The 144,179-nt window shown below is 48.9% G+C and overlaps 3 long non-coding RNA genes and 1 pseudogene across 3 annotated transcripts; 1 reads left to right on the top strand and 3 right to left on the bottom strand.

Annotated features, from left to right (window-relative positions):
• Nucleotides 1-66,307: 66,307 nt before the first annotated feature.
• LOC121832686 (uncharacterized) lies at nucleotides 66,308-71,855 on the top strand. Its single transcript, XR_006076336.2, has 3 exons — nucleotides 66,308-66,408; nucleotides 69,615-70,117; nucleotides 70,440-71,855. It is a non-coding gene; the product is annotated as an uncharacterized LOC121832686 (long non-coding RNA).
• Nucleotides 71,856-91,722: 19,867 nt separating this feature from the next.
• LOC121832554 (uncharacterized) lies at nucleotides 91,723-95,838 on the bottom strand. Its single transcript, XR_006076172.2, has 4 exons — nucleotides 95,492-95,838; nucleotides 94,657-94,840; nucleotides 92,381-92,460; nucleotides 91,723-91,916 (listed from the first exon to the last, which is right to left on the bottom strand). It is a non-coding gene; the product is annotated as an uncharacterized LOC121832554 (long non-coding RNA).
• A 923-nt stretch (nucleotides 95,839-96,761) lies between these two features.
• Nucleotides 96,762-97,492, bottom strand: LOC102906069 (coiled-coil domain-containing protein 25 pseudogene; annotated as a pseudogene).
• Nucleotides 97,493-107,352: 9,860 nt separating this feature from the next.
• LOC143267573 (uncharacterized) lies at nucleotides 107,353-112,283 on the bottom strand. Its single transcript, XR_013042829.1, has 2 exons — nucleotides 112,175-112,283; nucleotides 107,353-108,038 (listed from the first exon to the last, which is right to left on the bottom strand). It is a non-coding gene; the product is annotated as an uncharacterized LOC143267573 (long non-coding RNA).
• Between the last annotated feature and the right edge of the window lie 31,896 nt (nucleotides 112,284-144,179).

Below are 144,179 nucleotides of genomic sequence, written 5' to 3'. Positions count from 1 at the left end.
CCCCAATTGCCCAGGGCTGGCCTTTTCTCCTCCCCCAGGCCCATCCCAATCCTTTAAAACTATGTTTTACTTTATTTTTACCAAATCCAGGCATGCTGCTCCTATGCCTGAAAGTCTCCCATGGTCCCACCCACTGTTCAAAGGCAAAGCCCAGCTTATAGAAATGTCTTCCAAGGCCATTTGTGATCAGATTCGAGTCCTGTCTGTGTCCTGGAAGGCTGGATTGAACTAAGTCTGACTTCAGCAGTAACAGATCAAAGGTATGCATTCCCATGAGTTATCAGGCCCCCTAGTCACCTAGTCCTCTTCTGGAAACAAGTGGACTTTCTTGACACAGCAGTACTAAGAGAGTTGGAGAACCATGCTCCCCGCCCCCCACCCCTGTCAAAGCTTGTAGCTTATGTTTAGCCCCCTGGCCACTTCAAGCAATAGACCCTCTGAGGGGGTGGTTGGTGGGCACCAGGCTTCTCATGACAGATTATGGAAGACTGAGAGCTGGATTTGATGGCTTCTCCAGGCATTCTGGAAGCGTAGTCACACCTCCTGCAAGTGTGGGCACCACGAGTGAGACCCCACACTGCAGCCCTAGACCGCCATCTACTTCCCTTGCTCACCTTATTTCAACTTCCGCCTCTGACCACACAGGCTCTCTCCTGGCTGTAGGGAAGCCAGTCTCTGCCTTCAGTAGATAAATCTGCCGGGGGCTGTGGTGGCTGTTCTCAGTTGTCAACTTGACTACATCTGGAGTGAACTAAGACCCCAACGGCTGGGCACACCTGGGAGGAATTTTTGTTCTTAATTAAATCATTTGAAGTGGGATGACCCACTTTTAATCCAGATCTTTTGTTGTCGTTGTTGGGTTTTTTTTTTTTTTTGTTTTGTTTTCTTTTTTTCAAGACAAAGTTTCTCTGTAGCCCAGGCTGGCGCTGAACTCAAGGGAGATCCGCCTGCCTCTGCCTCCCGAGTACTGGGATTAAAGGCGTGCACCAGGACTGCCGGGTTCAATCCAGATCTTTTGAGGAGGGAGGATCTGGTGGCAGCCTACACGAGGACATGGAAGAGGAAAGCTTTCGCTCTTGTTCTTGTGGGCAAGTCCATTCCTTCACTGGCATTGGTGCCTACTTCTTCAGGGTCTCAGCGTGTATCGAAGACCAGCAAGGACAGCCAACCTGGTGGACTGAACAACTACTGGATTCTTGGGCCTTCCATTGGTAGACAGCCATTGTTGGACAAGCTGGACCACAGCCTGTGAGCCATTCTAATAAATGAATATATACAAATATATTATAATATAGAATAAATAAATGAATATATATATATATATATTCATTCTGTAAGTACTATTCCCCTAGAGATCACTAATTCAGGGACAAGGCTGCAAATCAGCAACAGAGTGTATGTGTAATGTGCAAAAGGCCCTGGGTTCAATCCCCAGTTTCAGAAGAAATAAAAACTAAGAAAAACCAGGGTTGATTAAAGTGTTTCTTCGTTGTGTGGCCCGTCCCAGACCTGCACTTCAGACCTTGAAGGGAGATTCCCCTAATCTTTGGCCATGGGCTTTCTTCATAGAGGTATTGCACGTCCTTGCTTAGGTTTGTGCCAAGGTGTCTGTTGTTTTGCTTGCTGACTTGTTTTTAGCGGCGATTGTGAATGGGACGGTTGTCCTGATTTCATTCTCAGCATGCTTATCGTTGGTGTATTGGAGAACTACTGGTTTCCATATGCTAATGATGTGTGTATCCTGCTACTTTGCAGACAGTGTTTCCCAGACCTAGTAATTTTCTGGTGGAGATTTTAGGGGCTCTTACTTATAGGATTGTATCATCGGCAAATAAGGATATTCTGGCTTTTTCCCTTCATATTTTACCCCTTTTATTTGCTTTTCTTTCTTTTTTTTTATAATTTATTTAACTTTATATTATGTGCATTGGTATGAAGGTGTCAGATCTCCTGAAACAGGAGTTACAGACAGGTGTGAGCTGCCATGTGGGTGCTGGGAATTGAACCTGGGTCCTCTGGAAGAGCAGTCAGTGCTGCTAACCCCTGAGCCATCTCTCCAGCCCCTTATTTGCTTTTACTTGCCTTGCTGGTCTAGGGGAGACTTCCAGCACCGTGCTGAAGAGAGTGGAGAGTGTGCTCATCCTGGTCTCCTTCCTTGTTTTAGTGGGAATGCTTCTTGCGGTTCTAAAAGCTGGCAAGTGCAGAAACAAGGAACCAGCAGGTTCTGGATTAGTGTGTCTTGGTGTGGACAGAGATGAGGCTTTGTCTGTGGCCTCTTGCAATAGGAGTGTTGATCCAATTCGTGAGGGTCCCAACCTACCGCCTAATGCCCCCCAAGGCCCTATCTCCTGGGCTGGGATCCCAGTAAGTGAGTGAGGAGGGTACACAGGCATTCAGACCGCAGCATAAAGCTTCTTCCTTCACAGGCTGTAACTTCAGGGTTGCACTGATAAACCAGCTGTGACCAGGAGAACATCTGAAACAATAATCCTGGACACAAAGGTGGACACTCTTCTCAGGAAAAGCACATCTGCACAGTGGGCAAGGTGACTCCCAGTAGCAACTAGTCAAAAAGAACAACACTGGTGTACTTAAGAAACAGTTCTGGAAATACCTTGCAGACTCCTGCCTCTGTTTAAGTTGTTCAAAGTGTAACCTGGGGCCTGGGCCTGAAGGATTATATGGATGACAGTGTATTTGGAACGCATAAACCTGAGGCCTATGCGAGCCGGTCAATTTTCCTGTTTGAGGCTGGTTTCCTTTTGTGAGTTAGCCAGGACCCGTCACACGCTAGTACTAAAGAGCTGTTCTCTTTATCAGTGTCTAAGTGTGTGACGTGATCTCTCCTTGGAAGGGTAACTGATCCCACAGCATCACGACACCTCCGCTGCTCTGTGTGGTACCGCCTGCTGTTGACCCCTGGCACTTGACTACAGAGAGTGCCTGTCGCTGTAAGCCGCCTCAGCTGGCTTCCTCCACATCTCCCCACTGTTGGCTGAAAGTCGGCTTCCTCCCTGTCCGTCTGTAGCAGGCCTGGCAGAAATGAAGACATTCTAAAGAGACTCTGTGTCTCTCAGTCCATCAAACTGTTGAAACATGGACTCCATAGAAGTGGGAATTTCTTCAGGACTCACATGCTGGGAGAAGGAAAGGGTGCCAGGCAGAGAGGGAACGTGTCACCCAGGAAGAAGTTTCAAACGGTTCTAAACAACTTGTCAAACCACCTTGCAGGGTGGGACCAAAACCCAAATAATGATGGTTACCGGTGGGCACAGACACACCTTGACCGTGACTGCTTGGATAGCCTTGGCCCTCTGCTTAAATTCTGATCTCCCTTCAGGCCACTGAAGACAGACTCTGGACTCTGTCTCTCTTCCTAATGTGGCCACATTAAATGGATTTTTCTTTCTATACTTTCCAGTGTTCATTTGGTTCTTTCAATTGCTTTATTGAGGAACAGTGGCCAGACCTAACTTGAGACAGTTTGTGACCACCCCAGTTTGATACATTGTTTTGCAACTGTTGATCAAGCTACACCCAGCTATGTCCTGAGTTTAAGGGGGAATGTTGCCTGACTCCTCAAACAAAACAAAATAACCCACAACACAGCAGCCCAAAGCCACCCTCCACGTGGACCTTCCCAAGCTAACCTTGAGTTTCTGTCCCAGCATCAAGCCAGCCCAGAAGACCTGGGCAATGGAGACACTGTTCACTATTTGACAACTTGTACTTACTTTGTTTTCCTTTCTCAGACTGGCCAGGTCCTGTCAGAGAGAGATGTCTGCCTGGAGAGACGCAGAGGTTCAGGGACACGGTTTCATACTCGGCAAGTGCACAGGTCTAGATTCAGATAAAGAGTTGTCTAGGCCTGGGAAGGGAAATGTTTTGATTAACACTGGCATTTGGCAGGGACCTCACTCGGTGTCCTGGTTCAGGCAGCTACTGTTTATTTATTCAATACAATGAGACAAAGTCATTGAAGTCCCCATTGCTGGTAATTGTCTCAGAAATTGCATTCCCTGGCCTCACAATTAGTTTGATACAAAGCAGGGAGACACTTGGGTTAATAACCTTGAGTTTTTATGACTCAATCAATATTTTGGTTGCTGCAGGCTGCTTTGCTATTGTAAATTTTGAGTACAGTGCTTGTGGAGTGTGTAAATATTTAGCCAGCCATTGAAGCATCAATTAATGAAATCATTCCTTTAATTTAGAAGACACCATTGGCAGCGTGTTGCTATGAGGTATTTATGCTAGTTACTCTCAGAGCTGGGAAACTGGAATGCTGTTGTGCTCTGTGGCCTATTACTTTGCCGCTTTCACAGGCCCTTACTGCAAATATTTCTTGTGGATTCGCTGCCTTCAGACAGGGCTGCCTAGCCGAGGGAGGCTCTTGCCGCAGATGGCTTTGACCTGATTCTAACTTTATAACCATGCTTCTCTGTCTGCTTCAGATTTGCAGTGTTTTGTGCCAGTGCTTGCTAATCTCACAGATGTGCTGGGAGTCACAACGGAGAGGGATTGCTCCATCCTTCTTTTTAGAGAACCCTGCATAGTCAGACCCCCACTAGGGCTCTCAAATACCAAAGCACTGAGTTCACTGGGTTCTTCTTCTTCTTCTTCTTCTTCTTCTTCTTCTTCTTCTTCTTCTTCTTCTTCTTCTTCTTCTTCTTCAAAATTTGGTTTTAGAGTCAGGCATGGTGGCACATGCCTTATCCAATCCCAGAACCCAGGAGGCAGATGCGGGCAGATCGCTCTGAGTTTGAGGACAGTCTTGTCTACACAGTGAGTTCCAGGTTAGCCAGGGCTACAGAGTGAGCCCCTGCGTGCCCCCCCCCCAAAAAAAAACCACCATGGTTTTGGGGCCTAGGGAGATGACTAGTGGTAAAAGCTCTTGCTGTGCAAGTGTGAGAACCAGAGCTTGGGTACCGAGAACACATGTAAATGCCAGTTGGCTGTGGATGTCCACCAGTGATTGACGGCTTAGAGTCCCCAGAGTAGGCTGGCTAGCAAGAGTAACCGTATTGGTAAGCTCTGGGTTTGATTGAGAAACTCTGCTACAATGAATAAGGTATAAGAGCACTCAAGGAATATTCCCTGCACAACTCTGGGACACCAAATACACACTCATATGAAGGTACCTATACACAAGCAAAATGTACATGCGCACGCTTACTACACACGTTTCAAAATGGAAAAGGAACTGGGTTTGTGTTTTTGAGACCTGGTCTAAGGTGTATCAGGCTGGCCTTGAGATCCTGAATCTTCTGCTTCCCCCTTCTGAGGGCTGGGATCAGAGGTGTACAGCAATACACCTGGCATTCAACTGGTTGTTCTTCTAAATCCAAGTTTCCCAAACTATACTCCTGGGAATATGTTTCCCTGGCTTGCTAAAAGGATTCTACTTTGCTTCTGTTTGGAAAGTCAAATTTAAAAAAAAAAATTTAAAAATGGGGAGAAGAAAGAGAAGGAGGAGGCTGCATCATCTAGTTATTAGCTTCTTCGAGCCAAAAGACATCTTGAGGATGAAGAAGTGTGCATACTGTGACCTATAGTTTTCAACTTGAACTATGAGGGGGACTTTCACTCCTTCATCCTGGAAGGGAGTTATCTTAATGCAGTTGTGCTAATGCACAATTTCTTGTGTTGTCGCGATCACAGACACGGAATACAGACTGGGTGCTAAAGGACACGGAAGTGTGGAGTCCCACGCCTGCTCATCCAGCTACACCGGAAGCTTAGGCTGGAGGACTGATTGTTTTGATTTTTATCCAGACAGGGTTTCTCTGTGTAGCCCTGGCTGTCTTAGAACTTATTTTGTAGACCAGGGCGGCCTCAAACTCACAGAGATCTGCCTTCCTCTGCCTCCCAAGTGCTAGGACTAAAGGCATGTACCATCACCATCCCACTAATGCCCAACTTTTAAATTCAGATCCTTGTCCTTGCAATGCTGGTACCTCACTGACTGAGCTCTCTCCTGGAATCCCCTCACCCTGAGATACAATATTGCTATGTGGCCCAGGCTAGCCCCAAAATTCAATCCTCCAGCCTAAGCTAGGCATGGTGTCACACACTTGTAACCCCAGTGCCAGGAAGGTAGACACTGTCTAAAGAAACAAACAAACAAACAACAAAATCAGGTTGATGGAGCCTGAGGAACAAGACACAAGGTTGTCATCTTGTACACACCCAAGCACACAAGTACATGAACAGTGGCACACACACGTTCACCTACACACATGAACATGCACACACATGCAGCAAATAGAGAAAATAAATTCTTTCCTCTTTCAGTCATGCATGCCAAAGTACACACAGACAAAACCACATATTGCCTAGAATTTTTTTTTAAAACATCTTAACAACTCTGATCAGTCCATGGTCAGAGGACAGGCACTCTGTATTTTCCAATTCAGAATATACTCTCAGTCTATTGTCCTTGTTGGGACTAAGTTATCCTCCAGCCTGAGTCTCCCAAGTAACGGGGACTGTGGACACACAGTCTACCCCTGGGCTAGAACTCTGTCTTTTTCATCTGCATTAGTCTATTGCTCCAACATAGGCCTTCAACCCCAAAGGATGAAAAGTTCCTGTTCCTTGAAGTCACTGAAAGACTCAAACAACTGTATTCACACACCATTGCTCCACCACATCTAGCTGCAGGAGAGGCTAGGCAATATAGTTTCTACTCCAAATCTCCTCCTAGTTGAAGCTTAGTTGAATCTGTGACTTATTTTAGGATTTCTATTGCTGTGAAGAGACACCATGACCACAGCAACTCTTTAAAAAAAAAAAAAAAAGATTTATTTATTTACTTTATATACAGCATGTATGACCAGGAGAGGGCACCAGATCTCATTACAGATGGTTGTGAGCCACCATGTGGTTGATGGGAATTGAACTCAGGACCTCTGGAAGAGCAGTCAGTGCTCTTAACCTCTGAGCCATCTCTCCAGCCCAACACAGCAACTCTTATAAAGGAAAACATTTAATTGGGGCTGGCTTAAAGTTTAGAGGTTTAGTCCATTATCATCATGGAGGGAAATATAGCAGACAGGGTGCTGGAGAAGGAGCTGAGAGTTCTACATCTTGATCTGTAGGCAGTAGAAAAAGACTGTGTCACACTAGGCCTAGCTTGAGCATATGAGACCTCAAAGGCCACCTCTACAGCGACACATTTCCTCCAACAAGGCCATATCTACTCCAACAAGGACACACCTCCTAATAGTGCCACTCCCTATGGGCTAAGCATTCAAATACTTGAGTCTATGGTGGCCATTCCTATTCAAACCACCACAATCTGTATATATATATATCATCTACCTACCTACTGATCACCTTGAGAAAAAGTCAAGAGGTCAAGGCTGGTCCTGCAGAGACCGTTGCCCACTCTTCAATGGAAAGCTCGTTATCTTCAATGTAATAATGTAGGATAATAAACCCGTTTCCTGCTGTTTCAAGTGTCACTGGGGTTTCTTTACATTGGGGAACATCTATTGTATTGGCACTCACTGATAAACTATTTAGAAAAGGCAGCCTTCAAATTGTGAAAGAAATAGCCCAAGTGTCTGCGGAGCTGTCACGGCCCCAGTGAGGAACAGCAAGTTTACTCACAGAGCATTCCCACAAGACGTGTCAATATTTGCTTAGGCAACAGTTGGATTTTACAGATACTGCTTCCCAGGCCTAGGTTATAAAGTCATGGATCTCCCAAAAGTACAGTGCTGGCAGCAAAATAAAATCCTGGCTTTACTCAAACTATTCTATTATCAAGGATCTTTAGAAATGTCCTCTAGAACCAGTGATGTTCTCTGCCAATACATAAACATCTTTGGGTATGATTTCACAGGGCTGGGGAGATGGCTCAGTGGATAAAGCCTTGTCTCTCCTTTCCTTTATCCCTTAGGACATTTCTCTTATTAAAATTAGTCAGTGCATATTAATTAGAACAATATTAATTAAAACATTGGCTGGGCAATGTAAGGAACATAAACTCCGTGAGAGGACTGCTTTCTCAGGCCCTAACGAAGGTCACAGAGGAGACTTGGGAAGGAGGTTAGCCAAGGAAGGCCAGAACGGTGTCACAGGAACATGGAGACTGAGCCTGGCAGGAAAGTAATGAGCCAGGTGAGGTCATGAGGTGGCAGAGAAGACGTGTTTCCATACAGACTTCCAGCATGTGAAGACTTGGCATGAGTAAAGAACTCCGTGGTTGACAAGATGACAAGGGATGAGAGCCTAACCAAGCGGGTGGGAATGAGTTCATGTGGGCCTGAGATAGACCTCTGTCTTCATCCACAGCACTGGCTGGCTGGGATGGCGAGGAAGTTAAGTCCGAGTTAAAGACGCAACAGTGACACTTCCTCGAGAGGTGAAAGCCTAGGACAGGGAGGGTCGGACACAGGAAAGCGACACCAGGAAGGTTAAGTGTCACCGCTCCGGTGGCTGTGTCACAGGAGTCACAGGACCATAGCAGGGGTGTTTGTTCAGCACACAGGAAAGCTATGCCTCAGAATTTCTTTTTTTTTCTTTCTTTCTTTTTTCAATTTGAGACACAGTTTTACTTCATAGCCCAGGCTGACCTCAAATTCTTGGTAATTTTCCTGCCTCAGCTTCTGAAAGTTTCATTGGGAAGAAGAGAAGAGAGAGCCGTGGATTTGGCTCAGCAGGTAAGAGTGCTTGACATCAGTCCCCAGGACCTAAGTTCTTTCTTCAGCGTCCACCAAGGTGGAAGGAGAGAACTGACTCCTATAAAGTTATCTCCTGACCTCCACACCCTCCAATACACACACACACACACACACACACACACACACACACACACACACACACACACACACACTACACACACCATACACACACAAATACCATAAAGAAAATATTCTTTAAAAGAAAGAGTAATAGAAAAGAGGGGCTGTGGTTTTAAAGAGATGCTCCTGTTTTGTCTTGAGAGACGACATTGAGCAGTTAATACAGTGTGGGGGTGGCAGGTGGGGGTGGGGCATGGTTAGGAACCGAATACAGGGGAGAAGAGTCTGTGCAGTGTGAGGCTGGAAGGCGCAGGAGGGGCTGGCATCCCCACTGCCAGTATGGAGCCTAAGCTCAGGGCAGGGAGCACCCCCCGAGGGGTGAGGATAGATGGGGATGGCATCAGTGAAGGCGGAGCTGGGGCAGGCAGCTGAGGGTCTGGTTCAATGACGTCCATTTGTGAAGTGTAGGAAGCAGGCCATCGGCAGAAGTGTGAGGTGGGGGAGGGGGGGCGTTTGCAGAAAGTGGAGAGGGTTTGAAACAGAACAAACTCATCTTGGTGATCACAAGAGAATGTCACTGGGAGAAGGGATCAGGGAGTCACCTCAACACCCCTAAACCCAGACTCCCAGGTTTGGCTCTGGTCTTCCAGCTCATAGATAACGAAGCACATGAGGCAGATCTGAAGCAACCACCAAGCATTTTGGCTTGCAGATAACTAGAAGGCTGTTGTTTTTATGAACTCACAAATACTAGCTTACCACACGAGCCAACTATTTTAAAACGTCTTTTATTGTGGCATGGTGGCGACACTTCCAAATGCTAATGCTGGGAAGCGAAGCACTGTGGGTGAGCATCCACCAAAGGCTTCCGTCTAAGCACTTCACCTCTGGGCTTTTCTCTGCGGCCAGAACAAGCCCTAACTGTTCGACTGGCAGTGGCGGATTATTTGCGTCGGGCACCTCAGTAGGTGAAATGTTGTGGAACCCTGGGCAGCAGCTCCAGTTACAAATCTCAGCCATATAAAATAACAGGAAATGTGGGGCTTTTCGAGTCCACTGGAAAAACTAATTATTTGGAGAGGAGTTCCACAGTTCAGCTTCTCTGTGTTTAAAGAAAAGGATAGCCCACGCAGCTTTTAATAGTGGAAAAGAAAATTCTGCCACTGGACTAAGAGAGGACTGCTCATCCTATTTCTAGAAGAGCTTACATTTAGTTTTAAAGTCAGCTTCCTTTTCTGTAAGAGACAAGAGGTTGGAAATGAAAGCCAGAGGGAGTTGCAGCAAGATTTGAGGTTTATAAAAGAAAAAACAAAACAAAACAAAAAAAACGGATTCCCTAATTTTCCAAGATGACCTTCCAGGGTTGTTGGCTTTAATTCCCTCCTAATCGCCCTCTCCCTCCCCACACCCCCATCTTGCTTTTTAACACTGAACAAAGATTTCCCGCACAGCAGTTCACCATGTGCCTTTATTCCTTTCTGTAGGTACAAGAGTGATTGCTAGTCAGATAAACTCAAAATGTCTGGGTGACACTGGCACTAGACTTAGGATATCTGCACTCTCCAGAAGAGTAAGCCAACATTCGTGGCCCACCTGGGACAACCCCAAACGATCAGGCAAGCTGGCATGCGTACAGACTTGAGTACAGAATGGGGTGTCTCTGAGGATAGAGTGGACACACTCGAAGCAAAATAACCCAGTCCTCCAGTGAACAACGGACTGTGAGCTGCAGAGAAATTTTACTGGAATTGATGTTTGCAATGTACAGGGAGGAACAGAGGAAGGGGTGGGGGACAAGGACACAGGATCAACCTTCAAACAAAGAGTTTGAAAGGCCAGGCAGAGCGTGGAAGATGAGGCAAAGCTTAAGCCCGAGAGCAACGTCAGTTCCTTTAAGGTTTCTTGTGAGAAGCAGGGATAACGAAGGTGGTGTGCCCAAGAACATGGGCCCAAGGTTGACCAACTTCACCCAATTAGACTTAGAAAGATTCAGTTTTCTTGTGTTTCTGGATGAAGCAGGTGTTTAAAAGATTTCAAGGCGATGAGGACAAAAGAAAAAAAAAAATCTCAAGGACATTCCTGGATAAGGGATCTCTGGAAGAAAAATGGAACTAGCCAGTATACCACGGCACAGTTTGTTATTTGAGGATGCCTAGCCCCCGGAGGAGGGCAGGCTCTCTGCCCACAGCTGTTGAAGGTGTGAGATCTAACTTTCTCAAGTAAGTGTACACAGAGCAGAGGCATACGTTTCCTTGTAGACTTATCACTGTGTGACTGTGAGTGTCACTCAGCCCAAGTGTCCCTTCCCATGGCAGGGAGGAGGTGTACCTGAGCGTTATAGGAAGGTGGCATTCTCTCCCCAGGTCTACATCCCTTGAGTTGAACCTGACCTCAAATTATAATGCATATTTAGTATTTAACCTGATTGAGAAGTGGGATGTCTATGTTAACCAATTATTCTGGTTAACAGGAAGATGCATATGTTCTTTGTAACCAGTTTTGCTTGCTGTGGGACTCAGTCTAAGACCACAAGAATTCAGAACCTTTGTCTGTAACTCTAGTTCAGGGGTCTCAGGCCATCACTGGATACAACAGTGATCCTTGTGTGTTGTGTGATATTTTGTTTGTGTTCTGACAAATAAAGCTTGCTTGGAATCAGAGGGCAGAGTTAGCCACTAGTTAACCATAGAGGTTTGGAGGACTGTAGAGAGAAGGACAGGAAGTGGTAAGGCGGGGGTAAGATAGGATCTCGTCCCTTTTTGGTTGGAGGAACTGGAGAGGTAGGAAGTGACTATGGCTGTTCCCCTGCTTCTCTGACCTTTCAGGTTTTTACCCCAATATCTGACTCCTGGTTTTTATTGATAAGATTAATTAGAATTACACTGTACTTGTGAAAAAGAGATGTGAATTAACCAGGTGTCAGAAAAGGCCACTGAAGGCCTGTCAGGTTTCTAACGGAGAGTTTGAAGGTCAGACGAGTGTGCTTGAGGAGAATTTACAATGAAAGCGCATGGTCCCTATGGCTTCTGAGCTCCAACAGCCCAGAGTCCACAGCCCTCTGAGGTGTGATGTAAGGAGAAGTACCTAGTCCACTGCGGCTGATCCCCTCCCCCATCAACTTCTGCACACTCTGATGCCTGGGGTCTCTCATTCTCTCTGCAAGAAACTTTTATTCTAATTTTATGTGCATTGATGCTTTGCCTGCATGTATGTCTGTGTGAGGGTGTTGGATCCCCTGGAACAGGAGTTATAGACAGTTGTGAGCTGCCATGTGGGTGCTGGCAGTTGAACCCGGGTCTTCTAGAAGAGCAGCCAGTGCTGTTAACTGCTGATCCATCTCTCCAGCCCTATAAGAAACTTCTATTTTACTTTCATTTTGAAGACAGAAGACTGAACCCGGGGCTTTGTACATGTTCTACCACGATGCTTCTCCCTACCTCTGCCATTATCTTACGTGTTTATTTTGAGGCAATGTGTCACTCTCTCCAAGGTTAGGCTTGAACTCATGATGCTTTGTCTCAGGTCCCTGAGTGCTGAGGTTACAGGTATGCCCCACCACACCCAGCTGCCACTAATCTTCTATAGACTTTGTGCTGAAGGTCAAGACTGAGAGGAAACACAGTCCCTCGGTCCAGGGCCAGTCAAGGTGCCAGACAGCTATAGTAAGGAGCGCAGTGCCAGGAACGTCCCCCTGTCCTGTTGTTTAGGGAAGAGCTGGAGCGGCAGAGGCTGAGGGCGGTCCCGGCAGCTCCCAAGGCTCTTATCCAGAGTCATGGTGCTGGGCCCATGGCTGAAATCAGAAAGTGTCAGATGGAAAGAAACTAATTTTTTTTGTTGTTGTTTGTTTTTTTGACACAGGGTTTCTCTGTGTAGTTTTGGAGCCTTTCCTGGAATTCACTCGGTAGACCAGGCTGGCCTTGAACTCACAGAGATCCACCTGCCTCTGCCTCCTGAGTGCTGGGATTAAAGATGTGTGCCACCACCGCCCGACTGGAAAGAAACATTTTAAAAGAAGAAGAATCTACTTGGGCTCACTGTTTGGGGGTCTTGGTCCATGGTCGGCTGACACCATTGTGCCTGGGCCAGTGGTGAGGCATCATGGCAGAAGGGTGTGAGAATAGAACTGCTCACCTCACAGCTGGGAGACAGAGGGAATACCCAAGCTACTGAGTTCCTCTTCTTTCCTGTTTCTCCATCCAGGACCCCAGCCTGTTGGACAACATCTCCGGCATTCAGGACAGGCCTTTTCTTTGCAGTTAATCATTTCTGGAAACACTCTCAGAGACATAACAGATGTACACCGTGAGAAACTCCTAGGCACTTCTCAGTTCAATCGACTTGTCAGCGAGACCAACCATCACCCTGGAGATGGCTTTGATTCTCTTCTGCTGGATCCCACCTCTGGATGATGCTCTGGGGGGCAGATATACCTCCTTTTCTAGCACCGACGAGAAAGCCAGCCAGAACCTCCTGGCTCCACCTCAACCAAACACCCAACTTCCTCATTCGGTTCAAAGCTCGTCTTCCCTTTACCAGACGTGGCCATCGCCTTTTCTCCACCCCATTCTTTTGTTTTTGTGGTGCCAGCCCACAAACCCAGGACTCAGAAGTGTTAGGTCGGTGTTTTATCACTGGGAGACATTCCTAGCCTGCCCATTCTGTTCCTCCTCCGCCTCTTACTCCAGGGTGGGGTAGGAAATCAAGATGGGGGAAGGGCAGAGACTTTATCTAACTGGGATCTTTGAGAAGAGCTCTTGCTGGGTGGCACCAGCAACTCTTCAAACTCAGCTACTTTTTAAAAAACCAGCAGGCTTACCAAAGACCTTGTCCCAACAGCTCACTACTCACATCCCACAGTGGCTCCTGCTTATGTTGCTAAGGCACATGTCCCCTCCCCCACCCCATATGCCACCCATTCCGCCCGACACTGTAGTCATGTGTCCTAGCAAGCAAATCTCTTCCCGCGCCCTCAACAGAGACGTGAAGACAGCTCTTCCCCATTGTATCTGTTCTGCACCCCTCTGGAGGAGAAACCCCATCATCCTGCATGAGTGACTGTGTCTGTTCTGCACCCCTCTGGAGGAGAGACCCCATCATCCTGCATGAGTGACTGTGTCTGCTCTGCACCCCTCTGGAGGAGAGACCCCATCATCCTGCATGAGTGACTGTGTCTGCTCTGCACCCCTCTGGAGGAGAGACCCCATCATCCTACATGAATCACTGTGTCTGCTCTGCACCCCTCTGGAGGAGAGACCCCATCATCCTGCATGAATCACTGTGTGCTCTGCACCCCTCTGGAGGAGAGACCCCATCATCCTACATGAATCACTGTGTCTGCTCTGCACCCCTCTGGAGGAGAGACCCCATCATCCTGCATGAATCACTGTGTGCTCTGCACCCCTCTGGAGGAGAGACCCCATCATCCTGCTTGAATCACAGGCTCCACCCACAAACCCAGCCCTGAACTAGCTGTCAGGACAAGGGGGACCAGATCCCCCTTTAAAACCTCAGTATTCAGGCAACTCCTGTCAGAGCTTCCAGGTATGTGTCTGTGTCCCCTCACATGGCCATAGGGGACAGGAAATGCCCAGGGTGGCACATACGTCTCTTGGTATCTTTCCTCGTCACGTTTAGACTGAATTGCTTAAAGGTAACTGTTGAGTTCAGAAAAGCAGAATTTTGCTTTCTTTGTTTGTTTATTTAGTCTGGTTTTCCAGGACAGGGTCTCAGGTAGCTCGGGACAGCTCAGGCCGACCTTGATCTTGCTATGTAGCCAAGGCTGACCTTGAACTCCTGATCTCCCTTCCTCAGCCTTCTGAGTGCTGGGATTATCAGTGTATGCCACCAAGCCTGGAAGAGCTGTGCCGGTTGCTTCTTTTTTAAAATTGTCTTTCTTTCTCCTTGTTTGTCTGTTTGTTTTCAGTCTCTCTATGTTGCCAGGCAAGCTTTGAACTCCTGAACTCAAATAATCCCTTTCAGCATTCTGAGTGAGTAGGATGCACATGCTATTTCATGCCTTTGTTTATTGTTGTTTTAGACAAGGTCTCGCTGCATAGACCAAGCTAGCCTTGTTTCATGGACCAGGATGGTCTTGAGCTCACAGAGATCCTCTAGCCTCTGCCTCCTGATTCCTAGGATTAAAGGCACACGCCTCCATGTCTAGCCTTGGTTTTTATTCCGCAAGTCCAAGAACAGCATGCCTGCTGCCCGTGTGTTCATGCTGAAAATGAGACTCACGTAGCTCAGTGGCGTGGTATTTGCCTCACATAGAGGAGACCCAAGGCTCCATCCATCTCCACTTCTGCAGGAGAGTGAGTGGGGAGAGGGGATGGACATGTTCTTGTCACATGTGAGTGACACCATTGAAAGCATTGGTGTCACAAGATAAATATGAGGTAACCCCTTCTGTTCTGAGTATTAATTTTGGAGGAGAAAACCTTACCTTGCTGACAGGCAAAAACTGTGGTCAACATCTTCATGTTCTGCATGCCTGGGTATAAAAATGTAGACAGCTGTAAACCGAGTTGTTGTTGCCTAGTGATCCTCGGGACCCCGCAGTAGCTGGGAATGCAGTGTGTGTCGCCACACTCAACTCATACACACCGACTTCTGAAGGGCAGGGCTCACCTTGTTATTTTTGTCCTATGTGCTCTGCACAGAGCCTGGCTCAACAGGATGCGTGTGCTGGCTCAGTGAGTTTATCCAAAAGCATCACTTTGTAAAAAGGCCCGTGTTCCCTTCTTTCTGCAAGTCTTTGCACCAGGCTCTTCCCCAGGTTCTGGAAAGAGAGATCAGAACATAGCCAAAAGAGGTGACTCTTTCTGAGTTAACGTGTTGCATCTATGATTACCCTCCAGCTGGGAACAGTGTTCTCCACAGTTACTGAATAAAAGGCCAGGTGACTTAAGTGCGTTCTATTTGAGGGCTGAGGTGTCACTCGGTGGTAGCAAGCATATCTATCAAGATCTTGGGTTGAACCTCCAGGACCACCACAAAGACAAAGCAAAGCAAAACCCCTGGTTTTATTCACAGTCCTTCTAAATTTGAATGTGACTTTAAATAGCCTTCCACTTCTTGTGCACAGCTCCTAAGAATAAGGACTAGCAACTAGAGATGGGTTTGAGAGCTAAGTTTGGTGACAAAGGCTTATATCGTCCTAGTACTTGGGTGTTGGGGAATATTAGTTGAAGATGTGCTACATTGGTTGATGCTGTGGAACATTCATTTAATGATGCAGAGATATGTCACATTCTTTTATGTTGCATTTGTTTAACTCTGTGAAGCTGTGTTACTGTGCCTGTCTAAAACACCTGATGGTCTAATAAAGAGCTGAATGGCCAATAGCAAGGCAGGAGAAAGGATCGACGGGGCTGGCAGGCAGAGAGAATATATAGAAGGAGAAATCTGGGAGGAGAGAGAAAAGAAGAGATGGGGAATTGAAAAGGAAGAGCTAGAGAAGGAGGAGGACTCCAGAGGCCAGCCACCCAGCCACACAGCCAGCAATGGAGTAAGAAGTAAAGAAAGGTATATAGAAAGATAAAAGCACAGAGGCAAAAGATAGACGGGATAATTTAAGTTAAGAAAAGCTGGCTAGAAACAAGCCAAGCTAAGACTAGGCATTCATAAGAAAGAATAAGAGTCTCTATGTGATTATTTGGGAGCAGGGTGGTAGGCCCCCAAAGAGTAAAGAGAAAACAACAACAACAAAAAACAACTACACTTGGGAGGATCACAAGCTCAAGGCAAGCCCGAGTTACCAAGTGAGTTCAAGGCCAACCTCAGCAAATTAGTGAGATGCTGTTTCAAAATAAAAAGTGAAAGGAGGGCTTGGGCCGGGCAGAGTGGCATCTGCTGTGATCTCATGTGCCATCTGCCCACTTGCTTCCTACTTTGGAACATGGATAATGTGAGCACTGCCTCCTGAGATTGTGGGGAACATGACTTGATGTATGCCCTGGTGGACCACTGAGAGCCTCAGAGCTCTGCTCCTGCCACCAGCTAGTGGACTCTGTTTTCCTTTCCCAGGAGCCTGGACTCGCCTGCTCACCGATTTTGACCCTGTGCTCCATAGAAGACCATCCCTTCTCCAGGATATGCAGCTCTAACCCCTAGAATCTATAGGCAGATAGTATATTACACGGTAGAGCAGAACCTAGGCTGCAGATAGCTTGTTTCCTAATCTGCTGTCCTTGAGGTGAGGCCACAAGGGTCCTTAGAGATGAGGGAGGGAGACAGGAGAGACAGCCAGACAAGGACTTGACCAGCCATGGTAGCTTTAAAGGCAAAAGGAGCACAGGGACCAAGTAATGTAAGCCACTGTTGACAGAGAGGAGAAAAGGCTGGGCTGAGGATGTAGCTCAGTTGATAGAGCGCTTGCCTGGCATTCGTGAAGACCTGGGTTCCGTCTTCAGAACCACACCACCCGGGACAGTGTTCCATGCCCACTATCCCAGCACTGGGAAGGTGGAGAAGGGAGGAGAAGGAGCTGGAGGTCAGAGCAGGCTATGTCAGATTGAACTGTGTGAGACCCTGTCTCAAAACATTCAATAAACAAAGAAAGCGCAACTAGAATGTCCACCCCTGAACCTCTGCAAAGAAAAGCAGCCTTGCCTAAGCCTGAGTTTAGTCCTCAGGGACCATTTTAGAATTGTGACCTCCGGAACGATAAGGTGACATATTTGTGTTCAGCTAAACTGTTGCGGTTCTAGTAATCCCTCACACCTATAAGAGGAAGCTTGTACAGACCAGTAGCGTGTGGTAGAGTTATGCTGTGTGGTAACTAAAGTTAAGTTTTTAATATCCACCCCCTTGGAAGGCCACTATCATGTAAGAAGTCCCATGCTGCGAGGAAGCCCAAGCTGGCCTCTTGGAAGGCAAGTACCGTGCTTGCTGCCTCTTGAGCCCAGGCCAAGGCAGCCATCAGCTGAGTGCAGCTGTGAACCTTGCCAACTGGTACACAGGAAAGCCCATCCAATGGGCCTGCCCCTGATTCCCAGAACTGCAAGCAAAATGGTGGTGGCTTGAAGTCCCTATCTATATTTTTGGATTGTGTCTATGCTGTTAGGCCGTAAATACTTAGAGTGGTATTTGCTGTATAAGATGCTTCCAATAACTGTTCATTATTGTCATGCTACTTCAGTTACATACACATAAATTTCCCTGTAACCTGATAAGGACATCTCACCCTTCATGTCGTGGCTGGGGTTATTGTTACACAAATATTTCCTCTTCCTGCCATCATGAGCTCGAATCCACTGATGCTGTGCTTGACCCTGTGGATTTTGGAGATGGGATCCTCCAGCCTCAGCCTCCCAAGTGCTAATGTTATAGGCAGGAGTCACCATGCCTAGTACTTGTCAAGTCCAATAAAAATGAAAACAGGGACAGTGAGCTGGCTCAGCGGGCAAAGGCACTGACATCCTAACACCTGAACTGAAAGGAGAGAGCTGACTCTTGAAAGTTGCCCTTTGACCTCCAAATGCAGACTCTGGCACAAATGTACACACCTCAGTGCATGTGTAGACACACACATAATAAAATTAAAATTTAATGAGTTGGTAATTATTGAAAAGAATGTTTCTCTATTACAAACAAAAATAAAATAAATAAAAATAACAGGCTACCAGGCATGGTGTATGTTTGTAGTCCTAGACATCAAGAGGCTGAGGCCATCACTCAAGTCCAGAAACTTGAGACTAGCCCAGGCAATGTAGTAAGAAAAAAGGTATATGAATAAAACAAAGGCAAACGCCATGGAAGTGTTCCGGATGAAGGAAGTTGTTCAGATAATTGTTTTGTTTTGTTGTGTATGGGGGGTTGAGACAGGGCTTCATATAACCTAGGTGAGTCTCAAACTTTCTAGGCAGCTGAGAAATACTGTCAACTTCAGGTCCTAAGGGGAGTGGATGAAGTCCCGAGTGGATGTGTATTGTTGACATTAGCATGGCCATGTCAAGAACCTCAGTGTCTCAGAATGTCAAAGCCTCCCCCCGGTTCATATGTGGATGTTTGCAGTATATGTAGAAAATGTGGGTGGCCCTGTCTTCCTCCAGGATGTTCAGTCCCTGAAACTGCTCCCCTACAAAGACCACCCTGCTACCAAGATTAGCTAAACATGCCTCTTCATCCAGCTGTGCACAACAAACCTGCCTCCTCAATTCAGATGTATAAAATAAATGTACTGAGTTTCTGGGCCCCTGTGAATGAGTCTCCGTCGGAGTCCACGGTCCGCTCAATTCCAGCTTTTCTGTATGTGTGTTTATCCTTTCTTCATTTCCTGGTGCCCCAGTTAGGTCAATCCCTAAGCCATGCAGGTTGGGGCAGGATCCTCCTGCCCATATTTTCCATATTCTTGAGTGCTGGAACTATAAGTGTGAGCCACCACACCCAGATTATGTGGTGCTGGGAATCAAATTTAGGGCTTCGTGCATGCTAGGCAAGTACTCTACCATGAGCCGTCACACCACCGAGGAAGCTAGTGTTTGTTTTGTTGTATTGCCAGCCAGGAGTCCCAGGATTAGTTTCTTAGGGCTGTCAGAACAACCACTCCAAACTGGGGACTTCAGACAATGGAAATATTATGTCACCATTCTAGAGGCTAGAACGCTGAAGTTGAGTAGCTGGCCAGGCATGCTGGCCCTCTGAGGCTCTATGGAGAATCTTCACTTGCCTCCTCTGCTCCTGGCAGTTTGGCAATGCTTGGGACTATAGATCCATCCCTCCAATCGCCACCTCAGTCACACGGCCTTCTTTCTGTGTGTGTCTACACGTCTGACTTTTCCTCCTCTGTCTTATGAAGTTACACTGGTCTTGGAGTCCTCACCCCATCCACCATGACCTCATCTGAGCCAATTTCAAAGATCCTATTTCTAAACAAGGCCATATTCTAGATTTCTAAAGACATGAATTTTGAGAGAGATACTATTCAACCCAGCCAAGTCCCTCGGTTTAATACTAAAAGCCAAAGGTATGGCTAGACTCTGTTAAATGAAAGCTTCGGGCAAACGTTCAGACGCAGCAGAGTTTCTCTGTGGAATGGGGCGGGAAGAGGGCTGGCAGAAGGCAAGACTTAACCTCCGTGCAGACATTGTTATGGCCCAGTTGTGTCCCTCCAAAACCCACGTCAAAACTGAACCCACACTGTGATGGACTGAAGAGTTAGGGTCCTTTGTGAAGTGCTTAAGGCCTGCGGGCTGAGCTCCTGCCCGGCATGCGTGCATGGATGAGGCTTAGGGTTTGATGCCCTTACTGTAGATTAGAAAGGAAGGAGGGGAAGGAAGAGAGGGAGGACGGGAGGGAGGGGGGAAGGGAGGAAGGAAAAGGACAACGAGAAGGATAGTTGGGGCTAGCCCCATAGCTCAGGGGTTTAGTATGTACAAAGCCATGTTTCACTCCTACCTCCCCCTACCCCCAAGTAACAGGATCAGCAGCCGAGGGAGGGCTTAGTGCTGGGAATGGATTTCTGCCCTTGGAAAAGAGGCTCCAGGGCTTGACACCCTGTTTTCCATCCACCGCTCCTGGTAATGCTACGGTTCTGAGCTGCTCACCTGGAGCTGGGGAGCTCTGGACTCCACTAGGTGAGTTAATGGAGCGATCTATAGAGACCAGGAAAATGGCCCCAGACAAGAGGAGCCTTACTGTTCCCTCCTCAGACTCAGTGAGGGAACTGGGCAGGCCATGGAGGAGGAAGGAAGCAGAGTGAGAACGTTTCTGAAGCCGGCTCACTCAGGAACCGGAGCTGACCGGTCTAGAGCAGTCATTGCTCCACACCAACTCTTTACACTGCGGCCTTCTCTCCAGTTCCAGGAGGTGAGTCAGTCAGGAGGTGCTTGTCTGGTGCTCACAGGCCTGAGTCTTGTCCTAGACCATCCGGATCCCAGGCCCACACAGGAGAGACATGCTTCTGCAGCTCAAAAGAGCAATGAGGAGATAAGACAGACAGGGAACAAGTGACTTATTCGGAGGAAAACCTGCAGAGAGGAACTCTGTAAGGATTAGCGCTTGGGGGCCCGAGAAACAGCTCAGCCGTTAAGAGCACAAGCTGCTCTTCCAGAGGACCCGGGTTCGATTCCCAGCACCCACATGGTGGCTCATAACCAACTGTAACTACAGTTCCAAGAGAGTCAAACACCCTCTTCCAGGAGATCTGACATCCTTTTCTGACCTCCCAGGACACAAGGCACCCACCGGGTGCACACAGACATGCAGGTACCTCATATACATGAGATAAAATAAGTCAGAGCCCTTCACTTACAAGCTGGAATAGAAGGGAGTGTTAAAAAATTTCCTTTTATTGCCCAAAGTTGGCCATGGCTAGGGGGTAGGCAATTTAAAGGTTAGGTGACCCAGAGGGGTTGGAGAGATGGCTTAGCAGTTAAGGACTGGCTGCTCTTCCAAGGCTGCATTCAATTCCCTGCAACCAAATGGCAGCTCACAGCTGTCTGTAACTCCAGTTCCAGGAGATACACAGTCATATATGTTATTCATTAAGCATCACTATTTACCATTTGAGAAAAGCCACGAGGTACAACAAAACCCACTATAAGAGGTTATTAAGCCAAGTGGTGGTGGCGCACGCCTTTAATCCCAGCACTCAGAAGGCAGAGCCATGGGGATCTCTGAGTTTGAGACCAGCCTGGTCTAGAGAGTGAGATCCAGGACAGGAACCAAAACTATACAGAGAAACCCTGTCTTGGAAGAAAAAAAAGTTCATTAAGGGGAGGAAATAGAAGGGGTGCTTAGGCCTATGGAAAGATAGTGCAGGAAGAGAAGGCGGAGGAATAAGTGAAACCTATTTTTATAGATTACCCTGCACATGTGCATGTGGGTTTACATAGCTATGCCATGCATGTGCATAGATTACGTGACCAGGCGGCTCATGGGTTACGTAGGATGTAAGGCCCTGAGATGACTAAGTATCTTGCCAGTGCGTGCATGGTCATGGGAGAATAGCGAGGAATTCTAACATTCCAGACTCTTTGTTCTTATAGAAAATGATGGGTGAACAGAAATGGGGGTGCTGTGTCTCCCAAAACTGCTTCCAGTTGACTCAGTGGGCATCGGTTAACTCTTGAGGATAGGGAAGGGGTCTTTTGAGGTAGCCAGACATCCTGGGGTAGTGGATTGTCTGCTTTGGGAATCATCCATTGCCTTCTGCTGCTCTGGGCTCTGTGGAATCATCTGTCACCGCTTGGATCTGACTGATTGGGTCTGACAAGGTGCTGGTGAGGCAGAAGAGGAAGTTTAGAAAAAATTTTACCTTGGGGGGATTTCCAAGGGGCCCAGGGTTGGGGGGGGTGTCCCAGGACCAGGAAAGTTTGAATTATACTTATCTGAAGTGGATCTGACCTGTCCAGGTAGATTCAAGCAGGCTCCAGAGTTCAAGAGAATTTTTAAACATATTAAGAAGCAGCCGCAGGGAATTTAAAATCTTGAGCTGGTAGCCATGATGTTATAATGTTTAGTACCAGAATTTTATTGGTGTGTGTGTGTGTGTGTGTGAGAGAGAGAGAGAGAGAGAGAGAGAGAGAGAGAGAGAGAGAGAGAGAGAGAGAGAGAGACCTGGAACATGCTTTTAATTTTCACCTGAGATAAGCCTTATCTAAGACAAACCTCAAGACACCTGTTTTCTTTAGCAGTTTAACACCCAGAAGATGCAGGTGATCAATTGCTGAGGGCATTTAACAGTAATAGATTGTTATATTAAAGTCTGCTTTTTACAGAGTCCAGACCTGCTGTGGGATGGTCTGTATGTCAAATTGCTTTGATTGGTGAATAAATAAAACACTGATTGGCCAGTGGCTAGGCAGGAAGTATAGGCGGGACTAACAGAGAGGAGAAAAGAAAGAACAGGAAGGCAGAAGGAGACACTGCCAGCCGCCGCCAGGACAAGCAGCATGTGAAGATGCCGGTAAGCCACGAGTCACGTGGCAAGGTATAGATTTATGGAAATGGATTAATTTCAGATATAAGAACAGTTAGCAAGAAGCCTGCCACGGCCATACAGTTTGTAAGCAAAATAAATCTCTGTGTTTACTTGGTTGGGTCTGAGCAGCTGTGGGACTGGCGGGTGACAAAGATTTGTCCTGACTGTGGGCAAGGCAGGAAAACTCAAGCTACACAGACCCTTTGAGTCTGGGGGTGTAAATACTTCTGGACTGTTACTATTCTTTACTGCCTAGGTATACTTGATGTCCTTGGCCTCCGGGTCTATGGTGGTCCTGTAACAATAGGTCCTGAGAGGCTGGCAAGGGAAAGGCAATGTCAGAGCTAGTAGGCTGGGTCACTAGGAGGAGGAGGAGGAGAAGGAGGAGGAGGAGGAGGAGGAGGAGGAGGAGGAGGAGGAGAGGAGCTGCTGATGAGTCTGGAGTAAGGCAAATGGGGAGCAAATGAAATGAAAGCTCCTACCTTAGCTAGAAAACCTCTTCCCATTAGGGGCACAGGGCAAGTTGGCACAACTAAAAATGTGTGGGTAAGAGGGATACCCCTGAAAATACAATTAAGTGGTGGGGTCTGGTGAGGTAGGAAAGGCTGTCCCCTACCATGACAATAGGGAGATGAGAAGGAGAGATGGGACCCCAAAACTCACTTGCTGTGGGATGTTCTGTATGTCCTGTGGGAGCCCTTCTTGGGTGTGGGGCGTTTACCCACCACCCCCACAGCTTCCCAGAGTTTTCTTGAGTGCGAGCAGCAGGAAATATTAGATAGAAGGATTTATAGCGGAGAATGTTGCGGAGATAAACAGATAGAAAATAAAGGATAGCCTCGAGAGGGCCTGGAACCTATTCCAACGGGCCCCGACTGTCTCTGGTCCAGGGTTTTTATAGAGACGCCAAGGGGTGGAGCAAAAGACCTCCTCCCCCAGCACAGCCAAGTGCAGACCATCTCAGACACCTGCACTCAGGCCCGTGGTCCTGATCATCCTCTATTTGGACCTGCTGGGTAAAGCCACGAGGAACCCCAGAACGGGCTCCCACAGGTCCCCCCTTCTTAATATATAAAAAAATAACTATTAATGGCTTACAGCAATCTCCATAGCTGTTACACCTCCCAGTATGGGAGTAGAGGATGATATAGATGGCATTTCTCTTTTGAATTAGGTCCAAGGTGACCACAGCAGTCTTAGCTGCCTCAAGCCCTTTCTAAACCAAAAACTCTTAAGGCGACTACAAACTTAAAGAATCCCTTAGCTTCATCATTACCATTAACAGGTTAACATAAATATTGCTATATATAGTCATAATTCTCTCAATCTTACAACTCAAAGCAAACTCTTAACAGAACCATTAGAATTAGCATATATGGTGCTAAATATAGTTAACAATTTTCTCTGTCTTACAACTTTAACTCAGTCATTTGAATTTTCTTGTTAACAGAACATAGGAAAAACTTCGATGTATCCACATCAAACTTAAACATTTTCTTAACTCCACAAAACCAGGGTGCATTAATATCAATAGGTTTCTGCGAACATAATTCAATCTCATAACTCCTCCTTTTCTTTATAATTTTTTAAACAAAGTCTCAAACCTAGTTAGAGGAACCCAAACTTATCTGTTTGAACAGTTCCATTTGTAACACAAAACCAGTTCCATAAGTAATTCCATTTTTACATAAACAGTTCCACAAAACAATTCATAAATCTCCAGTTAATAAAGCATATACGCATACACAAAATTGCATCTTGATTCTAAGTAGAAATACATTTCTTCATTTAAACAGTTTCATTTTTAACCCAATTCCAGAAAACCGTTCCTAGGTCATTACTATAAGTAAGCTCAAAATTGTCCCATTGCAATGAAATCTCTATTGTTCATTTCATTTAAGTACCAAAATTCAAATGATAAATATTGGTACTAGTCTTCCAAATTTGAAGAAATCCATAACCAAAATGTTTTTGTAATTTTATCTCATTTTAAGTTCAAAAAGTTTAAATAAGAAATAAATTCTGGTATCAGGCTTTTACTTCCAAATATGAAGAGACTTTTTTAACCAAAACTTTTTGCAGTTAATAATTTTTGTTCAAACAAGCGTCTCTGCAACTTTTGTTCTCACAGACAGACCTTTTTAGTTATAGTAAGATTTTAAACCGCACCGTTTTTGCTGTTAGCTCAGGTTTTTCTGTGCTGCGTTGATATTCCACGGATCTCAGCTGCGGATGCCTTGTGCTGGTTCTGGCGTCCGCCCTTCTTAGCTTCTTAGCGGTTTCTGGAGCTTTTGAAATCATTTAGACTGCCTACTTTGCAGTCTACTAGGACACTATCTCCTGTGTCTCAGGTGTTTTCACCATGTACATTAATAGACTCACACTTAACATTTACACTTTTTCACAAACTCACATATAACATTTTTTTGCCTTGCAAAGCATTTAGACTCATATTCAACATTTACACGTTTTTACAAACTCACATACAACATATTAACATCTACTTATTTATACTTTATAGAACTACTTTAGCAAATATATTTCCTATTAATTCTTATATACTTATCTTATTTCTTATTTAAACTTACATTTACAACTAGCATCTTACAAGCTTATTACATGTCTTAAGACTACCTTAGATACTTCTTACAAGCTTATATTCTTAAAGGAACTCTATTGATCTATTTTACAAACTTATATAGGCTACCATTAGCATATATCTAACTTAGCAAACACCTAAAGATTTCTTAACACAGATCTAACAAGACAGAATTTTACAAACTCACATATCTTATATTCGTCTCTCTACTTCTTACTCTTAATTATTATCACCATCTCTATCAGAAAAATTCTCTTAACTAGACAGGAAGTACGTACATCATTTCTAAAGTTTAGAGTTTATAGTCAGCTTTGTTATAAAGCACTGGGATTTAGTGAGTGTTGTCATTATAGAGTTGTGATACTTGTTGCTAGGGGATTGTAACACTCTCAGGACAAAGCCACACCCCAAAGTTGCGAGTTCTCTCAGCAGTTCCGGACAGGCAGAGATGCACTGTCAGCGGTAGATGGTTTTTAACTAGAGGCTGTCCCTTCACCCAAATTCATAATAGCTCCCCTAAGAACTTCAATTCAAACAAACGTTTCTATCACAGCAGTACTTTTGGTTTGTTCTACTGAAAAACTTTATGCTGAGGGTGAAGTTATCATATTTAGCTGCTGTAAAGCTCTTTGCCAAAAACTGAACAGCTATTATGTGGTATTTTAAGGATTTTAAAGTGACTCGTTTGCTCTTATAGGTAGCTTTTTGTCATCCAACTGCTGTAAAAACTTTGCACAGCTATTAGGGTAAATAAGGCATTTTACCAACGGCGCCCCAAACCACGAAGCACCTAGTTCCTTATCCTTTCAATTTTTCTTTGGAACTGACACTTAAACACCCTTAGACGACTTTTCCCCTTATTCTTTTAAAAGCTGTATTTTAATTTTAGAGCTGACAAAAGTGTTTCAGGGCAATGTTGCCATCTTTAGCGGAAAAACTACCTTTCCCAGAATGCATTTCCCTTATATCAGTCCATAATATCAGTCCCTTATATCATTTCCCATATTTCTTTTCGGGTCTGAGAGCCAACTGGTTCTCTTTTACTAGACTTGCTTACAAATTCTTGCCCGGGAGGTTTGAACAAAGTTTTTTGGCTTTTGCAATGGGAGATTTGAACAAGCATTTTACATTTTCAGCTATGGGATATTGGGAGGTTTCTATTCTCCTCAGCTGGCATTAACAGGTGTCTCTCCTTCATCAGACACTGGCTCCCGAATCAGAACCACACCTGCCTCGTTAGCGCGCATGGAGGCTGGCATTTCTGATAGCAACTTTGCTCGGGGCTTGTGCTTGTCTTAGCCAGTCAGTGAAAAACAAGATCATTTACAACAGCTTTTCCATAGCTCCTTCAGAGATTTTTTCCCACTGATTTTATTCTCATTTTGCTTGTTCCTTCCTTCCCCGATGCAGAGCTTCAGCTATCTGTCTGCGGCTCTGTACCTCTGCTAGCTGCCTTTGGAGGAAGGGGCTTTTTTTCTCCCCCTGAATCTGCCTCAAATTCTAGCAGCTTTTTCAGGTCATATTTTCTGGGGAGGATTATGTCTGGTCTGTTTCTTCAGAGTCTTTCTCCCCGACAGTTCCCAGTTTGGTCTCAGTTTATCCCCTCTACCCCAGAAACAGTTTTCGACACTCCAGTGGCAGCTTTCCCTGCTACTGAAGGTAGGGGCTTTTTGTCCGTTTCTGTTTTCGGGGTCTGTGTGGTTTGCGTACAGACTAAAAAATTTAACAAGGGAGGTTTTTGCCATTTCTAAACTCCCATTAGGACAGGTGCTTTGCCTCATCAGGCCTTCACCTGGCCCAGTCCCCCAATGGGTTGCATTTGCTTGTCTGGGTGCTCAGAACAGAGCTTATGCCAAAGGCAATCACCCCTTAGGGCTACACTCCCTCATCTCATGGGAGTCAGTTGAAACAAAGCTTTTCTCAGAGATGCTTTCTCTGACAGAAAAGAAAGCTTTACTCCTGGATAGTTCTGTTCTGCCCTGGCTGGGCTCTCTCCCCAGACAGCGTTCTGACTCGGCAGCACGACTGCTTCAGACCCAGTTCAGCTTTACTGTTTTCCCAGAAAGGTCCTTTTTCTAATAGGAAAGCTTTTCAGATTTCTTTTTGCAGTCGTGGACCTATCAACCCGGGACTTGTAGGAAAGTGGACAACTGTGCCATTCCCACCAGCTTTAGTTTTGTTTGTTCATTAGCAATCTTCCCCTGGGTCCTGCACCTTCCTGCCTCAGCTCTGTGCTCCAGGAAGTTTACCACTGCAGGAACCCTAGTATCCCCGAAATGCACTCCAACTCAGAGACGCTGGCCAGTCGCCTCTGGGTTTTTGGTCAGAAGCAAGGATACAATGTTCAAGTTTGCATTGCTTCAGGGGATTCTTTGCATTGGACAATTAGGAGCACCTTTTCATTCTGAAATGCTCACTCAAAACCTTTGCTGCCTCAGCTCAGCTGTAACAGAAAAGCTTGGTTTTTCTGCTTTTCTCAGGCAAAGTTTTCTGCCCTTTTGGGCTCTCTGGAGCTCTTCACCCTTACTCTCCCCAAGCATTTCCCTCAGGGTACTCTGACCCACTGTCTTACTAGGTTGAAGAGATAGAGCTTAGAAGGGGTTTTTAGAAACTTTTTCCTGCCTCCTGCATTGCAGGGAGGATTGTTAAAGCTTGAAAGAGAACTTAGAGGTTTTGCTGTCTTAAGAGGTTTGTTGTTTTCCCTTAGAGCGAATCACAGGTGGTCCCCATACTAATATCTTCAGGTGATTCTAATTTTTGTCCTTCTGAGGGAGAAAGTTCTGAAAGGCTTTAGTTTCTAAGTTTCTTAAGAGAGATAGATTAAGACTTTTTAAGAGAGTTTTTTCCCCCAAATTTTCCAAGAAAAGCTTTAGCGTTTAAGAGAAAGATTTTCCCCCCAGGAGAAAGACCAACTTTTCCCAAAACTTCCCAACTTTAAACTTAGACTTCTTACACCCCCATTTTTGCCTCAGGGAGAAATTACTTTCTCCTGCCGCTTGGACTTAGCATTTCAGCTGTCCCCAGGTCAAAAGCTTCCATAGGAAACTTTTTCTTCCCCATAAGCTCAAAGAAGAGCTTTTTTACTACCCGAAAAGCCCAAAGAAAGATTTTTTTTTCCCAGTTTGCTTTCAAAGCCCCCAAAGTTAGAAAATTGACGAGTTTTTCTGTCTAGTTGCCTTACTTATTTTTTCCTACACAATCTTATACTTCTAAGTTTTTCCTCAACTATATTACTACCCTATATCTTATACTTATCACAGATAGAAATTGAGAAAGGGATAGAAGATAGAAAATTTTGACAGAAGAGAATTTCGCTGCAGCATCGGACATCCTTCCAGTCCGCTTTCCTTTTCTCTCGAGGATAAACGCCTGCCTTCCCAAAAATATATATATATAAAAATATATATATTCCATAACACCGGCATGCCTTTCCACTGGCAGGGCTGACTCAGCACTTTCACCAAAAACTCTGTAATAAAACTATTATTTTCCTTTATCTTTAGTCCCTATTACTTTGTCTTTAGTCCCTGTTCATTTGTCTTTAGTCCCCCCTTTTTTTGTCCCTTTTTTTCTTTAGTCCCTTTTTTCCCCTTTCTTTAGTCCCTTTTTTTCCCCTTTCTTTAGTCCCTTTTTTTCTTTGGTCCCTGTTCACGGCGCCATTCTGTGGGGCGTTTACCCACCACCCCCACAGCTTCCCAGAGTTTTCTTGAGTGCGAGCAGCAGGAAATATTAGATAGAAGGATTTATAGCGGAGAATGTTGCGGAGATAAACAGATAGAAAATAAAGGATAGCCTCGAGAGGGCCTGGAACCTATTCCAACGGGCCCCGACTGTCTCTGGTCCAGGGTTTTTATAGAGACGCCAAGGGGTGGAGCAAAAGACCTCCTCCCCCAGCACAGCCAAGTGCAGACCATCTCAGACACCTGCACTCAGGCCCGTGGTCCTGATCATCCTCTATTTGGACCTGCTGGGTAAAGCCACGAGGAACCCCAGAACGGGCTCCCACACTTGGGTTCTTTCTGGCGTTACCCAGCAGGTCCGCATAGAGGATGATTAGGACCATGGGCCTGAGTGCAGGTGTCTGAGATGGTCTGCACTTGGCTGTACTGGGGCATGGTCTGTATGTCAAGTTGCTCTGATTGGTCAATAAATAAAACCTGATTGGTCGTGGCTAGGCAGGAAGTATAGGCGGGACTAACAGAGGAGAAATAAAAGAACAGGAAGGCAGAAGGAGACGCTGCCAGCCACTGCCAGGACAAGCAGCATGTGAAGATGCTGGTAAGCCACGAGCCGTGTGGCAAGGTATAGATTTGTAGAAATGCGTTACTTTAAGATATAGGAACAGTTAACAAGAAGCCTGCCATGGCCATACAGTTTGTAAGCAATATAAGTCTCTGTGTTTACTTGGTTGGGTCTGAGCGGCTGTGGGACTGGCGGGTGACAGAGATTTGTCCTGACTGTGGGCAAGGCCGGAAAACTCTAGCTACACTCACTCAAGACTAAGTGACTCCAGTGTTCAGAAGGAAGGAAATGGATCGCCCTGATACTGTAATGACTACCCTGGGTTCACTGTGAGAGATGGCACCTTCAATCCTGGCCCATGCCCAAGCCTAGGAGATTGGCTGGAGGGTGATCTTCGTTTGATGTCCACATGCCACAAGATGCACAGGGCAAGTCAGCTGACCAATGTCCCTCTTGGTGGCACTTTGGACAAGGCCCAGATGGTGGCCTGCATGGGGCAGGGCACGCACAAGCCCAGTGGCCTTCTCTACCACACTTAAAACAGGGACCTGGGGGCCTTCAGGTGGCCAGCTGGATAGCGTGTGCCAGCATTTGGCAGTTCTGTTTACGGACTTTCTCATCTCTGTCACCTTAAATGCCACCACCAAGACTTCTGCCTGTGGGGTCAGAGGGCCTCTCTCCAGATGCTTAAGTTTAGCCCTGATGTCGAGGAAGCTCTGTGAGACAAAGTCGGTCATAAGGAGTTCGCTGGCCTCTGGGCTCTCAGGATCTAGGCTAGTATATTGTAAGAGAGCCTTTGTAGGCCATTCTAAGAAATGAGACGGATTTTTTTTCCTTATCTTGAATTATCGGGAACCACCTTGGCCCCGGGTGGATGGGCAGCATTAGTTTGATGAACCTCACGTGCATATATCCTAGCCTGCTCCCAAACTCGCCTGTGCTCCTCAGGGCAGCTAGAGAAAGAGTGACCGGAGGTGTGAAGTGGGAGCCAGAGTTGGAACGGTCCGCTATCCGAGAGGAGGAGCCGAAGGGACAGATGCCCGAGGAGGAGCGGGAGGTCGGAGGTTCATTGGCAGGGTCCAGAGCAGTCGTCAGAGATTCCTCAGGTTCAGGTTGCAGAGCTAGGAGCACATGGGCAGGAGAGAAGGATTCAAGAAGGGAGGGTTTGGAGCTTAGGTTAAAAAAAAAAAAAAAAAAAGAAAAAAAAAAGCTTGGATGTAAGGTAACTTTCCATTTGCCCATTCACCGGCAGAAGTTAGATAATTCCCGTAAAATATCAGGGTCCAAGGAGCCATTAGGTGGCCATTTTTTATTGTTATCTAAGGGATATTTAGGCCATTTCTCAGAGGAGGGGTGGGACTAAGAGGGGAAGCTTTATTTCTCATGACTGCGGTAGAGAGAGAAAAATGAAATAAAAAAAAAAACAAACGTGATTCAAGACTACAGTCTCAGGCATCCCTGAGTTCCAGGGATGGTCTGCATTGGCACAAGTCAGTCAATGCTCCGTCAAGTGAGAGAATGAGGGCGGGGTGTACACAGCCTGAGGACGAGGGTCCGGCAGCGAGAACGAGATCTCGGACCGCAGTGTGGGGATGGCTAGCAATTGAAGCCTGTTCACGCTGGCTGGGAAGGGAAAACCCACCAATCGAAGCAGCCAGTGTCGGGTGAAGCGGTTCACGACCAGGCAAATCAAAAAGTGGGCAGCTGTAGGTAGAACAAAACCTCGGCACAGGGTCCCGGGTGCAGAGTGCCGGGAGGGCCTGCTTCGTCTCAGCTCCAGTGTTGTTTATTAAGTAGCACGATGTTCTTCATTAATCAGTGCTGTTAACCTTGTGAGAAAAGCCACAAGGTACAACAAAACCCACTGTAAGAGTTTACTCAGGGGAGGAAATAGAAGCGGGTGCTTAGGTTTATGGATTATTCCGCACATGGGCGTATGGGTTTACGTAGCTACGCCATGCATATGCATAGATTACGTGATCACGCTTCACACAAATTACGTGGTCATGCAGTACACGGATTATGTAGGATGTAAGGCCCTGGGATAACTAAGCATCTTGCCAGCACATGCGCGGTTATGGGGAAGTGGCTAGGAATTCTAACAATATATGCAGGTAAAACATATAAAATAAAAATAAATAAATTATTTTTAAAATTATACACACACACACACACACACACACACACACACACACGAATGTTAGGTGATTCAAAATCATTTTTCCTTGCTGCCCATTACTTGGGGTCCCTGGGGCTGGGGAAGCATGAATCTAGAGAAACAACCTGTTGTCATTCGTCGACACTTCTGGAATCACATGACTGTGCACACGCTGTCAGCAGTCAGGCAGAATGCTTAGTCCCTCCAGGGCCTTACATCCTCTGTAATCCATGCACAGTAATCGATGCGCGTGCGTGGCGTAGGCATGGAAAGCCATAAACGCATGCTCGAGGTGACTATAAAAACAGGCTCTGCCTGTTCCCTGCTCTCTGTCCCTCTCACCTGAGGCAGCGTGCATCCCCCCACACCCACCCCTCACCCCCCACCCCCCCACCTCTGCACCTTTTTTTCAGTAGGCTACCCACCTCCACCCTTTCTCTTCCCTAATAAAAACTCTTATAGTGGGTTCCACTGTACCTCGTGTTTTCTCATGCCTGGTAAATAATGTCGCTAAATAAATAACAACCCAAGTTTGGTCTGGGAACCAAATGACTGTAGAGAACTGTCACATGTCAACCAAAATGGAGGAGGTTTTAGCACGGCCCTGCCTAAGGCAGCTCATCCTTGCACCCCTTCCCACAGCTGGTGGGATCTGCACCCCTGCTCTGGGCAGCGTATTGACACACTCCTAGGGTCCCAGCACCTGACCTTCCTGTCTGGCCTTTGAAGGCTCGGGAAGAATGGGCACAGTGCTGCTGGTGAAGAGCTGAGGAGACCCGGCCCGCTGTCAGGCCATCGTGATGCCCTTGGCCCTCTGACGGAGGCAGACAGAAAATCTAAACGGCAAGCATCACGAGGAGCGAGAAAAAGCGCCGACTGGAACTCAACCCGAGTGTCGAGGATCCTGAGAACCGTGTTCAGAACAGGAAGAGAGGAAAGAGGAGGGCTAGAGGAAGTGGGGGAAGAGCTCAGAGGAAGCGGGAGGAGGCAGGCAGGAAGGGAAGGCGTGGTTTTGCCACGATGAACAATAGATCCTTCAACTGAGAGCCTTTGGGGGGTCTGTCTGCAGAGGTCCCAAGCTTTCACTCAGGACAATGCTATGAACCACTGGCTGAAGGGAGGGAGGGAGGGTGAGCATAACTGAAGTCATTTTCTTGACACTGATTTGCTTAAAAAAAAAAAAAAAAAAAAAGCAGAGGTGTGAGGGACATTCCTTCTACTTCCTGGTCACACATTCAAATACGGAACCGCTAACTGAACCCTAACATGACAGAACACAGTAGGTGACCACCCCTGGTGGCACCATGCTCGATGCGGTTCCAACCAAGTAAGAATTAGCCTTCAGACAACAGTACCCAGCTGCCACCTTTAACTAAGACAATGGAGAAACCTCAAGAATGGGCATCTAAAGCCTGGGGTGTTGTAGAATGTTATTTTAAGGTGTGCTACTTTTGTTTATGGTGCATTTGTTTAACTCTGTGAAGCTGTGTTACTGTGCCTGTCTAAAACACCTGATGGTCCGATAAAGAACTGAACAGCCAATAGCAAGGCAGGAGAAAGGTAGGTGGGGCTGGCAGGCAGAGAGGATAAATGGAGGGAGAAATCTGGAAAGAGGGATTGGAGAGCTAGGAGCCAGAGGAGGAGGACTCCAGGGGCCAACCACCCAGCCACCCAGCTACACAGCAAGTCACAAAATGAGAGTAAGATTTACAGAAGTAAGAGAATGGGAAAAGCCCAGAGGCAAAAGGTAGATGAAATAAGTTAAGAAAAGCTGGCTAGAAACTAAGCCGAGCTAAGGACAGGCATTCATAAGTAATAATAAACCTCTGTGTGTGGTTTATTTGGGAGCTGGGTGGTGGGCCCCCCAAAAAGAGTAAAAACAACCAAAAACATTCTGGTGTACCAACTTGGGGCTGGAACCTGAGAAAGCTGAACAACAACAAAAAAGGAATATGGCTCCTTGAAGAGTTTCGGCCAGACGGTTTCTGCCGGTCACTGAGCCCTTGAGCAGCTAGTACATTAAGTAGGAACAAAATCTAAGTAAAAACGCCTGCTGCAGTACAAGCATTGGCATTCTAGAGCTCTAGGAAGGTCGAATGCAGTTCCTGGTCAGACAAGCATCCAACCGACCAGCCTCGAGAGTTTCACACTTGGTTTTCACGGCCCGAGAAGTGAGCAGAGCCAGCTGAGAGCCAAGTGAAGAGGATCCAGGTGTAGGTTAGTAGTTTAAAGTTTGTTCATACAATCAAAAAGGCTAAAAGATACCCAGTAAAAGAGGTCCAGATGGAAAAACCTCTAAACAGGTTACAGTCTGTTTAACAATGTGCATAGGCTTAAGAAAAGGAAAAGGATGTAATCATAGAAAAAAAATGAATAGTTTATAAAATAAAGTCTTTAAAGAGAGAGTAAAAGAAAAAAGCCACATAAGATGGGAAATACACAGGGAGTCTGGATCCTGTATGTTATTGTGTTGATTTTGAATTTTCTGATTGTTGAAAAGCAAAGGACAGCTACAAAGAGACCTGGGATTGAAAGAGGGACTGTTGAAATCAACCAGCCTATATACTTTAGGAAAGCCTTAACTTTTAAAAGTAAAAAAATATATTTGTCAAATGAAAATGAAGAATGCTTTGGAGTTTTGTTCCCACAGGAGATGAGAGGCTGTGGATTCCTTCAGGGTTAATATGGATCAGGTTGGATCAGGCGAGACCTCCTGAAACTTGACAGTTGATATCTATCAGCAAAGGTTACTTCCCAGGACTTGGTCATTATCTCAAATTTTCTCTCTGGGACCCTAAAGATACTTTATCCACAGACAGCAGGAAGCAGTGTGGAGAAAACTACATCCACATTCCCAAGAGCTGGGGGGGTGTGGGTGGTCTTTGGTTGTGGATGATTGTTGTCATTTAGGGGAATATAGAATATGAATACAAATTTAAAATTGTTTTGTTACACTGTATATATGTTTATACTCTGTTTAGTTTATTATCATTTAGGGGAATATAGAATATTGATATAAATTTAAAGTTATTTTTGGTATACTGTATATATATTTCTACTTTGTCTAAAGGGTTTTGTATACTGATGCAAATTTAAGATTGTTTTTGCTACCACATATTGTATATGTGTTTCTACTCTTGTTTAAGGTATTGTATCTATGCACTTCATTTGAAAATATAAGGTAAAGTTCTAGTTTTTGAAAGCTATTTTATAAACTATACAGGACAATCAAGAAACATAGGTTAGTAGTTAGTCATTTATAACAATCAAATTTGTAGATATGTTAGGTATGTTTTCTAGGTTAACTATATATATATTTTAGATAGATGGTCTTCAGATATTTCAAAGACCTATAGAATATGGCATTTTAAATGTTTTGTTAACTTAGAGCTTTTCATGACAATGAGACACATCTGTTCCTGGTAGCACCAATTTACTTCAGGGATGATGGGCATTGAAGAAACTCCTTATGGGGTTTGCTTTCACTGTGGCAAGGTTAGCCACTGGGCACAGAAACTGTTCTTGCCTTTGACTGCTGACAATGTGCTGTGCAGACTGGACATGCAGGACATACAGGAAAAAGACTTTTGAACTTTGCCAAAACAAGGCAGGACAGTCCTTCAAAATTCCTGCTTCACTGAGAAGTCTGCCAGGGTCCTGTAGGCTGAAGATGGATGTCCCAATGTTGCAGAAGGAACTTTGGGTGACTGTCCAGGAAGTCCAATGTCTCTGTCATTGCGAGAGTTTTGGAAGTTGTTTGCAATGCACTTTTTGTTTACTCAAATAATATCATCCTTCTGGGTCTTTGATGGAGTTGAAGACTAGATAGTTATAGTTGCAGTTTTCCTTAGTTATGATAGAAAGTAAATAGGTGTAATTTTTGGGTTCACTAAGATAGGATAGGTAATTTATTATTTTCTCTGAATATACTAACTGCAAATGGACAGAATATTGTGAATATAATCCTTACTTGATAATAGTTATTATATATAGTCTGATTATGTTTAAGTTGAAACCTTTTCTTTTTATTTAGACAAAAGGGAGAAATGTTGTAGAATATTATTTTAAGGTGTGTTACTTTTGTTTATGTTGTATTTGTTTAACTCTGTGAAGCTGTGTTACTGTGCCTGTCTAAAATACCTGATGGTCTAATAAAGAACTGAACAGCCAATAGCAAGGCAGGAGAAAGGATAGGCAGGGCTGGCAGGCAGAGAGAATAAATAGCAAGCTGTGGAGAAAGAGTAAGATTTACAGAAGAGAATGGGAAAAGCCTAGGGGCAAAAGGTAGATGGGGGCTGGGTGGTGGTGGCACACACCTTTAATGCCAGCACTCGGGAGGCAGAGCCAGGCAGATCTCTTGTGAGTTCGAGGCCAGCCTGGTCTACAGAGTGAGATCCAGGACAGGCACAAAACTACACAGAGAAACCCGTCTCAAAAAACCAAAAAAAAAAAAAAAAAAGGTAGATGGGATAAGTTAAGGGAAGCTGGCAAGAAACAAGCCAAGCTAAGGCCGGGCATTCATAATTAAGAATAAGTCTTTGTGTGTGATTTGTTACGGAGCTGGGTGGCAGGCCTCTAAAAGAAAAAAGAGTAAAACCCCCCAACAATATTGGGGTGCCCCACTCTTGAAATCCCAGCACTTGGGAAACTGAGGTAGATGTGTGTGGCCATTGTGAGTTCAAGGCCAACTTGGGCTACAGGGTGGAATCCTGTCACACAAAAACTAAGCAATGACAAGACCCCATAACTGCAGTATTAGGCAATTCAAGATGAACCCTGACCCCTTTCTCACATGCCCAGTTCAGGGCAGGATCAAGAACAAGCCTCCCTTCCATGTTCCTCAGTCTGTTCAACTACACTTCCTTCACATTGACCTTGTCCTCTGTTGGTCAGTTCCTTCAGGACTCTTCATTGTTTGGGTCAGGGTCTTGCCATATAGTTCAGACTGGTCTGGTACTCGCTGTGTAGAACATACAGCAATCCTCCTGCCTCAGCCTCAGGAGTGCTGGGATTATAGGTGTGTACCACTGAGCCCTGCTACAATGCTTCATTGTGACTGTCCAGAACCGTGTGGACCTCTCCTGGTTTCTCGTGCTGCTGAGTGTCTTCTCCATGGAGCTGGATGTCCAAGTACATCTTTGTTGAACCAATGCTGACTGGGGCTGCCACCACGTGATGTGCTGCAGCCCTCCAGGTGAGGGCCATATTCTGAGGGGGGGGGGTGTTATCCCAGGAGCAAGCATTCTAAGAGCCAGGCCAAAGCCGCAAGTCATTCTGAGCTACCATGTGACTTGTGGCCATTTAGTGTCCTATTCAGCCAGGAAAATCTCAGCCCAGATACAAGGAAGGAGAATTGTCCCCATCTTCCTTTCTTATTAGTGATCAGTGGAGGACGGTACTGCACATTGTGGGTGGTTCCATCCCTGGGTGGTCCTGGGTTCTATAAGAAAGCAGGCTGAGCAAGCAGGGAAAGCAAGCCAGTAAGCAGCACCCCTCCATGGCCTCTGCATCAGCTCCTGCCTCCAGGACCCTGCCCTGTTTGAGTTCCTGTCCTGACGTCCTTCAGTGGTGAACAACAAAGCTGAAGTATAAGCTGGACAAACCCTGTCCTCCCCAACCTGCTTTTTGGTCATGGTGTTTCATCGCAGCAATAGAAACCCTAACTAAGACAGGGGGTGTGATGTGTGTAGAGGCATGATGATGTGTATGGGGGCTTCATGGGAGGGGGCATGTATACCCCTGTGAGACTATGGAGTCAGAGGACAACTTGGACAACTTATAACTCTCTATTTACCTTTATGTAGGTTCCGGGAATCGAACTCATGTCTACAGGCTCTGTGGAAAGAACCTTTACCCACTAAGCTTTTTCAACTGGAGGTGTAGAGAAGAGTTTGCAATCATCTTCAATCTATATGACGTAGAAATAGATGAGACTGGGATTAGAATCCAGGCTGGCCTGGAGCCTTCCTTCACAGTCACTTTGAGGCTTAATTATGAACCTGCTCAAGCACTGAAAGCGGCCATTATTGATTCTGGTGTTTGAAGGGGGAGTTAAGTGGCCATCTCAGCACCACTTAGCCTGATAAAAAGGCCAGCATGTACAGGAGGAACCTGCTCCACCAAGAAGGCCTCGTCCTCCCACTGGGGGCTGTTGTCCTTTCCAGGCTTGGAAGCCACTGAGCCAGATGCCTGTAAAACTCAAGTACTGGCAGCCCTTAGCTGGCTGAGTGGTCTACCATAGGACGCGGGCCCAGATCCCTCCACTAGAACCTCTAATGTGTGGGTGCTCTGACATGCACTATTTGTAATCATGTGCAAAAGTCTGTGACCTTTAAAATGTTTAAATCACGTTTGTTTACTCATTTTGTGTGTGTGTGTGTGTGTGTGTGCATGTATATGAATGTATCTATGTCTCTGTGTGTGCACGTGTGTGTGCATGTGCATATATGCCTCTCTCTCTCTCTCTCTGTGTGTGTGTGTGTGTGTGTGTGGGTCAGAGGACAAGTTGTGAGCATCACCTCTCTCCTTCCATCATGTGGGTCCTGGGAATAAAACTCAAGTTCTTCAGATTGTCAAGCTAGGTGGCAAAGACTTTTACCCACTGAACCATCTCTCTGACCTTTTTTGGGGAAAAAATGTGTGTGTGTGTGTGTGTGTGTGTGTGTGTGTGTGTGTGTGTGTGTGATGTGTGTGTGTGTGTATGTGTGTGCGTGCGTGCGTGTGTGTGTGTGTGTGTGTGTGTGTGTGTGTGTGTGTGTGTGTGATGTATGTGTGGCAGCCCACCCTTGCCGTGGTACATGCCTCCCCATGGGAGGAGTCGGACATGGTGGAGCAGTTTCCTCCTGTACACGCTGGCCTTTTTATCAGGCTAAGTGGTGCTGAGATGGCCACTTAACTCCCCCTTCAAACACCAGGATCAATAATGGCCACTTTCAGTGATTGAGCAGTCACTTGCAGGAGTGAGTTCTCCCCATCCACTGTTTCAGTTCGAGAGACTGACCTCAGATCAGTGGGCTCCGCACCAAGTGTCACTGACCCGTCAGTGACAGATCTGTGATCTCGAAAAGTAATTTTCACCACAATTCCTTTTAGAAACTGGAGCCTGGCTACCCTTGGCTTCTCCCCTACAGTAAACCCCTTTTCTCCAGACTCCTCTGAGGGCTGGGGTGCAGCTCGGTGATAAAGCACTTGCCTAGCATTTGCAAGGTCCTGGATTTGATCTCCGGCAGCGTGGGGTGGGAGGGTCTTGTCTACATGCCCCATCACATTTTAGGTTCATCTCTGCAGCCATGTCTTGTTTTTTTTTTGTTGTTGTTGTTGTTGTTTTGTTTTGGTTTTGGTTTTGTGTTTTCAAGACAGGGTTTCTCTGTGTAGCCCTGGCTGTCCTGGAACTCACTCTGTAGACCAGGCTGGCCTCGAGCTCAGAGATCCGCCTGCCTCTGTTTCCCGAGTGCTGGATTAAAGGGGTGCGCCACTACCGCCCAGCTGCAGCTCTGTCTTACCTCACTGCACATCTTTCTGCTAAGGGAAGGAGAGGCCAAGAGCAGGAGAATCACTGAAGTCCAAACTCCACAGGGAGATGGGTCTCAATCACACACACACACACACACACACACACACACACACACACACACACACACACACACCCCTAACAAATGAGCTGTACAGGGCCATAGCACAGTCCACACACACTGAGGTATTGAGGCTTGGCCGAGGCAGCTCAGGGAAGGAGTGGTCTACAGAAAGCAGGGTCAGGGTTATTCTGAGAGAATCCTTCCGTGGTCCAGGGAAGACATTTCCTTCCTTCACTGTAGCTGAGGGTAGACTATGCTGCCCCCAGCTCACCTCTTGGCAAACGGACTGTGTGAGCAGAAAGCGACTGAGAATCGGACAGATGCGGCTTTGCCGACAAAGGGCAGGAGCTTCTGAGAAGAGAAAACTGCCTAAGTCCCCGACTCCACCACCTCCAGAGGAGTGTGCAGCCAGGAAGAAGACAGAGTGAGCATGGAGATGTGTCTGCGCGGACTTGACTGGCTGGAGTGGTGTGGCTCGGTGGACAGCATGTGTGAGACCTTGGCTTAATCCAGCGACATCAAATAAACAGCTCTCCCACCGGTCTCCCCATGCTGACTTTCTCACAACTGAACCCCCTCTAGAGACTTGCACCCCTTGTCTCTGGTTCTATTATTCCCCACACATAGATTGTCCTTTGTTTAAATCCTATAGGAAGCTGGGTGTGCAGTGGCGCAGTGTCCGTAATCCAGCACTTGGAGGACTGCATGAGTTGAAAGCCAGTTTGGGCTACAATGTGAGTTCCAGGCCAGTCTGTGCTACAGGGTACAACACTATTAAAAAAATAAATAAATAAATTTTAAAAACAAATAAATAAAGCAAGCAAACAAGCTGCAGTCTTCACACACAACCATGTTCCTGGGGGTTCACTTTATTTCTGTGACGTTCCATTGTTTGTCCCACTAACTCTGTTTATGTGCAGTACTCTGTCACGGAACATAAGATGGTAGAAGGAAATGCTTTTTCTTCCTCACCGTGGCTTTCATTCATGCATGCATCAAGCGTGCATGCATACGTGTGTGTGCGCACGCGCACGCGCACATGAGAGATAATACTCATGTTGGGGTCAGAGGACCCCCTTGGGTGTCCGTCCTTGTAAGGCAGGGTCCTTTTGTTGGTGTGCCCGGCCAGCTGACCCTTGCACTCTCGAGACTTTACCTGTCTTATGCATCCATCTTGCTGTAGGGTTGCTGGCATTACAGATGGAGGCTCCTCTGTCTGGCTGTTGACATGGGCTCTACGATTTCAAGCTCAGTTCCTCACCCTTGCACAGAAAGTCTTCGCACACTCTACCATTCCCAAAGCTCCCATGCTCAAAGCTTAAGTTATTAAGTTAGTATCTGCTCTGAGCGGGTACTTTCTTAGGGCCAGATGAGTGCGCACACTTCAAATGCGATGCTCACTCTTTCTGTAAGCACCTGCCTCCTCTCCTCTGAAACCTAGCTGCTGTCCCTGCAGGACAGAGACCCCTGTTGCCTGTGCTCATTCAGCGCCAGCTCCCAGTGAGCCTCTGATGGTGCTCCCAGTGAGTCCCCAGTGGTGCTCCCAGTGAGTCTCTGATGATGCTCCCAGTGAGTCTCCAGTGGTGTTCCCAGTGAGCCTCCAGTGGTGCTCCCAGTGAGTCCCCAGTGGTGCTCCCAGTGAGTCTCTAGTGGTGCTCCCAGTGAGTCCCCAATGATGCTCCCAGTGAGTCCCCAGTGGTGCTCCCAGTGAGCCTCCAGTGGTGCTCCCAGTGAGTCCCCAGTGGTGCTCCCAGTGAGCCTCTGATGGTGCTCCCAGTGAGCCTCTGATGGTGCTCCCAGTGAGTCCCCAGTGGTGCTCCCAGTGAGCCTCCAGTGGTGCTCCCAGTGAGTCTCCAGTGGTGCTCCCAGTGAGTCTCCAGTGGTGCTCCCAGTGAGTCTCCAGTGGTACTCCCAGTGAGCCTCCAGTGGTGCTCCCAGTGAGTCTCCAGTGGTGCTCCCTAAATAGCAGGGCTGCTGGCTAGTCTTACGTCAACTTGACACAAGCTAGAGTCATCTGAAATGAAGGAACCTCCACTGGAAAAACATGCTTCCATGAGATCCAGCTGTAGAACATTTTCTTAATTGGTGATGATGTGGGAGGGCCCAGTCCATTGAGGGTGGGGCCACCCCTGGGCTGGTGGTCCTGGGTTCTATAAGGAAGCAGGCTGAGCAAGCCATGGGGAGCAAGACAGTAAGCAGCACCGTCCATGGCCTCTGCATCCGCTCCTGCCTCCAGGATCCTGCCCTGTTTGAGTTCTTGCCCTCACCGCTTTTGGTGATGAATTGTTACGTGCAACTGTGAGTGAAATTAACCCTTTCCTCCCTGAGTTGCTCTTTGTGTTTCATCACAGCAATAGTAACCCTAACTAAAACAGCAGGCTTTCCTGGAAAAGTCTAGAAAAATAATTCTCAAGGTGAAATAGCACACAAGAGTGCACACACTGTAGACAGGAGCGTTAGGAAGTCACCACTACTCCAGACAAGGGCCTCAAAATGGCTTCCATTGATATTATTGAAAGATCAAGCAAACTTAACATTCACTGTTGGCAGGCAAAAGGATTCTCCTAATAAAGGGATCATTAGAAGACACTGTGAGGAGGAGCTTGACTGTTTTATCCACTTCCAAATAACTGATTTACTTGGAGATTTCAAGTATACCTTCAGCTCTTTTTAGACAAAGCCAAAGACTTACCACCAATCTTAACCCTAAATGAAATAATAGTGACAGCCTTTCAACCATGTTAGATCTTTCTACCAGTCCACAACCATCTTGGGGTCAGGCACGGCAGTGCACACCCTTAATCCCAATGCCTGAGAGGACAAACTGCTGGATCTCTGTGAGTTCAAGGCCAGCCTGGTCTATGTAGTGAGTTCCAGGCTAGTCAGGACTACTTAGTGAGACCCTGTCTCAAAATTGTCATCCTCTTGGGGCTGGGATGCACTTAGCAATAACAGAGTGCTTGCCTAGCATTCCAGAGGCCATGGTTGGCTTCCCCAGCACAGGGAGAAGGAGGAGGAATGTTCGAAATCCCGACGTCCTTTACCTATAACACTCCAAGAAGTGTCCAGGCAAAGTATCTTGTAAGAATGGAATTTAGGCTAATTATGCTGGCACACACACATAATCCTCAGAAGGCTGAGGCAGGAAGACCTGGATTTTTAAATCCAGCCTGAGCTATAGAGTAAGACCCCTTCTCAAACAAACACAAAAACAAAACCCAGCAGCAAACATCCAGAACTGAGTCTATGTATCTTTCCCCTCAAACAGAAAGTAACAGGACCGCATCACAGGGCAGTCCCTGAGGACGAAATGAGAATGTGGTAGCAGGATCCTCCGAGCAGTTTTTACAGGGCTGTTGCTGTGCCCCAGCCACCTGCCCTTGACCCGTGCAGCCACGTGTGTTACCTGGCAGGGGGTGGGGGTGGGGGGACCCCGCAAGGCAGAAAAGCGGCAAAAGGAGTGGTTTTGCCAGGCTGGTGGTGTGCACTGAGGCAGGGGGAGAGCCATGAGTTCCAGGCCATCCTGAGCTATCTACAGCTCCAAGCCAGTTTGGGTTCTAGAGTAAGACTCTGAATCGAAAAACTAAAAGCATGTCTGACAAGGCAGCTGGGCAGGTCAGGGCTCCTTCCTCTAGCCTGAAGACCCAAGTGCTGTGGATGATTGATTGATAAATAAAATGCTGCTTGGCCAGTAGCCAGGCAGGAAGTATAGTGTAGGTGGGACAAAGAGGGAGGAGAATTCTGGGAGGTGGAAAGCTGAGGCAGGGAGACACTGCCAGCCGCCGAGATGAGGAACAAGATGTAAAGTACTGGTAAGCCACCAGCCACGTGGCAAGATATAGATTAATAGAAATGGGTTAATTTAAGAGAGAAAACTAGGTAACAAGAAGCCTGCCACGGCTGTACAGTTTATAAGTAATATAAGCGTCTGAGTGATTATTTTATAAGTGGGCTGAGGGACAGGGTGGGGGGGGGGTGCTTGGTGGACCCAGAGAGAAACTCTCCAGCCACACCCAAGTTGGGTCCCTTGAACCCCACATGGTAGAAGAGAACTGACTACTGCAAGTTGTCCTCTGACCTCCACCTGGGAACTGTAGCACATGAACATAAAAATAAATAAAAAGGGATACAATAGTAACAACGGCAAACAAAAGGCTGGGAATACGGCTCAGTTGGTGCTTACCTACCAAGCTTAAAGCCCTGCGTTGTGAGCCACCATGTGGGTGCTAGGAACTGAACTCGCGTCCTCTGCAGGAGCAGCAAGGGTTCTTAACCACAGAGCCATCTTTCCACCCCACCCCCTTTTTTATTATTATTATTATCGTGTTCTTTATGACAGGGTTTTGTGATATAGCTCAGGCTTGCCCTGAACTTAAGATCTAAACTCAGTATAACTCTGGAGGGCCCGGATTCCAGGCAGGAGCCACCATGCCTGGCTTCTACACAGAGTGCTGGTACTAGAAAGGGTCCTGGGGTCCCTGGAATTTCCCTTCCCCTCAGGCCGAGAGTTGGACCCAGAGCGTTTACATGGCGTCCTTGCAGATGGAAAACTGGCTGTGCCGTGTTAGGAGTTGTAGGTAACTGAAAAGGAGCGGAAGCGAGCAAGCCTCTGCCCTCCCACTCTCTGCCCAAAGGCAGGATGCACATTTGTGGAGGTGCCCTTCTCTCTACTAGAAAGGGCAGAAGTTAATCGCCAGAGATAAGCGGACACTTGACAACCCAGACTGATGGAAGAGGATTACAGAACACTCCTTGCCCACAAGTCCTGCCTCCTCTGATGGCTCCATCTACTGGTCTCCCCACATTTTACCACCCGGGGATCTTAAAGTCCTTTCCCTTTATCTGAGGTTACTATGACTTCATTATGATGCCTTGCAAGGCAGCTCTAACCTCTACCTTAAGCTGCCTGCTTGGGCTGCTTCTGCAGAGCAAGGTTTTGTATCTACTGTCAGTACAATTTAGAGAGATATCCAGAGAACTAGAAGGCCAAAGGAAAACTTTTTCTTCCCTCCATGAAAAGGCAGGAAGTGCTCGGCATGATGAATTGGGTGGCAGTTACTGGGTGGATACGCTGGCAAGATTCACGTGCTGTCTGTTGTGTCTAATTGAAACATACCTGGCAGAATGCCTGTAATCACCTATGGGAAAGGCAGACAGGAGGGTCCCCACAAGTTTGAGGATAGCCTGGTTTATACAGCAAGGGCCAGGCAGGGCTATAGTATGAGACTTTCTGAAAGCAACAAAACATCTCCAACGGGCTTGGAATCAGGACGAGCTCCAGTAATCCTTGCACTTGGGAAGCTGAAACAGAAGGATTTTGAGTTTCACTGCTGTCTAGGTTCCATGGGGAATTCCAGGCCACCCTGGGCTATATAGCAAGAACCCGAGAAATGGCCCAGCAGGTAAAAGAACCTCCTGCCAATCCTGAGGACCTGAGTTCAATCCCCAGCAATCACACAGTAGAAGGAGTAACCAGCTCCTGCAAGACGTCCTCTGACTTCCACGCCTAAGCCACGGTACATGTGCTCCCCACTCCACAGCGTAAACACGTGTAATCAAGACAAAACATGTAAACAAACAATAGCAACAAAACAGTGGGCCAAGTTCAGGCCAGAGCCTGTAGATTTGGATGGTCAGGCATCGTCATTCGTGAGGTCCTCAGTTGGCTGTAATCCACGGCCAGCCCTGAGAAACATAGTGCAAGCATCTGAGCATACCCTCCTGGGGACCAGATAATGACTAGCCAATGCTTACTTAGCCTTTGAAAGTAAGGCTGGCTTCCTTGGGGATGTGTGGCAGAGGAAAAAGACCCAGGCCTTCCTTTCCTATTCCCCTGTACAATTCAGCCGAACAGATCTTCCCAGCAGGCCCTGCTGTCCATCACCTCTGCCTAGACAGCCACTCCGGCAACAAGGGCCTCCCAGGGCTGAAGCCAGAAGAGCAGGACCTCTGGCCAGAGCACCAGCATGCATGGGGACCAGAGAGCCGTATTTATGACTACAAGAAATTGCCTATTGGAATCAAGGCCCACACCAGGCACCTACATCCACAGATGGTTTGCCCGGGAGGACCAGGAAGGAGTACAGGAGACATCTGTGATCCCAGACAGATGCTTTTGCCAGCTCCAGTGAAATGAGTGCCAGCTGACTTAGGCTGGGGAGCCCTGAGTAAACGCAGTGTGAAAGCTTTGTGACTGTGGTCTGGGGGGTTTTACAGCTGTACTTTTCATCGAGCATGGCTAAAGTCTTTAGAAATGGCGTTTTTAGCACCAGAAGACTTCATTAAGGAGTGGAGTGGACAGGCACCGAGTTACTGGAAACTAACTCACAGTGTGAGCATGGAGGCAGCTTACAATGTGCTCTTGCAGTCAGACATTTCAGATTGTCGAGTGGACACCAGCAAAGAGGGGGAACTGAAGAGATGTCTGCTCAGCCAGTGTCGAATGGCAGACAGTGTAACTCTAGGCAGGCAACCTAGGGCACAGCCACTCCAAACCACATCCGTTTCCCTGAACGACGCCTCAAAGTCTCCTAAGCAGCCAGGGTTCATTTGAGTCTTCCCATCTTACCGGCTGCCTGTAACTCACTCACTCTGTAGACCAGGCTGGCCCCAAACTCAAAGCTCTACCTGCCTCTGCCTCCCAAGTGCTGGGATTAAAGGTGTGCGCCACTGCAGCTGGCAATAAACAAACAAACAAATAAATAAACAAATAAATAAATAAATAAAACGAGCCTGTGCCAAAGCACTTGTTTCTCAAAGGATTTGATGGAATCAGGAAGAGGGGTCTTATCACCTCCAAGGAAAGTGCAGCCTCAATACACGTGGAATAAAAGATGGCTGAGTTGAACGCAAATGAAGACCTCTGTCCCTGCAAAATGAGTAGGGGTCAGATCTCTACGGGACAGACTGTGTGTGTGTGTGTGTGTTTATATTATTTCATTTATTTGTTTGTTTGAGACAGGATCTTATGCAGCCCAGGGTGGTCTTGAACTTCTGATCCTCCTGCCTCTATCTTGAAAGTGTTGCAGTTACAGGCATGCGCCATCTTACTTGGTTCAAAGTTTATATCAATTATCTGCAGTTTACGGAGCTGAAAATGGTGTTTGAAACATCTGCCTATGTGGCACCTATGTCTGTGGACCCACCTGCTCAGGAGGCAGGGGATCATTTGAGCCCAAAAGCAGGAGACCAACCTGAACAGCACATCAAGATCTTGCCAGAGCCAGGGGTGGCCGCGCACACCTGAGGTCCCAGCACAGGGAGCTGAGAGGCCAGGCATGGCGGTGCACACCTGAGGTCCCAGCACAGGGAGCTGAGGCTGGAAGATCTGAGTTAGAGGACATTCTGGGCTACATAGGGGGCCTCCCTCAAAACTCAGCAACCACAGAGGAGATACTCAGTAAGCAGAGCCGGCTGCCCAAGCATGAGGGCTATGAAGGTCCCCAGCCACACAAAACGCTGGACATGATGGAACAGTCTGCAACCCTGATGCTGCAGGCGTGAACTTCTGTCTGTCGCTGACTAGCCAGTCATCCTAGACTGCCAGAGACCAGACCTAGGGAGAGATGCTGCCTCAAAAGATAAGGTAGACAGCAGTCAAAGAAGACAGCCAACATCTACCTCTGGTACACACACACACACACACACACACACACACACACACACTACACCACACATACACACACACCACACATACACCACACATACACACACATACACACACACACACTACACCACACATACACACACACCACACATACACCACACACACACACACACACACACTACACCACACATACACACACACCACACACACACCACACATACACACACATACACACACACCACACACACACCACACACACACATACACACACACATACACACACACCATAGCACACACACATACACACCACACCACACATACACACACACACCACATCACACCACACCACACACACACACCACATCACACTCATACACACACACTATATCACACCACACACACATACACACATACCACATCACACCACACCACACACATACACACACACACCACATCACACCACACCACACACATATACACACACACCACATCACACACACACATACACACCACACCACACCACACCACACACATACACACACACACCACATCACACCACACCACACACATATACACACACACCACATCACACACACACATACACACCACACCACACCACACCACACACATACACACACACCACACTCATACACACACACTATATCACACCACACCACACATATACACACCACATCATACCATACCACACATACACACACACCACACTCATACATACACACACTATATCACACCACACCACACACACATACATACATACTACATCACACCACACAACATACACACATCACACCACACCACACTACACACACACATACCATATCACACCACACCACATACACATACACACCACATCATACCACACACATATACATACACACACCACATCACACCACACCACACACATATACACACCACAACATACACATATATATACACCACACCACACACATCTACATCACATTACACACACATACCACACACATACACATACCATACATACCACACATACACATAGAACAGACACACCCCACACACATACATACCACACACACACTACATCACACCATACACACACACACACATACACCACACACATACACCATACCCCTTACACACACCATACCACATACACACATACACACACATACACACACACACACAAAAACAAAACAAAACAAAACAAAACAAAACAGACTTTAACAGGACATATATCTCTGAATAACATGCTATGGGTGATGCGCTTCTCTCAGAAACACATTTTCCTGCCTCCAGTTCTTGAACTAGTCCTGTTAGTTTCATGGGTGCTTCCCTAACCACAGAGGTTTTACCCCTTCACCACACTGCCTCGCCATCAAACCACAGCCAGGTGTAAGGAGAGGAGACACGATCACCTGACTTTGGTCCAGGAGGACTGGGGTTGGGGCTCCAGGTGCCAGTCATCACTAACCTGGAGAGGAAAGGTGGGAACAGGCAGTTCGTGTCAACAGAGCCTCTAGTCAGCCGTCCTCACCCTTCCCAATGCTGCAGCGACCCTTTAATACAGTTCCTCATGTGGGGATAATTATTTTTGGTACTACTCCTTAATTGTAATTTTGCTACTGTTATGAATCATAATGTAAATATTTGTGTTTTCCAGTGGTCTTAGGCAACCCCTGTGAAAAAGTTGTTTGAACCCCCAAAGGGGTCGTGACCCATAGGTTGAAAACCATTGCTCTAGGGTTGTCTTTAATACTCGGCTCCAGAACATAGGATTTGCACTGAAGCTTGTTTTTTAAACTTAAAAGCTCTAGAATTTAGAGAAATAAGAAGTTGATCATCTTAGGCATAGTGATTGTCACAAACCTGGACAAACAGCTGGGAAGAGGGACTCTCTATTAAGAACTGCCTCCACCAGACTGGCCTGCAGCCATGTCTTATGGGACATTTTCTTGATCGCTGATTGATGTCTGAGGGCCCAGCCCCCATTTCTCAGGGTCCCACCCCTTATACAGCCTGGGCTGTATAAGAAAGCAGGCTGAGCAAACTGGAAAGCAAGCCACTAAGCAGCACCCCTCCATGACATCAGCTCCTGCTTAGGAGGCTAAGGCATGAGGATAGTCACGAAAAACCAAACGCCAGCCCCATTCCTTGGGGATTCCTCCTCTTGGTGTGGACCCAGCTCAGCTCTTTCCATTCTAGCACATCTCCATTCCTTTGTGTCAGCAGCTGATCAGCAGAAGCACTCTCTACCAGAGACCTTTCAGCCACCTAGAACCCAGAGTGACCAACAGCAACCAAGAAAGGGAACATCCACCCAAGAAAGACAAGGCCAGATATCTCTCTGCACCAAGAAACACCTGAAATAGCCCAACTCCAGATGCCTAGATCCCAAAGCAAAAACAGCAACGTGAATAGCCGAGACACTATGTCCCCTCCAGAAGACAGTAACCCTATTACAATATTCCCTGAGAAAAACAGTTAAACTTAAGTACATAATGAGGACTTCAAGCAATTATTAATATGTCCAAGGACCTTAAAGAAGATATGAACAAATGCAAGTTGAAGACTGTGAAAACTCAAACAGTTGAATGAAATAATGAAAATGGTTCAAAACATGAAAATAGAAATAAAATCACTAAAGAAAACCTAAACTGAAATGAAACTGAAAATGAAAAACTTAGGATGCCAAACAAAACCTCAGAGGTAAGCCTCACCAACACGGAAGAGAAAATTTCAGGTCTTAAAGACAAAGAAAATGTGAAATCTAAAAATATCCAGGCATAAAGTATCCAGGAAATATGGGACACTATGAAAAGACCAAACCTACAAATAATGGGGAGAGAAGAAGAAAAAACCCAGGTCAAAAGCACAGAAAATATTTCTAACAAAATTATAGGAAAAAAAACTCCCCAACCTAAAGAAGGAGACGCTTACTAAAGTACAAGAAGCATACAGAACACCAATAGACTGGACCCAAAAGACACGTCATCATCAAAACACTAAACGTACAGAACAGAGAAAGAGTATTAAAAGCTGAAGGAAAATACCAAGTAACGTATAAACATAAAACACTTGAGTTCTCATTTGAGATACCAAAAGCCAGAAGGGCCTAGACAGATGTTCTACAGACTGAGAGGCCACAGATGCCAGCCAACCCATCAGAACTATCCATTACAATCAAAGAAGAAAGAAAAACACTCTACAACAAAGCCAAACGTAAGCAATTTCTAACAACCCAGCTCCATAAAAGGCACTAGAAGGACTCCATCAATCCGAAGAGGTAAACCATACCCAAGAAGACACAAGGAATAAATAATCCCAGAACAGTAAATCAAGCAGGGTGGGGACCCACATTACAACAACAAAAACAGGAATCAATAACCACTGCTCATGATAATTCTCAATATTAATGGCCTCCGTTCCCCGATAAAAAGACACAGACCAACAGGTTCAGTCAGAAAACAGGGTTGATGTGGGAGCCAGAGGTGAGGAAGACACCACCAGAACACAGCCCACAGAATCAGCTAGGCTGGGCTCACAGGGCCTCACAGGGCCTCACAGAAACTGAAGCAGCAAACATGGGCCCTGTCTGGGTCATGTACTTTATGGTTGTGTAGCTCAGTGTTCTTGTGGGACTCCCAACAGTGGGATAGGGGGGTCTCTGGCTCTTTTGCCTGCACTTTGGACCCTTTTCCTCCTACTGGGTTGCCACATGCAGCCATGATATGATGAGGGCTTGTGCCCAGTCTTATTATACTTGTTAGGCCATGTTTGGTGGATATCCGTGGGAGGCCTGCTCTCTCTGTCTCTCTCTTTTTGGAGGGAAACAGAGGGGGAGTTGATCTGGGGGAGAAGGGGAGGTGGGGAGGAAGGACCGGGAGGAGTGGAAAGGGGAAACTGTGATTGGGATGTAATGTATGAGAGAAGAAGAAAAGTTAAAAAAGAAAAGGAAACAGCATCTATCTTTCCCCTGCATGCAAGAAACACACCTTACCGTCAAGACAGGCGCAGCCAAGGAGACACTACCATAATTGTTCTACTAAAGACACATGTAAGTAAAAGATCTCCTGATGACCTATGGTTAAATCACAGTGCCTTGTTCAACCTTCACCGAGAAGCTGCTTCTTGTAGTGGATGGGGAATAGCGCAGACACCCAGAACGGTGTGCAGAGAGTGAGGACTCGGCGACACTCAGTCCTAAATGAGCAGTCTTCACCAGACCTCTTCACCAGACCGCTCCGGGCTCGGGGATCCGTGCAGAAGAGAAGACAGACTGTAAGAGGCAGAGGTGGGGGCTGCTTACGAGGGAACAGCATCTTCCAGACACAGCAGGGCCGATGCGTGAATGAACTCACAAGGCTATGTGTGGCAGCATGCACAAGACCTGCATGGGTTCCAGCCAGACAGGGTCCCAGCACTGAGAAGGGGAGCTGAACATGGGGTCCCCCCTCAGCCGAGAAGCTACAGACGACTGATACCGGCTGGCAAAAGGAAAATCGGTTTTCTCCCACATAGTCCTCCTGGGTGCATCAACCACACTTCAGGGCAGGCCCGGTGCGCAGAAAAAAAAAAATTTTTTTTTTTTGCTTTGTTTTAGCTTTTGTTTGTTTGTTTGTGTTTGGTCTTTGGTTAGTTTATTCTGATTTATGTGCTTTTTGTGGAGTTCTGTTTATTTATTTGTTTCTTCTCTTTTTAAAAGAGAAAGAGAAAAAGAACACAAAGTTGGGTGGGTAGGGAAGACCTGGGAGGAAATGGCAAAGAAAAACATGACTAAAATATGGAAAATTTTTTTCATTTAAAAATAAAAAAAAAAATGAAAGTGTTGTAGACAGAAATTCTCAACAAACCCCTGGGATTATTCAGAAACCAAGATAATCCAGGTAACTATAATTTAAAAAAACAAATCACAAATAAAGTAATAATTTCCTTTTACACACACACACACACACACACACACACACACACACACTAAAGCTAAAAAACGAGACAAAACGAATGAATGAAAAGAAAGCGAGAAGGAAAGGGAATAAATAAAGCCGGTACTATTTCATCTTAAGATGGCTCTGGAAAATTTCGGCAAACTGGTGGCAGCCCACGGATGTGGGGGTGGGGGTGGGGGTAAAGAAGCTGGTTCTCTATCTGCAGGATTTGCCCATGTTTGGTTATTTTCCCGGCCACTCCCCTCCCCACCCACTCCGGGTGACACCCTGCCCAGCTCACTGACTCAGGCCGGGTTCTGGCCCCCTCCCTTCCTCTCCCCCACTCACTCTAGACAGTGAGTGGCTGGAGATGGGCCCTGGACCCATCTTCTCTGGTCCCGGTTTCCCTCCAGCTAGTGGGTAGAGAGTATTGTGCAGGATGTGGGCTAGGAAACACCCACACACGGCTCAGCTGATTGTGAGTCCACTTCAGGGTACACATCCGCACAGGCTGCAACACCCCCAGAAATTAGGAGGGCACGTGTCATCTAAGGGGCGTGCCCACGGGGCTTACAGGGCTCCCCCAAGCCCTCAGCCGGAAAAGAGTGAGTTACGACTGCTGAGCAGCCTGGCCAGGCCGGACGCTGGCCAGTCATTAACATGACAATTGCCCTGCAGGCGGCAGCTAGCAGCTGGGGCGACTGTAGGGGCGCGCGGGGCCTGAAGCCCTTCCCCGGCTCCCCTCTCTCCCCCAGGCTTTCCCTGTACCCCCCACCTCCAGTCTCCTGGCGCCAGAAGCAGGAGAAGCCAGAAAGAGTTAAGGAGAAGTCAGTTTCCAGTCCCAAATTCACCGGAGGGAGCCAGAAAGGATGTTCATGAAAGAGCAATTGTGCGGCCCAGCGTTTCCTTCCAACACCGAGGACTGGAGAGTAAACCCAGAAGCCAGGTCACCAGCCGCAGCCTACAGCGACACCTTTTGCTTGCTACTGACCCCTCCTGGATTGATGGGGACGCGCTGAAGAGGCTCACAGAAAGAAAACAGAACAAAACAAAACTGGTCTGGGTTACCTGTTCAAAGAGTTGTTTTGTTGAGACGGGAACTCATTATGTCCAGGCCCCCAAGTGCTAGCATTACAGACGTGCCCCACCAAGCCTGGCTTTAGACCTGGGAGTTCTGTGTTTTAGACAGTCTCAACCTGATCCAGGATGTCTTGAAACTCAGCAATCTTCCTGCCTCAGCCTCCTGAGTGCTGGTATTGCTAACACACCTGGGTCTGGCCCTAGATTCTTGTTATTTTAATTTTAATTTCATTTTATGTACATAAGTGTTTTGCCTGCAGGCACGTCTGTGCACTGCTTGTGTGCCTGGTGCCTTGAGGCCAGAAGAGGACGTTGGATTCCCTGGAATTAGAGTTACAGACAGTTGTGAGCCACCGTGTGGATGCTGGGAACTGAGCCTGGGTCCTCCGGAAGAGCAGCCACTGCTCCTAACAGCTGAGCCATCTCTCCAGCTCCTGTCCTGATGTCTTAAGCCCAGCTCCTGTTTAGGGAGGATGGAATCTGTCTAAACCTGAGGTCCCAGATTAAGAGACTCATGCTGGGCATTCCCTTTCCTCTAAGGGCTTTGCTGTTCCTCACCCAAACCTTCCTTGTGTTTTATCTTGCCAAAAATGGGGGTGCCAGTGAGAATTACACAGTATTTCATAAACGCCAGTCAAGACTGGTGGATACTGGATCCCATAATGGCCTCATCGGCTCTCGGTGGGGCCAGCCACTGTTCCAGTTTTCCCAAGAGTCCTGGGGAAAGTGTGTGACTCTGAAGTTTCTGGGTCTGAGATCAACTCGGCCTGCGGCTATCTAACTCAAGGGTCAGAGCAGCCAGAACGTCAACGTGCTGACCTGTGGCTGCTGTTTCCTGGGCGAGCATGCTGGGGAGCAAGGACACGGGGAAGGGACAGGAAGGAGTTGGGACAACAGCTGTGCGAGGACGTGGGGATGAAGAACGAGAAGTCCGCACGAGCTGGAAGGGGTATCATCAAGGCCCATTAGGAAGACCTCTGGCCGAGACGCGGGGTGGAGCCTGACACCCCAGTTGTGCTGGGTTGGTCATTCGACAAGGGACCACCTCAGGGAAGACGGGAGCACCTCTAACCCACCTAAAGGGACAGACAGGATAATCAGTCCTTTAACGAGATCCTGAGCCCTTCCTTCCCAGAATGCCCATGTCTACCGGAACAGCTCACGGTCCTGCAGCTTTGGAAGTCTGCCCCCTTCTCTGAGTTATTTTTTCTCTTCTCTAGGCATGCTTTCCCTAACAGCTTTTAGCTCCGCGCTCCTTCTCTAACACATCTCTTCCACCGTGCGGTCTGCCTTGTGTCTGACCTCCACGCCAGGCTCGAAGCCTCTTTCCTGCTCTCCTCCGTTCCTTCAGCAGCCACTGAAGGTTACAGCCAGCCTGCCTGGAAGTTTTTCTGTTTAACTCTAATAAAATTGTCCTTGAGCTGCCATTTGAGTCCATTCTTTTTTTTAAATTAAGACTTATTTTGGGTCTAGAGAGATGGCTCAGCAGTTAAGAGCACTGGTTGTGCTGCCGTAGAACCCAGTTCAATTCCCGGCACCTCCATGGCAACGCATAACTGCCTGTAACTCCTGTCTCAGCGAGTCCAGCACCCTCTTCTGGCCTCTGCTGGTACTACATGCACGTGATGCACAACCATACACCAGACAAATAATCATAGCACACAAAATAAAAATAAGTTAAATCTCAAAACAGCAATTTTCTTTTACACCTGCATTTAAGTGCCTGCATGTATGTACGTGGTCTGCCTGTGTGCCTGGTGCCCTCGGAGGACAGAAGAAGATGTAAGATTTCCCGACCTGGAGGTATGGAGCGTGCGAGCTACCATGTAGATGCTGGGAACAGAACCTAAGTCCTCTGCAAGAGCAGCAGATGTGGGGGCTGGAGAGATGGCTCATGGGTTAAGAGCACCTGTTACTTTTGTAGAGGACCCAGGTTGGATTCCCAGCATCCACAGTGGCAGATTACAGACATCTGTAACTCCAGTTCCAGAGGATCTGGTGCCTTCTCCTGACCTCCAGAGGCACCAGCATGCGCATATATACACACATAATGTTCAGGTAAAACACTTACACACATAAAACAAATAAATCTTTAAAAAAGAAAAAAAATGCAGCAAGCAAGTGCTCTTAAGTGCTGAGCCGTCTCTCCAGCCCCTTAAACTCTTCTATCAACGAGACCAAGAACCCAAAGAGGGGACCCCAATTTCGCCTGTATCATCAGGTTATGGAACTGGTTTCCAGTGAGTTCTCTAAAGAGCACACTTGAGGAAAGGGAGTTTCAAGAGCTGGTAGGAAAGCAAGAGCTATTTTGGGTCGAAAGTAAGGAACCCCTGACTCACCCTGGCGTAAATAACACAACAGTGGGTTCTGCCCCCAGTGAAAAGGGTAGTCCGCACCGCGCGCGGCTCAGCAGTCACTCGGGAATCCGCTCTTGCCCGCTCTGCTCTACTGCTGCTGCCTTCATTATTGACTGAGTCCTCAACTGGTGGCGAAATGGTCACCTCTAGACATGACAGCGTCCTGGGCAAGAAGAAAGATGGTCTCTTCTTAGGGGCTTCTTTTAGAGACGAGGTCATTTTTCTCAGAAGTAGACCAGGCCTGGGTCACATGCTCAACCTGGACCCAGTCTCTGGTGAGGCGGACCAGACTCACCCTGGTGTTTTCTCTGAGGCATGTGACTGTGCAGGGAGGTGTAGGTCCTGAACAAAAGTAGATTGCAAGGCCAGCCTGGTCAACAGAGCAAGTTCTAGGACAGCCAGGGCTACACAGAGAAACTTGTCTCAAAAAAAAAAAAAAAAAAAAACAAGAAGCAGATTTCAGTTAGAGAAAAGGGAGTCGGTGAGGGATGCAGACCATAAAACCAACAGTGTCGTTCACAGCAGAGGACATGATGGATGTGAACACAATTATGAAAACGATCCAATCTTGATTCTTCATCTGCTGCATGTTCGCTGCTCCGTCTTGTGCCTGTGGGAACGTTAGTCTCGGGAGCTTTAACTGGTCTGCAGCGGCTGGACAGTTGACTCAGTGGTGAAGAGCACTGGCTGCTTCTGCAGAGGACTGAGGTTCGATTCCCAGCACCCGAATGGTGGCTCAAAACTGTCTATAACTATCTATAGCATCAAGGGATCTGATGCCCTCTCCTGACCTCTGTGGGCACCAGGCATGCATGTGGTGCACAGACATAGAAGCAGGCAGAACATTCATACACATAAAATAATTAAATAAGTAAATCTAAGCAGGGCGGTGGTGGCACACACCTTTAATCCCAGCACTTGGGAGGCAGAGGCAGGCGGATCTCTGTGAGTTCGAGGCCAGCCTGGTCTGCAGTTCCAGGACACCCAAGGCTACACAGAGAAACCCTGTCTTGAAAAACCAAAAGGAAAAAAAAAGGTAAATCTTTAAAAAAAATTATTTGTCAATTCTTCTTAAGCTTCCTATTTTTCTTCATTCAAAGCTCTGCTCTGGGCCCCCAACACCGCTGAGCCTCCCGCCCGCCCGCCCGCCCGCCCGCTCGCCCCAGCTTCTCTTCCGCCCCAGCCCGTGCGCCGCTGCTGGGCAGTTCCTTCACTGCTGTTCTCACAGATCACGTAAGACAGATGAGGACTTTGATGCGCACTGGGTGACATACTTCAACAAGCTAGGCAGACATCGATGCCTGGGGATAGCATAAAGGGGTGAACACACTTGTCGGCTGTGAGCTGGTTCCTGAGCCCAAAATCACTGATGTTGCTCTTTGAGCATGTAGCCGGCTGAAGGATTTTGCTAGTGCTCTTCACTTCTTAGAGGTTCTTAAGGACAAAGCAGCATCTCTTAAGGAAACCCACCCCACGCCATCCAGGAACTTGGACCAACCTTAAATGAACTGGAAATCTCCGCTCTGGAGGCACTGGGCTCGACAAAGTGTAAATTCCCTTCGAAGCGCTTCCCAAGGACTCACTGTTATTGATCCCTGAAGGAAACAGTCACCGGGAAATATTTTACTTAAACAAATTTTCCTTTGGCTGGGCGGTGGTGGCACACGCCTTTAATCCCAGCACTCGGGAGGCAGAGGCAGGCGGATCTCTGTGAGTTCGAGGCCAGCCTGGTCTACAGAGTGAGTTCCAGGAAAGGCACAAAGCTACACAGAGAAACCCTGTCTCAAAAAACAAAAAAACAAACAAACAAACAAAAAATTTTCCTTTGGGTATCAAACCATGTCATAGGAACATGGACCTTAATAAAGGGAAAATGAGTTTGAACTGAAAAAACAAAACCCCACAACTCCACTCTGACCAAAGATGTCCGTTCAAGCCTGCTTCCTCGGCTTTCTTTGTTCTGAGAATGTTTTCCCCATCCCCTGGTCTGCCCATACAATCTAGGGGTAGCCACACCCTACCCAGCCATCCAGGCCAGGCACCAGCCCAGCTGCTTAGTCTCCCGGAGTTACATCGAGCATTAGTATGCAAAGAGCCCCTCATCCAGGGTCACCTCTCTTTGCTGAGCTCCAGCCTACAGGTATCTCCCTGAGAAAGGGTCCATCTTTACATTCTGAGGGTCTCTCACGGTGGCGGACACACACAGAGGATGCTCCCCATCGACTTATCAGCTGCCAGATTGATTAATAGGTGTTCACAGGCTGAGGAGGGAGTGTAACCCGCAGGCTTTTAAATCTACATAGGCTCTCTGGAGAGGAGCCAGGGGAAGGTCGGAGCAGAGAGATGCTGGCTGTGAGCCCAGGGGACTGGCTGCACAGTCTGGGAGACTGGATTACAGAACCCACGAGCACAGCAACTGTCACCCCTCAATGTCCAGCATCACCTCTGTGCTTTTGGCATCCCTATCATACGGCTGTGGGGCACATATGTGGCACCAGGCAGTCTCACTCTGTAGCCCAGGTTGGCCTTGAACTTATGATCCTCTTGCCTCAGCCCTCTGAGTGCTAGGACTACAGTTTCTTCTCTCCTGCTGCTGCTGGAGCAGCTGGGCTGCTGGGAATGGAACCCAGGGCCTCACGTGGTAGCTAGCGTTGCACTGCTGAGCCCTGTCCCCAACTGTATGTACTGCTTTTACTCTTAATGGAAGCTCAGGACAAAGAGGTCTGGATTTCTCCTGTGGTTTCTGATTTGCAAAGAGCCTTGGAGACCCAGCGGCTTCTGTATCCATTCTTAGATCCGTGGATTTCTTTGCAGCGGTTACAGCGCCAGCTCCGCTTGTTTGTTTTACACCCAGTCGGCAAACATTCGTTAAGCTCTGCCTTTTGGGAGACACTAGAAGCAGCAGCAGCAGCAGCAGACTTCGCTTCGGGCTTTCCTGGCACACCAATGCCTCAGGTGAACTAGCACCTGCCACCATCCGCAAAGGAATTGATGGTAATTATTTGTGTGGCTTAGCCTGCCTTGCCCCCTCCCCTCAGATTCCACTCTGAGATTCCACCACCCCCTGGACCACCCAGCTGCAAACACTAGCCTGGAGACACATAGGTGCCTCTGGTTATCCGGTTGTGAGGGGGGATCTAGGAGTGAGCCACAGCCACCCGGGGGCAGAGCAGCGATTGACAACAGAAAGAGTGACTGCCCGGGAAAGAGGCAGGCAGAGACAGACGGGCTTTAAGTCCTGATCTGCTAGGGCTCCCCCAGGCCACTTGTAGCCTAGGACTTTCCACCGATGGTAGATGAGACAGCACACAGCCCCCCGTTTTCCTGTAGCTGGTTGCTTTGTACCCTGTACAGCTGTTACCAGATTTAGGGGCGTAGCCTGTGCTATGGCTATCCGGATTTGGCTACCCATCAGCCACTTCAGTAGTGAGAAGCAGGAAAGAGTTCTTGGGTGCTGGATGGGCCTGCCTTTTGGCTGAGCCACTGCAGCAGACCATCATCCTCGCCGCCGTACTTTGCTCCTTCCTGGACAGGTTTGTGCACCCCACACTCAGATGACATGCCGCTGCCTGGGGATGTGGTCCTGAGCTGGCTTCCTGTGATGTCTGTCTTTGTCCACATTCCCTCCAACCTCCATCGCACCCCCAGTGTCTCTCTTCTATCTGAAAACTTGCTCAGTGTCACATCCTTGCTCTGGAAAGGAGACCAGAAGGGACCCGTTCCGGTTTCCTTTCTGTTGCTGTGACAAACACAACTAAAAGCGACTTGGGGTGTGGGGGGAGGGGGCGGGGGGGGGAGATGGTTTATTTTGCTTTCACTTTCAGATAGTGGTCCATCACTTTCGGGAAGGCAGAGCAGGACCCTGCTTGCTGGCTGACTCACAGGCCTGGTCCATGCCTAACTAGCCTTTCTTATATAGCCCAAGGACTGCCTGCCCTGAGAATGGTATCATCCACCACGGCCTGGCCTCTCCTACATCAGTGAGCAGCCAGGACAGTCCCCCACATCCACGTCCACAGGCTAATCCAATTGGAGCAACCCCACATTGAGACTCCCTTCTCAGGTGACTAGGCTGTGTCAGATGGACAGGTAAAGCTAACTGGGACAGACCCTGCACCTCAACTTTTCAAGATCTTCATTTGACACCCAGCAGCTTCTGAAGTTCAAACTAGATGAACATCCGTCCGGTAAGGGCTCTGGATGCGTCTGAGCCCCTTCCCCCAGCCCTCGCCCCGCATCCCCCACCCCCAGAGGGCCTCCTGCATGGCCCGCAGCAGCCCTGTGGGTTTTCACAGCGCAATGTTTGTATCTACAGCCTCTTGGCCTCCAGGCTCTGATCTGCTGGGCAGGAGGCAGCCTCCTTCCTGCCCCGCTCTTCCTGTGACACCTAGATGGATCTCCCCAGCCCTCCCCCACTCAGCCCTCTGTGACTCAGTGGAAGCTGGTGGCTGCCTCCTTACTTTACCCACCCACACTCACATTCCAATGGCCAGCTCACTGACTCCTGGAACTTGACCCACAGGTCCTGGCAGCCTCTGCTTAGAGTAAATAGTCATCTCTTTATGGGACAATTTACAAGCAGGACCAGCCCAGGACGGGAAGGGCTCACGTGTGTCTGACCCACTGTGAATAACTAACTTCTGTGAATCCTTCCCTTTGACCCCTGGCTGGCCTGGGACTCTTGTTTAAACAAACTAGAGACTCAGCCTCAATGCTGGATTTAGTGTGATTATAACTTAAAAACGAAAAACAAAAACAATAAATAAATAAAAAAAACAACAGTTTTTAAAAAATCATTTAGGAGGGGCTGGGGACATAGTTGAGTGGTAGGGTGCTTGTCCAGCAAACATGAGCGCCTATGTTCAGCACCTCATAGCGCCAGAGGAGGGCGGGATTCACGTGCTGGAGATGTAGTTCAGTTGCTGGAGCATTTGCCTGGCGCGCAGCGGGCCGTGTCTGATCTCCTGAACCAAATGAAATCAGGCGTTGTGGTTCACGTCTGTACCCAGCACTGCAGAGGTGTGGAGGCAGGAGGATCAGTTCAGGAGCATCCTTAGCTACATAATGAGTTTGAGGCCACTTTAAATTACATAAAAAAACCTTGTCTCAAGTTAAAAAAAAATAAATAAAATTCAGTCCCCAGTACTGTAAACAAAAACAAAACAAACAAATGAACAGCCCAGCTAGAAACGGAGAGTGCTTCAGTGACTGGTCCTTTCCTGGGAATTCTTTAGAAATTCACAGCTCCCCGGGTCCAGTGCGGCTTCTTCAGTGAGTTATCAGGTCCCCAGACTGCCTCCTCCATCATCTTCACGGTCAGCTCCCTTTAGCCCCGAGATTACAGAAGAGCCGCTGCACTTCCTGCTTTGGTCCAGCCCCCTAGACAGAGGAAAGAGGAAGGGCCAGAGGCACGCTACTTCCCTTTTCTAAAAAGACAGAAAAGACGTTCCCCGAAGCCTCGGTCGCCTGAGCTTGCCTGCATGCCTTTGCACAGCCAGGTGTCGCACACTCGTCCCTCGTCAGAAGTGACTGTGTGGGAGGGAGACATCCTGCCATGTCTGCTAGAGAGATGGTGGTGGACGAGGTGAGCATTTAGTGCACGTGCAAAGGCTGCGGCGTGGGAATCCGGCGGGGAGGACCGCGCTCCCTCCCTGTGCCGCAAGGAGACTTGTGTGTCCAGCTCAAACCGAGACTCAGTCTGGCAGCTCCACACTTGTGTCCACACTTCCATCCACTCTGCGTGATCACTCAGGGTAAACCTGTGGACGATAGCCATGCCATTAACTACTTGCTAATGTCCCGGTAGGAGGAAAACAGCTGCCCTGAAGTGACCACCATGCTTCCCGGAGAAGCTGGGCTGACTTCACTGGGAAGGGATGGCAGCTCACAGAGACCCAGAACGCATGGTGGGAGGTAGGGGCTGAAAGATGCCTCTGCCAAAGCCCGTGTGTGTCCCGAGAGCAGATCCCCCATCCCAGCCAAAAGCCCAGCCGGGTTCTCAGATGCAGGGGAAGGAGTCAGGCTGGCACAAGATGGCTTTGGGGAGCAGGCACAGCTGTTGAGGGGTTCCCCTTTGACGGTGTCTTTTCTGGGTCTGTGGCCATATTTTGCCTCATGTTTCTGTCCTCGGCAGGTCAATGAATATTTCCTTTGTGAGAATAGTGAAAACTACAGAGACCATGCGTGTTGTGTCTATAGTGGTAGGTTACAAGCAAGGTCACAGTGTCTCCTTGTCGCTTTACCCTGTGTTCCACTGGGCAGCAGTCACCTCTCCACTGTGAAGTGACTTGCTCAGGCCAGCAGAAATCAGGGAAGGCTTTGCTCTAGCCGTTAATCCCACCAGGCGAGATAAGACCACTGCCACAACTTTTGAGCCAAAGTTGAAGCAAGCTTTATTAACTACCGGCCAGGACGATGGACAACAGCCATTTCCATACCCGGGGATTCCCACAGTATGGAACCAAATCACATTAGTCAGAGGCTTATAAAGGCAAAACCCAAAAGGCCTTGTTCTTCCTGCCTTTGTCCAGCGGGAGTAAACATACATCCTGATGTATTTCCTGCTATGTATCGCCCGCCTACATGTGACCAAGCACATCCTGAGCAGTTGGGGTGACCATGCTTGGCTATAAAAGTGAGAACATGCCGGGCGGTGGTGGCGCACGCCTTTAATCCCAGCACTCGGGAGGCAGAGGCAGGCGGATCTCTGTGAGTTCGAGGCCAGCCTGGGCTACCAAGTGAGCTCCAGGAAAGGCGCAAAGCTACACAGAGAAACCCTGTCTCGAAAAAACCAAAAAAAAAAAAAAAAAAAAAAAAAAAAAAAAAAAAAAAGTGAGAACACACGGCTTGTGATCTTATACGAATGACAGCCTGCAGCATTCCAGGGCGGCATCTGTCCTTGGTCAAACGGGCCTTGCAGGTTAGAGGCACAGTCATTTCAACTTAAAACGTGACTTTAGCCCTCACACAGGCCTCATCCTTTTGCCTGGTCTCTGTCCAGGGAGGCCTAAGAGCAGCCTGGGCCACTCAGATGAGCGCACAGCAGCCATCTAACTGAGACCCCCTTGTGCAGTGTGACCATGGCCTGCAGAGTGAATCCCCCAGACTCACTACAGCATCAGGAGCTGGGTCTCGTGAGAGATGATGCGATCACGTCCATTACAGAGGGAGTTATAAACTCGAGTTGGGCCTCCCTTGCTCTCTGTTCTCACCTTCGCTTTCCCACACCAGATGGAGCATCATGCTCTTAGACTGGCCAGCCTCCAGAACCGTGAATGGAAAAAATCCCTGTTCTTTATAAATCCCTCAGTTTAGGGCATTCTGTCTTAGAAGCAGGAAACAGACCAAAGAACCATCCCGTCCAGCCAGCCCATCTGACTCAGCAGCTGACCCTGACCAGGGTTTACAGAACCTTGGACTGAACACAACACCTGCCTCAGACCCAAGCATAGGGATGGCTTGTGTATTAGTTACTTTTCTGTTGCTATGATGAAAGACCATGACCAAAGCAATTTATAGAAGGAAGAGGGTAAGGGTCCATCAATCATGGTGGGGAGGCGTAGCAGCAGGCACAATGGCTGGAGCAGGAAGCTGAGAGCTCACATCTCCACAGGCGTGAAGCAGAGAGAGTGTAGTAAGCTGAGCAAGTAGGGTGAGGCTGTATAATATCAAAGTCCACTCCCAGTGACATACGTCCTTCAACAAGGCTGCCCAGCTTAAACTTCCCCCAAACAGCTGGGGACCAAGTGTTCAAATACTTAAGCCTTTGGGGACATCTCTCATCTGAAAGACCACAGCTTATTAAACAGAAAGAGGTGGCTGGTCAATTACTGTGGGCTGGACTCTAGACACCAGCTATGTGCTTTACGTGTGTGAGTAATTGCTTGATTTAACTTTGAGACAGGGTGTCTTAGTCAGGGTTTCTATTGCTGTGAAGAGACACCCTGATCACAGCAACTCTTATAAAATAAAACATTTAATTGGGGTGGCTCGCTTAGTTTCAGAGGTTCTGCCCACTATCTTCATGGCGGGGAGCATGGTGGCATGCAGGCAGACATGGTGCTGGAGTAGTAGCTGAGAGTCCTACATCTTTTGGGCAACAGGAAGTCGTTTGAGACACTGGGTGGTATCCTGAGCATAGAAAACTTCAAAGCCCGCCCCCACAGTGACTCACTTCTTCCAACAAGGCCACACCCACTCCAACAAAGCCACACCTCCTAATAGTGCCACTTCCTGTGAGATTATGGGGGCCAGTTACATTCAAACCACCACACAGGATCTTTTGTAGCCCAGGCTGGACTTGAACTCACTATGTAGATGTCTTAGGGTTTCTATGGCCATGAAGAGACACCATGACCAATGCAACTCTTACAAAAGAAAGTATTTAATTGGGGCCTTGCTTACAGTGTTAGTCCATCATCATCATGGTGGGGGTGGGCTGGAAGTATGCAGACAGACAGCATGCAGACAGACGTGGTGCTGGAGCAGTGGCTGAGAGCCACTGGGTCTGGCATGGGCTTTTGAAACCTCAAAGCCCACCCTCAGTGACACATCTCCCCTAACAATGCCACATCTGCTAACCTCTCTAACTCTTCTCAAATAGTTCAGCGGAAGACTAAACGCGCAAATATATGAGCCTGTGGGAGCCATTCTCTTTCACACCACCTCTGTGGACAAGACTGGCCTCGAACTCCTAACCCTCTTGCCTCTACCTCCCAAGTGCTGGAATTACAAGTGTGTGCCGCCACCACCACAACTGGCACTTTCCTGATTTAATTTTAGACCAGTCGCCTTGCCTCAGCCTCCACCTTTTAACTACATTCACACCTCCCAGAGTGCAGAGTGCACTCCCAGGTCACCCTGAAATTAATTCTTCCTGCCTTCCACTCTGATGGAATTTCTGGAGAGTCAGTGACATCAGTAAGCTTTTAGCCTCTGCCAAACATGCTAGCAAGAACATTTACTTTTCCTCAGTCTCTAGGCACGTAAGGATATGGGGTAAAGGGGGAGGCCCTCTGGTTGGAAGCCACCCAGTTCTCAGTGTGGAGGCAGCACTCCGGGGAAGGCGTCTTGCTGTTTTTAAGCTGAGTAGGTTCCTGGGTGTCAGGGACTGAGAAAGGGTCCTTTGAGGCTACTCAATCTTTCCACTGAGGGAGCGAGCATGGGACTCTAGCGTCTTTCTTGGAAGAAAGAGGCAAGGGTAGGTGGAAGGTGGTATCTGAAGGCCATTGGCAGGATGGCAGTCACCAAAGCAGTGACCATGATAGATACCACCCTCATGCCAAGCAGGAAGGCACAGCCTCAGGCTGGATGCCATGTGCCTTGATGTGCATGCCCTCATGTTGGCTGGCCACCATTCAGGAGGCAGCAGAGCCTTACGGAAAGCCAAGGTGTCTCAGAGGATAATAGCGTCTGTGTAAGTTACAGATCATCGTTGGTAATGCTGTGCCAGGATCAGCTGTGGGGTCTGACGCTCCTCTTCACTGCAGGTTTTCTTCCTTACCCAGCTTCCTTTGCTGCTGCTGTCCAGTGCACCCTGTTCACACAGGACACACCCCACAGTAACGGCTCTGACGCTGTTTACCCAAGGAGGACGAGCATGAGGCAGAGAAACTGGGACTGAGATCTCCCTCCTCCTTTCTCTCTCTCTCTCTCTCTCTCTCTCTCTCTCTCTCTCTCTCTCTCTCTCTCTCTCTCTCTCTCTCTCCCTCTCCAGGGTCTTACTGAGTAGCCTGGAACTCACTATGTAGACTGGCCTCGAACTCACAGAGATCTGCCTGTCTGCCTCTCAGTTCTTAGATCAAAGGTGTGTGCATGGTTATTTCCAAGAAGTTCAGAATTAACCTGTTCATCATGGGTTTCTTCATTCACCCTCTGGGTAGTGTAAAGAACTGTTCAATTTTCTTTGGGACTTAGAAGGGTTTTTTTGGTTTGACTTTATTTTATGTGTATTGGTGTTTTGCCATGGGTGTCAGATCCCCTGGAACTGGAGTTACAGACAGTTGTGAGCTGCAAACGGGCTGGGTGTGTTTCCTTCACGACCTGTGCGCCTTTGCAGAGGCCTTAAAACATCAGCATGGCTTCTGGTGGAGAAGGGAAAGGTGGCCGCTCAGCGGGTGTGGGGAGGCAGATGTCGGCTAAAGCGACAGAGCCAGAAGAGAAAGAAATGAACAAAAATAGAAAGAGAGAAAGACAGCAAAATGAAACAAAGTGGTCAGAAGTGTGCAAACAATCTGTTTTATATCAAACTTCCTACGAGGGGGGGATGGGCCGCACTGGCTGCCCGCCACAGAAAGAAGAGCCCAGTTGTCATCGTCATCATTCCCGGGTGCCACAGCTCTGACAGGGTCACCAGTCTTCTGGCTGAGTAGCTTCTACAGGACTTGTTGCTTCCTCTTTCTCAGCCACCCTGCGGCCACCTGTTCCTGGGGAGCTCTGCCCCAATAACAACCAGGAAAACCCAGAGACCGAGAATAACCCATTTCCCAGAACCTCAGGGACAGGGCGGTGGGGTGAGAACTTCTTGAACACGCGCTCTCCGTTAGCTGAAAATATGTGCTGTCATGTGCCTTGCTCTCGTGGTCAGCTCTCAGGATAGGCCACACAGCACCTCTGCTTGCCCTCGTGGAAGGGCAGAGTGTCCACAGCCTGACTAAGGAATCGTCTGATCCAATGCAGGACCCGCGAGGCAAGGACTCTGCCACCGAGCTGCTTCCCAGCCCTGGGACTTAGTTTTGTAGTGAAAGTGCTTGGGATGGATCATATTGTTTGTCCACTCGACAAGACAGAGGATATCTTGGGACAAAGATCTGAACGTGTCTGTGAGGGGTTTTCCAGACTAGGTAAATTTAGGTGGGAAGACCTGCCCTAAATGTTGGCTGGGGTCCTGGATTGCAGAAAAAGGAGAAGGCAAGCCAGGCACGAGCATCCATTGCGTTCTGCTTCCTGACTGCGGACAGAATGTAGCCGATAACTTTCCTACTGCCCGACCATCCCTGCCAGACAGACGGTATCCCCAGAAACTGCAACCAAACCAACCCTCCACCCTTCGGCCACCTTTGTCGGCCATTTTACCAGAGCCACGAGACAAGCAACAGACACAGAACTCGGTGGATTCCCAGCCACGGGGACCGCATTGGATCGTCAGCCACACAATTCACGTTGGTGTTTTATCACCTGAGTACTTGCGGTCATCCGTAGGTAAGATCTGTCGGTCCAGGTTCCCCTTGCTTTCTGAAGCATAATGCATGGACATAAGTCCCATGAAGGAAGCACTGTGACTTGTCACATGGTTGTAGGTCCACCGTGGGGCAAAGGAGCCATTTTATCAGCACAGATCCCCACAGAGCTCGTGGGCATCTCCTTTTCTGGATCGTTTCTCCAGGGGTACTAACCCAAGAAGTGATAACAAGCATGTATTATTACTCACTCAGTTCTGTAATTAGTGACCCCCTAAACTCAACAAGTTGGGGTGCTGTTCTGTTGTTCTGGCTGGTTTCAAACTTCCGGACTTCAGCAATCCTCCTGCCTCAGATTCCTAAGTAGCTGGGTTGTACACCACTCTGCCTGGTAGGAGTGGACTGTGTGGCTTCCCAGTTTCTGTGCGTAGCCCACCCAGTGACTCAGTTGGGCCGCTCTGGTTCAGAGTCTCTCAGAGCTATCTGAGAGTTTGACCTGAGGCTGAGGATTCACCTCCAAGATGCCACACTCATATGGCTGGCAGGTGGGGCTGGCTGGTAGGATGAAGCCGAGGTTCCTAAAGTATTACTTTAATTACTTAGTGTAAAATGGGTTTTAAGATTTTAATTAAATGAGTATAATTCTGGCCCAGGTGCAGGGCAAGGGCGGCAGAGGAGACAGACAAGCACACGGGAGGGTAGGGGAGTGGACTCGAACCCAAGAAGCAAGCAGCTTAGTGGGGATTGAGAGGAACCCACGAAAGGCACTCCAGATCGAGGAATGGAGTAGAACCAGTCTCAGGCCCAGAGCATTCCACAGTGGGGACAGAACTCTAACTCCAGGAGAATCTCCACCGTTTTCAATTGGAGTTAGAGCAAACAGGACGGCTACCATCCTGCCTCGATCCCTAAAATGGACTGACAGCAGCAGGACTACAGAGTGGTGGATTCTGGGAATAAAGAGACGGGATCAGACGCCCAACAAATCCCTTCCCTCCCCTCCCCTTCCCTTCCCTTCCCTGCTCTTCTGTGCTCTTGCCCCTCCCTCCCTCCCTCCTTCTCCCCTCCCCCATATTTACAATACTGGGGACCGAACCTAGGGTCTCATGTGTACTTAAGCACTTGACCACTGAGCTACATGCCCAGGCCAGTGATTATTTTTCCTGAGTAGGGCCACTGTATCTAAAGCCCACGATAGAGTCGACATTTGAAGGTGGTGCCCTGCCCTCCTGAGAGAGAGCCCACCCTAAAAGTGAACAGCGTCATTCCCTGGACTTGGGTTCTGGACTGCACAAAAGGAGAAAGCTAGTTGATCAGGGGGCATTCATCCTTCTCGTCTACTGTTTTAAGGCAGAAAAGATCCATTTTGGCTCCCATTCCAGGTGAGACTCTATCATAGCAGGGAAGTCAGTGGCGGGACCTGAGGGAGCTGGTCACACGGCGTCCATGATCAGGAGAGGTGTGCAAAGGTGCACACTAGCGCTCAGCTCACTTTCTCTAGTTATACAGCCCGGGACCCACCCACAATCAATTCAGAGCTTCCCACGCCGATGAACGTAATCAAGAGAATCCCTCACGCTTGTGGGCCTCGGGCAAGTTCGGGGTTACCTTCAGGAGGAGCGGCAGGAAGACAGACATGATGAGAACTGCTCTCCTGGGCTGCCTCCAGCCCTCATTCTAACAACTCCATCCCATGTAAATCCATTTCTCTGTACGGGTAGGAAATAGTTTCAAATGACATCACTGCCTTCAGGAGGGGACAGGTGACCTTTGACCCCTGATTTCTATTTTTTTTTTTTTTGCCCAAATTCCTTTCTATAGAGAGTGCTCTACTCTTATAATCAGAAAGATTTCTCTTTCTATTATTTTTAAAAAGCTGTCATATTGTTGCGTATTTCTTTTTTGTCTTTTTCTTCAAGATCTGGTAAAGACAGAGGATTGTGACACCAAGTCCATCCTCAGGCAGGATTTCTTTTATTAATTTTAGAACTTTTTTTTTTTTTTCTGAGACAGCCCAGGCTGTCCTTGAACTCCTGATCTTCCTGCCTCTACCTCCCAAGTGGGAGGATTACAGACAGAAGCCACCACGTCCAGCTTAATTTTAGAACTTCAAAAAAAGTAACCTCCCTCCACAGACGACAGGTGATATGAATAAAAGAAGGCTCCTTTGTGTGTTCATAAGTTTTACTACCCACAATGCACTGCTGCGCACATCCATTTGGGATAAAGCAACCAGGCACTAAGGGTGAGGCTTCCTGGAGAATGTGTGCCTAGGATATATGAAGCCACGGGTACAATCCCTGGCGTCAAAAAGCTAAGCAAGAGCTAACCAAAGAGCGAAGGAAGCCACACCCCAGGCGTCATGAGCAACCTTGCTTTGGGGGTCAATCCCTGCACAGCGTGGGAGAGGTGTCTTCACACACTGCCCTCCCTCAGATGGAAGCTGGGCCCTTGCAGCCAGGCCCCCCGGAGTGTTGGAGACACCACACTGCCATAGCCCCCCTCACTGGAGGCATGGGAAGCCAAGTGCCCCCTCTCCCGCACTCTCTCTGGGGTCGGAGCTGGGTGAACATCTCCTCCCCGACCCTTGCTGGGTGCAAGCTCTGGGGTCGGCTTTGAGAGCCTTCCTCTGCTTTCCCAGTCCCTCTCAGGCCGATCTCCCACCTCCCCTAGAGTCCTCAGCTTTCGGGTTTGGGCCAGCAAGGGGAAAAAAAAAAAACCAAACCCTTGGCGTGGCTCCTTGCCTGTCAGGAATCCAACATCTCCAGGGGGCCTGCTTGGTTTCAAGTATTGCCCGGTGCTTTTCCTCGCTTGCTCGCCCCGGCCCCGCTGAGCCGTTCGCCAGGATTTCTTGGCTCCGGGTAAGATCGAAGGCCTGCCTGAGTGATCGAGGTCTGCGTTTCATTTGCAGCGGCCCTCGTCCTGCACTGGGACAGTCTCAGGCCTGCCTCCCTGCCAGCCTGGCCCAGCCTGCGGGCCGCCCGCGGAGGAGGCCCTTTGTGTGGCTGTCCTGGAGTGTGGGAGGGAGATGCTTCGGAGTTCCTCCTCAGCCCCTGGCCTGCCTTCGCTTGCTTGCGCGCAGCCCAGGGTCAGCGGGGGCTCGTGCTAGCAAAGAGCCATCGCCAACCCTAAACAGCCCGGGCCCCTCACCGCTTCCAAGTCAGACTGGGACCAGCTCGGCACCTGGGGTTCCCCTCAGAGGACTTTGCAGCTGATCTTTCCCCACAGGGCTTGGCAAGGCTGTGAAGATTCGGATCCCAAAGAATTCAGCCCTCCTGCAGCACTTCAGGCCTCAAGCTCTGCGGGCCTAGGGACTCCCTCCCTCCCTCCCTCCCTCCCTCCCTCCCTCCCTCCTTCTCTCCCTCCCTCCCTCCCTCCCTCCCTCCTTCTCTCCCTCCCTCCCTCCCTCCCTCCCTTCCCCAGGCCTCAGGCTCTGCCTGCCAAGGGACTCCTTCCCGGATTCCCCAGGTGCTTCCTGACTTTGCAGTCCTTCAGTCTGATGCAGGGCAGGGCCGCCAGGCCCTGGAGTCCAAGGGTCAGGAGGGAGCCTGAAGTTTGTTGTTACCCACGGCTGCGAAACAGTCTGAGTCACCGGCTACAGTTTTCGGGAACCAGCCCCAGCCGGCAGCTGGCTTAGGACGTGATCCAGAAGCAGGGACCTCCAATGTGACCTCATCACCAAAAGTGATCCGTGCCCTGCCATCACCCGGAGGAGAAGGCTGCACATGAAGGTAGTGAGGCCCTGGTGAAGGCGCCCTTCTCTTCTTGAGACTGTAAGGTGTGCCCCAGAGCTCCGCTTGTTCTGGGGTGATCTGGGGTGGCCCATGTCCAGACAACTACACGGGGTATTTGGAGCCTGAAGAGAGTAACTGTCACCAGTGGGCACTTGTAACTGGTTAGGGAGGAAAAGGGTGTGTGTGTGTGTGTGTGTGTGTGTGTGTGTGTGTCTGTGTGTCTGTGGTGTGTGGTGGGGGGTTTCTCTGACAGTTCTCACCTCACTGAGTGTTTGGTAGACAAAGCAGGCCATACAAATGCTGTCTTCCATCCTTCAAGGTCAATCTCTACATTCAGCCTCCTTAGCCCAGGGTTGCCCAAACCCAAGGACTGACTGACTTGTGCACTGTGAAGATGAAGGGCCTCCTCAGATGACTGGTACCCAGGGAGTTCCCTCATCCTCCAGCCATGTAGCAGGGAGTCACACACAGCCTTCACCCTTGAGTCACCCCGCTCATGGGTGGTCAGTCAGGCCCTGGCCTCAGCTGCAGACGAAGACACGGATCCCGAGTTCGCAGGCCTGCCCCGGTCGGTGAGCACAAGAGCAGCAGACGGAGGAGGCTGTGTACCCTCAGCCCTTGGACGCTGCCTAGAGCCGGGTGAGGTGACAGGCAGGGGCTGGGGGGGATGAGAGCCCCCTGCCTCTAGCACCCACTGGCGGTCCCCAGACCCCAACTCCGGCCCTGTGGACCTCAGCCCAGGGTCACACTGTTGCCACTGGTAGTTGAGGGGAAGCCAGGTGGCATCTGTATCCCACTCAGCTGGCACACGGTATGGAAAGCGCTCCGTTGGGCCTGAGCAGGCACACAATGGTGTCGCATGGTGTCTGCCCGAGTTGGTGTCCAGTGAGGGAAGAAATCCACGCCAAGGCAGAGAGAGAAGACATCAGGAACCAGAGGGCAAGGCTAAGAAGCACAGCCGGCCAAAATGAGAGGTGTTCCTGGAAAGGAAACTCGGTTTCTCCGCATCATCTGAAAGGCTTCCGGCAGAGTCGGATGTGGATGTCCTGTGCTCCCGGAGGCTTGCACCTGCCCAGGGTTGCCAGTGGGCAGGAGGGCAATCCCACCAGACCTGAAGCCCATGGCTGAGCATCACCAACCAGTCTTGGCCTTTGACCTCTAAGGGCATCACTTTCTTCTGTCCCAAGTCCAGTGGCCCTTGAGGAAATCATGTCCCCATAGCCCTCTCCAAGACAGAGCCCCTAGGCCAAGCCCCTTGGACCGAGTGTGTTGTTCCAAATCCTAGCCCCCTAGGTCAGTGAAACTACTCAGCTCATAGCATAACGGCACCCGCTGTTGTTCATGGTTCCGTTGGCACCTCCAGCTCACCCCTGCATGATCTGGAAAGCCCCGTCCCTGTCTCTCTCTCCAAACCCCTGCCCCTCAGAGAGTCTCCAAACAAAGGGAAGGCGCTAAAAAGCCCAGTTCTGAATTCTTGGCCGCGACTGAGCTTCCCTCCCTGAAGTTACCAGCCACCCAAGTCTCCACCTAAGCACTCAGGTTTTTTGTTTTTATTATTTTTTAACCACACTTGGGCATAAATCCAGCTCATGTCGGACACGTCATCATCCCTTGCCTACAACCTATAAAGTCTCCCTGATTTAGTTTGGGAGTGTGACTCCTCTAGCTTTGATCTCTGGGACCGGAGAACCCACCCGGGAGTTGCTTTGCACAAATAAACCTATTGTTACACTTTTTCAATTTGGTGCGATCTGGCTTACTGAGTTGGTGGGGATGGGGGCCAGAAAACCTGTTATCTATCTGTCGGCAAGGAATGAGATACAACACCAGGAATAAAGAAGCAAAGTGAGCCAGAGGTCAGAAGTTCAAGGCCATCCTCAGCTATATATGGGTTCCAACCCACCTGGGCCACACACGGGGGGGGGGGGGGGGGGGGGGGGGGAATTTTATTTATGCAGTCAATAGCAATGTGCCTATGTCTGCTCATCAAATGTCTGTGTGGCAGAGCCAGGAGAATAGGAAAAATCTTTGTATTGTCTACTACCTAAGAATGCTCTAACACATTAAGCTGATTTTCAAAATTGAAGCTGAATATCATAGAGCTCATGCCTGTAATTAATACTAACCTTGGACAACGTAGCAAGACCTGCCTCAAAAATAAATAAACAAAATTAAATTTTGTTGTTGTTTTTTTTGAGACAAGGTTTCTCTGTGTAGTTCTAGCTGTCCTGGAACTCACTATGTAGACCAGGCTGGCCTCGAACTCACAGAGATCCGCCTGCCTCTGCCACCTAAGGGCTGGGATTAAAGGTGTGCACTACCACTGCCTGGCACAAAACTAAACTTAAAACTTTTAAATAACATAAGCTCAGCTCCTTCAGAATGTGTCACTAGGCACCACCCACCACCTTGTTCTGGTCATTGGTCTCTCTGGTACTGCCTCATCTCCTCTGCCATTATTTGGTGAGGATGACCTTGAACTCCTGACCTTTCTGCCTCTGCCTCCCAAGTGCTGGGATCAGGGTTAGCCAGAAGGCTCTGTGGGTAAAGGTGGATCAGTTCTTCCGATAAAAGGCTGAGAAGCGGGGTGGGGGTGGGGGGGAACCGGACCCGACCACATGCTGGGACTACAGGTGTTGGCCACCACCCTCGGGCAATGCCGCACAATCTAAAGGCAGGCAAGGCTTGATCCCAGGGCCCCCAGGGTGCGGCTTTCTCCGCTCTGTGCTAAGCTCTGCCTCCGGACTTGTGTCCGGGCTGGTCCTTCTTTGGGAGCGTTCGTCCACAGATCTTCAGGGCTGTCCACCTTCCCAGGAGGCACTTCCTGAACCAGCGTGCCCTCCCTCCTTCCCCGGCCCCGCCCCCTTCTCCAGGGTTTTGCTGTGTAGCCCAGGCTGGACTCAAACTCTCAAGCCTCCTACCTCAAACTTCAAGCTCTGGCATTACAGGCATGTGCCACTATAATTTCTTCATAGTACTCACCTACATGTAAAACAGTTTGACTTTGCGTCTAATCTGCCCTTCCAATTAAAACGGAGAACGCTGGGGTAGAGAAGAGGGCTCACCTGGGAAAGTGCCCATCATGCAAGCATAAGAACCTGAATTTGGATCCCCAGCACGAATGTAAAACTGCCACAGCTCGTCTGTAACCCCAGTGGGTGGCAGAGTCTGGGGGTGCTGACAGGGAGATCCCTGGAGCTCACAGGTCAGCAGTGGAATCAGTGACTCCACAGTTTACGGAGAGACTGTCCTAGCTCCTTGCTTTGATGATGTAACATAACACTTGACCTAAGTAGCCCATTAATGTACAGTTCATCACAGTGGGGGAGCCGGGCCAAACAGAACTTGGAGGAGCCGGTCACATTGTGTCTGCTGTCAGCAAAAAGAGAGGATGGAGATTCAGGATTAGCTAGCATCCTCCATTATATGCAGCCCAGGACCCAAACCCAGCAGGCAATGGCCAAATCTTCCACGTCTATTAACTCAATCAAGATAATCTCTCACAGGCTTGCCCAGAGGCTAACCTAATCTAATCCCTCCCAGGTGTGCCTGGAACTGCGTCTCCTAGGTGATTCCTAATCCTGTCAAATTGATGACCCATGCTGATCATCACGGGGACCCTGTCTCAGGTGGAGAGTGATCAAGGAAGTTGCCAGCATTGACGCCTGGCCTCCCCACACATGTGCATCCACAGGAACACATGCACAGCACACACCCATACACTTAACTGTATATCCCCATCCACACACAGACTTTTTTAATCCTGGGCTTGGGCTGCAGCACACTAGCAGAGTGTCTTGCTGGCACATCCCTACCCCTGGAACAAACGCACCAACAAACGGTGCCGAAGGGCAGGTGTTTGTCTTGGTCTGGTGAAATCCCAGGGCCTGGTGCACTCTGGATTTGATAGAACCGCTCACGGGTGCTCGAACTGACTGGAGAAGGAATACCAAACCCAACTGTGAAGATGGGTTGAGTGTCTCAGGACTGGGAGCGGGAAGCCAGAGAGTTCGCTGCATCCCAGGGGCAGGCTGTGGACAGGAGAGTGGGCGGGAAAACGGAAGATAAAATTCTAGCATCCCTCCAGGTCAGTTCGCAGTGCTGCTGAGGAAGTGGGATGAGGAGCAGGAAATTCCTAGCAAGGATTTCAGGATGATTGATAGGTGGAAGGGTACCGATCTCAGAGTCCTTAACTAAGTGCTCCCTCGCGGGACCCCAGGATTTCAGAAGACAAAGACATTCAGAAGAGTCTGAGATCCATGGGGAACCCGGGATTGGTCCCCTTGGGTTTCAGATGCAAGGAAAACCCATTACCCAACCTTTCAGGGACCAATATCGAGTTCCTTTTTCGGAAGGTCTCCCTGGGTAGTTACGGACTTGCTGAACGCACAGCAGGCACTCTTACACACGGGTTAGACTGGTAGCCCAGCGTTCCAGCCCTCTGCCACACTTACATCTTTCCGGAGCACACGGCACACACAGCTCACGCGCGGGGATGCATCCTTTTCATTTAATTTACCTGGTGACTCAACACAGGCTTCTCCAGACCCCCACCGGAAAGGATGCATTCCGACCACAGCTACTTGCCTCCCAGTCCGCTCCCCCCAATTCCTAATTCCATTGTCAGAATTGAACAAAAGGTCTACAGCATCCTGGGTTGAAGGATTTTTAACTCTGCCAATCCCAGGAGGCTCTGACCTGCAGCAGCTTCCTGCAGGAGAATAGAGACTGAGACATCTTCCCAAGCTGAGGTTTAGTTTTGTCTCTGTCCCCGGATCGTCGTCCGGGGATGTGACCCGCTTCCCCCCAGGGTTTCTCTGTGTAGCCCTGGCTGTCCTGGAACTCTGTGGACCAGGCTGGCCTCGAACTCAGCGATCTACCTGCCTTGGCCTCCAGAGTGCGGGGTTTAAAGGCGTGAGCCACCCCCGCCCGGTTTTGTTTCTATTTTTAAGAACTGAAACAAGTTTCCAATCGGACACTCCCCAGGATGTCCCCAGAGAACTCCCAGAGGCCATCGGGTCTGGAGGTCCGGATGACTTCCGTGGTGTGAGGCCCGAGCAATCCCCCCACGGGGTCTTCCCTACAGGTCCCCCCGGATCCGGGTAGATCTGGAACACCCGGGCCCAGGGCGTTCTGGAACCAGTCTGCACTGGTGCGCAAACCCCGCTCGGCTCACCTGGTGTTAAAGTTAACCTCACCCCAACCCGGGCTAAATTCTCGACCAGACAGATGCAGAGAAACGTGCTGGGGAAGGTGCGGGAGCTGCAAACGCTGCATTTCAACACCAAAACTGCCCGGCCAGCCGCTCCCCGAGGCGGCGGCCCAGCGCCCTCTGGCGGCCTCGTGGAGCCTTGCGAGCCCGGCTTGCCCGCAAGCCACGCGCGCAGAGCGCAGAGAGCCTGGGCAGCCAGCCTGGCGGTGGAGGAACGCGCAACAGCTCGGGCGGGGAGTGGAGGCCGGGAATGCAAAGTGTCCATTCGGTTCTGGGGAATGCCAAGGGCCAAGGAAAGGGGCCTTCCCAAAGGGAAGCCCTGGTTCCGTTTTCGTTTTTAACTTTCTGTTTGTTTTTGTTTTTTGAGAAGGGGTTTGTCTGTTTAGTCCTGGGTGTCCCGGAAGGCCAGGCTGGCCTCGAACTGAGAGATCCACCCGCCTCTGCCTCCCACGTGCTGGGATTAATGGGGCGTGCCACCATGCCCAGCTCCTTGCTCCATTTTTAACGGATGCCTGAAATCTTACCGACACAGCAGCACCCCTTTATCTGCAGTTCGGTTTCTTTTCAAATGCAGGTGTCTTGCTGTGCTGACTAGGCTGGCCTTGAATTCCTGTGCTCAATCAATCCTTCCACACCACCCTGGGGAGTAGCTTGGACCACATGGGTGTGCTCTGTGGTGATGACATTTAACAGTGACGTTTACTCATCTTTCTACTTCAAATACCAGTGCAGCAGGAAGATCCCCAGCACACTCTCTCTCTCTCTCTCTCTCTCTCTCTCTCTCTCTCTCTCTCTCTCTCTCTCTCTCTCTCTCCTGCTGGCTTTGAGTCTGCTTGTCCCTTGTACTAACCAGTTCTCTCCTTTTCTGGTGCTCAGTCACTGACATGTAGACTCAACACTCTTGTCATGGTCCAGAGCCCTGCAGTAGCCCACTGGCTTGTCTGGACCCCGCCTACGGCGCTCAGGACTCCAGTGGGATCCGTTGGGGTCCCTCTCATCAGGTCCTTTATGGCCAAATGAGTAATTCTGTCTGCCGGAGCAGCCGCCTGCGTTGCCTGAGGCTGTCTTCCCAGGTCAGTACCACCCCACTTCCTGTTCAGCTTCCTCTCTCCACCTGGAATTTCTCCCCACACCTCAGGCCGGCTTCTCCTCCCCACCTTCCCTCTCCGTCCCTCTTTTCCCAGCCAAAGGTTCCTCTTCCTCCACAGTGTCTGGTGGGAATTCCTCCAACGTCACCCTTCCTTCTCCTTGAGGTGTTTCCTGTTTGATTAGTTCTATATTGCCCCAAAGCAGACTATCCAGCGGCTGAAACTCTGTGGCTTCAGACAGTAAACATGGATTCACTCCAGCGTCTGGGGGCCAGCTGGGGGCCTTCCAGCCTGGCCCTGCTGCTGCTTGCTGGTGTGTCCATGGTGCGCGGGCAGGACACAACTGCTGCCTGGCTAGCTGTCACCCAAAGCGACATATGCCCCTCGCAACAGGCCGGTCTAGCTCAGGCTTCTTCCCACGGCAAGGATGGCAGTGCAAAAGCTAACCTGGACTTCTTGGACCCCAGGCTTGGAAATGGCACACGCTCACTTCTGCCACACACTCGGGGTCCAACAAGTCACAGCCGGCCAACAAGTCACAAACAGGCCAAACCCGGGACTGAGCAAAGAGACCTCAGCTCTTGCTGGAAGGAGCTGTGGAAGACAGCAGCTGTAGTCTGGAGAGACGTCCCAGCCACCAGAGGCTAAGGCTCAGGCCAAAAGGACAGGAAGACTGCAGCCACTTCCACACTTTCCTCCTCCTCCTCCTCCTCCTCGGGGCTTGTTGCTGAGATGTGCATTTTTAGTAAATTAATCCACATTGAGTACTTAAGCCGTGTCTAGTTCATCCTTATGCCCACAGGGTGATGGCCGGCTCCCTCCCACGACTGTTGAGGCCACCAACACAGCCTTGCTGCTGGCCCGGGCAGACCCACGTTGTGTCCACAACCCGAGTGGCACTTGTCATTCACACGCCCCTCGGAGGCACCGGTGAAGTGGCCTCGTCCGTGTTTTCCGGTTCCCTCGTAAAGGCCAGCCTGTCTAGAACTGGGACCTCGCTGTCACAGTCTGTCACTGACGTCGGACAGAACCCGAGGACAGCTGCTGGTGTCGCTTCTTCCTGTGGTGCCTGGACACGAACGCGGACTTCCCAGTGTCTGTTCCTCGTCTGTAAAGGAGCAGCCACAGAGCCGCGTGCAGAGCGGGGCCAAGAGGCTGTGTTTAAAGGGCTTCGGAACTCATACCTGGGTGATACCACCCTGCTAGGTGGCGTTGCTGTGGAGGAACACTTCCCGCCAAGATGTGTCCCTCACACAGACGTCTCTCTCGGTCTACGTAAAAGGGCACGATCGTGGGGAAGACGTAAGCTCTTCTGAGGCGGCGTTAGTGTCTACCCTGAATGCATTTCCCGAGCCTGCACCCTTGTTTAATTTTAAACCTAGCGGCTAATATTTAACCCGGGGCTTGGCATGGTAGGTATCTGTGTAGGCTAGCTTTACGTCAGCTTGACACAAGCTAGAGTCGTTTGGGAAGAGGGGCTCTCAGTTGAGAAGACTACAGCGCATTTTCCTCTTTAGCAATCGATGTGGGAGGGCCCCGCTGATTGTGGGTGGGGCCACCCCTGGACAGATGATCCTGAGTGGTATAAGACAGCAGCAGTCTGAGCAAGTCAATAAGGAGCACTCCTCCATGGCTTCTTTTCCAGTTTCTGCCTTCAGGTTCCTGTCCCGGCTTCCCTCAGTGACGTACTATTAGCCGTAAGGTGAAATAAACCCTTTCCGCCCCAAGTTGTGTATGGTCATGGTGTTTTATCGCGGCAACAGAAACCCTAACTAAATGCGCAAGAAAATCCTCAGTGAAAGAAGAAAGAAAGAGGACTCCGTGCTGGCAAAGGCTGAGCACATTCAATTTCAAAGCACTCTGAATTTTGAAACTTTTAAAAGAGAATTGTGTCCTGCTCTGCTGCCAAGGCTGGCCTTGAACTCCTGAATTCAAGTGATCCTCCTGTCTCAGGAGAGACTGCTGGGAAAAAGTTTTTATTTTGGAGCATTTTGGGTCCACTGGTAAAGCCCATACAAATATTCCAAAATCTGAACTACTCTGGATTCCAAACACTAGGGACTACACGGTCCCTGGCCTTTTTGATAAGGGATCCTCAACCCATAATTTCTCTTTTCTTTGGGTTAGAGCACTTCTGTTTGGTTCCCAAACCAAGCCAACTCCTGATGGCCTGAAGGGAAGATATTCCTAAGAACTGGGAGGAGGAGCAACCCTCCTCCAATATCAGTCACCCGAAGGGGGACAGGACAGGTGAGGGCGGGCTGGGTGTGCCTCATCCGGGGCGCCCTGACCTGTGTGCTCAGCAATTTCATGCTCTCTCCCAGCCTGACCCCTTCAGAGTTGACCATGAAAATCCCCAGGGTCTGCTGAAGGTGTCCTAGGAAGTTCAGACCACAGAAAACGATGGTATCAACCACAGGAAAAGGGACAGTGTGTGACTATGTGTGCCCAGGCACCGTTAAGGCGTGTTGAGCATTTCACAGAGTAGGTTCACGTACGCATGCGTGTGTCCTGCAGAATGAGAGCAGAGACTCTGGAGACTCCGGAGCAGTGAGACTGTGTGTGGGTGGTGGCGGGTGCATTGTAGAGCGCATCCTAGGGCCTCAGGGCTCTTCCCTGCAGCCAGGATCCTGAAGTCCTAAAAGAGAGATCTGTGAGCCAGGGGTCACTTAGACCTGGGCCAGAGCCAGTAGCACAAGGGCATGGGGGCTCTTGCCTGATGATGGGAGAAAGCATCCTGGGCAAGCAGAGAGAGCGTGGATGCGGAGCCGTGTGCCGAAGGCTGAGTCCTTCGTCTGCTTCCATTTTTTTACAGGCTGCACCTGTAATTGGGCTTGTCTGAAAGGTAAGTGTGCACCAACCCATGGCTGATTCTGAGTCTGATCGTGCGAAGGGCGAAGGAGTGAAGGCCGAGACTGCCGATTCTGGACAGCGCTCTAGAGTATCTTGGTAACAGACAGCAGGCGATGGCAGTCCCTGGGACACAAGGGGCTCCCAGGCCTCTATATTACAACTAACTGGGCTGCTGCAGAAAAACACCCGCCTAGCCAGGTGGAGGGCCACTTGCCTTTAATCCTAGGACTCAGGAGGCAGAGGTAGATGGATCTCTGTGAGTTCAAAGCCAGCTTGGTCTGCATAGTGAGTTCCAGGACAACCAGAGCTACACAGTGAGACCCTGTCTCAGGAAAAAAAAAATATATCCCCACCTACCTAATCTATAGGTATTGGTCTCTTGGGTTAGTTTAGGAAATTCAAGTTTTAGTTTTAACTTGTTTATAAGATTCATTTGATTTTTACTTGTGTGTACAGTGTATGTTCATGTGATTATAGATGCCCCAGGAGACCAGATAAAGGTGTTGGATCCCCTGGAGCTGGAGTTATAGGCTGCCATGAGCTGTTCAACATGGGTGCTGGGAACTGAACTTGGGTCCTTACAAGATCAGTGTGTGCTCTTTAGCCACTGAGCAATCCGTCCAGCTTCAGAAATTCAAGTTTTTAAATGTGCCTCAGGTGATGCCATAGAGTCTGAGAACAGAGGTTTTAGTTGAGTTGACCGATGGAGAGAGATGAGGCCCCAGGCTCATGACTTGGGGTATCAGAACAGCTGAGGGCTTTAAAAGTCAGGTTCTGGCCCTGAGTTGATCCAAAGTGGCCGAGGAATCAGCATTATTAGGAATTTGCTCAGATAATCAATATGATCAGTCAGCATTGGTGCCCGAGAGGGAATTAACAGGAAAGCTAGCTTTCTGACCTGTGTTCTTTTTGAGATGCTGTCTTGATCCGGAGTCCAAGATTATACTGAGGGGATCCACTTGTCCTGCTCCCGAGCACCATCACGCTCCGCTCTGCGTGGTACACACCTTTTAATGCAGACAGGGAAACTGAGGGAGCCTGGGGAGGGGGAGATGATGGGGACACTGTTTCGGGATACTTTTGTGTTGGTGAGAACCCACAAAGTGGGTTCCACTATGAGCTGAATCTGAAACATTCCCCATGGGCTCATTGGTGGAGCGGTTGTGTGACGTTATAGAAACTTTAGGAGAACGATGGTCATTGGCTTTCTTTCTGTGGGTTTAACCTGGTCCAGGGTCCCTTCTGCTCTCCTTTCCAGCCTGTGTCCTCCTCTACCTCCTGCCACTGTGGTGTTCTGTCTTAAAACAAGTTCGACTCAGTAAAGCCAAGGAGGAGGGGCTGAGCCCTCTGAAACAGTGAGACAAAGAAATAGTCCCTCCTTTCTGGCGTTTGGCCACAAAGACAAAAAACAAACAAAGAAACAACCACACACACACACACACACACACACACACACACACACACACACACAAAAAAAAAAAAAACCAAACAAACAAACAAAAACTAACACAGCAAGTTAGCTAAATCAAACAAACAAAACTCATTCCAAAGAATTGAGCCTCCTCACATACTTCTGCCAGCGGCTGCTCAGGACTCTGAGATTGCCCTCACATCCCGGGTCACACCAGCGGACACCCTGCTGTCCAGCACCCTGACTAGAAGGCTACTTCTCTAATGGTGGAACACTTCAGACAGCCTGGCCCCTCCTCACCTTTGGTCTTCGGCCTCCATTAAAGGCATCGCTTCGGGGTTGAGGATTTAGCTCAGTGGTAGAGCTCTTGCCTAGCAAGCGCAAGGCCCTGGGTTTGGTCCTCAGCTCTGAAAAAAAAAAAAAAAAAGACAAAATAAAGGCATCCCTTTCCTACATAAGACAGCATCTCTGTTCTTATCCGGAAATAACACCGGGTGCCATTCATATCAAAAGGGGCAGGGGCATGCAAGGCCGAAACCGTCTTCATAATAGGATGGGTTTGCTCTGTCCTCTCTTGTCCTCCCCTTACGGGTATAAAGCGAAGTGCTTCGGGAAAACTCGGCCACTGTCACAGCAGAGCAAATGCAGAAACAAACAGGCAACTCCATCTGTCGTTTATTAAGCTAGACAGAAAAAAAAAATTGGCACAAATGTAAAATAGTACTATACTTAACATTTTTGGTTCCACAAACTATATTTTTCTAAATAAACCCACATGTATTATTATAAGAAGTAACTATCTTCTAGATTCTCAATTTTCACTCCTAAATTGGTAAATGTTGAGAGGTAAAACCCACACAGCCAGGCCATCCACTCTGAGGTCCTTCTCCGTGATGGTTGCGCATAAAGCAGCGGTTCTCAATCTGTGGGCCGCGCCCCCTTCGGGTCGAATGACCCTCTCACGGGATTTCCCCTAAGACCATCAGGAAACACAGATGTTTACATTAAAATTCATAACAGTAGCAAAATTACAGTTACGATGAGCAATAAAGATAACTTAGGGTTGGGGTCACCACAGCATGAGGAACTGTGTTAAAGGGTCCCAGCGGTAGGAACGTTGAGGACCACTGACCTAAAGGGTTCCTGAGGTCCACAAGTTTGAGCCACGCTGCCTCACTTGCCTGCTCCTCAGCAGCCAGGGACTCACCGCTGTTTAGAAAACCCAGAAAGGAGCGAAGGAGCTCCCACTGCTGGAAAAGTCAGGGGTCCAAGCTTGGGAGACGTCTGCTTTTGAAGACGATAGGGACGGGCCAGCCCCGTGCATGGGGTACCTATGACCTATGTCTTCCAGCGCGCCCTGAGGGAAGAGGCCCCCCACAACCAATTTCTTTCTCTCCTCCCGCTGATTCCCAGGACCAGCCCCCTGCTGCCCCCTGGTGGTGGCTAACCCCTGTGCAGCCTTTTTCTGTCCAGAGACTGGATGCTCTTGGAGAGGGTGAGTAATGGTCCTTTTTTCTTTCTGCACGTTTATCTCTTGATAAGGAGGGAAGGAGGAGAGGGGTGGGGAGTCGGGGAGAGAAACATAGTCCAAGACACCCAATCCACATAAGCTATGTTCTTTCCTTTATGCGTACATCCCCACGACAAAGTTTCATTTACAAACTAAGCACAGTGAGAGATTAGCAATCAGTACTACTAAGAGAATGGGACACATAACAATGAACTGCTATGAAAGTAAGGTCTCCCTGGAAAGGGCCAGTCCCGAATTCTCCTCAGGTGCCTGCCCCGAGGAGATTTCTACCAGGGTCCAGAACAGAAGAAGCTACAAGTGGCTAGGATTCTAATCTGAGGGATATAAAATGAATCTAAGCGCACTGAGTTCTTTAGTCCATTCACTGTATTCTTCTTTTTAAAATTTATTTATTATGTATACAGAAGAGGGCGCCAGATCTCATTACAGATGGTTGTGAGCCACCATGTGGTTGCTGGGAATTGAACTCAGGTCCTCTGGAAGAGCAGTCGGTGCTCTTAACCTCTGAGCCATCTCTCCAGCCCTCACTTTATTCTTCTAAGTAAATTCTATCTACACAGTTTCTTTCCTGTTCTCATACTTAGCTCTTCTCAGTCCCTCCTGTTGTTCTCTCATCTCTGTCTAGTTCTTTCCATCTCCGTCCTCATCTTGTTCTTCTAAATTAATTCCCCAAGTGCTGTTGGGAAACCAGTATATATACACACACACATGCAGTAGTTCTTTGGCAATGCAGGGCCTAGGCTTGAAGTTTTCAGGGTCGCAGAGAGAGGTGATAAAGAGCCACACATAAAGTAATAAATGTCAGCTTCCAATTACAACCCCAAAGGGGAGTGACTGAAGGGGAGCTCTCTGGTAGGGTCAACTGAAGGCTAAGATCAATTAGGGAATCTGGGAATAGCACCTGGCTGAGGAGGAATTAAAACTTAATTTGCACAAGAAAGAAGCTTGGCACCTATCACCTGCCTGGCCCTGAGGGCAATCTCCTTGGGTCAGTGGGAAGTAACTACCTTAACTCAGTAACTAGCAAGTGGCTAAAACATCATCCCAGGAGTGTGAGCAGTAAATCTCTTAAGTTAGGGTCTTGTGTAAATAACCCGGGGTGAAGGTAAGGAGTTGAGGATTTAATTGTTAGTGGTTCTTTTCTATCTGTGAGTGAGATGAGCTAATGTTATCTGTGTGCAGTTTTGTCCTTGGAAAAAGGTATCTTTGCTGAAATACTTTTGTCTGGAGAATGTCCCTGGCCAGATTTATGTTAATGAAAAATAAACGCAGCTGGGGACAGTTGTCCAATTACCCCAAATGTATAGGGAAAGCTGTGCTCAAGATTGAGATGCAGTCGTGAGATCACGTGTACACATAACATGGAAATGCACGGTAAATGGGGAGAATCATAGCTGTTATTGCACAAGAAGTTTACAACAAGAGACAGCCAGTTCATTCAAAAGGCAGTAATCCCATAACACCTTGCGTGATGGTTTCCTCTAACAGAACCCTCAGTTCTGATCGGTTGACCTTCTGAACTCTAGCTGTCACTGCTGTATACTCCCATGGTCAGGATAAATATTTATGTTTGGGGGTCCTTGGGGAACTCTGGTGGGTGGAGGGCAGAGAACTCCTTATGTGGTACCTATGGAGTAAGGTCAAGCCAAACTCACGCTTCTTACTGAAGGGCTCTACAGCGAACGAGGGGACGTACAAAGAGCCCCGGGCACTGGTAATGGAGGGTGATCTACACTGGGGTCAAGTTCTGTTGAGAGGGAGTGCAATGCCTGCCCCTGAATCAATCGCTTGCTCATGTTGGTCACACTTCAGCCATGGAGGAGCCTCTCCTAGGGTAAACAGGCTTCCCACGGGAACACACTTTCCCAGAATTCCTCAGAGTGAGCTTGTGGGTTTACATCCGTAGGATCAACAGAAAACAAAGTGAGCCGTGAATGGAGCCTTAGAAACTCGGAGAGAGAATATCCTCAAACTAATCATATGGTTGGAAGCAAGAAGGGAAATTCAGAGGCACTGTCCAACCCTGGGGAGCAGCCTGTGGGCTTTCCTACAGTTCTGACCCACACCCACTAGGAGGAATTGCCCCTGCCCTACAAGCAGATCGGAACTGCGATTTCCAGGGTAACCATCGAAGCCTGGCTTTCCTACAGGTGTTCCTCCCATGCCTGCCTTCATCCATCACTTTCAGGCACAGCTTAGAACTGAATTCTAAACAAATACCATTTGTAAAAGCTTTAGTTTCCCCTTGCCAATATATGTTTTTAAGAAAGTACCAACTTGTAGGTCCAAAGGAAACCCCACTTGCCCAAATTCTGGCAGTTAGACTAAAGCCGGAATCCCTCAGGAATCTGTGAAGTCCGTTCCCCTCTATCAACAGGAGCCATTTCCCTTATCATTGACAGAGGGACAAAGGACTGTCTGTGACCCATCAGCACGCCAAAGCCCATGCTGGCCTCCAGGCTCCCTCAGTATCACAAGGACCTGGTACACACTCACAGTCCATGCTGGCATCCTGGCTCTTCTCACCCCACTCCTTATCCCAAACATCTCCAGCTCATGTCTATCCCCCCATCTACCCATTCTCCTTATAACCCTGCTATTTTCAATATGCTGTCTTTCTTTCTGTCTTCTCTGTCTCCATTTCCCCTCCCTCTCTCTATGTCCCTCTCCCTCTCTCCCTGCTCTGCTCTTTACACCTTGCCCCTCCTTTTCCGTCCTCACTCAGAGGTGGCCTTTTACAACCCCCCCCCAATAAAAACCCTTAACATTGTTGCCATGACTCCATAGGGTATCCCGGTGCCCATACTCCCCTTTGGGTGTCTAAACTGCATAGGCACCCTATCTCTTATCTCCAGTCCATCCGCAACAGATCCCCCTTCCAGCCACTGATTGCTTGGGCCCACAGTAATTGGTGAGTAGTCCCTCTGGTCAGTGTAAACGCTTTCCTGATCCTCCGGTACCCTTGGAGGTGGAGGTATCCCACAGCATGGTCTTTAATCACCTGACCCCAAGCCCACCCTTAGAGCTGCAGTCCTGAAGTTTCCGTAGGCCCAGCTGGGCTCTTTTACCCCTTCCTGCCCTCTTCTCCTGCCTTCCCTTTGGAGCTGTCTGTAATCCACAGCTCCTCTAGGCCCTCATGACTATTGTGAGCCCATTCCCCAGCTTTTCATCCTCACATGCTGGCCTCTACCAGGCACCAAGTCTCTCCTCAGGCTTAGCCAGGCTGAGCACCTGACCAGCCCACTGCCTGGCTTTGTCCTCATTCAGTCCTCCTTGAGTCTTGGGGATGCCCATGACTATAGGCTGCAGTGACATTTTTCTAAGGGAATGACATCCATACCTTCCGGCTCTCCTTCCCCACTCCCCGTCCCTGCTTTGGGATGCCTCTTAGAAAACCCCCAGTCTCTCCACCTGGCACCAACCTGAAAGACCCCGAATATATTCACTTTTGTGACTCAAATATGGCCTCCATATCCCTTAGATAATCAATCCAAATGTGACCAATGAGAAGGCCAGGCAAAGCATGACAAGCTCCTAACAACTCTGTTAAGAACTAGGCCTCAGCTCCTGCCTCTTGAAATTGAGCAGTTTCTGAGGAAGCCACAAACAAAGGACGATCATTCTTCAATACTCCTGACAAGAGGGACAAGGGAATTAGGAATTAGCATGTGCAAAGCCTGGGCCCTTGGGCCAGCCCCCCCCCACTCCCCCCCCCCACCCCCCCCCCCCCACCCCGCCAGCAGCTCAAGGTAATACCCAAATAAGGACAAAGCCTGGGACTTGTCCAAGCCTGCCCCCAAACGGAAAGACTAGAGCCTTAACCAGCCCCTGCTAGCCCTAGCCAATTGGAACATACTAATATGATTGCCACTCGCATAAGCCAATCATGTCTGAGATGACCTAATTGTCACAGAAACTCCCCTTGGCTGTGCTTAAAAGGAGCCTGTGAGCTTCTCTCATGGTTGCCGGTTTGCCTTTGTGTCAGATGGGCAGCCCCAGCATGCTGGTCCTTTACTCTCAAGACAATAAACACTCTTGTTGATTGCATACATGGATGGTGGTCTTTTGTTGTGGGACTTCTCCAGGATCCTAACAACCAACTGATGGCACCCTAGATCCCAATATTATTTGGAACCTTTACAAATACAGCAAGTGACCCAGGGAAATGGAAAGAGATTCCTCATTCCCTGTTTCTCTTTTCTCTGTCAAGCCCTGTTTGTTTTCATCTGGTATCCCACACCCACTGTGTGAATGTCCTGTCTTTAGGTTAGGGTTGATGGTCTGTAAGTTCGTTGCAAAGTGTGAGCCGGATCTAGCAGGAGGGGGAGAAAGCTGGGGAGTAGGCCCGCCCCAGCAAGCACATACCCAGCCTGCAGCCCTCGCTGGCTGGTGTGTCTCTCTGCTTCCCCCTGAAGTGTCTGCTCCCGACCTAGCTGCTGATCTGACTCCTCTCCTAAGGATCATTCATTTCTGCTGGCGTATACCACCCACAAAATTTGATTCTAAATTCTGGAGTCCGATTATTCAGCTGAGTAATCCCTTTACCTGCTTTCTAACCCTTCCTCTCTTGTCTCTCTGGCCTCTGGCCTGCTGTGCCCTCCACGTGGGGGCCTCCTCCTCTCTCTGGCTTGCTACACACACACACACACACACACACACACACACACACACACACACACACACACACACGGACACCTCCCCTTTCTCCTCTCACTGCTCCATCTCTCTTGGTCCCTTCCTTGGCCTGTAATTCCCTTGCCTCCCTGTAGGAAGCCTGTGAAAACCTGCAGCCTCTGCTCCTGCAGCTCCCCTTTAGAGCTTACAGAGCACACAGAACTTCCCTCCAGAGGAATTCTGTTCTGTGACCTGTAGCAGGAATCTTAAAAGTTCTTATTAATAAAATCAAACCCGAGGCAGTAATTGGGGTCCATGCTGGTAGATCAGAGAGACAGAGCAAGCCACAGCTATCTCACCTCGCCAGTTCCTCAGCTGGTCCTGTTTCCTCAGACTGGAAGCTTCTGTGTCCTCATCCAGAATGAATCTCAGCTGTACTGTGTTGCTCCATAGCCTGAAAGCTTAACCACGCCAAATGCTTAACCAGCCAAAATCTTCTAGTTTCTGGTCCTCACGCCTTATATATCTTTTTGCTTTCTACCACCACTCCCTGGGATTAAAGGCTGGCTTTCTGGGATTAAAGGCGTGTGTCACCATGCTTGGCTATTTCCAATGTGGCCTTGAACTCACAGAGATCCAGAGGGATTTCTATCTCTAGAATGCTAGGATTAAAGGTGTGAGTGCCACCATTTTCTAGCCTTTGTATCTAGTGGCTGTCTGTTCTCTGACCCCAGATAAATTTATTAGAGTACACAATATTTTGGGGAAAACAATACCACCACAGTGACCTTCTCTCTTTCTTCTTCCATGGACTCAGATTTTATTACTACGTCTTGGCCTCAGTACAGATCAGTGGCCAAAAAACTGATGCACTTAGTTTCTAAGCTCTCACAAATCATAGTAACTGTTATTGCACAAACAAATGACCCTCAAATATCTTAACTTGTTCTGCTCTCCACTCTCTCCACTTTCCACTCCCAAGAATCTTTTATCTCTATGGTTTGTCTGTCCTCTGTTCTCAAAAAAAATCTCTTAACACTGTGCTGTAAACTCTACCTCAAGATCTGTAAGTTCATTGGATATGGTTTTGAATCTACAAAATCTGTAACAAAGGCTGGCTTTAAACTTAAAACTGAAGGTTTATAATTAAAAATTTATATGTAGGTAATCTTAATTTGCTCCAACATATTATATCAACTCTATATGTGTTTGTATGTGTGTATGTGGCTTGGATTCAACTGTGTATGTATAGTGTATGTAACTTGGATTCAACTGTGTGTGTATGTGTATGTAACTTGGATTCAACTCTGTGTGTATATGTGTATGTAACTTACATTGAACTCTGTGTTCATATGTGCATATGTAACTTGGATTCAACTCTCATTTTTAAAAAAATAGATCTACAGATATTTCTTTTTTTTAAGATTTATTTATTATGTATACAGTGTTCTGTTTGCATGTATCCCTGCATGCCAGAAGAGGGCACCAGATCTCATTACAGATGGTTGTGAGCCACCATGTGGTTGCTGGGAATTGAACTCAGGACCTCTAGAAGAGCAGTCAGTGCTCTTAACTGCTGAGCCATCCCTCCAGCCCCATATATTTCTAAATAGCAACCATATGACTCCCCTCCATCTTGGCTGATGATCTCTTCAAGATGTAAGCAGCTACATGGCTGGCAGCCATCTTTACTAAGGTTAAAGAATACGTGTCATGTGACTTAGTCACCATCTTCAGATGACCACATGGCATAGAGCAATAATTGTAAAACTTCTTAGTCCTGATGAGCTCTGTTGTATGATACTTTGATTGCATTCTGATGCTCTCAAGACTGACAATAGTGTTTGTTTTGAATCAGAGGGCAGAGCTAGCTACTAGCTGACCAAAATTTACCATAGAGGTTTTGGAGCACTGAGGACAGACAGACACAGGAAGTAGTAGGATGGAGGAAGGAACGAGATAGGAGGTGACTGGTCACTTTTCTACTGCTTCTCTGATCATTCAGTTTCTTACCCTGATATCTGACTCCCGAGTTTTTATTAAGAATAATTAGATAAATGCACCAGAGCTCTCTATTTATCACTGTATCTCTTTTTAGATTAAGGAGGCAACAAAAAGTCTCCCAAATATTTTGGATTGGTATGAATCTTTATATTGTTAGGATCCTGGAGAAGTCCCACAAAAGACCACCATCCACGTATGCAATCAACAAGAGTGTTTATTATTTTGAAAATGAAGTACTAGCATCCTGGGCCTGCACATCTGACACAAAGGCAAAATGGTGACCCTGAGAAGAACGTGCAGGCTCCTTTTAAACACAACTAGAAGAGTTTCAGGGACAGTTAGGTCATCTCAAACATAATTGGTTAAGTAAGCATCAGTCATATTAGTACATTTCTAAATTGGCTGTGGTTATAGTTTTATTATTTTTGCGCAAGCCTGGACAAGTCCCAGGTTCTGTTCTTATTTGGTTATTTCCTTGAGCTACTGTGGGGGCTGGACTAGGCCTAGTATGTGCAGTTCTCCTCATCCTTGTCACAGGCCTTGGTGATTGATTGCCCAGTGTTCATGGCTTCCTCAGAAACTGTCTGTCCAGTTTCAAAAGGCAGGAACTGAGGCCTAGTTCTTAACTGAGTTATTAGGAGCCTGTCATGATATGTGCCTAGTCTTCTCAGTATGATGATAAAAAGATTGAGCCAGGAGGTGGTGGTGGCACACCTTTAATCTCAGCACTTGGGAGGCAGAGGCAGGCAGATCTCTGAGTTTGGGGCCAGCCTGGTGTACAGAGTGAGTTCCAGGACAGCCAGGGTGACACAGAGAAACCTTGTCTCAAAAAACAAAACAAACAAACAAAAAACAAAAAAACAAACAAACAGAAAAAGAAGAAGAATTGAAGGGTATATTTGCCAAAAGACACTATACATGTAATTCAACTCTGATTTGGAATATACTATATATAATGACAAAATTTTAAGTTTATAAAGGTCTACTCAGATTAACAAAAGCTGATTTAAGATGTATGTCTAACTACTTATGTCTTTGCTAACTGTTCAACACATACTGCTAGAAAAGTTAGAAAAGTAACAACATATGTTTGATAAATAAGATTTATAAACTCCCACAGTCAGCTCAGCCTCATGGTCTAGCTTCTTTGTCTTTGCTCACTTTGTTAAACTTTAGCTGTCTGGATAAACCGAGTCACCCAAGAAACTGTAATAATCTGTAATGGTGCAGTATAAATGCTGTGGGATGTTCTGTATGCTGTGAATGTGTTGCTCTGATTGGTTGATAAATAAAATGCTGATTGTCCAGTAGCCAGGCAGGAAGTATAGGTGGAGCAAACAGATGAAGAGAATTCTGGGAAGAGGAAGACTGAGTCAGTCACCAGCCAGACACAGAGGAAACAAGATGACAAGACAGAAATGACAAAAGGTGCCAAGCCACATGGCTAAACATAAATAAGAAATATGGATTAATTTAAGTGTAAGAGCTAGTCAATAATAAGCCTGAGCTAATGGCCGAGCAGTTATAACTAATATTAAGTCTCTTTGTGATTATTTTATAAAAGGCTGCAAGACTGTGAGTGAGAGATTTGTCCCAACCACCGGCTGGCTGGGAGATAGAAAAACTTCCAATTACATATAAAAGATAAGTTCACTGCATTCATGGTTTATTTTGATGCTAAAGGATCTCCAATTAAATCTTCAACTCAAATTTTAAGGCTCAAACTTAAAAGGGATAAAGGTATAAAAACCTAATCTTATAAAAGCTACTAACTTATTATAAACTGTTAAAGATAATTAAGACATGCAACTTAATAGTCATCTTATAAATGATCAAATTCTTCAATGTGTTCAGAACTGTATGTGTAGTCATGCTACTAATGTAATCAATTACAGGAATAAGCTTTATTTAACCTCCTATATATATTTTCGAAGTTAAACCTAAAACAAGCACAAGGAAAATTTGCTTATTTTAGATATACTTAATAAATAAGAGTTCTCAAAACTTTTCTGAGATCTGTTGAATATGACATTTAAAATGTTTAATGGAAAAAGCTTACTATGGCAGACAGAGACTGTAGGTGGAGTTTTCCTGTCCTGATTGCCTGCTCCCAAATAATCATTCAGAAGCTTAATATAAATTGTAAATGCTCAGCTAATAGCTCAGGCTTGTTACTAACTCTTACATTTTAAGTTAACCCATATCCCTTATTTATGCTCCACCACATGTCAGTACCTTTATTAGCATGGCAGGTTCATCTCCTGTTCCCTCTGCCTCTGGCTGACAACTCCTCTGACTCTGCCCTTCCGCATCCCTTCATTCTTAGTTTGACTTTCCTGCCTAACTTTATCTGTTCAGCTATTGGCTAGTCAGCTCCTTTATTAAACCAATCATAGTGACATATAGTCACATAGTGTGTGAAGGATTATTCCAAAGTATTTCTCACTTTTTGTCTAATTAAAAATGAAGGTTTTAACTTTAACATGGTAAAATTATATATAACAAAAGCAATTATTAAGTAAGAATTGTAGTTATAATATCCAGTCTATTTTTATTTGGCAAAATTAAAGAAAATACTCTATTATTTATCTTATCTTGGTGAGCCTAAAGTTTTATACTTAATTTGCTTTCTGTCATAACTAAGGAAACTATAAGTTTAACTATTTAGTCTTTAACTCCATCAAAGACCTCAGAAAAATGTAATATTATCTGAGTAAACAGGAAGTGCAGAGATAACAACTTCCAAAACTAAGAAATGACAGAAATAGCTGGCTTCCTGCACAGTCACCCATGGTTCCTCCATAACATTGGGCATCTAACTCTAGCCTACAGGCCCAGCATATCTGACAGACTTTCCTGTGAAGCAGGGAATTCTAAGGACTGTCCTACCTTGTCTTGGCAAAGTTCTGCAGTCACCTTTCTTGTGTCCTGCTGGTCCAGTTTGGACAGTAACTGTCAGCAATTGAGGTAAGGGCAGTTTCTTTGCCCACATGACTAGCTTTTGCCACCTCCATGTGGAGTTTCTTCAATGCCCATCATCTTCTCTAAAGTAGATTGGTGCAGCCAGGAGCAGGCGTGTCTCACTGTCATGAAAAGCCTTAGGTTATTAAACATATTTAATGCCATATTCTACAGGTCTTTGAAGTGTTTAAAGACCATCTATCAATCTAAATATATCTGTGTATGACCTTGAAAACATACCTAACATGACTACAAGTTTGACTATTAGAGATGGCTATTAATCTGCATTTCTTAATTATACATTACATTTTTTAATGTGCTGCATTGTGGGAGGCTAGCTCCCATCTTTTGAAAGGGTTCCTATGAGGAGGAGAGAGGGATAAGAAACTTTTAGATAGCAAGATAGTGAAGCAGAGAAAGGCAGAAACACAGGATGGCTTCAGGAGGACCTGGATCAAAACCCAGTGGCCCCTTCTGCCTCTTCAAAAGGGCTTTTTATAACAATGCCAACACCACACAGCCAAGTGCAGACCCTTCCAAAAACCTGGTATCCATGCCTGTGGTCAAATCATCCCCTTATGCAGACCTGCTGGGTAAATTCTTGGATCCTGAGTAAGTTCTCACTGGGAAACCTCCGTGGGTCTCTTCACTGTATAAACATAATACCTTAAACAAGAGTAGAAATATACATACAGTTTAACAAAATTCACTTTAAATTTGTATCAATAAACCAAAATCTATACCAATGTAAAATATTTAAGATTAATAGATGTTTTTGGATGACAGTAGATTCAATAATCTACCCTTTTATCCTATCATTTCTACACCCCCCTTTTCTTTTTAGAACAAGATCCCTGAATCTAATTTCCTTTGTTAAGCTTTTTTCCTGACCATTACCCATAACAACTTGTATCCAACCCCATTTAAATGGTAATAAATATCCATAACCCATCTTTTGGGAACATGAGCATAGTTCTCTACACTTTCTGTTGATTGGGATAGCTGGTAATCTTTGGGGGACCCTGAGAAAATTTAGGATTATGTTTAAATCTTGGCTGGAGTAGTTTGTGAAGCCTGACCATCTCAGCCAGCAGCCTTGAAGCTGTTCTGGATGAAAAGCTTTGAGGAAACTGCAACAGAGACCCCCAGCTCCTAGCAGTGACCCCAAAGTCTACAGAGAGGATGATGGGGACAGAAGAACTCCACCTGGAGCCAGCCACTGGGTGAAAGCTGCCTTTCATCCTGCCTGCTGCCAGGACCCAAACCGTGGACAAGAAGGACACCGGGACTTGATTGTCCCTCTTGTCTAGACAACGCAGGTCGGTCTCCCCAAGTTCCTACTCCATAGAAAAGTCTGTTGCATCTTCCTGGCCTGGCATCTGAAGACTGACACTGCCCTGCGGCCTCTGCCCCTGACTAAATCAGGATGACCATGGAGGAACCTAGAGTGATTGTCCAGGTAGCCGGTAAGTCCCTGTCAGCTTGTCTGTACTTCCTGCTTACTCGGGTGAAATGTACCCTTCTCAGGTCTCTGGTGGTGTTGATGACTAGGCTAATGATAGCTTTGTCAGCTTAACAGCGGCAACCAAGGCTTCAGCTGCCTCCTCAGTTCTCTCCACGTGTAAAATTCAGGCCTCAGGCCTCACTTTCCTAGAACTACTACTAGGTTTAGACACAGTGTACCTTGCTGCAAGACTCTAAGATAAACTCTAAAAATAGATTTCAAAGTAGCTCTTTACTATTCCTTTTTTTAAAGGAATGCGATTTACAGTGACTGCTCTCAGTACCAGCCATCTGTGTCTCATGGTGATTGACTGGACAGAAAAAAGTGAAAAGTCTATGTAAGGTCTGAGGATACGAAAGCTTAAGTAAGTTGTAAGGGTCTAAAGAAGTGTTTAAGATAAGTAACGGCAAGTTATAAAGGCCTAAGAAAGTGTCTTAAGGTGTGTAAATGCAATTTGTAAAGGTATAAGAAAGTGATTTAAGACATATGTAAAAACAAAAAAATATTTCAGACTTCTCTCCTAGGCTATTGTTATATTAAGACTTCAAACATTCAGGGTTTTAACATCAATCAGTGGAGTTCTGAAAAGCTACTAATCTAGCTCTGGTGAGCACTGACTACTGTTATCACAGTCACAAGCTCAAGATTTTAAATTTCCTTTGGTTGTCTTCTAAGTATAACTTAAAAGTGCTTCTCATTGTGCTAAAAACATCTGTCTAATCTATATACACTCAGTCTTCTGGACAGAGGAAAGAGTGGTCATGCATTTAATCCAAACATCATTTTAGGTCCCCAAGCTTCTCCCATGACTCAAAGATGTGAGTCTACTGCCTTTTTAGCAATGTGTATTTCAGTACAGATTACAAGCAATGGAAACACTAACATGTCTAAAACTTACTGGTTTTTGTAAACTTAACAAATTCTTTTGAGTCTCTGGGAATCTTCTTGAATCCACCTCTCGTGGGTCAAATGGACTCTAGATAAGTACTGTCAACCAACAGCCTGTTTCCCCACCTGCCTATTCCACTTGCTCCTGAGGTTGAGATCTCCCCAACTTTCCCTGATTTGGGGGACTCCTCTCCCCCAACTGCCACGATAGTGGGCCTGGAAATTTCAAATGTGCTCCTAAGATAAACATTTTTCCGGGGCTGGAGAGATGGCTCAAGGGTTAAGAGCACTGGCTAGTCTTCCAGAGGACTCGGTTCAATTCCCAGCACCCACGTTGCAGCTCAGAATTATCTGTAGCTCCATTTCCAGGGGGTCCCACACCCTCACACAGACACACATGCAGGCAAAATACCAATGTACATAAAATAAAAATAGATCATTAAAAATTCACTTAAATTTCTTAACTTTACCTTCTCTTCCTAGTCTATCTGTCCCAACAGATTTCAAATCAACTGTAGACTGCTTCAGCAACTTGCCAGCTTCAGGTGCTCCCTCAAATCTGTATCCAGGACATCTTCAAAGCAGCTAGCCCCAGGTGGTCCAGCCTCAGAAATGCTGCCTGTACTTCTCCAGCCCGAGATGGCCCTGAAGAGTCTGGACAAAGAGTGAAACACTCTGCTCTTCCCAGATTTAGCCAGCATCCCAGCTTTCCTGGGTCCCCAAAGATGCCCATGCCTCCAGACAACAGTACCTCCACTCCTGCCCACCATCACCCCTTCCTATTTATTTCCTCACCCTTTATAATAAATAAGAGGCGGGAATGTTGGTAAACTGAGAACCATCACATTCCATGACCAAGTACCCTCAGCCCGCCCGAGCAGCTCAGCCACAGCGGCCTTGTCATGACCGGCTGCCAAATGCGACACATTTCCACTGTTGCCAAGAGTCACGTGCCCTTTATAAAGCCCACACCTTCACACCCCACTCCTTCTCTTCATCTTTGCTCAGAGACAGCCTTCAATAAAACCTAATAAATCTCTTGCATGAGATTTATTGCATGGTGTGATCAATGTAGCATTCCTTAGCCCTCCGATCACCACAAAATCTTTTTTTCTGATAAAAATGATACTTAGTTATAATTTTTTAAAATCACAAAACTCCAGTCTAAATATCACACACACACACACACACACACACACACACACACACACACACACACACACACACTCTGGTGCTGGCTTCCATATCCCTCAAATTTGGCTAATGTGTGATGTATGCCTCAGGGAATTTTCCAGTTCAACTCACACTCAACTTGGAGCTCCAGGCATCATAGGTCTTCTGGGTTTGCCCATACTTCAGTGATGACAGCTGGTACATTTGCTGAAGAAATCATTTCTGCTGGCTCGGCACCCCAGTGCTGTGGGCACCGTGTGGTGGTACGCTAAAATGTGGCTCTGCATGCCACTTCCCGGCAGGCTTTGCCCTCTCTTCTCTCTCACTGCTTTGCTGCGTCTCTACAGGGATTCCCTTAAACACTGCAATAAAAATGTGTCTCCTGGACAGCAGGTGGCCAGACCAGTACCAGTGCTCCGTGTGAAGTCACCCAGCCTACAGACCAGTACCAGTGCTCCGTGTGAAGTCACCCAGCCTACAGACCAGTACCAGTGCTCCGTGTGAAGTCACCCAGCCTACAGACCAGTACCAGTGCTCTATGTGAAGTCACCAAGCCTACAGACCAGTACCAGTGCTCTGTGTGACATCACTGAGCCTACAACTCTGGAGTTACAATTCAAAATAAATATTATTTAAAAGTAAGGAAACAGATGACTTGCTGACTAAGAAAATGCTAGATTCTTTCTAAGACTCACAGTCCACTCTGGACTTTTGTTTCATGATATAGTCAAGACAAAATGAGGCAGTGTCACTCCCACCACGGGCAGAATGCCCCTCCCTGTCTCCCTCCACACAGAGAAGTGACTTCAGAGCCCAGTTGTCACATCTGTGGCTTGGGTCACCTGTGGCTCAGGTAACAACTTCCTAAACTTGGTTAAGATCAACTGTGTAACCACGATGCTAAGACGAGGGCCCTCACCTTGAGGATGAGAACATGACCCTTGGAAGAAGCTAAGGGCTGGGCTAGCTACCCTGAAACCAGTAAGAGAGAAGTTATCAATATTGAAATCCGAGTCTTAAATACCACCACTGTCTTCAAAACTCACAGACCCTTCTTCCAATCAGGAAATTGTCCGTCATCAGGGGCCCTGGCCCGAGTAATCCACCGATGGTGTTAGAAGCAGAGATATTTCAGAAATAGGAAACGCATTTTGTGATGATGTCTGTTTCTAGGACAGACCATAGCAGCAGAAAAACTTTCCAGAGTCGGACTGCTCAAATGTCTATCTCAGGAACAAAGGCAGCCAGCCTTCATGAGGTACTGACGTATATTCTACCAAAAATATTTTTCTTTTCCTAGAGTTATAAGTTGTCTTCAAGTTCAACTATATTACACATCTGTTCTTTTAATTGGCAAAAAGAGTGACTTAAAAAAAAATACTCCAAAATGAGTGATGTCTATATATAATGAAGGTAGAATTTTGGTTGGTTGGTTTCTGTAATTCAGAACATAGACGAAATCAAAAGATCTGTAATGGTCTGCACATTTATGTCTTCCCAGGGTCCTTTGCTCAGTTTACATGAACTCATCAGAATCGTTACCATCTTGATTTGAGGACATATTCTCACCTTTCATTAGCAACAAGTAGCTCCTAAATTCATCCATTTCCCTTTTCTTCTTCATTTCTTCTTTCTCTCTCCTTTTCATTTCCTGAATCTGAGCTTGTTTCTCATTCCTCTCTTCACGGTCTCGACCTTCTTTCTCTGCTGCTAGGTCGGGAAACTTCTCCAATTTGTTTTTTTCTAATAGGCTCAAGATTTCATTCACTTTTTCTCCACTGTCATAGCTTTGACATCCTTCTGCCTGTGAAAGCCTATCTGCCCCCCATCCGCATCAGCTGTTTTCTTCAGGTTAGACCATGGCGTATATACCACATTAATGTTGTTCATCTTGCATCCTTGAATGCTATTGGCCTTCACAAGGTGGGCACAGTCCATCAGAACCTCCTTTGAAATGTCTTCTATCATCTCTCCCTTTTGTTTTGTTTTTGTTTTTCGAGACAGGGTTCCTCTGTGTAGCTTTGCGCCTTTCCTGGAACTCACTCTGTAGCCCAGGCTGGCCTCGAACTCACAGAGATCCGCTTGCCTCTGCCTCCTGAGCGCGTGCACCACCACCATCCGGCTGTCTCTCCCGTTTGTAATTGAAGGTATACATGAGACAAAGAGCGTTTGTCCACGTGAGACCAAATATCTTCAGGCCAGCCATACTTTATCAGATCTTCATTTTCATATTTTTCCTTTCCCGTGTAGACGGTGTAAGTGGATGGGTTAACACTGTGGCTGGTGAAGCAGAACCCCACGATCCTGACCCAAGAGTGGCAGCTCCTGCTCAAATCTCGAAGCCCCCACCACAAAATCTTAACACAAGGTTTCGTGTGGCCCAGGCTGGCCTAGAACTTATTATGTAGCAGAGGCTGTCCTTGAGCTTGCAATCCTTCTGCCCACAGCTCCCAAGTGCTAGGCTTACAGGTGTGTGTGTGCCGTTATGCTTGGCAAAGGAAAAAACCCTCATTGTGTAACCTAATTTTGAAGTACCTGAAGAACATAAATTGTTAAAGTGTAATGAAAAAATGTGTATAGACTTGGGGGAGATAAAATTACTCACATCGTTCCTTTTCCATAGATAGGATTTTTTTTTTTTTTTTTTTTTTTTTTTTTTTTAGCAATCTAAGGGTGGTTTTCACATTTTTAAAGGACTGAAAAGTGGGCAAAGAAGAAGACGAGGTGGAGATGTCTGTGTGTGCATAAGTCTGGATCTGCCCTCTGCTGCAGGCCAGCTGCGGCCCTGGGCAGAGGTGGCTTTGCTGCCATCCCAGCGCCAACTGACAAGAGTTACAGCCTCCAAGTTGCTATGCCGACAGGGAATTTAGCTCTTAAAATAGGAGACTGTGCTCAGGCATTTTCAGCGGGGGTGGGGTGGGGTAGGGTGGGGTAGGGGGTCGGGGGATGAATGGGGAGGGAGATTGTTGGGATGGGGTGAGGAGAGATGATAAATTGATGGGTCACACCCAGCTGGGGACAGCTGTTCCATCAACTTCCTGGCAGCCTGAGGCGGGGAGGGGACAACACTCAGGAAAAGAAGTATGAAAGGACAATTTCCATCCATGGATCAGGGACAGCTTAGTTTCCTCTGTTTTATTGTCTGGTCAAAGGAAAGTCCCCTACCTGCCAGTCCCCTGCAGTAAACAGACTTCAGAAACTGGCTGTCGTGATACAGCCTGCCTGCCTCAGAGACTTTGGGTGGCATCGGGATCACAGGCAGAAAGGTGGCCACTTTCCCTCATGCCTAGGTTGCCTTGAGCGTTCTGTCCTCAGGAGGCCACATGACAGAAACCGCCACCACTACCACCCCTACCACTGGATCAAGTTGGGTGTGGCGGCACCTGCCTGTAATCCAAGCACTTGGGAGGCAGAGGCAGGTATACAAACTGGCACGGCCCCTCCATGGTGTGGTTGGGGGCAGATTTTATTGTAGATATGAGAGCGAGTACAGCCAGAGGCATCTGGACGAGTCCCGAGCAGAGAGAAAGTGGGACACTGAACACAGCCAGCAGACTCAACCTGGTCCTGAAACAGGAGCAGAGCAAAGAGAGGAATATAGATGGGGGGAGGGGTAAGAGAGAGGGAGAGGGGGAGACAGGGAAAGAGAGAGAGAGAAACTGAGAGGGGAAGACAAGGCGGGTGAGGAACCAAAGAAGAGGAAGCATTAGCCAAGACAGCAGGGTTATAAGCAGACTGAACCCCGGGGGAGGGAAGCCCGGACCTGGAAGGTGTTTCGGGAGGGGAGGGAGTGAGAAGAGCCAGGAAGCTGGCATGGACTGGGGAATGTGTAACAGTACTTGTGATACTGAGGGAGCCTGGAGTCCAGCATGTATGCTAACAAGCTCTATAGATAGCCATTTGACCCTCTGTCAATAAGAGAAATGTCTCCTTTTGATGGAAAGGACCTGGCTGCACAAGTCCCTGAGGAATGCTGGCTTTTGTCTAACTGCCAGAATTAGGGGAAATGGAGTTTCCTTTGGATTAGACAACAGGAAGATCAGGAAACTCAAGGCCATCCTTGGCTATAGTAAATTCAAAGCCAGCAAAGGCTACATGAAACTTTGTTTCAAAATAAACAAACAAATGAAAAAAGTATATCAATAAAAATGTATCTTTAATATAAGTAGACCAATCAGCTACCATTTTATCCATTTGTCTATCTATCTACCTATCTATCCATCCATTCATCCATCCACCCATCCATCCATCCACCCATGCACCCACTCATCCATCCACCCATCCATCCATCCATCCATCCATCCATCCATCCATCCATCCATCCATCCATCCATCCATCCACCCATCCACCCATCCATCCACCCATCCACCCACCCATCCATCCATCTATAAATAGGTGATACAATCTAGGGGTCTGGATAGGGTTCATTTTCTCTGCCAGTTAAAGAATTAAAAGGAAAACTTTGGAGTACAGCAGGAAACAGCAGAGAAACCTCAAGCACTCACCTCAGGCAGAATCATTAGTTGAGGAAAGGCATTTACTAGGGACGAGGAAGCACACACATGCAGCAGACACACGGAGAAAAGACCCTCTGCAAAACTGAAGGTCCAGTCGCTTCTTGAGGGCTGGGGGGTTAATGCCTCGGAAGATTTTCCTCCCCTACTTTAGAGCTGATCAGTTTGAAGACAGGTTGATTGGCCCAAAACTGTTGGGTGTCCTGAAGAGGATTTGAATTTGCTGAGCCAGTCCACAGCAGGGGCCTGCTAGGGGGCGGCAAAAGCCTACAAGGCCTTTGTTTTAAGTTGCCAGGCTTCTGTCTCAAGTCAGGAGGGTGAGGAAGGAGCTGGCCATCTTGATGATTTGATACCTTCATTACCTAGTGTCTTATTAGTTAGGGTTTCTATTGCTGTGAAGAGACACCATGACCACAGCAACTCTTATGAAGAAAAGCATGCAATTAGGGCTGGCTTACAGTTTAGAGGTTTAGTCCATCATCATCATCATGGTGGGAAACATGGCCGGAGCATGGCAGACATGGTACCTAAGAGTTCTACATGCAGATCCAAAGGCAGCAAGAAGACAGAGACATTGGGCCTGGCTTAAACATCTGAAAAACCAAAGCCAATGATGCACCTGCTCCAACAAGGCCACACCTCCTCCAACAAGGCCACACCTCCTCCAACAAGGCCATACCTCCTCCAACAAGGCCACACCTTCTAATCCTTATCAAGTAGCACCACTCCCTAATGACCAAGCATTCAAATATACGAGTTTATGGGGGCCATGGACCCTCTCCTTACCTGTTTACCTACCAGGGAGTCTGTCTAATTCTCAGTTTCTCACTAGGTAGCCCAGGCTGGTCTCTCTGTACTCCTGCCTCAGCCTCCCAAGTGCAGATGTGCTGGCCACATCTGGCTTAGTAAATTGTATATGACATACAACCTACCTTAACTATTTTAACCGTACAGTTCACTGGGTTAAGTTCAGAGTTATGCAACCGTCCCCTCCTGTCCCCAGACCTTCTGAGTTACTGGACCTCTGTGCATCGCTTCCCATGCAGCTCCCTCCAACTCTTAGCCCTGGCAGCCACCACTCTGTGTCTCAGTGCGCTTGACTAACTTAGGTAGCTGAGTTAAGGGAAGTCATACAATACTTGCTTTTTAGTGCGTGCCTTATTTCACTTCTAACACCTTGGAGATCTAGCTGAGCTGCAGCGTTCGTGAGAGTTTCTTTCCTTGGCTCTTGTTTGCAAGTCTATCTGGGGGATCAGGGTCTCACTATGTTACCCATGCTGATCCAGGTCTCCCGGGCTCACGTGATCCATCTCAGCCCCCCAGGTAGCTGGGACTCTCGATGCATGTGTCCAGGGCTGTCTTTCTTGCAGTTCTTCGTAAAACCCACGACATTTTGTACGCTCATCTCTGGGGAGATAGCTGCATTACCTCCACCTGTTGGCTGCTGTGGCTGTCACCGTGTGGACACCACCTTGCACAGCCGCTGCATGCCTGTCGTCGGTCTTTGTAGTGATCAGGTTTATTTTTAGGGAGGAAACATGGGTAGAATGAGAGCCCAGACAGGCTCCTTGTCCTTCAGCCCCCACCATTCCAAGTCTTTCACGGGGCTGCTACAGCGCTCAGCTCCTGTGGCCTGTTCCCATGGGGCCAAGGCCTTGGGGTCTCTGGTCCTGGACCCACTGCTGACGACTGTGTGACACTTCAGCCCCTTCACACTCTTCAGACTGGAGCATCACTGAGGCAAACTTTTCGGTTTTGATAGTCTTAGGTAGGTTTTTATTGCTGTGAAGAGACACCATGACCATGGCAAATCTTAGGAAGAAAGCATTTAATTGTGGTGTCTCACTTACAGTTTCCGAGGTTCAGTCCATTATCATCATGGTGGGAACATGGAACTGAGAGTGCTACATCTTGCAGGCAGCAGGAAGTCAACTGACTGCCACACTGAGGGAAGCTTGAGAAAAAGACCTCAAAGCCCACCCCCACAGTGACACACTTCCTCCAACAAAGCCACACCTCCTAACAGTGCCACTCACTTTGGGGGCCATTTTCTTTCAAACCACCACAAATACCAATACAATCTAGCATGACTTCAATGTATTTTTGTGCTAAAGGGTTCATTTTCCACCAGGAGCAGGGAACAGAAGGATTCAGTGCGTACGTGTTGCTAGGTTTGGGAATGGGCACATAGCCTCTGTGGGCTCACTCTGGCCAAAGAAGGAGGAATTTTATTTCATAGACAAAGGATGCTTTTTCCTCTGGAGTGCACAGGGAGCTTTCGGAAATCTGAGGTCCTGCCTCTTAATTTCCTTCCCAGCAGCCCAGGAGAGACGCTACTAACTGCAGGAAAATGAATCTAGATACACCAAGCTCTTGGTCTGTTACTTTATTCCTCGCTGACAAAATTCTCCCTCTACACCTGCAGTTCCGTCCCGAGTCTCAGTTCCTCTCTGTACCCACTTTTTCTGTCCTGAGTAGCCCCAGTAATAACTAAGCCTGTGCTTTTGACCTCATTTTTGTCCTCTGTTCCTTAGTCCTCCATCTGTCCTTCCTGGCTCCTTACCCCTGGCTCTCAGAAAACTCTACAAGAGTTTTCAAAGCTTTGTTTGGCCCTAGCTAAAGGGGAAATTTGCAAAAGGCAGATACCCAACTCAAATGCTAAAAAGGGAGCAGGGAGCTCAGAAGCAGAAAGCCCTGCCTGAGTGACCTTATCCAAGTACTTTGAGCGTATATGCCTGAGACGAAGGTTCACACACACACACACACACACACACACACACACACACACACACACACACACACACGTTCTAGGAGAATTATGAGCACAAGGAATTCATAGCAAGACACAGCTGAATATTAAAGCTGTATAACACCAAATATTCTGTAATAAATGGCTTCCCATTTGACGAACCCTTGCTCAGTCAAAGTATAGCTTATTATGTACAGCTGGACTTTCTATTTCATATTCGTGTGGCTCGCCACAGGAAGCTATAGATAAAGCCAGAGACTGGGCACAGGGGAGGGGGAGCCATGCCCCAGTCTATCTGTTAGGAGACAGTGAGCTGCCTTGCTATTCTAAGTCTGGTTTTCTGGGATCCTGAGGTGCTAGCAGTCACTGTAAGAACAGAGTCCAGCAGAGGAACAGGATCATCTCTATATCTCAAGCAGCCCTTGGCGGTCTGCTGCAGTGGGTGGGTCTGGAGGGATGGAGGAGGGATGTGGGGGGGGTGTTATAGCAGGGAACTTCTGGGGTAGTCATGGTGAGTTGAGAAGAGCTGGACAGACTTGAGAAGTGTCAGATAGGTTACAAGACACCAGAGACGTCCAAGTGTGTGGTTTGTGCTCTGGGATGGACAGGGTTGCTGTCCACCATGATAGAAAGGTGGTTGAGAAGAGAGCCCCTCACAGTGTCAAGGTCATAAGAGACTGGCCTTGGGCAAGTGTGGTCCAAGGGCTGTACATATATAACCTACTGACACAATAAATTTACATCATTACCTACATGTGGAAACTGAGGCACCGAGAACTGAACTTTCCCTATGCCCACAAGGCCATGTGGAAATGGAATCTGAGCCGGAGCAATATATCCTCATGATGTTCCAAAGGAAGAAGGCTGTGACGGGCAAATGAGAGATGACATCTGGAACACAGTGCCTGAGGCCAGACCCAGAGCAGAGAACGGTAGGAAGCTGGGTTTTGATTCCTGGTGCAGCCTCCCTTCTCTAAGTCAGGTTGGCCTCTGCAGCCTGGGAGGTGGGCACTATTTTATGCCTCCACTCTAGCTTGGGCCTTCATTTTATCACTGTCCTCCAGAATAGCTGATCCGAAGGCCCCAGTGTAGGAAAAATTGTTAACTGGTCTTATTAATAAAAAAACAAAACCCAGAGCCAGATATTGGGGTTAAAACCTGACAGATCAAAGGAATAGGAAAAGCCACACCAACCTCATCTTACCAGCTCTCAGTCTCCAAAGAGAGCTATTTCCTGTATACCCATACCCGTATGCCTTTCTGTTCTGCCATCTCATTTCCTCTCTCTGCCCAGCTATATCACTTCCTGTCTGTCTATACAGACCTCCAGACCTCTATGGTTAGTGCTGGGATTAAAGGCATGTATCATTATGCCTGGCAACTCACCATGGCCTTGATCCATTTGGATCTCTGACTCCTGAATGCTAGGATTAAAGGCTTGTGCTACCATTGCCTGACCTCTATGTTTAATATAGTGGCTGACTTTTTCCTCTGATCCTCAGATGAACTTTATTAGGCTGCATAATATTGGGGGACACAATACATCACCATGTGCCAGCAGGACCCACAAGGGGTTAGTGCTTCCTCTGGGGCCTCAGGCTGATTAGGCTGATTCGGCTGTTCCGGCCTGCTGCCAGGGGACAAGAGGACATGACCTCAACAACAGAAATAAAGCCATGGGTAGGCGTACTCTGGTTTCTGCCCAGCCCAGTGCCCTTGCAGTACATTCAATAAACCTATCTTCTTAAAAAAAAAAAAAAAGTTAGCCATGGATGAGTGGTTTATAAGGAAGGGCCACATTGTTCTGGGTCGCCCACACAAGAGAGCAAAGGAGAAGCCTTATGTGTGCCACCTCCTGGTAAAGCACACGTTTAGAAAGGGACTGCCCTCACCCCTGGCATCAGCCCAGCTCTCTGCACACACAAGGGTTTCAGGTTTCAGTCTTCACTGTGGTTTGTACTCTCAGCACACAGTGTTAACTTCCAGTAGACCCAAAGAGCATGGTTCCGCCGAGCAGGGGCCACCAATGGTCAGTTCAGCGTTAAGATCAAGAACGGAGGGGCCAAGGGATTGGGAACACGGCTCTGAGTGCTCCCCGTCACCCCGCAGCCTCTCAGCCAGCACCCTGCTCTGTCTGCTGATAGAACTCGAAGGCAGGCTGCGGCCTCGTTTCTCTTGAGAGCCACAGGAACCCTGGTGGCTCACCCTGCCCCTCCCGACACACCCGTGGGGTCCAAAGAAAGCAGGAATCTAAATGATGCTCCTCAGCCACTTTCTCCCATTTTAAGGGGACAGACAACTAGCTTTCACTTTTCCTGGTCAGTTTTTCCAACGCCTTCTTTCAAATCAAGTATCAGTTTCCAACTGGATGCTCAGAAAAACCAAGGCCTCCACTGGGCCATTCTCCTTTTCTCCTTAGGAGGCAGGTGAACTACAGACTGCCAGCTTTCCCTCCTGGTCGGTCTAGGTGCATTGTGTCTTGTCTTTCCAATGCCGGATGGCCTTGAGGGCAGCACCCAAGTCTTTTGTTCTTTGTAATGCTTATGCTCTTGGCACAGTGATTGGTACATACGGACCTCTTGTAAAATGCATCAAACTCTGTTCAGAAGCATCCAATGGGGGAGCAGATAATTTCAGATCGACTTCACGCCAAAGGAGAAGTCCAAGACAACAGATTCTGGACGCCTCAGTTACAGAAGGGCAACTCAAAATGTTGTCTACTCACAAGAGTTACACTAAGTGAAGGACATGGACATGAACATACACACACACACACACACACACACACACACACACACAGAGAGAGAGAGAGAGAGAGCTGGCGTCAAGCAGTGGGCCAAGGTGGGCTGAGTATGAACAAAGAGACCCCAGATGGTAGGGTTCTGTGTTGATGTGGGAAGTGAGCCAGGGAAGGCTTCAGAGAAGCTAACATTTGTGAAGGGAAAGTGGAGAGGTGTGGAAACGCCCAGGGGGAGCAGGGTTAGTGCGGGTAGGATGGGAGCCATGAGCTCCGTGGTACAGGCCCTTGCCTGCTTCACCCAGGTTCCTGGCCATTTTCCTGTAAGTTGGGTACCAAGTCAGCTTTAGCTTGGGGTGCAACATGATTTTTTTTGTGCTAATTTCTCCTCCCACCCATGCCTGGGGGAGGCCAGGGAGCAGGGTGGTGATTGCCTTTGAGATTTTTGCTGTCCTTCATCAGTTCTCCGGACCGCTGACTTCTGGTTCCACAGAATCCAGGAGTGAAGAAAGGAGCAGATGGAAAAGAAGAGGTTTCCCCAAAAGAGAAGAATGCAGCAGGAAGGCGGACACTCACCTGCGGACGGAATGAGTAAGCAGATGAAGTGGGTACTGACTGCGTTTTAGAGGCAGCCAGGGAGAGTGGATAGAGGGTGCTGTTCCTCACTGGTGGCTCCGCTAGCTCTCTGGAATTTGCCAGCAATCCCTGTTAGAGCGCTCTGTAATTAAACGCCAGTTCTGGGGCCTGTAATTTAGAGCATTATCAAAATATGACCGGTGACTGGAGGTGAGGCCATAGGGACAAGGCCTGCTTTCACAAGCTCAGTGTAGAACACACAGAAGGTCATTTTGCAAAACTCAGCCTTTGTGCCCTCTGATGCCGCCCTGCCGGCCCACGGGGGTGTTCACTTGGCAACTGGCTACATGTTCATTATCCCAGAGGAGTGTGGATGGAGGGATAAATTGGTTCTTTTCAAAAAGGTGATGTTTGAAAACTGAATTATAATTCTCATAACATAAAATGACTGTTTTAGAGTATGCAATTCTAACTGGGTGTAGTCGTGGCACATGTCCGTAATCCCAGCACTTGGAGGCAGAGCAGGGGGATCATCACAAGTTAACGACATCCTGACCTATACAGCCAGTTCTGAACCAGCCAGAACAAAGCAAGAGTGCCATTCTGCAGTTTGGGGTATATTTACAATGTGCAATCGTCCACGTCCACCAAGTTCAGATCTTATGTGTTTTGAGGCAGGCTCTCACAGTGTGGCCCTGGCTAGCCATGAACCATCCTGCCAGCTTCTCGGGTGATGGATTATAATCATGAGCCACCACACCCCAGAAGGAATTAGCAGCCCATCACTGGTATCATAATCGAGAAGCATAGATGCAGTGGTGAATGAAGAGAAAAGAGACTCACTTCTGGAGGCTGGGAAGTCTAAGATCAGGGCACCTGAAGATTTAATCTGGTGAAGGCTTGATCTTTGCTTCCGACATGGCTCCTCTTGCTCACATGGTAGAGAATCAGAAAGGGAAAGAGAGCTGGACAGTGACCAGCATCTACGATTAAGAGCATTAATTCCGTTAGTGATGGAGAACTCATGACTTCATCACTCCCCAAAGATCCGTCCTATTGGGCTCAGTGTTTAAAAGCACATACAGCTCTTGCAGAGGACCAGAATTAGATTCCCAGCTCCCACAAGAACTCCAGCTCCAGGTGATCCAGTGCCCTCTTCTGGCCTTCTTCGTCACCTGCCTTCACGTATAGATACATTCGAATACACATAATTAAAAATATTTCTAAAGAAGACCCAACTTCTTTAACACATTGGGTACTAGAATTTTTGGGGGAGCGTGGGGGGGGGACATGTCCATTTAGACCACAACATGAAGTCGTCCCCATTCTACCCATCCAACCTCACAACCACTAATCTGTCCCTGATAGATTTGCGTATTTGGTGGACATTTCATATAAATGAAACCATCCAATATCCAGTCCTCTGTGACTCTGTCTTTATTAAGAATCATTTCAAGGTTTGTCCACGGTGTATCATGCACTGGTGTTCATCCTTTTCTGTGGTTGAATATTCTGTTGGTCTAGGGCCAAATGGTGTCTGTCTCATCTGTTGACTAAAGACACTGTTTCCTTTACACATTTGTCTGTTGAAGACTTGAATTGTCTCCACTCTTTCGCTATTATAAGTCGTGCTGCTGTGGGTATTCTGTTGGGATGGATGAGGTTCTCAGCTCTCCCAGGTGTACATCTAGGAGGAGCCTTGCAGGGCCGTGTAAAAACCCTGTTCAAATACTCCAAGTTCTCACCGACACTTCCCACCATCCTTTCTTCTTCCAGTGCAGCCGCCTAACTGATCAGGCTTCACGGAGGACAGAGACATGTCGGCTCACGACCTCAGAGGTTTCAGTCCAGGTCCGCTGCATCCGTTGCTTTGGGCCTTGCTGGTGTGGAGCATCATCGCCACCGGTGTGGGTGATAGCGGCTGCTCATCTCCTTGTGGCGAGGAAGCAGACAGAGGGGAAGGGACTGTGAGACAAGGAGGGAAAAGAAGCCCGTGGTTTAGCACAGAGCAGTCCTGAGGTATTTTTCGGGTGTCCGGTCCTTTAGTAACACGGGTCACTCCAAGTAGGGGGACCTGGGGTATGGCAGAGAGTCAACAGCAGCTGAAGAAAGAAAGTATTTGGTTACATTTATGGACTCAAGAGGGAGGGGTCTCTGAGGGTAGAGGTCTCTGAGTTTGGAGGTTAGTGTAGGTACTAGGTAGGACACACAGACTGAAATTTAGGGAGCTCCCTTGTCCCACCCTCCCCGAGGGCTGCCACATGCTAGGAGTTTAGCAGTTTGGGGAAAGTATTGTAGTTAGGATGTAAGGTGAGTCTGACGTCCTGGAGTGGGGAAGCCTCTGTGATCTACTAGGGAAACGATGCATCTTTCCAGGGCATGCTCTCTGTCACCTACGTCTTCTAGGTAGGCCCTTCATTTATGTTCCAAGATACCCTAATAATGCCATCATGAAATGAATCCAATAGGAGACTGACCACCGATTATACCAGAGTCCCCAGAGCTCACCAGCTGCCCACTGGGCTCCCACTGTGTGAACCTGCTTGGAATTTCCTCTGTCAGAGTCATCCCACTGCCGCGTGCTAGGTCTCAAACCTGGGACAAATGGCTGACTGACGGGTCTGTTTAACATGTCAAAACGGACCTGGCCGCCAGGTTCTCCCAGCATCCCTCAGTCTCTACCTGTTACAGGGTATGGCTGGCATAACTCTCCAGTCCAAGAGGCTGGGCTGCCCTTCCCATTCGGCTCTTCCCTATATAATCCAGCCGTTTTGGTTACCTGGTCCTTTTGTCTACACTTTACCCTCCCAGCTCTCCCCCCTCTTCATGTGGCCCGGCTCAGGGTCATTGTGGTCGTTTGAATGTCATTGGCCCCCATAAGCTCATAGGGAGTGGCACTCTTAGGAGGTGTGGCCTTGATGAAGTAGGTGTGGCCTTGTTGGAGGAAGTGTGCCACTGTGAGGGATGGCTTTGGGGTCTCCTATGCTCAGGTTACACCTAATTCAGTTCACTTCTTGTTGCCTGCAGATCAAGATGTAGGGCTCTCAGCTCCTTCTCCAACACCACATCTGCCTGCATGTCACTGTGTCCCGCCATGATGATAATGGACTGAACCTCTGAACTGTAAGCAAGCCACCCCAATTAAATGTTTTCCTTTATGAGAGCTGCCATAGTCATGGTATCTCTTCACAGCAATAGGAACCCTAGCTAAGGGTTTGTTCTCTATTGGTCGTGTTCACTCTGGACTCTCCCAGATGCCCCTGCCTCAGGCTATGCTCTCCTTTGTCTGTAATAAGCCTTCTCCTCCACATACCTAGGAGCAGTCATGGCCTCCCTCATGTTTAACTTTTTTCATTCACCACACGGGCATGAAGGGATGCCCCACTGTAGTGAAGCCCGTGGGGAACATGGAATAACCATCCTTTCCCTCCTGCTCTTTGTGGTAAACCACCTGGCTTCTCTGCGCAGGCCAGAACAAGACAACGATCCGTTCTGCTTCAGGGCCAACAGAGGAAAGGCAGGAAACTGGCCAAAAGAGACCGGAGGACTGGGTTCCTGGGCCAGGGAATGTTCTCAAACCTTCCGTAGCCATCTCTGAAGTGGGAATAGGTGAGCACTATTGCCTTCGAGGACTAAATGCCCTGGCACATCCCATACTCCCTGGAACCTGTCTTAACACGCCTGTGTACGCCGGAGGCTGCTGTGGCCGCCCTCGCCTGGGTGTACCCTTCAGATGTTATAAACTGGGGTGTCAGCCGAGGAGGGGAAGCTCACAGGAGAGCGGAGCCTCTCACAGCAGCGGCTCCACACTGTGTGTCCAGGGTGGCTGCAGAGCGGACCAGGCCTGGGAGGGGGTTCATGTCCCTGGCTCCCCTCCTGTGCATATGAATGCGGTATGGCGAACATTTCTGTGTGGGCAAATTGAAAAGAGCTCTTTAGTAAACACGACGTAAAAACTGTATGTGCTGTAAGTGCTAAGATTCTTTATGTCAATTAGCGCCGTTTTCTTTTTTAGGGAGCATCGAGGCAGCTTAGAGGGACATAGACGGACGGGGAAAGCAGGGGTGGCCCCTCTAGGACCCGCAGCTTCTCATTCCCAGAAAACATCGTGGGGAGAGATGTGGGGAAGGCATGGGGGTGAGTATCTAGAAAGGACCAATGGAGAAAGGGGGGGACCCAGCCCTCCTCAAGTGGTCTTGCTAGGTCACTGGTGTTTCAGAATGTTACTGTAACACTATCAGCTGCGTGTGGTGGTGTGTCAGCCCTCCAAGCACTGGAGAGGAGGAGGCAGGAGGCCAGCCTGGGCTACATAGTGAAAACCTGCTTCAAAACCGAACAGAAAGCAAATAATAACATGTCACAGCTTTCTGCAGGGGCCCCACTTCTGACCCTTCTCTGGCTTGCTGCTCTTAGGGCAGGAAAAATCATAGTAAATGCTTGCTCTCAGGGGTAAAAACAAAACAACGACAACCAACAGTACATTAGCTGGCTAAAAACATACAAAATTGAGTCAGTTTAGTAAGTATCAAAGGCTTTCGGGAAAGACAACATGCGTGCTGTGTACAGACAGGAAGGTGACACATAGAAGACGGCCTCTCCTTGTGGGCCATTCAGCTGACAGACTAAAGGCCAAGCCTGATCACCCCTGGCTGTGGGCCCAGGAGGACACAGTACCCATCACAGACCTAATCAATCCCTCCTTTGGTTTGGGGACCAAACCCTGGTGGTCTGAATTTGGCCATGACTGAATTGTCCGCATCACAGACATTGGCAAGTCCTGCCAGTCAGGCTTGGCATGTGGGGAATGCCGGGTAGCTAATTTAGTAAGCACGTTCTGCTTTGCATTCCTTGGGCTGAGGTGGAGGAGGCAGCTCAGCTCCAAGCTGCAAGCTGAGGCCACTCACTGGCTCAGAGGGGTTGGAGCCTGCGGAGAGCTGTGGCGAGCTGTGGCAACAGGGAATTTGCTCCCTATTCTTGCGACACTGCATCTGTTCATGTGGCTGCCTTGAGGCCCCCAGGACCCCCGAGGAGGTTCTTCCTGCTCCAGCTGCTGGGCACCACTCTCTTGAGTTGCTCCAAGGCTGGGGAGTTAGGTTTATTTAGTGTGGAGGCCTTTGAGAGCTGGGTGAGTGCTATGGGATGTTCTGTATGGCAGATGTGTTGCTCTGATTGGTCAATAAATGAAACACTGATTGGCCAGAGGCTAGGCAGGAAGTATAGGCGGGACTAACAGAGAGGAGAAAAGAAAGAACAGGAAGGCAGAAGGAGTCACTGCCAGCTGCTGCCAGGACAAGCAGCATGTGAAGATGCCAGTAAGCCACGAGCCACGTGGTAAGGTATAGATTTATGGAAATGGATTAATTTAAGCTATAAGAACAGTTAGCTAGAAGCCTGCCACGGCCATACAGTTTGTAAGCAATATAAGTCTCTGTGTTTACTTGGTTGGGTCTGAGTGGCTGTGGGACTGGCGGGTGACAAAGATTTGTCCTGACTGTGGGCCAGGCAGGAAAACTCTAGCTACAGGTGAGCCAGGATAAGTGTGGAACAGAAACAACACAAGGAAATAAGAGATGATTTGACAAGTGAATTGTGGGTAAGAGAGGGTCCCTTAATCCTTCAATAAATGTGGGCTTCAGGGAAACCGTTGGCACGGATGAATCTGTAGACTTCTTGCCCATCTCTTGCTCCCAAGGAACAGGAGAATTCGGGAATGCTTCCTTTTTTAACAAGCTTAGCAAATCTGGAAATAAAGGCCCACTCAGAGAGGAGAAAAGAACTATCTAAGAAGAGCCAGACTGGAGCAGCCTTGGGCAGGGGAGAGGCGGGGAGAACGTGTTGAATGCATCGGGTAGGTGCAGCATCCATGCCTCAAACCCACACCCTCCCCTGGCCCGCAGCCCTCCTCCCCCAGGCAGCCTCGGGCATCAGTTCTTTGCACGTCTTTCCAGAAACACTCTGGGGCCGGGGGCCTGCTTTTTCAAACCAGTGCCAAGCCCAGCTGCGAGGGTCCCTGCTGAGAGTGGGCACCGCTGGGCTGGGGTGGCGCTTCGGGCTACGGCTCCAGAGTAACCATAGAAACCCTCCCAGCACTGGCTCCCTCTTCTCCTCTGGAGTAATCTGAACTGTGTCTCCCCGGAAACGGAAATGCCACTAAGATGATTCCCTAAGAGCCATCCCAGACAAGGTTCAGTTCCCTCCTGGGAGCCTTCCAGCTGTTGACACTCCTGAGAGTACTCACCCTGGACCTCCACAGGCATGAGGCCCTGTTCAAAGATTACTTCCTCCAAGAAGTCTTCCTTGGTTTTCTCTCTGGCCTGGAGAAAACTGCACACCCCTTTACCTCCCTGGGATGTTTGTATCCTCCTGAGCACCTGCGAGGTATTACAATGGGGTGATGAGGCGAGGCTCTCTGTCTCCACAAACTCGCTTTGTTTTTAAGGAAACGCTGGATCCAAAACTGTGTTTGAGAGAGCTCAGCGAGTGTCTGGCTTAGGTCTCAGGACCCTTGGTCCTTCCCCGCCACCCTGAGAGCCATGAAGTAGTGGAGAGGGTTTGGGGGTTTCTTGTGGTGCTGTCCCTCAGGGCAGGAAGGGAAATGAAACTCAGGTGTCACCAGTGTCCCCTGGGGCCAAGGGAGCATGGTCTTCCCCTGTCACTGTCCTCTGCCGCTGAGGGCCTTGGCGACCAGGTCCAGACTCTCACCAGCCTGAGGCGGCAGGAAGGACCCAGCCAGTCAGAAAGAGGAGGGACTGCCCTCCTCGACCACAGGGTATGGGGTGCGGTGGAAAGCTTCCAGGGTTCTCACTGTGGGGACATTAAAACCCTGGCGACCTCAGCATAAAGGAAACAGGGTGTGAACTTTGGGTTCTTGGGGCTACACTCCATGTGACAGCACACTGGAAAGCCTACACACACACACACACACACACACACACACACACACACCTCTGGGAACAGCCAGGGCACCCACAAGATCTCAGCACAAGATCTTTTTTACCGACTTGCCGACCAGACTCTCCTGATGTCTGGAGGCAAGGGACCCTCCTGGCTTTGCCCTGTCTCCCCGAGGCAGGGACCTGCTGCTTGGGAAAGGCAGAGGGCAGGGGTGAGGGATGGGGGGGTGAGGGGCAGGGGTGAGGGGTGGGGGTGGGGGGCAGGGGTAAGGGGCAGGGGTGAGGGATGGGGGGTGAGGGGCAGGGCTGAGGGGTGGGGGGTGAGGGGCAGGGGTGAGGGATGGAGGGTGAGGGGCAGGGCTGAGGGATGGGGGGTGAGGGGCAGGGCTGAGGGGTGGGGGGTGAGGGGCAGGGCTAAGGGATGGGGGGTGAGGGGCAGGGGTGAGGGATGGGGGGTGAGGGGCAGGGCTGAGGGGTGGGGGGTGAGGGGCAGGGGTGAGGGATGGAGGGTGAGGGGCAGGGGTGAGGGGTGGGGGTTGGGGGCAGGGGTGAGGGATGGGGGGTGAGGGGCAGGGCTAAGGGATGGGGGGTGAGGGGCAGGGCTGAGGGGTGGGGGGTGAGGGGCAGGGGTGAGGGATGGAGGGTGAGGGGCAGGGCTGAGGGATGGGGGGTGAGGGGCAGGGCTGAGGGGTGGGGGGTGAGGGGCAGGGCTGAGGGATGGGGGGTGAGGGGCAGGGGTGAGGGATGGGGGGTGAGGGGCAGGGCTGAGGGGTGGGGGGTGAGGGGCAGGGCTGAGGGGTGGGGGGTGAGGGGCAGGGGTGAGGGATGGAGGGTGAGGGGCAGGGGTGAGGGGTGGGGGTTGGGGGCAGGGGTGAGGGGTGGGGGTTGGGGGCAGGGGTGAGGGGTGGGGGGTGAGGGGCAGGGGTGAGGGGTGGGGGGTGAGGGGCAGGGGTGAGGGGTGGGGGGTGAGGGGCAGGGGTGAGGGGTGGGGGGTGAGGGGCAGGGGTGAGGGGTGGGGGGTGAGGGGTGGGGGGGTGAGGGATGGGGGGTGAGGGGCGGGGGGGTGAGGGATGGGGGTGAGGGGTGGGGGGGTGAGGGATGGAGGGTGAGGGGTGGGGGGGTGAGGGATGGGGGGTGAGGGGCAGGGGTGAGGGATGGGGGTGAGTGGCAGGGGTGAGGGGCAGGGGTGAGGGGCAGGTGAGGGGCAGGGGTGAGGGGTGGGGGTGAGGGGCAGGTGAGGGAGAGAGAAAAGCCTCACACCTCCCTCCTCAGACACCAGAAGAGGCAGAGGAAACACCACAGCAGCCTCGAGGTCTGCCTACTCTGCAGTCCCTGCAGTCTGCTGAGAGGGGACAGCGGTCCTTCCTCCGTGGGGCTGAGACGCTGCGGCAGTTTCCAAGAGTGGCAGCACAATTAATCCGCAGCCCTGCTGAGGTTTTCACTGGGGCAGACACAGGGTCCTGGCCGCCTCTTCCTCTTCTTCTTTTCTTTTTTCTCCCCTCCCTCCTCTTCCTCTTGCTCCTCTTTTTGAGACAATACAGCCCAAGCTGACCTTGAATTTTCAAACCTCCTCCCGCCTCAGCCTCCTGCGTACTAGGACTGCAGGAATGCACCACGCAGGCTAACGTGGTCCTCTTGACTGTATGCACGCATGCATGCACGCGGACCTTCCTCCACAGTGATTTTCTCTCACACTCTGCTACAAATGTCTAGACATGGCTCACGGCACCAGTGTGGCCCTCTTGGGCTTGGCACACAGCAGCTGCCTGTGTAGTTAGACATCTACGTGTACTCAGAATGCTCATCACCAGCTGCAGAGGAGAACACAGAACGGGTGCTCCTTGTGTCCTCCAGGATGGTGCTGGCTGCCGGATAGGTGGAAGAAAAGTGTCTGTAGAGCTTGTAAGTCCCCAACCAGCCAGGAACAGATGGGGCCACTTCCGATGGACAAGTCAAAGGAACCACACCAGCATGTCCTCACGGGGAGCATCCCCTCTGTTGCCTTGGAGAACCCAAACCACAGGTACCAGTCACTGTCATCCCAGCACCCAGGAGGATGAGGCAGGAAGAACTGGAGTTGAAGCCAGCCTGGGCTACTGACTTTTCGTGTGGAATGCCCCCAAACACATCTGTGGGATGAGAAACACACAAGGAGAGAAAAGCGCATTTGACAAGTGCCTGGGCGTGGGCAGGGCCTCCTCTTAATTCTTTGTGAGGGGTGGGCTGCACTGATGCCATCCACAGGGCTGAATTTGTAGACTTATTGCCAAACCATTCTGTGGCTTGAGAGGAACTATCGGCAACTATGTGAACTATAATTTCAACATCCTGGAGAGGAGCCCGTCATTTGAAAACACAGGGACAGGTTTGGGGGCTGATTCCTTCTTGTGGGGTGGCCTTTGCCTCATGCCCCAATGCTCTTAGTATCGAAAGAGCCTGGCTGCAAATGGAGCTTGTGGTGATTTGGATGAGAATGGCGCCCATCAGCTCACAGATCTAAATACTTGGTCACCAGGGAGTGGCACTACTTGAGAAGGATTAGGAGGTGTGGCCTTTTTAAAGGAGGTGCGTCACTGGGGTGGGCTTGCCAGGCCCAGCCAGTGTCTCTCTCTTCCTGCTGCCTGTGGATCCGGATGTAGACCTCCCAGCCACTTCTCCAGCACCAGGTCTGCCTGCCTGTGTGCCACCATATGAAATGGACTAAGCCTCTGCAACTGTAAGCCAGCCCCAAATGAATGCTTTCATTTATAAGAGTTGCCATGGTCATGATGTCTCTTCACAGCCATAGAACACTGATCAAGACAGAGATGAAGAAGATTCTGGAAGTCAGCTCATACCATAGATGCACCCCCAAGGAGATATGCTACCTTGTCTCCCCTCTGAGTCCAGGACAGCCCTAGAGTGCCACCACATACAGGGTGATGTAAGAAAGAGTGTCTTGGGGTACAAGAGGCACATCTCTTATTTTAACCACCACCAACTCCCATCTACCTTTATTAGCAGCAAAGCTAGTCACCATTTAAGATTTTAGTGTGTGTGTGTGTGTGTGTGTGTGTGTGTGTGAGAGAGAGAGAGAGAGAGAGAGAGAGAGAGAGAGAGAGAGAGAGAGAGAGAGAGAGAGAGAGAGAGACTGTAACTACAGGTACACATATGCCACTGAACACACATGGAGATCAGAGAACTTTGTGGAGTTCTTCATGCCTTCTGCATTTACGTAGGTTCGAGGAATCAGACTCAGGTCATTGATCTTGTATTGTGGGGAATTTACTGCTGAGCCATCTCAGAGCGCCATGTATTTTGTTTTGGGGACAGGGTCTTATGCACTTGTCAAATTCCCTATATAGTTCAAGTTTGAATCCTCTCATTTCCCTCTCCGAGCTCTGGGATTAAAGGTCTGTGTCAATCACATCGGTTTGTGCAGTTCGGGGGGATGAACTTGGGATTGTGCATTCCAGGTAAGCATTATAACAACTGAGCTATATCCCAGATCCAAGTCCTTGTCTTTCTTTTACAATAGTCTATTTGTTTATTTATTTACTTTTATTTATTCACATTGATTGATTGATTGATTGATTGATTGTAGCCCTAGCTGGCCTGGAACTCACTATGTAGACCAGGCTAATTTTAAATTCATAGAGATCTGCCTGCTTCTGTTTCCCAAGCACTGCAATTAAAAGCATACATCACCATGCTCTGTCCTATTTATTTTATTTTTAAGTGTGTGTGTGTATGTGTGTGTGTGTGTGTGTGTGTGTGTGTGTGTGTGCAGGCGCCCTTGGAGGCAAGAAGAGGATCTTTGCATTTCCTCTCTGTTTTCTATACAGGTAAGAGTCTGTAAAAATGTTCTAGAGAAAAGAAGGGGGACTATAAAATAAGTCCATCCCTTGGAAGTGGGACCGTTGAGGGGTGCAGTGAGCCATTTCCGGTCATTATGGGCAGCCAGATGAAGCCATGAATGCTGACTGCTGTCCAGGGTTGCCCAGATACGACCTGAAAGCCTGGGCAAGAGGCAAAAGAGCCGCAGCAGGCCAAGGGAGATTGTGTTCGTGTTAAGATGGAAGGCACAGGAGCCGGGGTGCAGCTCAGAGTCAAGGTACTTGACACATGAGAGGTCCTCATTTCACTCCCCCAGCACGCAGGGTAAAAGTACAAGACAATGGGGCTGGCGGTAAGGGGGGCACCAAGAAGGTCAGTGTGGTGGTTTGAAAGAAAATGGCCCCAAAGGGAGTGGCACTATTGGGAGGTGTGGCCTTGTTGGGGCAGGTGTGGCCTTGTTGGGGCAGGTGTGGCCTTGTTGGGGTAGGTGTGACCTTGTTGGGGTAGGTGTGGCTTTGTTGGGGTAGGTGTGGCCTTGTTGGGGTAGGTGTAGCCTTGTTGGGGTAGGTGTGACCTTGTTGGGGTAGGTGTGGCCTTGTTGGGGTAGGTGTGACCTTGTTGGGGTAGGTGTGGCCTTGTTGGGGTAGGTGTGGCCTTGTTGGGGTAGGTGTGGCCTTGTTGGGGCAGGTGTGGCCTTGTTGGGGCAGGTGTGGCCTTGTTGGGGCAGGTGTGGCCTTGTTGGGATAGGTGTGGCCTTGTTGGAGGAAGTGTGACTTTGTTGGAGGAAGTGTGACTTTGTTGGAGGAAGAGTGTCATTGTGGGGGTGGGCTTTGGGGTCTCATATATGCTCAAGAAATACCCCATGAGACAGTCCACTTCCTGTTATCTGCCTATCAGGATGTAGGCCTTTCAGCTCCAGCACCATGTCTGCCTGTACACCGCCGTAATCCCAGCCGCCATGCTGCCCGGACTAAACCTCTGAACTGTGAGCGAACCACCACAACGAAATGTTTTCCTCTGTGAGAGTTACAGCGTGGTCCTGGTGTCTCTCCACAGCGACAGAACCCAGACGAAGGCAGTCATAGAGCAGTGAGAGTGCCTTTCAGATTCCTCATCTCTAACTCTTCATCCTCGGGGCGATGCGGTGCATGCTCTCCACAAGTGTGCCTTCCAGGAACGGAGAGCCTGAGCAAAGAGGCATGTGGGGTAGGATGGAGTTCTATGTACGTGTGCTGTTTCCTTCTGCTTAGATCTGTTCATTCTGATGGTGTTTAGACACATCAGCAGAGCTGCACATGGGACGAAAGACATGTGGGAACGTTTGATACCAGCGCAAAGCACCCATAGGGATGAAGCCGGAGGGTCTCTGAATGACACTGCTTGGGATCCAACCCTGGCTTCTCCATGGCCTGAGGCGTATCGTAGCCCCTTGATTCCTAGTTTATAATGTAGGGATGATAATGAGGATGTTTACTTTTAGTAAGATGGTTGAAAATAGCAAGTCTTGAACAAAGCAGTCACAAGCTGTGTAATGGGATATATCTACAGAGTCTATTTGATGGTCAAAGGAATTTATTCGGGGGTTAACTCACAACTAGAATAAAGGAGTTGGTCATGGAATCCTGGAGGGGAGGGGCAAGGTCCAACGTGGATCTCAGGAGAGCTCTGCCTTGATCAGCACCAGCATCCAAGACCACGAGGTATCAAAGAGAAGAGAGTGCACTATCGTGGCAATTAATGAGGCAATTCCACGTAGTTTATCTGGTAATTAAAAGAGGTTTATTTCAGGGGTAACTTACAACCAATAAGGGGTCAGTTACAGGATCTGGGAGAGATGAGGTACAGTCCAGCGTGGTTCTCTGGAGAACTCTGACTTGGTCTGCAATCCAGCACCCAGGATCACAAGGAGACAAGAGAGCAAGCACTATGTATCTCAGGTCTTAAGGGGTCTCGTCTCAGCCACACCCCAGGGGCAGGTCATAGGCAGGTGTGGCAGTTACTTGTTGCCACACTAGGGGCAATGCTTCAAGGTCAAAGCTGGAACAGCTACCCTCCACAGCATTATGTACTTGCATCCTAGGTCTTAAGGGTCCCTGGCGGCCACGCCCAAGGGGCAGGTACCTAGCAGCTACCAGCTGCCTCACTAGGGGCAGTGCTTCAAGGCATGGCACAAAGACCCACCCACTGCAGCTCTGTACCTCAGACGTTGCCATGTAGGGCTCAAGCTTCAGAACTTGGTTCTGCTTCTGTGATTCCCTTTTATTTGGCTAAAGTGGTAAATTCCATAGGAATCGGACTCAGCAAGCCAGACTGTCTGCATCCCAGAATTCCTGGTGATACAGGCCTATGATCCCAGCACCAAGGAGCATGAGACAGGAGATCATAAGTTCTGGGCTCCATGTAAGATACTGTCTCGGGCACAGTCCTGAGGTTTGCTGGAGCTGGCCGTAGGGATGGCCCCTCTTAGAGGCAAGCCTGCAGGTTCCAGCTCCACCCCTGTCCCTGGAGAAGAAGATGTTTTCCCTGGAAACTGTGGGGCTCCTCTGAGAAATCAGAAGCCTCCTCAAGGGAGGAAGGGCAGCTGGTAGCCTGAGGAGGAAGCACTCTGTCCATGCAAATGACTTAGACCCTTCTCTCCAGAAATTATGGCTTCTGGGTGGCCCAAGATTACTTTGAAAAAGCAAACACAGGAGTTGGGGAGGTGGCTCCGTGATTAAGAGCACCTTCTGCTTCTGCAGAGGACCTGGGTTTGGTTCCCAGTCCCCATGTAGTGGCTCACAGTTGTCTGTAACTCCAGCTCCAGGGGCATGCAATTCCCTCTTCCGACCTCTGTGGGCACCAGGCACACATGTGCTGCACATACATGCATGCAGGCCAAGTACTCACACACACAAAATAAAAGAAATAAACCTTAAAATCCCCTGGGTTTTAGGACATGGCAGCATCATGCCCACAACCTCTGAAACAGGACGCTGTAACCACGTTTGCAGTGGTTAGGGAGTGGAGGGATCATTTCTCCAGGCCACAGTGTGACCTCCGTCAGGTCCAGGCACTGTGCCACTGTCCTCTTCTTCCACAGAAAGCATTAGAAGTTTCTGTTTTCCTTCACTGAGGTGTCACTGAGAAGGCTCAGGACATGCTATCCCAAACATGGCACCTTAGCGTCTAGGAAAACTGTAAGCAAGAGGTCCCTTCTCCCTACAGCTTTCTCTTCTCCCGTTATGCAGGCCACAGAGTCCTCTGGCTACCCTCTGAAGAACTCCGCTGCAGAGGCGTCTTCTCTACGCACAGAAGGCAGGACTGGCCTCTTCTGGGCAGACTGGAGACGTGAGAACACCAACAAGCAGCCCTTGCTCTTCCTGCCCTTCATCATACCTTCTTCACAGCTCTCTTCCCAGCTCCGTGAGTCATTATGCTGGGGTGGAAGCAGGCTTTGATCTTGTTTGTCAAGGGCTCTACCATTGAGCTATATCCCAGCCCTTTGGGGCTTCCTTTCTGGAGGCTTCTGTGCCACACAAACATGTTAAATACATAGTTTTGCTCTTAGTAACCTGACTTTTTGTTGTAGGGATCTGAAGCATGGACTCATGAGAATGAGGAATCTTCTCTTTTCTGCGGTGTAAGTGTGGTTATGTTAATACTAGATACAAAACATCGGTTAGGCACCGTGGTGATGCAAGCTTGTAACCCCAGCACCGAAGAGGAGGAGGCAGGGGCATGAGTGTAAGTCCTGCTGCTTGGGCTGCTTGGAAGAACCTGTCTCAACAAATGAAAACAAGAAAACTTCAAAAGCTCATTTCTGCCCTCTAGCATAAAGAAAACAAACACTAACTAGAACAAAGGTAGAGCCTGTTTGCACGTCCTGAAGTACAGTCTGAGCACAGGGCCCTGGTGCTGCCTTACCCCGAAGGGAAAATAGAGGGAGAGTTGACATCCATCTTTCTCTCCTAGCGTTTCTCTGTTAGGTTGCCTGGGGGCATTTTCTGGTTGCTTCCGTCATCTTGGAGCCGGGTCTGCCATCTTGCTCTTGAAAACCCCAAGCTGCCTGGGTTCCCATGACAGAACATGAAGGACAACCTCCCCTTGGCTACTCCATGTGACAGACAAGGTTGGGGGAGGGTGGAGGACGGTAGGGTGGGGAGGGAAGTATTCTGTGCTGTATCCAGGAGTGGCTGTGCATGGGGAAAAGCCCTGGGGAGTCCCTGATGGTCTCTCCTCTCTCCTGTTTGAGGAGGAAGCTTGTAGAACATTTTGTTCATTTGTGTTTGTTTTCAAGACAGAGTCTCATGTAGCCCAGGCAGGCCTGGAACTCACTATGAAGCAGAGGATATTTTTGAACTCCTGATCTCCTGCCTCTACCCACCCCCCAAGTTCTAGGATCACAGACATGAGCCACCACGCTCAGCTTTGAAGTGTCCGTAACTGTGACGCTGGCCACCCTTTCGTGTGTGCAGAGATAACACCACCAAAGCTTCAGGACTTAAGATGACAGAGACTTGCTTTGCTTTGGGCAGGTGTGTCTTGCTTCTCAGGGTGGCTGTGGACTGTCCCCATGTTGTCCTTGCTCAGGGACCCAAGAGGACAGAGCAGCTGCTGTCTGGAACCGTGACAGCAGCAGCGTCAGGAAGAAGGAAAATGTGACAAATTGCAGCTGTCACCTGGACCTGACCTGTCTGTCTCTCTCCCATTCTCTCACCTTTAGTGTCCAAAATGCATCAAGGAGGGATAACTCCAGTGTTTCCATGGCGGGGGGTGGGGGGGGGGGTGGGGGGGGTGGGGGGGGTGGGGGGGGGTCGGGGGGGGGAATAGAGACCAACCTGAGGGGTTACAATGTTTTTTTAAGGTGTGTGTGCGTGTGCTTGTGTGTGTGTGTGTGTGTGTGTGTGTGTGTGTATGTATGTGAGCGTGCGTGTGTACATGCGTGCTTGAGTGCACCCGGCAGCGGCGGCGGCGGCGGCAGCAGCAGCAGCAGCCCACAGAGGTCAGAAGAGGGCATCAGATCCCTGGAAACAGAGTTACAGGTGGCTGTGAGCCACCATGGAGACACCAGCAACTGAACCCAGGTCCTCTGCAAGAGCAGTTAGGTGCTCTTACTGATGAGCCGTTTCCGTTCCTCCAGCTCCATAGCTTGCTCACTTTTTTTTTTCTTTCGTAGCCCAGGCTGGCCTCAGTCTTTCTGTGTAGCTGAGGATGGACTTCTGATCCTCCTGCATCCGCCTCCCAAGTGCTAGGATTACAGGTGTGTGCCACCGTGCCTGAGCTTATGTGGTGCTGGGGACCAAACGCAGTATTTGAGTGACTGTCTCCTAAGCCAAACATCTATCATCTTAGGGACCTCAGTCATCCTCTTGCAAAATGACTACCCCAGCTGGGCCTGGCAGCACTCCCCTCAGAAAGGGGTGGGGAGGGTCACAGGATCCTCGCCCGAGTATCCAGGCCGTTCTTACCCCCTGCCTTATGTAACTGACTTAACTGTACAAGGTCTGGGCAGGGGCTGGAGTACTCAGGCCTGGAAACAGTAGGGGAGGGGCTCCATCTATGCAGCCCCAGGGAAATCCTCATCCCCTCTGGGTAAGGCACTCCAGCTGCCCCTTGCTGGGAAGAGGAGCACCCACACTCTGTAAATGACCCCTCATCTATGCCCTGTAAGGAAGCTCGTTAAAGTTCTCAGCGTGAACTTCGGGAATCTGTCACTGGGGCCTTAGAAGGCGTAAGCTTAGTCTCCCTCTGGGAAGGAATTTTAGCAGTACTCAGGGACTGTGCATGCCAGACAAGCACTCCAGCAACTGAGGGACTGTGCATGCTAGACAAGTACTCCAGCAACTGGGGGACTGTGCATGCTAGACAAGCACTCCAGCAACTGAGGGACTGTGCATGATAGACAAGCACTCCAGCAACTGGGGGACTGTGCATGCCAGACAAGTACTCCAGCAACTGGGGGACTGTGCATGCTAGACAAGCACTCCAGCAACTGGGGGACTGTGCATGCTAGATAAGTACTCCAGCAACTGGGGGACTGTGCATGCTAGACAAGCACTCCAGCAACTGGGGGACTGTGCATGCCAGACAAGCACTCCAGCAACTGGGGGACTGTGCATGCTAGACAAGCACTCCAGCAACTGAGGGACTGTGCATGCTAGACAAGTACTCCAGCAACTGAGGGACTGTGCATGCTAGACAAGTACTCCAGCAACTGAGGGACTGTGCATGCTAGACAAGTACTCCAGCAGCTAAGCTACACCTCCAGCCAAATGTGTTTTTCTTTCCTTTCATTCTCACAGAGCTTATGCATGGGAATTTACAAACAGCTCCATTTCAGGGCTGAGGACACAGCCCGGACTGCCTTGTCACCGGGGACAGGACAGCTGTTGATGACACCTGTGCCCGCTGATTCGGTGTCCCTGCTCTCGGGCCTCCAGGTGAGAGGTCCCAGGACCAGGCAATTGGGGGGACTGGGCCCTGGAGGAGTCTGGGTGAGGAGGGAGGGCTTGTAGAGGGACAGAGAATAACATGAATGTGAAGGGTCAGGAAGAAGCCCCCGTCACACCTACATCTAAACCTGTCTGAAGGTTTTATTTTTTGTCCTGTGCTGGTCAGCTCCCAAGTGGCCCCACGTGACCCTGACACTTAGATCTTTGGTGTAGTCCTCTTCCATACGGTAGCAGAACGAGTCCTCACACCCAGTAGGCTACCGAAGTCATGGCATACATGTCATCTGGAGGCAGTCAGCTTCGAACCCAGGCACATTCTCGCTGTCTCTGTCTTTCATCTTTTGATCTTGGAGTCCCCACTTTTATGAGCATCCCACTCAAAAGACCCTCCTGTGGCCTCCTGCCAACAGCAACACCCACGAGCTTAGAAGTGGACTCTTCAGGTGCCATCTAGGTTTGAATGATAGCAACCTTCGAACACTTGGCTGCCACCCCCTGAGAGTCCCTGAGCAGGAACTCTGCCACCGAGGTGCTCTCAGTAACCGCTGGAGGGCAGATGTTTGGGGGAATAACTTGTTGCATAATAATAAATACTAGAAATTTTTTCACTTTCAGATTCTATGTAATGTACACACAATTGGCCTTCTAAATCCATTGGTCAACTGTCTGAAGATCAGATGTACTCACAAAACATGATGTCTGTATTGAATATGTGCAGATTTTCTCTCGTTACGGTTCAATATGTGCAACTACTTACAGCACTTACACACTGTTAGGTACTTAATGCCATTAGTGGTGCAGAGGTACTTTAGATGTACGGGAGTGTGTATGTAGATTGTAAATACCATAGTGTGGTATTATATAAGGGACTTGAGCATTCCAGGTTTGGGATCCACAGGAGTCCTGCAATCCATCCCCTAGCGAGACTTGAGCGATGACTGACTATTGCTTTACCACCAGGAGAAAAAATACTTTAAACGATCGATCAAGTAAACCCTTCATTACTGTAAGATAACGGACATGGGCTTGGCTGCCTCTTGACGCTCCTGGGAAGTGGGACCAGTGGGCTCAGCAAGGACTTCCTTAATTTTTCCTCTTAGACAAAATATTCTCCAATAAGAACGGAGGGAATATGAGGTCATTACAAGATAATACAATGACCACGTTGCCTAATGCACAGCAAAAGTTCTTCAAATAAGTGGCAGGTTTGCTGTTTGGGGATTCCATGTCGCTTACGGTCTCTTAGGACCTCAAGTCTAAACTTCAACGCAACCAGCAAGAACGGCTCTCTCCTCGTGTCGCCACAGGGTGGCGCTGTGACACTAACCTCCTCTCCACTCCCGCCGGCTTCCAGCTGGCGCTGCGGCAGGAAACTGGTCCCCTCCAGACTGCCAAGGCTTGCGTGTCGGGTTACCAAGAGCGACCGGGCAGCCAGACACCCTCCAAGCATTCATCCGGCAGATAATGAGGAAACAGGCCCCAGCTTTGTACCCATCTGTAAGGCCAAAGTAAGGGCTGCCCAAAGTGGGCCTGGAAGCGGGGGCCGGGGTGGGGTGGGGTTGTAGTGTCTAAATGGATTCTCAGTGCTGAGGCTCCACACCCTACGCTCTCAGGTTGCGACCCTTTGCAGGGGGTGGTGGTGGTGGTGGTGGTGGTGGTGGTGGTGGTGGTGGTGGTGTGTGCGTGCGTGTGCGTGCAAAAACGGTTTGGTTTGCGAGGTACTTAGCTATGTCCTCAGCCTCGGAAGTCGGCTTCTAAACTGTCTCAAACTCCAGTTACATCACAGTCGCCCCGGGACTTGTTAAACAGTGGTTTAACCGTCCAGTTCAGCAGCCTGGCCGGTGGCCGGAGAATTTGCCTTTAAAACATGTTTCCAGGGATGCTGAGGGGGCCGGTTCACTCCTGCAAAGTTCTCTGGGACCAGAAGAGAAGCCTTTCACTTTGACGGCTCTCTCCACTTCGATGCCCTGGCTCTCAGGCAAGCTCCTGATCCGCCCTTGGGCCACGGGAGGATTCTTGTTAGAAGTCATCATGGGTGGTGCAGGAGGCTGGCCTTCCCTGCTGTGTCCAGACAAAGACGGCACAAACTCTCAAAGCTCCATTGTGGGCACCAGATCTTTGGAGACATTCTACCCGATGCCACCAGGCAAAAACTGTCACTCCCCTACTTGTAAGTGGTGCAGCAGGGGTTTGCACGGTCCTGACGAGGTGTTGAATCATCCCACAAAGAGCCCGGACAACTCAGATGGACAGAAGGAAGTCAGAAGCATGAGCCAGGTCCCTCCTCACCATGCTTCAGGCACCGGGTCTCTGCTGGCCTCCCTCTGACTGTGGCCTATCTGGTCATGAGCTCCATGCTTTGCCGTTTAGCCCAGATGATTCCCGGTAGCTTAGCCCTATAATCCCAACTACTCTAAAGGCTGAGGCAGGAGGACGGCAAGTTCAAGCCTGACTTAACTAGAGAGAGTTCAAAGCCAGCCTGGGCGACTTAGACACATCGCAAACACTAAGCAGCTAAAAGAGAGAACAGTGGGTGATGCGCCCACAGTTGGGAGAGTGCTTGGCTGTGCCCACAGTTGGGAGAGTGCTTGCCACCTGGTTCAAAGCCTGGATTTGGCCCTCAGCGATGGGTTAGCTGGGTGTGGGGGCACATGCCTGAAACCCCAGCATGAGGGAGGTGGGGGCAAAAGGACCCAGAAGTTCAAGATCATCCTCAGTTACACAGTGAGTTTATGGCCAGCCCAGGACACCTAAGACCCTGTCTATTAACTAACTAACTAACCAGTAAAAGAGGGCTGGCTATGGCTCAAAGGTTCAAGGGAACAGACTCACGAACAAGCTTTCCAGCTGGACGGAAGGTGAGGTCCACAAAAGAACAGGTTAAACAACAGCTTCTCCAAAGTGTGGGACACACTAGCCCACAGACTCTATGCTTGCACGTGCCTGGATGGGAATTACAGACTCTGGGAAATTCTGTGCTAGTTTAAGGAGAGGCCTTAGCAGCTTGTGCTACCCATGGTCACTGCATCATGTAGAAAAGATGTTTTTATTCTTCCCCAGTTACTCATGGCCGCACAGCCATTGAGTTTTGCATTTCTGCCAGATGTAGATCCCTGGCTCCATCGGTGGTCCCTATCCCATGCCACCAACTCGGTTTTGATCTGTTTTCTTCTCTCTCCCTCCCTCCCTCCCTCCCTCCCTCCCTCCCTCCCTCCCTCTGTCCCCACCCCCTCTTTCTCGGATGCTGGCGCTGACTCCAGGCCCTTGCCCTTGCTAGGCAAGCACGTTACCAGCAAGCTGCATCCCAAAACCTCTACCCCTTTAATTCTTTCTTTTATTATGAAGATCAGCCTTTCTTAACCTCCACCCCAAATTCTGGAACTGAGGACTCGGTATAACCTCGATACCCAGGGATGAACAGATACCAGGAGAACACATTTTAAAACATCACTTCTTTCATGAAGATAGTAATGTGAAATGATACAACCACTGTGAAAGTGATTTCTGCGGTGCCTTAGAATGTGAAGCGCAGACCTGATGTTCATGCCACCCATTCTGAGTATTTACTGTGTCTACCCAAGATAAATGAAAACATGTGTACCACAAATATATGTGAGCAGCAGGTTGTAATAGCCTTATTTAAGTGACTAAAAGCTAGAACAGTTTCGATGGCCAACAACAAGTGAGTGAATACACACATCCAGGTGTATGCATGAAATCAAATTATCAAAATGATGTGAGTGAACTACCAAATAGCCCTTCCACAGAGAAGACGCCAGGATAAAAGACGACCCTCTTTCTACAAAATTCTAGAAAATGGAAGTGAATCCAGAAGGCAAAGCATTCTTTGAACTGAGGAAAGACAAGTAAGGATTAGGAAGGGGTGTGCAGAGATGTCTGAGTCAGAGTGACTACAGAGACATGGTCCTTGTGGGAGGTTTTAGGCGTGTTGCTTTGTCAAAGATTTCAATGCCTGCAGCAACACGTCAGTTATGCACAGCCATGCTATTGCTCTTCAAGGCGGTAATGTAACTCTCAACAACGGCAAAACAAACGACAAAGTAAAAGCAAAGTGGACAAAAGACATTTTGTCAAAATAGATAGCAAGCACGCATCTAGTAATGCTTACTGTTAACCGCTAAGGAAGTCTAGCTGAACCCACAGTGGATCTCACTGCATGGCCACAAAACAGATACAGCAGTGATAGCTGCAAAAGGCCCTTACAATACCAAGTTCAAGTTGTAAAGAGGATGAGGGTAGCCAGAACCTATATCTCTTAGTATTAGGGAAAATGGTAAGACTCTGAGGAAAAGCTCGCCATTTCTTATAAAGTTAGACACACACCCAATGTGGAACAAGCGGTCCTTCTCCCTCAACTGTGAGCAACCTAAATGCCCTTCGAAAGGTGGGAGGCTAAGTGACTGTGCTACCTTTAACATGGAACGGCATTTGACAATGAAAAGGAGTCAACAACTGACATGCCACGACATGGATGCAAACACAAGAGGTGACATGCAACAAGATTCCTTCCATTTGAGGGGCACTCCAGAAAAGACTAATCCGGAGTTGGGAGAAACTTTTTTTCTATCAAAGGAAGCACCCTTTATTGTGTGATATGTCCATGTGTCCAGCCCTAGACATTCTTGAAATTTGCCTATCACACCCTCCTCTTTCCCTCCAACTAGCCAACCAGGAGTACATGATGAGGTTGAACCTCAGCCTACCAACCAAGTTCCCCATTGCCTTAAGAATAAAAGACAGAGGCCGTCTTGGCCATGTGCTTGCTATCCTGGGTTAGGTCATGGCATAACCTTTTTTGGGGGTGGGGAAATTGCCATGCCACATTACTTTTGCTTTTTTCATTTTTTTTTTTTTTTTTGGTGATGTGCCAAGATTATTCTTTTCTAGCAAAAGTGATGGAGAGTATCAGGTTGGGGTAGAGAAAGATGATAAAATTATTACTTTCCAGTGTGGTGGTTTGAATGAGAATGACCCTCATAGACTCATATATTTGAATACTTGGTCTCCAGTTGGTGGAACTGTTTTGGAAGGGTTAGGAGGTGTAGCCTTATTGGAGGAGGTGTGTCCCTGGGGGTTTCAAAAGACTCTTGCTATTCTGTTTGCTCATTCTGCCTCCTGGCTGTAGATCAAGATGTGAGCTCTCAGCTACTGCTTCAGCACCATACCTGCCTGATGCCATGCTCCCTGACACGATGGTCATGGACTCTAACCTTCTGAAACCGTAATCCCCAAATCAAACATTTTCTTTTACGAGTTGCATTGATCATGATGTCTCGTCATAGTAATACAAAAACAAGTGGGACGGCTGGTTATCGGCTATTTCTTCCTCCTGATTTGGTGGTGGGTATGTAGTCTACCTACATGTTTGTCAAAACTGTAGAACCAGACACCAAAGAGACTGAATGTCACTCTGTGTAAATAAAGACATGTGGAATCAGTTTGCACTGTTATAGAAACATCAGACAGTGTGGGACCGAGAAGAAGGGTGTGAAGGCTTTTACACAGGCACAGCTTAGTGCTTTGAGCTGCTCCTCAGAGCTCCTGGCCAGCAGTTTCAAATTGTACTTTCAGGTTATTTCCTAACATGATTTATGAATGTATACAAGTGTTTTATTTTTACAGAAACAAGAGTATATCATACCTATGGATCTGCAGCTGCCCCTTTTCTACAAACTTCAAGAGCCTGGAAAACTAAGATTTAATTGGCAATGTACAGTGCAATGCAATTTAAAACCAGCCCTCTACCTTCAAGGTGACACAGTGATTGTGCTACCCCTGAGACCTGGGTCTTAGAAGCAATTAGACCGATGGCGACCCTGAAGGAGAAAGCTTCCCCAGATAGTTGTCTCTCTGTCTTCTTAGGTTCTCCATAGGGATCATGGTCAGTCTGCTAGAGGGAGTGAAGGGCAAACACTTCTCAGACTCGAGGGCCTCAGAGGCTCCTTGGGAAGCCTGAAAAGCCTTCAGTGGGGCTGTAGCCAGGATGCGGAGCCAATGCCAGTTTTCCAAGGTGAGAAATAAAGCAATGAGCATATTTTATTACTTGCAGCCTTAGGAATTGAACCAGGGGCCTCACACATGCAAGGCAAGTACTCTGCCCATGTCCTTTTTCTCATCTCCATTTAGAGATAGAGTCTCACTGGATTGCCTGGACAGACCTTCAATCCTCCTGCCTCAGCTTCTCATGTCAGTGTCATGTGCCTTGCTGGCAGAATGCTGAAGCCTGTACTCTGGGATCCTAGGACGTGCTGACGTTGCTGTGACACTGTAACATGCTCCAGAGAGTGGGTGGTGTGGCAATGTGGCAAGAGATGGGGCCCTGTAAGAGGACAGCTTGCGTTGGAACCCGGCTTTTGACTTTACGAGGTAGATGACCTTGGGCAGGTCCATGAGCTCTTGGGTTGCACGGGCTTGTTGCAGAGATCAGTAACTGTGTATGCACACGTGTGGCAGTTGACTAGCAGGTAGGAAGCTAGCCTTGGTGTGCTCTCCTGTTACTTCCTCTCCAGGCTGTTGACCCCAGTCTGAGAGATAAGACCTCTCCAGGCCGTTGACCCCAGTCCCACTTTTGGGGCTCCAAGGAGGGGCTGCCAAACAGGTGCTGCCAGCAACTGGCCCTTCCCCCAGAGGCAGCTGGAGCCCGCTCCGACTTTTTCCGTGTCAGCACCGACAGACAGCTGAAGCTTTCTGTGGGATCTTGGCAAGCAGGGCCTGTATTGATTTTGTTCTCAAAGCCTTTCAAGTGGCGGCTGCCCCTGTGATCTGGCTGCGGGGCCCAGTTATAAAGCCAGCGCAGCCCCTCAATGGTTCTTGGAGGGTTTTGTGTTTCCAGAAAGGAACCCAGAGCGCCCAAGCCTCAGCCAGTGAGTGTTCACCGGGGGCCCAGAGCTCAGGACCTTCTTGAGGGTATTTCCCAGCTGTGCGGGTACTGGCTGAGCACTGTCAAAAGGCTCCTGCCTCAGCACCTCACTTTCAGCGTCAGAGAGCAAATATTGGTCCTGCCTGCTACGTGCCCTGAAGCCACACAAAGCACTCCCAAGACCTTTACCGCCCGCCAGGCTTGCTGGCCAGGTCACGGGGAAAGGAAGGCCACCTCAGCAAGATCGCAGCTCATTCCTGCCAATATTTAAACCAGGGCACTTCTTCCAGGCCAGCACATCCTTTGGCTCTCAGGGCTGCTGCAGTATTGGCCGGATGGTGGGAGGCTCAGTGAGGGGACCCCAGGGAGGACTCAGATTACAAGCAGGAAGTGAAACCCTAAAGTGGAGTCCCCCCCCCGCCCTTTTCTCCCCTTTATACAGAAGCCATTCACTGTCCACTGTTTTCTCTTGAGGCAAGAAGGGTCCCTCTGTGGCTGCAGTGGGCTAGCTGAGGGGGAGAGATTGGGCTGTCAAGCTGGGCATGGCAGGGGAGCCTGTCATCTTAGTTCTTGGAAAGCGGAAGCAGGAGGATCAGAAGTTCAAGGCCAGTTTCTGATGTACAACAAGTTTCAGGTCAGTCTGAGCTACATGAGCCCTGCCATGAGAGGGCTGAGGGGCTGTCGACACGAAGGGAAACGTTTTGTGTCAATGTGGAATGGAGATGGCCAGTGAGAAGGCGGGCGGGGGGGGGACCCACTCTTGTGGAATGGAGATGGCCAGTGAGAAGGCAGGGGGACCCACTCTTGTGGAATGGAGATGGCCAGTGAGAAGCAGGGGAACCCACTCTTGTGGAATGGAGGTGGCCAGTGAAAAGGCAGGGGGACCCACTCTTGTGGAATGGAGGTGGCCAGTGAAAAGGCAGGGGAACCCACTCTTGTGGAATGGAGATGGCCAGTGAGAAGGCAGGGGGACCCACTCTTGTGGAATGGAGGTGGCCAGTGAGAAGGCAGGGGAACCCACTCTTGTGGAATGGAGGTGGCCAGTGAGAAGGCAGGGGACCCACTCTTGTGGAATGGAGGTGGCCAGTGAGAAGGCAGGGGAACCCACTCTTGTGGAATGGAGGTGGCCAGTGAAAAGGCAGGGGACCCACTCTTGGAGGAGGGACTTCTGAAAGCTGTCCTCTGACTTCCAGTTTGGGGCTGTGGCGCTAGTCTGCCCTCATATAAGCATACACACACACACACACACACACACACACACACACACACACACACACACACACACCCCACAGTAATAATAAAGGAAACAAAAGTTCGATTAAATTCAATTAAAAATTTATAATGGAGAAAAAGTCAAGAGCAAGTGGATTTTTGTGTTTATATTTTAATTTATTTGGCTGGGCTTAATTTTAAACCTCTTTTTAAAAAAAAAAAATGACTGTTTGAGACAGGGTCTTACTATATAACCCTGGCTAGCCCCAAACTCAAGGTGATCCTTCTGCCTCAGTCTGGGACTACAGGCTAAACCTGTATATATACATACATATATACATACGTGTGTGTGCCATACAAATGTATGTATGTAGGCATATTTGCATGTGTATTGGCAAGTATGTGTGTCCCTGAGTGTGTACATGTGAAGGCTCGTATGGAGGCCAGAGATTAACATTGGACGTTTTCCTCCGTCGCTGTCCTCTTTACATACTGAGGCAGAGTCTATTGCTCATTCAGCGCTCACTGATTCAGCTAGGGTCATCTCTGGGATCCCTGTCTCCACCTCCTGAGTGGAGATGACAAGTGGGTCACCACACCTGCCTGGCATTTGTGCAGGCGCCAGGGATCTGAACTTAGGTCCTCATTCTTGTGTGGCAAGGGCTTTACCCACTGAACCATCTCCCTCACCCTCAACCACTTTTTTTTTTTTTTTTAAGCAGCTACAGGCTGGCAAGATGACTCTGTGGGTCAAGGTACTCGCCACCATGCGTAACCACCTGAGTTCAGTGCCCACCACCCACACGGTGGAAGGAGACAGCCGATGCCTACAAGCTGTCTTCTAAACTCCACACCTGTGCCACGGCACGTGCAGCACCCATACCCAATAAATGTAAAAAATTACGAAACAACACTTATTTTCCTTGGTTTGCTATCTTCAGAGAAGTTCCTGAATCTGCACCCAGTGCTAACGGTTCAGTGTTAACCAGCTGACCCTGGCCACTGAGCCACACTCTTGTTGGCGATGACCACAGCCTTGAGTCCATTCTCCTTTCTCAGTCTTGGCCCAAGAATGTCACCATTCATAGTTACTTGACACCACAACCGGTAATCGGTGTTGGTTAGAAACCTCCTGAGATGGGGCAGGCAGCTCGATTGCCTTTTTCCTCTTGCAAGTTAACCACAATCATATGAACTAATAGTGGGGAAAATAAGGCAAACATTTTAAAGGATTTGATATCCTGAGAGAGCTTCACTTTGAAACAGCGAGACGGCACTCTCTGCCGATCAGAGCAGACAAAGCCTGTCGGATCCTGACAACACACGGTGCTGAGGACCCGCAGCAGCAGGGATGCTCTCACGTCCTGGGAACTTGGAATGCCGCAGCCGCGTTGGGAGACTGCTTGGCAGCCTCTTAAGACGCCAAATGTGCTGATATCATACGAGCCATCTTGCTCCATGGTATTGACCGAAGAGCTGAAAAGCACACACATGCCCACACGCTGACGTTTACCAACGCTTTACTCATAACTACCGAAATGTGGAAGCAGCCTCAGTGTTTCTCCGGTGATCCGACAAGACCACGGGACATTTCAGCACCAAAAGGACACCAGCAAGACAGGCAAGACAGAGAAAACGTGTCTACATCTGTTACCAAGTGGAAAGGCCACCCGATTCCAGCGGACATTCCAGAAACAAGCAACACTTAGAGTGGGAGGAAGATGACATTGGCAGAGGTCAGGGGTCGGAGGGATGAATAGGCAGAGCACGGAGGATCTGACGCCAGGAAAATGTTCTTCAGGATCTACAGTGCTGTGTGTGTGGCATCTTACCATTCACAAACCCACGACACGTAACAGCAGGCGTGAAGGGCACTGGAAACTGACTCTGGGTCAGTCTCAGTGGGGGCTCACTGGTCACAGCCAATGTGCCGCCTGGTACTCTGTGTGCCCATGTGGAACAGGAGTCCCCGAGAATGCTATACTTTCCGCTCCACTTGCTTTGAACCTAATGCTGCTCTAAAAATCTGTTCAAGTGTGCATGGTATGGTGGTGTGGTCTCTGCTACGTGAGACCCTGTTTCAAAAACAAGAAAGCAAACGAACAAAGCCAGGTGTGGTGATCCCAGAAGTTGGAAGACCAAGGCAAGACAATTGCCAAAGATGGAGGAGGGCATCCTGGTCTACATAGTGAGTCCCGGGCCGGTCGGAGCTAAAGAGATATATCCTGCCTCAAAAAACAAAAAAAGGAAACATCTCCCAAACTAAGCAAATAAATATAAAGTCATGGTACTCCCCAAGGTGGTCTTTGTTTTGTGTGTTGTTGGTTGGTTTTGTTGTGTTTTGTTTTGTTTTCAGGTGCTGGGTTGAACCCAGCGCCTCACATGTGTTAAGCAAGTATATCCTACCTCTAAGTACAACCTCCTTCTTTTTCCTTTTGACACGGTCTTGCTTTGTGGCTCAGGTAGGTCCGGGCAGGGCATGTGTTTAGAGGAAACAGGACATAATGTTTTCATTACAGTGGGAATCTTGCTCACTTTCCTCATCATTGGGTCACAAATAATCTTCTATAATCGTGCCGTGACTTATTGACTTTTTTATTTCTGGACCCCTAGGTGACTTCCTGTGTATGCTGCTGTGATAGTCAATTCTGCATTCATTGATAACACTAACCGGGCATTGATTACATGCCAGGCCCTGTGGTATGCACATTGCAAACATTAGTAAATGGTTAACCTGGATAACAATGAAAGTCTCTGACAGCCTGGGTGAGGAGATGAGGAAACCCGGACCCAGAGAGGGACCAAGCCTTGGACAGACAGTCTGGCCCGTGTGCAAAGCAGGGGTGTGCGGCTTTACCTGTGTTGCTGGCCATTTCTAGAGTGAGTTTCTGGACGACAAACAGGGGCATTTCCCTGGCGGTCCCTTGATGAGCGCCCTGGCCACTCTCTCGAGGACCCCAACCTCCATTACCTTCCACCCAGCTGAGACAATTCACTGTAGCGCAGGCCATGTGGGACGTTCTGTTTGTTCCTGCTTCTAACCTCGTAAGGGGAAATGGTGGTTTCCTGGATGTTTGAATATTAATTCCTGTGATTTCTGAGGCATTTCAGTGTTTTCTTAGGTTTATTAGTGTTTCGTCGTACTTTCTTGGTGGATTATCTGATGTGTATTATCTCTGTCTATTTTCCATTAAAAACTCAGTTTCTTTTATAAAGCTGAATGACTCATTAAGTGAAGCAAACTTCTTCCCATTGTATGCATTGCAACTGTTACCAGTTTTGTAAAGTTTCATTTTAAGACATTATTTCATGTGCATCTCTTTCTGTATTACGAGAGCGAATGACCCCCCCCACACACACATACACACACACACACACACACACACACACACACACACACACACATACAGTGCTTTCTTTGTTATGCCCCTGTCTTTTCCCAGCCCCATCTCCATCCCCAGCCCCTTTGGATTCATACACTCTCTGAACGCCTCACTGAACCAACAGATCTCTTCCACAAGTTTATTTTGCTACCCTGTGGGGACGGTGAGCTGAGACTCCCATTTAAGCCAGGCGTTGTGAGTCAGGAGCTGCCTGTGCTCTCGGAAGGCTTTAAGAGTCTGCAGAGCAAAGGAGACCTGGCTTGCCTAAGCCAGCGACGAGGAGAGTGCTTGTCCTGGGGATCAACCCCCACAGATGGGATGGAAAACGACGGTGGTACACAGTTGTAATCCCAGCACACAGGGTCAGGCGTTCAAGGTCCCCTTTGGCTCTTTGGCTACACCGTGAGTTGGAGGCGAGTTTGGGTTACATGAGAGAGACTCTTGCTAAAAATGGGGGTAACCCTTGGCAACCTGCAATCAGCTATTGAGAGCATGCTCAGTGGCCACTGAGAGCCAGAACTGGGATACAAAATGAGGCAGTAGCTATCCTAGGAACAGAGGCACATGGCGCCACTGGAGGCAGCAGGTTCTGCCATCACTGTCCACCCCCACCCTACCCCACCCCACCCCCGCTCATCTCCCACCCCACCCCACCCCACCCACCCCTGCTCACCCCCCGCTGTCTCAAAGGTGGGAATTTGAAGTCTGAGGCAGGTGCATCCTTTGGCCACCTATGGCTTACAGTGCAGCTGGGAGACAGGGTCCAGCCTCGGCACCTGGCTGGGCCTCCCACTCATGTTGGGTAAGATGCCCCAAGCCCGGAAAGGGGTTCAGAGGCCAAAAGGTCAACAGATGTCCCAAAGAGCAGACAGGCAGCCAGTCTCCGAGCCCAGGTGGAAAGTTTCAGTAGCAGCTGGTGGGAGGCATCCCAGGACAGCAGGATCTCCAGGGTGGAGCATTAGCCCAGTTACCCTCGACTAGGGACAGCGCTGGCAGTGTCTAAGGACATCAGGGGATGTCACAACCTGGGGGAGGGGAGGAACTGACATCTAGTGGGTAGAGGCCAAGGATGTTGCAAATGTCCTGCAATTCAGAGGGCAGCCCATGCCGTAAGCAAGACTCCTGACAACTGAAAGGTCAGTTGTGCTCAAGTGGAGAACCCTTACTTTCTACAGAGGTCCCAAATGTACCTGCTTCCACAGGACAGCAGCCCAGCGTAGACTCTGGGCTGGAATGAGCAAGAGCCTCCACTCCACAGCAGAACAGCACAAGTGACTGTTTTGTGGAAAGAGGGGGGGGGGGAATGCTGCCCTAAGCAGTGGATTCTCTGGGCAGGTCAGGATAACAGGTGCTCAGGCACACGGCTGCAGGCTGGCACAGGTCTGTCTTCGGAAGGGACAGGATCCCCGAACAAGGGGTTAACTGGGACCAGAGGGGATTCTGTGATGTCGGCTCTGGGGAGGCCCCAGGTAGCACTGATTGTCTCTACTCTGACCTTAAAACCAACATGATTCACCTTGGCCAGACTGTGACTTTCTTAAACACACAGCTGGGGGTGTGGCAAGGGGGAGCGAATGGGAATAGAGGTCTCCAGGGAGCATGAGTTTGTATAATTGGGAAACAAGACAAATGTCGATTTGTTTTCAGGACACAAGAGACAGAAACGAAAGTTTATCATGCTCTTCTTAGTCGGTGAGATAATGTTTTTCGTAAACTCAATTTCTCCAAAAGTCTCTGATTTCTCATAGGTCACCAAACAGTCCTAATTTTCACAACATATCTTATGTTGACAGAATGCTTTTTCAAAACATTTTCGGGGGACTTAGCAAATCGTAGCACCTTAGCAGCCACGGGTGGACAACACTGGAACTATCATTTGAAAGGCAGGGAAACTGAGGCACTGGAGGCTCACCCGGAGTCTGACCCCCTGCCTTCTCTTCTAGGACACACTGGTCTTGAGGACTTCTGAAAGTCCCAGGCTCTGTTTTACTTTGCAGGGAGTGAGTCCCACCCCTCCTGAGCCTTCTCTCAGAATGGCACAGTTTCTCCTGTGGGGGAAGGCAACCTCCCAGCCTCCATCTACTTGTTATTTCTCTCACACGGCCAGAAGCTTGTAGAGGCCACCACTGTTTGTGAAATGCCAGGTCAGACAAGGGATTGGCCCTAGACTCACACCCCCGAGCCATGGCCCTGATGGGTGTGGGGGGGTGTCCCCAGAAACTGGCTTCACAGGAATCCTTTCTTGTAATAAATTGGTGCCAACGCTGTTACGGACATTTGCTTGGTTTTTCTTCCTTTGATGTATTTCCTCTAATCCTAAGATTATTGCTGACCTGGTGTATAATTATTGTTTGGAACCACTAGCAGTCCACTCAGCATTGTAGGAGAAGTACATATCTTAGCCCTGGGAACTATTTTCAGGAGGTAGAGATGGGAGAATGGCAAGTCTGAGGCTAACCTGGGCTACATAACAAGACCTGGCCTGTGTGCCTGTGGTTCATTATTGTAGATGCCACTATAAAGCAATAATCCACAGCAAAGCAGACACTCTCCAGCAGTGCTGTGCATTTCTCCACACCCCTGCTGGTACCAGAGTTACTCTACTGCTCTGGAATTTTAAAGTACTGTAATGGTGCTGAGCACCTTATGGCCCACAAAGCTATGTTCCCATTTTCATAACTCACATTTCTGAGAGGTGAAGACACTGGACTCTGTAAGAGTAACTTTAGTTATGCTGAGGTACAACTGACCCATGATAAATTACACACAGGTGGTGTGCGTTCTGACGAACGACATATGTACACACCGACTAAGACATCACCACTGTGAAGTCAATGTTCCGGTTCCCCATTTCGCTTCCCCCCCCCCCCCCCCCCCCCCGCCCCTCCCCTGCAATGCTGTCTGCTCACCAGGTGTGGTCCCTGGTCCCCAGCACCAGGGGTGAACTGATCGTAGGAGGCAAAATTTAAGGTTGCTTTTTAAATTAAAAAAAAAAAAAATGTAGTGGGGAGCTGGAGAGATGGCTCAGGGGTATGAGAACTGGCTGTTCTTCCAGAGGACCTCGGTTCAATTTTCAGCAGCCACATGGTGGCTCACAACCTCAGTAATTCCAGTTCCAGGGCCCAACACCCTCTTCTGGCCTTTGAGGGCACTGCAGCACATGCTGCATACATGCATGCATGCATACATACATACATACATACATACATACATACATACATAAAAAATTATTATTTTAGGTAAGGTCTCACTGTGTAGTTCTCAATCCTCCTGTCTCAGCTTCCTGACTGCAGGGATTACAGGCATTCGCCAACACACCTGGCAAAGTCTAAGTCTTTCCAAGGCTTTCTGGTGATTCTGGAGCACCTGAAGTTTCAAAACCACCAGCTTCCACACTGCCCCATGTGGGTACAAAACATACAACTCTCATCTCAAAGTGGATAAGAGATCATTTATTCTGGAGCCTAATAAGATTGACAATGGCTTGGGAACATGGATCTAGGTTACCCCAAATAGTGTGTTCCTGTTGGGGATGTCCTTCTGTATGCTGTGAATATATGTTGTTCCTGTTGGTTAATAAATAAGCTGCTTTGGCCTACGGCAAGGCAGCTTAGAGGCAGGCAGGAAATCTAGGGAGAGAGACAGGAAAGAGAAAGGCGGAGTGGGGGAGACACCAGCCTGCCATCCTAGAGGTAACATGTCATGGGGTGCAGGTGAAGGCATGGAACACGTGGCAATACTTAGATTAGTAGTTATGGGTAGTATGAATTAAACTATAAGAGCTAGCTAGCAAGAAGCCTGCCATGGCCATACAGTTTGTAAATAATATAAGCCTCTGTGTGTTTGCTTGGGACCAAGTGACTGCCGGACACGGGTAGGAGAGATTCATCTCAACTACAGGGCTGGGCAGGACCAGAGAAACTTTCAGCTACATGCTCCAATATGGGAGCAGTTTTGTAAAGGTTTCCTAGTGAAATCCGAGCTTGCTTTACCCGGCAGAGCTGCATTAGAGGATTGCTCAACCATATGCATGGTTTCTAGGTGATTAGAAGGGTCTACACTTGCCTGAGCTAGGGTTAGGTCTTTTACTCCACCCCTTGGCATTCCACAAATAGCCATTTTGAAGAGACAGGAGGGGCCCGTGGATAAGGATCCAGGCCCTCCTAAGGCTATCCTGTGTTTCTATCTGTTTTTCTCCCCTCTATCCTTCTATCTAAATCCCTCACTCCTCAAGAGTACCCTGGGGTAAAATGTGGGAGCTGGTCTCCCAGCTGGCCTCCCACAGTTTTTATAGTAACAGAATTAAAAAGGCCATAAACAGAGACATTTTCAAATGCATTTGTGGAAACATTAGGTATGTGGATTAAAGGAACATGGGAAACCCCTGTGATAGACCTCAGATGCTGGCTGAGAGTATTTTTAGTTTTTTCATTGTTTGGAAACTAGTGTTGTTCGAACGATCACAAAGATATTAATTAGGTGCAGAAAGGAGGACAATGAAGAGGAATAAAGATATGCCCCGAGATAATTTGGCTCTGAGCTTGCAATTTCCTGGCCTCTTCCCAGTCACTGAACCCCTAATCAGTCAATCAGCCTTGCAGACGGCTCTGCTGACCGAGCCACTCTGTCCAGGAACGTGTGTCACGCTGACTAAGGGAGTCTAGTTTTGCTTGCAGTCACAGAGGCACCAGGTCTCTGGCAGCCAGGGTGAATTAGAGTCACAGAATGAGGCTTCTGAGGAAGCTCTCTTGGCCCTGGCTTTCATTTGCCATGCCCTGCCCTTGCGTCTTTCTGAGACTGAGGACAAACACCAGAGAGCATGCAACCACCCTGGGGACAGAGAACAAGTGCCTGGTGCCCTGGGCTTGGGTGGGGACAGAAATACAGACAGAGCTGCCCCCACGGGAACCCAAGGCGCCGCCACACCAGCTTTGCCGAGGAAGCTGGGAAGCGGAAGCCCCTAATTTGATTAAGTCAATATCCTCAGACTCCTGTTATTTGCAGCCGAGTCCAGTGTCTGTCTAGAGACAGTGGCTCTGAAAACTTCAGGTTTGGGCTGGGCCACACACACAGGGTTCACGCGGGAGAGCCAAGGCTGAGAGCTAGATTTCTGCCGTCAGTTTTTGTGCAGAGCCAGGCCAACAGAGTTGGGAGTTATGCCTAGGGTGCTGGGGATGGGCATCCTGGCATCCAGTGTCCTGTCCCTTCTGCCTCAGCCTCATCGCAGTCTCTAGATTCTAGAAGCAGTCAACTCCTCATGACAGAAAGTCTCTAGAGTCAGTGTAGGGCCTCCAAGGTACCACCAAAAACCCTGGCTCTTTCTTTGGTGCATCTATTCATTCAATGAATATCTGTAGAGTGTGTGTGTGTGCACTTCAGAAAGTCACAGACTTTCAAACACACAGAGTATATGTGTGTTCTGAGTGTGTGTGTGTGTGTGTGTGTGTGTGTGTGTGTGTGTACAGGCAAACAAGTCCATAGAGGGCAAATACTAACACGCACTTCCAAGTGCAGTAAGGCAGGGAAAGGGTATCAGGTGAGGAAGGTGGCATTTACTTCTGAAAATGTGTTCAAAAGGTTGGGCTGGAACTGGGGGTGCCGGTCAGTGATAGACCGCTTGCCTAGCATGCATCAAGCTCTAGGTTCAAACCTGTAATTCCAACACTCGGGAGGTAAAGGGAGGAGGATCAGGAGTTCAAGGCCATCTTTAGCAATTAGTAAACTGGAAGGCAGCTAGGAGAAGGAAAGAGGGGAGAAGGGGGAGAAGGGAGGGGGAGGGCTGAGAGGGATGGGGGGAGCAGAGGGGAGTGGTGGGGAGGGAGATGGGGAAGAAAGATGCCTCTGAAGGAAATGAGAGCACCAGATACCCAGGGCTGAGGTCTAGCTGTGAGCCAAGAGCATTCCAAGTTCCAAATAAAGCATGTCACCCGAAAAAAGACCCCAGGGTAGAATAGACTGAAAAGAGGGTGGAGACCAGAGGAGCGACAGGATCGGCCGTAGGAACGGGTTGTGCTGACCTCTGCGTGAGAAATGACTGCCCTGCCATTCCTGCCTTGCAGGTGGCCAAACAGGCTGCGTAGGAAGGCAGATGCCACAAAACAAATCCCTTCAACTGCCACCAAACCTACAGTTATGATCTTGTCTGTGTCCCCTTCTCAGAGAGGTGGCCTCCCGCCCACAGAGAAGCAGAGACTTGTCTCTCATCACCCAGCCCTCCTACACCTCCTCAAGGACATCCTCACCTGTTTACAACCTCACATGTAGTCAGATTTCTTTGGGCCACCAGCTCACAAATAATGACACGGAGACTTATTAATTATGAAAGCTCAGCCTGTAGCTTAGGCTTGTTTCTAACTAGCTCTTATAACTTTTAACACATTTATATTAATCTACGTTCTACCACATGGCATTACCTCTCTTCCATCCTGCACCTCCTATTTCCTCCCCGTGTCTGGCTGGTGACTCCACCTTTCTTCCCAGAGTTCTCTCTCTGCCCGGAAGGCCTGCCTATACCTCCTGCCTAGCTATTGGCTGGTCATCTTTCTATTGCACCAATCACAGCACTCAGGCATCCCACCCACATCAGGAGCAAACTCCGATCCTGTTACTGTGGGATGGAGGTGATCCCGGGGCGGGTGCAGAGCGCTAAGGTGAGGAGGCGGCTGTTTACAGAGTCAGAGTCGGGTTGGAGTTAACATTGCCTCTGTGGAGATGGAAGTGTTCGGGAATTGCACAGGGCAGCAAGTGCCCAGCCAGAGCCACGGAGTGGGACACTGAGTGGGTCACCTTCGTGATTCTCGAATGCCACCTGACCCGTTGTAGGTAGAAAAGTGTGGGAACTCTCCATCTCTTGGTCTCCAGACACCTCAAGCTCAGTGAGTCTGCAAACGGCCTCACCAACTGGCCCCCCTGGGCCCCGTATCAGTTAGTGGCGCCCAGGCCACAGCACTCGCCTGTGCGGTTTCCAACGTGCGTGGACGCCTCCAGGTCAATTCACTGCATCACCTTGCCTGCGGCTGCCGCTGCCCAGGGGCCCTCGTCCTCCTCCCAGGCCTCACAAAGGTGCCTGTGACTAGCAGTGGCTGCGAGTGTCACCCAGTGATCCTGCCACTGAAGCGTGCCGTGCCGTGCCGTGTGTGTTGGGAACCTGGTTGTTAGGCTGAGATGGGGCTTTCAGGAAGTAATGTGGGTGTGCGTGGGGTGGGGGTGGGGCTTAACTCTTGAGTGTTGATGTTGATGTCACAGAAGGGAGAGCAAGTTAGTTGCCATGGAAACCACTTAGCTATCACAGTCACAGGCTGCTGATAGAAGAAAGGCTTGGGCCCCTCCTCTTTCTGGCTCACTTGCTCCCCTGCCCTGTGATGTTTTGCTGTCTTGGGAGGCAGCGAGAAGACCCTCCTAAAGTTCAGCCCCTCTGTCTGGGGCTGCACAGCCTCTAGAATGAACCTGTGTTCTTCAGAAATTAGTTCACCTATAGGATTCTGTTACAGTTTCACCAGACTGAGGTCCCTAAGCCAGACTCCGGGCCTCATCCTTGGCTTTGGTGAGTCCACAGAAATGTCCCCAGCACCACTGATGACTAAGTCCTGCCGGCCCCTGTGCCTCTCTCCAGTGTCCACAGCCTGGTCGGCCGTCATCTCTAACCTGTGGCAGTGGAGAACAGGGATCTCTCGTCTTCTGGTTTCTCATAGAACCCTGGGGCCTCAGTCAGCCTGTTTACCATCCATCTCAGTGGCTGGGGTCCATGTTGGCCCACTGGGTGAAATTGTTATGAAAAGACCGTAAGCAGTGTGGGACTCAGCCTTTCTCTCCCTCTCCACCCTGGCCTAGAGTGACGCACTCTGTCTGCAGGGGAGATCCACACAGATGCTTGTGGGCTGCACCAGGTCGTCTGGGACCACTGGCCAAAAGAGCCCACTGGGCCCTGCTGACAAGGGCCCAGCCCAACAGCGGTATCTCACTAGTCCACCTCCTGTGTCTGCTTACACAATATGCTCTGGCCCCCTGGGGCCCAGCAGCCTGCTCACCCGTCTACATGTCTAAATGTCCGTTACCCACACCGGGGCCCTAGGGAGTGTCAGGCCATGGGGCCAGCTGTTCTCGCCTTGAACAGATCTGTATTCTGGTGTCCCCCTGACTCTGGAACAGGCCTGGAAGGACACTTAATGACCTGGCTTCCATACCTCTGCAGACTCAACTCTTCTCCCCCCCCCCCCCCACTCCATGCTCCATGCCCTCATGACTCTCTGGACAGCCATGGTCCACCTGGGAGGTGAAGACCGGATGATTGTGATTTCAAGGTGGGCTACATAGCAAAATACTGTCTTAAAACGTCAAATAAATAAATAATGAGATCAAGTCCCTGCTCACATTACGCCTGCTTGATGGTGAGTGGCAGTCAATAAAAAGATCTTTTTCAAAACAAATCTACACCGTGGTAGTGGCGAGCGTAAGAACTACAAAGACCACGCAGGCTGTGGGCATGGACTCCTGAGAGCATCATGCTGGCCAGGGATGGCTTTCGGGGGAGGGGCTGCCCCAGCAGAGGGCTGGAGGCCAGCCTGAACAGGGCCTTCCAGGCAAGGAGAGACCTTTCTAGGGAGCAGGAGGAAGCTGCAGGGACTGCACCCCTTAACTCTGGGGCAGGCACCCTTTGAGCAGAGACCACATGTCGCTGATGGAAGTCAGTAAACGCTTCTGCCTTTCTGGCTGGCAGTGCCAGGCAACAGCGGCAGGTGCCCATGTTTGCCTGTCGGATGAAATTAAATGATGATAAGATTGTAAGAGGCACTGGGTCTCAGCCTCTGTTCTCTTGCCGTCTGGAACCCTGTACACGGGTCTGTATCCCTGAGCCCTGCGCTGGCATTCTGCACTCCAGAAGTACTGAAGGCTGAATTCGATCCTGAGAAGAGCTGTCAGTTCACAGGATACTAAAGATGTGTCCAGCTCAGTGCCACAACTGTAACATCTAATGTTCCCAAGAGCAAAAGTCGGCGGCATCCACCTCCAGTCGTGGGGCTGTGTGGGCTCCCAGATGAGGAACTGAGCTCGGAATGCAAGTCGCGTTTCACAGCTGAGAGCGCGTGGACCTGTAGCTAAACTCCTTGGGCCAAGCGCCCACACTCAGCTTCCTGGGGCTTTGAGCGTAGACTTCTCCCTCCAGGCTCTTGGCACATGAGGGCTGGAAGGACCTTAGAAAGTTCTAGCTATGCCCTGCCCACAGGAGCCTGAGCCGGGGGTGGGGGTGGGGGTGGGTCAGGGTGGTTTCGAGGCTGCTGACTTCTCTCATGCTCCCAGCCCAAGCTTAAACTTGACAAAAATGGCCATAAAAGCCACGTGGTCAGAGGCCTGGCAGCACTCACCGGAGGAAACGGGTTGCGATAGCAAACGGGACATAAAGAGACATGGTTCTCACCCAGGAGAAGCCCTGCCATGGTGACTCCAGCATCTTGGCCACACTGGTGGCCACACTACTGCTCTTCTGCTGACTGTGGTGCCAACTGGCTTCCATGGGCTTCCCACTCCCCGCCACTTGGCAATTTCTCTGAGGCTGCTGCCAAATGTGGCAGTGTGCTGTGACTGAGGCTCTCCCTTCCCCGGAGCAACAGTCCACACAGCAGCAGAGGCC

Source organism: Peromyscus maniculatus, chromosome 10 (assembly GCF_049852395.1).
Source record: "Peromyscus maniculatus bairdii isolate BWxNUB_F1_BW_parent chromosome 10, HU_Pman_BW_mat_3.1, whole genome shotgun sequence".
Lineage (NCBI taxonomy): Eukaryota > Metazoa > Chordata > Mammalia > Rodentia > Cricetidae > Peromyscus > Peromyscus maniculatus.
The sequence above is the reverse complement of the archived record's forward strand: the minus strand, read 5'-3'. Positions and strand labels throughout refer to the sequence as shown.